The sequence below is a fragment of the Sorex araneus genome, chromosome 2, assembly GCF_027595985.1.
Source record: "Sorex araneus isolate mSorAra2 chromosome 2, mSorAra2.pri, whole genome shotgun sequence".
Classification (NCBI taxonomy): Eukaryota; Metazoa; Chordata; class Mammalia; order Eulipotyphla; family Soricidae; genus Sorex; species Sorex araneus.
The window spans coordinates 15882566-16007065 of NC_073303.1; the positions used below are offsets into that span (position 1 = coordinate 15882566).

Genomic DNA, 124500 nt, shown 5'->3' on the forward strand with positions numbered 1-124500 from the left:
ATGGCAGACTCCCCGGTAAATGTGAGCGAGGTCAGGCTGTGTCCTCGGCTCTGTATGATTTAAGCATGCTTCTGGTGCCCCATGGTTTTCTCATTTGAGAAATACACACAATATACTCAGTAAGCTATAATTCTATGTGACTCAGAAATTATATACGTGTGATTCAGAAATTACATAGTCAGAAGTTATACAGCATTCAGAAAATATATGTGGCTAATGCTTTTATTATGTTTTATTGTCCATAAAATGATAGCATATATAGTAATTTTATGAAACTTCATCTTCTTTTCTCAGATTTATGAAAACATTAAGGAGCGTTTTCACCACAGAAATATTAGATGCTTCAGATCATTCACCATAAACCAATTATTTTAATTCTTATTTTAAGATGAATATATTATTTAATATTCTAGCAAATAGAATTCAACAACTCATCAAAAAGATCACACACCATGACCAAGTAGGATTCATCCCGGGATGTAAGAATAGTTTAACATTCACAAGTCAATCAACATAATACACCATGTCAATAGCACTGCACTGTAGCACTGTTGTCCTGTTCATCGATTTGCTCGAGCGGGTACCAGTAACGTCTCCAATGTGAGACTTGTTGTTACTGTTTTGGCATATCGAATACACCACAGGTATCTTGCCAGGTTGTGCTGTGCGGGTGGGATACTTTCGGTAGCTTGCCAGGCTCTCCGAGAGGGAAGAAGGAATCGAACCCGGATCGGCCACATGCAAGGCAAACGCCCTACCCGCTGTGCTATCACTTCAGCCATATCAATAATAAAAATAAAACCCACATAACTATATCAATAGATGAAGAGAAAACATTTGACAAGATCTAGCACCCATTCATGATAAAAATCCTCAGCAAAATGGGAGTTGAAGAAACTTTCCTCAATATAGTCAAAGCTATCGACAACAAACCCACAGCAAGCATTATTCTCAACAGGTAAAAGATAAAAGCCTTCCCTCTGTGATCACGCACAAGACAAGCTTCCCCACTCTCACTACTTCTATTCAATATAGTACTAGGGTTTTTTTTCCCTTTTTTATTTTTTATTCAATATAGTACTAGAAGTACTTGCTATAGCAGTTAGGCAAGAAAAAGATATTAAGGACATCCAGATTGGGAAGGAAAAAGTCAAGCCTTCACTATTTGCAGATGATATGATATTATACTTAGAAAATCCTTAAGATCCTACAAAAAAAGCTCCTAGAAACAATAGATTTGTATAGTAAAGTGGCAGGCTACAAAATCAACTCTCAAAGTCCATGGCTTACCTTTTTATAAATAGTGAAAGAGAAGAAAGAGACATTTTTTAAAAATCCTGTTCACAATTGTACCTCAGAAAATCAAGTACCTCAGAATCAGCTTAATTAAAGAAGTGAAGGACCTGTACAAAGAAAACTATAAAACATCACTTCAAAAAATAAAAAATGATGGGGTTGGAGCAATAGTACAACAGGTAGAACATTTGCCTTGTATGCGGCTGACCTGGGTTCGATCCCTAATGTCCCATATGGTTCCCTGAGCAATTCCAGAAATGATTCCTGAGTGGAGAACCAGGCGTAACACCTAAGCATTGGTGGGTGTGACCCCCTCATCCCACAAAAAATAAATAAATAAAAGAAGACACATGGAAATGGAGACATATCCCCTACTCATGGATTTAGGATTAACATTGTCAAAATGGCAATACTTCTGAAGCATTACATAGATTCCATGCAGTCTCTATAAGGATACACATGACATTTTTCAAAGAAACAAATCAAACACTCCTGAAATTCATATACACCCCCATGAATAGCTAAATAAATCATTGGGAAATAAAAGATGGAAGGCATCACCTTCCCCAACTTTGAACTGTACCATAAAGTGGTAGTAACTAAAACAGCATGGCATTGGAATTAAGGCAGACACACACAGATCAATGGAATAGAGTTGAATGTCTTTACACAGACCTTCAAATAAGATGATCTTTAATCTTTGATAAAGGAACAAGAAATATATAAAGTGGAGCAAGGAAATCCCCTTCAACAAGTGGTGCTGGGAAAACTGGGAAGCTACCTGAAAAAATGAATTCAGTCCTCTTTTGAATGCCATGCACAAAGGTCAAGTCAAAATGGGATTAGAGACCTCACTATCAGACCTGAATCCATAAGGTACATGGAGGAAAATGTAGGCAGAACTCTCTATAACACTGAAGCTAAAGGCATCTCCAAAGATGAAGTGGAAGCAAAGGTAAACAAATGGGATTACATTAAACTAAGAAGCTTCTGCACTTCCAAAGAAACGGTGACCAAGATACAAAGACAGTCCATAGAATGGGAAAAATTTTTTACTCAATACCCATTTGATAGGGATTAATATCAAAGATATATAAGGCACTGGTAGAACTTTACAAAAAAATCCAATCCCAGCACAAAATGGGTAGAAGAAATGAACAGAAAATCCTTAGAGAAGAAATACAAATGACCAAAAAGCTCATGAAAGAAGGCTCTACATCGCTAATCATCAGGGAGATATAAATCGATATCTCATTGTTGTTTTGATTTAGTGTTTGCCTTGTATGCGGCTGACCGGATACAAGTTTCCCTGTAGTCAGTGACGTAAACAAATGTCTCTCGGTTAACTTACTACCGTAGGACAGGTGAGATCTTTCTCAGAAGTTTAGTGTAAAGAACTGCTTATCACATTACTACCACTAAGTCACGACCTCAGATAAAAGTGTTTTGAGCAAAGTGCCTTTTCTCAGTGAATTTTTTTCTCTCTCAGTGATTTCAATGGAAGACTGCATTGAGTTCAATGACAGCAATATGCCACTCTAGTTTTATCATCAAACTGTAACTTAGTTTCTCAACAGTAGTGTAGGTTTTTGTATTGACACATAGCAGTGGCGTGGATATGCAGTAAGTAACACGAATTCTGAGAAACCTGTGATTTTATGCTTTTTTTTTGGGGGGGGTCACATTTAGCAGTGCACAGGGGTTACTCCTGGCTCTGCACTCAGGAATAACTCCTGGTGGTGCTGGGGGACCATATGAGATGCTGGGAATCAAACCCAGGTCGGCCACGTGCAAGGCAAACGCCCTCCCTGCTGTGCTATCGCTCCAGCCCCAAAACCTATGATTTTTAGAATTGAACATTTCCCCTTTGATTTCAGTGGAAAACGGCATTGGGTTCAATGACAAAACCACGTGGATCCACTCTAAGAGTAAAGTAAGTGAGATGTTGGCATGTCTCAGCAAATGTGTACTTCAGACAATTGCAGTTCTAGGTGGTGTGTTAAAACTACAGCTCTCGGGGCTGGAGCCATAGCATAGCGGGTAGGGCGTTTACCTTGCACATGGCCGACCCAGGTTCGAATCCCAGCATCCCATATAATCCCCTGAGCACTGCCAGGAGTAATTCCTGAGTGCAGAGCCAGGAGTAACCCCTGAGCATCTCCGGGTGGGACACAATAAATAAATAAATAAATAAAAACTACAGCTCTCTGTGTTATACCCCTGAGCATCTCCGGGTGGGACATAATAAATAAACAAATAAATAAATAAATAAATAAATAAATAAATAAATAAAAACTACAGCTCTCTGTGTTATAGAAAACTGCATTTATGCCAAACTGTTTCCCCCGTTGATCTTTGAAGATTTCAATGTAGTCAGTGATGGAAACGAAGCCTCCTGTTGCAAAAATAGAAGTTAGAGTCCACTGGGCAAACGGAGTTCAAAGACCTGCCTGTCACAGTAGTGCCACGAAGCTGTAAGTCACTCGGCAGATGAAAGCCTTAGCAGGAAAGTGCATTTTCTCACTGATTTGAGTGAGAGATCAGTGAAAGAAACATACGACGAGGAGTGCAGGGAAGGCCCCTCATTCTGGGCACACCGGGGTCCCCCACCCCAGGGTCTGCCGCCAGCGTCCACAGGGGGGATGGGCGGCCCTCAAGGCAGGCCTCCTAGTATCCATGAATGGGGGTGGGTCCACGAGGGGGGACCCCCCAGGCAGGCCAGGCAAAAGTCCCCCTTGGGGTCCCCAACCCGCGTCCACGAGGGGTGCTTCCCAGATAGTTGAAAAAGGGTGTTCCCCGTTTCCCCGTGTGTCCCCAAGCTGTCACAAATGGGGGCCCGAGGAGTGCCCTTGTCTATTAGGGGCTTGGGTACGCCAGGCACGGTTCTCCCCTAGGGTCCCTCTGCTGGGGACCCCCCCTGGGGTTCACTGCAAGCGTCCTCAAGTGGTGGTGGGGGGAAGCCCCGTAGGACCATCTGGGCGGGGGTCCCCACTGGGGTCCCCTGCTGGTATCCATGAGGCGGAGTTGGGAGCCCCCTCTTGCCGGTCAGGGGGATCCCCCTGGTTTTCCCTGCTGGCATCCATGATGGGGGCGGGGCCAGGAGAGCCCCCTCGTGTCAGCCAGGCAGGGGTCCTCCCTGGGTTCCTCAGCTGATGTCCACAGGGGCGGTGCCGGTGTGCCCCCTCTTGTCGGCCAGACACTGGTCCCCTTTGGGGTCTCCTGCTGGCAGTAATGAGAAGGGGGTGCCTAGCCGGTGGGACGGAGGGGTTCCCGTTGGGCCTCAAGCTGGTGGCAATTGGGGTGATGCGGGGAGAGCCCTGACCTGCAGGGGCGACCATCAGGACCCCGGTATGACCCTGGGGCCAGGCTCCAGGCTGGAGCTTTCAGGACACCTTGTTTGTGGCCCTCCCGGGTTTCCCTCGGGCTACTCACGACGGCCCTTCCTTCTCTCTTCTGCACCCGCAGGGTTTAATGATCTTCCTGTGAGCCTTATCATTCTGACCAGGAAGGGCCTCGATTTTGTTGCTTCCTCTGACAGGAGGCTCTTGGACATTTGCTTAGTCAACTTTCTTTTCCTCAGTCCTCTGGAGAAGCCTGGCTTTCCAGGTGCTCTGAGGAGGTCCGTGGCGCCCCCTGGAGTTGTGCAGCCTGCAGCCCGCACATTGCCTCACTCACGTCGGCCTTTCTGCACATCTCTGGGGGCCTCCACTGCAAGCCTGGAGCAGGCCTTGGCTCAGCTGTGCTGTGCTTGTCCCGGGTTAGCACTTATGAAAATGTTTGCGGCAGCAGAGAGAAGCGACCACCAGGGTCCCAGCCCTTCAGAGGCCCGTGCAGAGGCTAACAAGGAGTGAGAGCAACCGGGGAGGCAGCTGGCGGCTGGCGGGCTGCGGTCAGCTTTGCCGGGTGCAGAGCCCGGAGGCCGGCTCGAGAAGGGCGTTCCCTGGATGGGCCTGTTCATCCGCCCCCCACAGGCTGGCCGTGGGCAGGTCCAGAATTCTAGTACTTTGCCTGAGACGTTTTTAGACTGTGTTCATTTCTTTCTCATTGGTTGCAAAGGCCGTTTCTGTTTTGCCAATCTGTGAACATCTTAACCCTTTCTCTAATTTCACTGAATTTTCTCATTTCTAAAAAAGAAAAAAAAATTTTAATCTCTTTGCACAATTTCTAGTGGTGGATTTGGCAGGTCTAACGGTGTTCTTACTCCAGAGAGGGGGACCGCGGGGGCGTTCGGCAGGAACTGAGCCTGGGGAGCAGGAGGGCAGGGAGCCTTGCCAGGCTGCTGGCCCCAGGGAGAGGACAGGAGGCACGGGGTCCCAGAGTGGGGACAGGGAGGCAGCCCCTGCTCTGCAGCCCCTGGACGTGGGGAATGGCTCTGACGGAGTCACACCTGCGCCTGGTGGAGGGCCTGGCACAGTCCTGGAGTTACAGCAGGGAGCCACCAGCTCTGGGTTCTGCAGACAGGGTGCCAGTATTCAGGCCAGCATGTCAACCCCACCAAACTCTTTTTTTTTTTTTTTGCTAGGGGAGGTCACACCCAGCAATACACCAGGGCTACTCCTGGCTCTGCACACAGGATAACTCCTGGCGGTGCTCAGGGGACCATATGGGATGCTGGGAATTGAACCCGGGTCGGCCGCATGCAAGGCAAACGCCCTCCCCGCTGTGCTATGGCTCCAGCCCCGCCCCCCACCCGCCTCTTTCTCGGACACCTTGTGTAGGCCTTTCTTTACAGGCTGCAGCGCCTGCAGAGACAGAACCTCTGATTTCCGTCCCTCGTGATCATCCCTCTCCTGTCTGCTATCTGCAGGCCACTGGCCACTCACCACTCTCCTTCCCTCTCCTCTTTCTCCCCCAGCACCAGCAGCTGTTCCTTTTCTGGACAGTGACCTGGGATTGGATACATGTCACGGGGAGCATTGCTAGGCCGCGTGGGATGTCCAAGAGTATGATTTCCCGCAGCTGTGTCCACCGGCAAGCCCAGGCTTGCTTTCCTCTGTGTGTCCATCTTCTTCTCTTTTTTTGGGGGGGGGGGGAACACCTGGCATGCACAGGAGTTACTCCTGGCTCTGCACTCAGGAATTACCCCCTGGCAGCACTCAGGGGACTAAATGGGGTGCTGGGAATCGAACCTGGGTTGGCCGCGTGCAAGGCAAATGCCCTACCCGCTGTGCTATTGCTCCAGCCCCCTTCTTCTTTTTTAATTGAATCACTGTGAGATACAGTTCCAAAGCTTTCCCGTTTGAGTTTCAGTCATACAGTGGTCAAACACCCAACCCTCCACCAGTGCACACACATCTTCCACCACCAATGTCCCCAGTATCCCCCCATCTCACCCCTCCCCCTGCCTCTATGGCAGACAATCTCCCCCATTCTCTCTCTCTCTCTCTCTCTCTCTCTCTCTCTCTCTCTCATTTCTTGTTATGAATAGCATAAGATGTTGCGTGGGCCATGTGCTCCTGGAATTCTAAAATTTTAGATAATTAGGGTCTGGAGAAATTTCGGCAGTGAACTGCTTGGTTCAGAGATTCCTTTCTGTGTGTCTGGATCACGGCCATTAAGTAGCAACCAGAACAAGTTTGTGGGTGTGACCTCCAGGGTCCCATGGGGGCAGGGGGGTGGGAGGGACCGGCCCATCCCCTATCCCTTGAGGCCTGGGGTTTGCTGTCACTGAATTCGCGTACCTGCACTTCTCATTGGGTTCTGAAAGTTGGCGGGCACCAGGGCTCTTAGGGGGCAGGTGGAGGGACGAGGTGAAGTGGGCCTGGCTCCAGGTCCAGAGGAGTCTCTGCAGCGAGCTGCTCAGTTCAGGGATTCTTTTGTGTGTCCTCCTCCAAGTCTCCAAGGCAAAGAGAAAGACTTGCATGAGCCCACAGTGGGCACCTGCGGCCACGTACTGCTCTGTCACGGGGTCTCTGAGCTACTGCGGAGGAGACAGATCATTCACCCCCCGCCCCACGCACGCTCGCACACACACACACACACACACACACACTTGACCTCTGCCTGGCAATGCCCAGGGTGGATTTTGAACACACAGGGCCAGCCACAATTAACAAGATGTTGTGAGATAAAATTTGGTACAAGGGACAATGCTGTCATATGGAGAAAAAAAGATGTGTCCCAAGGCTGTACCTCCCTGAGCAAAACATATACAGCCCTGTGATGGGCATGTGGAAGGCAAGTGGTGGGCACATAGAGGGCAAGTGGTGGGCACATGGAGGGTACGTGGTACGCACCTGGTGGGCATGTGTTGAGCACGTGTTGGGCACGTGTTCGGCATGTGTTCGGCACGTGTTGGGCACGTGCAGCGCACGTGTTTGGCATGTGTTGGGCACGTGTAGGGCACGTGTTGGGCACTTGTTTGGCACATGTCGGGCACATGCCAGGCACATGTTATGAACGTGCTGGGCACTTTGTGAGCACGTGTTGGGCACATGCTCAGCACGTGGTGGGCATGTTTTGGCCACGTGGTGGGCACATGTTGGGCACGTGCTCAGCACGTTATGGGCACCTTTTGGGCACGTGTTGGGCACATTCTTGGTACGTGGTGGGCACGTGTTGAACACGTGGGGAGTACGTGTCGGGCATGTGGTGTGCACGTGTTAGGCACATTGTCGGCACGTGTTGGGCACGTGTTGGGCACGTGGTCGGTAGCTGGTGGACATGTGGTACGCACGTGTTGGGCACGTGTTGGGCAAGTAGTGGGCACGTGTTGGGCACGTTCCGTGCACGTTTGGGCACCTGGTGGGTCAGTGGTCGCATGTGGTGAGCAGGTGTTGGATCTGTTGTGGGCATGTGATTGGCACTTGTGGGCACATGGTGCGTACCTGATGGGTTTATGGTAGGCATGTGGTGGGTACTTTATGGGGTTTTGGTGGGCATATGTGGACACATATTGGGTATGGTGTCGTTTCACATTGGGCATTTTGTGTGTTCAGGTGTCTCGTGTCGGGGCACAGTTCACTATGAACCTAGCGTGGTTATATGGCACAGGGCCTATTGTGTTGGGTCCTCTATGACTCGACGTCCACAGTGTCCTAGATGCCACAATCAGGACGGGGCTTGTTCAGAGTAGCTGGCACCTCTCCAAGTGAATCACCCCCAGGACCAGTCTCCCTCAGTCTCCCCCAACATCTCACCCTGTGATGCCACGTCACGTGGTGCCTGGCTGGGAAGAACAGAACACAGCCCCTTGTCTGATTGGCGCCCAGCGGGTGCCGCTGAGAAGCCCACACGAGTGAGAAGGAAGCTCTTTCGACCTTCAGTCTTTGCAGCACACAGCAAGGCAATCCTGGATGAGAGACTGGTCCTGTCAACATCATTTAAATCCATGGCATTGCCTCTAGGGACACAGTAAGTGGCAGGGGCGAGCCTAAACCCGGGTCTTGTTCCTCCAAACCTGTGGCAATCTGTCATCTTTGTTTCTTCCCTTATTTAGCGCCAAAGAACTAGGGGTTTCTAGGACAATGTAGTCTCAGACATCAGGAGAAATAGTCTTCCTCCAGAAGGGCTAAAGCTTGGAGTATACTCAAGACCTCAGGACAATGGCGAAGATACTGTGTGTGTAGAGGGCAGTTTCTTTAACAAACATCCCTACTTTACACAGCAGCTCAAAGCAGGCTGGCCAAAAAGGGAATCTGCCTTCTTTCTGGGAATGCCCTGCTAAGCTGGGCCAGTCATGAGGCAAACACACTCAGTAAACAAAGCCCGTTTGCCTATAGACTGCACAGGGAAAGTCTCTCTGTGTCGGCTTTGCTGTTGTGGCTCAGGGAAGCCCTCACTGAAGCGTCTGTGAGACTTGTGGTGGCTTTCTGTAGTTGAAGGTGGTGATGGTTATGTGGAGAACCAGAATACTCCAGCAGTGACCTTGCAGACAGTGGGACAGCCCACACATGGTCGCCCAATCCCAGCAGATGTCCAGACCAAGAGCAGACTGTCCTTGGGGCTGGAGCGATAGCACAGCGAGTAGGGCATTTGCCTTGCAATGCCGACCCAGGTTCGATTCCCAGCATCCCATATGGTCCCCCGAGCACCGCCAGGAGTAATTCCTTAGGGCAGAGCCAGGAGTAACCCCTGTGCATTGCCAGGTGTGACCCAAAAAGCAAAAGAAAAAAGGAAAAAAGAGCTGACTGTCCTCTATTTCCCTGAAGGAATCGACAGCCAAGTCCACATGGTGACTTCTGTGTCCTAGTTTCATATGTCCTAGTTTCACAAAGGGAGTGGGTTGGGTCTGAGTGCAGGAAGTTCCGATGTGGGGAAATGAGGAAATTGGTGGACAAGACTCCAGCAGGGCAGAGGAAGCACAGGAACGTTCAGACAAGGACCAGGGAGCCCAGGACATGGCAGACTCACCTGCAGCGTGAGAAGGTGCCGTCAGAGAGTGGGGTAGAGGGTAAAGGAGACCATCAAACAAAGAACAGGATAAGGGGAAAAGCTCTCAATATGAAAGACAACAAGATATTAACGGGAGAGCACCAAGAGTAATGGCATTCACATAACGTGGGGTTTTTTGAGATGTGAGAGAAAAAGATAAAATTCTTATGTGAAGAAGTCACGGCTGAGAATGTCCCCAAACTAGGGACAGAGCCAGAAGTTTAGATCCAGGAAGTTCAGAGTGTCAAACAGGCCTGAAGAGACACTTGCCAAGACATGCTGTCATGAAAACGGCAGAAGTCACCGGCAGAGAGAGAACGCTGAGAGGCACAGGGAGAAGTGCGGGATCCCTCTGCGGGCCCTTCCTGGAAGACACACAACAGTTCTGTTGGCTGCAAATGCACGGCCGGAGGCACCAGCATGAAGTATTTGCCCCCAGAATTGAAACAGCCTCTAACTCTCCATCCTGCTGGGCCACCCCCAAGATCTGGAAGAATAGTAAAGCTCTTTCCAGACAAGCAGGAGTTGTGGGCGCTGACAGCTACAAGCTAGACCTGCAAGAAGTACCAAATGTTCTTCTGTAAGAGGGGAAAAAAACAAAAAAACGTTTGAAATGGGCAAGACACCTGAAACGTGGGCAAGAAGCAGAGGGTAACGCCAGGCTCTTAGAACACACTGGTGGCTGACCCGGGTTCAATTCCCAGCATTTCATATGGTTCCCCCCACTGAGCACCGCCAGGAGTCATTCCTGAGTGCAGAGCCAGCGTAACCCCTGTGCATCGCCAGGGGTGACCCAGAAATCAAAAACAAAAACAAAAACAAAAAAAGAAAGAGCAGACTGTCCCCTAGTTTCCTTCAAAAATGCCACCTGGAGTTCTGAGCTACATCACAGCACAGACCTGGGTCGGACCAGGAGACAGATCCTAGGGAAGCACTCTGGTCTGGGCTGACATTTCGCTCCTGTGTGGCCCTTCCTGTCACCTGGGGGCCTTGTTTGCCACTAAATGCAGGTGTTGGTTGTATCTCCATTTATCTGGCTGAGGGCAGCTGTCAGGGCAGTGATGGGCGCCTGGTCAGTGCCTGCCAGAGAAGTGAGGGGGGAGAGGTCTTGCCCAACAGGCAGACTTGGTCACTGTGTGTCCTGCCTTCTCCCGCCTGCATGACAGAGAAACATCCACTCGCATCTCCTCTGTCTTATTTCTTTTTATGCCACAGGCAAGGCAATCTACTGATTTTCTGAGCTACTGGTGTGTGAGTTATAGTGGTATCACCTTGGTTTTTTTTCTTTTTGGGTCACACCCAGCAATGCACGGGGGTTACCCTCCTGGCTCTGCACTCAGGAATTACCCCTGGCGGTGCTCAGGGGACCCTATGGGATGCTGGGAATCGAACCCGGGTCGGCTGCGTGCAAGGCAAACGACCTACCCGCTGTGCTATTGCACCAGCCTCTCACCTTGATTTTTTTAAAGTCAAGATCACGGTGACATTATGTCACTTTGCCGAAAATAAAGGGAGCCCCTGGGACATTTATGACAGTGGGAGTGGGTTGGGTCTGAGTGCAGGAAGTCCCGATCCCTCCTATCTCTGCGACCTCTGTGCTGCTGGCTCCCCAGCTCGACGCCACGAGCCTCCGCCATGGGTGAAAGAATCGACAGAGAAGATGCTTCTCTAAGCCCAGCTCCGGGCAGTCCATGAACATGACCATGGGGGAATGACCATTGGAGCAGAAGCAGAGGGCAGCGCGCTTGCCAGTACAGAGGGTTCCCACACTCTGCCCCACCCGAGGAGAGTTGCCGGAGAGACAGGCTGGTAGAGGGCGTGGCCCGGCTCTTCACTGCCTCGGGGGTGAGAAGTGCTGGGAACGGCATTGCTTTGGCTGCGGGAGACCCCAGACGGTGGCTGTGTGTGGTTGGGGCAGCGTGGGGTCTCTTGAGACTTCGATGAAGCAGTGTGGGGTAGGGGCAGGTGCCAAGGTGAAAGGGGCAGAGGTGAGGCCACGGGCACCTCCCACTATGCCCTGTCTGGGCCATCACTGTGGGTGCCTGGGCTGTGTCTGCAGCCTGGACAGGGACGGGGACTCAGCCACTCAAATATGTCATTTAAAGTAAGTGTGACAGGGGCTGGAGCAATAGCACAGTGGGTAGGGTATTTGCTTTGCACGCGACCGACCCGGGTTCGATTCCCAGCATCCCATATGGTCCCCCGAGCACCACCAGGGGTAATTCCTGAGTGCAGAGCCAGGAGTAACCCCTGTCCATCATCGGGTGTGACCCAAAAAGAAAATAATAAAATATAATGCTATGTTGACAATAAAATCAAGAATAACTTTTTTTTTCTTTTTGGGTCACACCCGATGATGCACAGGGGTTACTCCTGGCTAATGCACTCAGGAATTACCCCTGGTGGTGCTCGGGGGACCATATGGGATGCTGGGAATCGAACCTGGATCAGCCATGTGCAATGCAAATGCCCTGCCCGCTGTGCTATCACTCCAGCCCCAAATCAAGAATAACTTTTAATAAATAAATAAATAAAGTAAGTATAACAGGGGCTGGAGTGATAGCCACTTGCATGTGGCTGACCCGGGTTCGATTCCCAGCATCCCATATGGTCCTCTGAGCACCACCAGGGGTAATTCCTGAGTGCAGAGCCAGGAGTGACCCCTGTGCATTGCCAGGTGTGATCCAAAAAAGAAAAAAAAACAAAAAACAAAACAAAACAAAAAACTAAAATTATGCCCTAAAGAAAAAATGTGGGTCATAAAGGAAATCATCTATCTACAATGAAATTAAAATTTATAATTAAAAGAGTTGTTTTCACTTGGGGTGCCCCAGAGGGGGGCAGGTGAGGACCCTCCCCACCCCAAGGGACCCAGCCCAGCCCAGCCCTGGCAGCCGACCTCCACTACCTAACCACCGCCAGCTCCAGACCACTTTCCGAACTGTGCGGCTGCACAGTGGCAACGCAACATATTAAAAGACACTTCCTACCTATTTTCCATAATTACCACACCATATTTGATGGAGTTCAGACAGTAGGCAACAAATCATGGATATATATATGTATATACATATATATCCATGATTATATATATAGGATTATATATAATCCTATATATATAGGAATGAATATATATATATGTATATATATATATATATATATATATATGAGAGCCCAGCAAGCTACCGAGAGTATCCCACCCACATGGACAGAGCCTGGCAAGCTACCTGTGGTGTATTCGATATGCCAAAAACAGTAATGATAGGTCTCATTCCCCTGACCTTCAAAGAGCCTCCAATCATTGGGAAAGACGAGTAAAGAAAGGCTGTTAAAATCTCATGGCTGGGAGGAAGAGACATTACTGATGTCCACTTGAGTAAACAGATGAACAGTGGGACGACAGTGATACAGTGATTTTTATAAAGTAGTTCACAATATTTGATTACATTTAATCCAATGTAATCAAATGTACATGCAGCTGTTTCAGGTGGCACTTTACTTGAATAATATTTATGATTTTTTTCTCGTATTGTGGAAGAATACAAGAATAAGTGTAGCAGGATGTGTGAGTAAACCTTTTACTTTTTAAACATGAACATGAAGCCCATATGCCAAGTTTTTGCTAATTGTGTATGTGAACCTGTGTTCTGTCTGCAGAATGGTGTGTGTAATTAATGAATGTTCAAGTAACAGAACTTCCTGCTTCTGTTTTTCCTCGTTCTGTAGTTTCCCTTCCTGTTCATCATTTGAGTTGGTCTTGGAAATTATATTCAACCAGTTCAGATATGTATGAAGTGTCGTGAGGCTACAGTAATACGGTTGTAAAGGGCTTAAGACATGTCACCCCCAAAATATGCTGTGTAAGACCTTGAGGGTCATGGTGTGTTGAAAATGCATGAGAAGCAGCAAATAGAAGAAAAATCCAACATGCTCCCTAAAACCAGGACTTGGGTTTACAAAGGTGCCCTCCTGCCCTCTCCCAGGAAGGACCAGTGCAGGAGGGCTTGGATAAACACAAGTCAACCCGGATCCACAGGTGCCAGGCTGATTCCATTTTATAGACCCCTAGGCTCTGGCCACAGTTGAAACCAGTAGCAGGGGCTGGGGCGACAGCACAGCGGGCAGAGCGTTTGCCTTGCATGCGGCCTACCCGGGTTTGATTCCCAGCATCTCATATGGTCCCTGGAGCACCGCCAGGAGTAATTCCTGAGGGCAGAGCCAGGAGTAACCCCTGAGCATGTGTGACCCAAAAAGCCAATAATAAACAACAATAATAATAATAAAACAACCAGCAGCAACGCGGCAGTTCGCGGCCGTGGATGTTTGCGCAGGTGTGGTGGGAGGTCATATGCAGCTGTGTGCTCTCTGCCTCCTGTGCCGAAGCCCGGGACATCTTCGTGTAAACGGGGCGGGTAATACTCACGGGAAGCGTGGCTGGCCAGGACAGCTGGTCATGCAGGTAAAACCAGGACTGACCAGGACTGACTGCAGCCTGGGGTTTTGCTCATGCAATGCAGCTCTTTCAGGGGGCATTTCACTCTAATGATATTTATGATTCTCCTCCTGTTTGTGGAAAAATGCAGGAATAAATGCGGTGGGATCCAGGTTGGCATAAGTGGATCCAGGTTTGAGTCCCGGGTGTCTGCACACAGGCAGAGCCAGAATGCAGCCCAGCCTCGCTCCTGTGCCCTGTGAAAATAAGAAACTCGGCTACTCTCGAAACTTACCTCAACAAGGATGCTTTGGGGCCAGAGCAATTGTACAGCGGGGAGGGCGTCTGCCTTGTATGCGGTGGACCCGGAGTCAGTCCCCAGCATCCCGTGTGGTCCCCCAAGCACCACCGAGAGTAATTCCTGAGTATAGTGCCCGGAGTAAGCCCCGAACATTGCTGAATGTGATCCAAAACAAAAACAGTTGGAGAAATGGTATGAAATGGTATGGACTCTGTGAGTGTGTGTGTGTGTGTGTGTGTGCGCGCGCGCGCGCGCGACCCATCTTAACTTGCCTTTGACTTTAACTGGAAATTTTCAGTATGTCAATATTCAGCATGAATCCGGCTGTTCACCCTCAACATCATTTTTTTAAATGTTATTTATTTATTAAATTGAATCACAGGGAGATACACAGTTACAAAGTTGTTCGTGACTGAGTTTCAGTCGTATAATATTTCAACACCCGTCACTTCACCAGTGTAGATTTCCCACCACCAATGTCCCCAGTTTCCCTCCTGTGTTCACCCCCTCCCCCGTCCCATCCCTGCCCTCAACATTTTAACCTTTTAGTTGTAACCTATTTCATTTTTTTTTTTTGGTTTGGGGGCCACATGTGGTGGTGCTCAGGGCTTAACTCCTGGCTCTGTGATGGGGAATCACTCCTGGCAGTGCTTGGGAATCATATGTGTTGCTGGGGATCAAACCCGGGTTGGTAACCCTCCTACATAACCAGCCGAATACCAAATCCAGGAGATTGACGTGAGTTCAGTACTACTAGTACAGGCCTCATGCTAATTATACCAGCTTTTACGTAAAAACATGTGTGCATGTATGTGTGTGTGCATGCGTGGGCGTGCACATGTGTATATGTGTGTGCATGTATGTATGTGTGTGCATGTGTATGTGTGTGCATGTGTGACTGTGTATGTGTGTGCATATGTGTGTATGTGTGCATGTGTGTGTGTGTGCATGGCTGTGTGTGTGTGTGTGTGTGTGGTATTGCTCCATCTTTCTCACCTCACTAAATAGATCTGTGGACCTACTACCATGATCTTGTGTAACTACCACACAGGACCACACTTAGCACCATGGGTCTGTTCTTGGAAACCTCAGCTTGAAAATAAACCAGGTGCTGGGATAACACTGTTCAATTCAACATCAAGCAATCAAGCAGAGTCTGAGGCCGAGGCCGACTTAGAACTTCTCACACCAGTATTTGCAGAGACTAGGAAGATAAGATGGTGGGAAAGGTGCCTTGCGCGAGGCTGACCTGGGTTCGATGCCGGGCCCCACATAGGGTTCCCTGGAGCCCCACTAGGAGCGATCGCTGAGCACAGAGCCAGGAGCAAGGCCTCAGCACTGCTGGGAGTGGCCCAAAAAATTAAAAGAAAAAAAAATACAAGTCTGCAGCTAGAAACAGGTGATCATCTTTATTTCATCAAAGCCCATACAACAATGCAGCGCCGGCCATACAGGAAGCGCCTCTCAGCATCAATGCAGCATCTTGTCCACCCTTTGTTCCTGCTACGGAGCACCGGGCACAAGAGCAGGGAGCACTGGGCACAAGAGTGCCGTCTATGTCTCTATGTCTCCAAACACAAACAAGAAATCGCCTAGAGCAGGGGGACCCGCCGCCGATGCGGACCATCCTGCAGTGACGCTGGGGGCTCTGTCCGGGCTCTGGGGGCGGGGGTCCCCAGTGATGGCCCACAGACACATTATTGGGCCTTGGAGCCGTCGCCGAAGAAAACCCTGTTTCTGACAGTGCCGTCAGTCCCCGCCCCGGCGTGCCCTGGCTCGGCGCTGCCTCGGCTTAAGACGCCATCGGGCTCGCTGTCCAGCTGCGACTCGGGCACCATCAGGCTGGCACAGTGCTCAGGGCTGCGGGGCTTGATACCTGGGGAGAAGCAGACAGGGGCATCAGCTCGGGAGCAATCTACCTCCCCGGGCTGTGCCCCCAGAAGACAGACAGGCCTGCTGTCCCTCTCCCAGTCCCAGAGCTTCCTTTGGGGGGAGGGGGAGCTGCACGGGCACCCACAGGTACGAGGGGACAGTCTGAAGGGGACTGTCAGCCTCAGTCACAGATGTGCATTCTGAAAAACCCCTAGTTAGAGTTGGCGCCAAGTCGCTCCTGAGAAGATTCACTCAGAGCCCCGGGGTTGGCGGGTGAGATTCAAAACGGAGCGATAGCACAGCGGGTAGGGCGTTTGCCTTGCACGTGGCCGATCCGGGTTCGATTCCCAGCATCCCATATGGTCCCCTGAGCACTGCCAGAGGTAATTCCTGAATGCAGAGCCAGGAGTAACCACTGAGCATTGCTGGGTCTGAAAGGAAAGGAAAAAAAAAACAAAACACCAAAGTGTTCACGGCAAGAGTCTTTCGCTGTTTCCCTGCGTCCCTGTACCCTTGAGCCGCTACCGCAGCGGCCGGAGAGAGCCCGCCCCAGGCCTGAGCTTCCGCGTGGCACTTGGCCGCATTGTCAGCATCACAGGCTTCTCTCCCAGGCCGGGGATACCGAGTCAGGGCAGCTTTGGGGGCCTGAGAGGTGGGTCAGCAGGTAGGACGCTTGCCTTGCATGTGACCGTGGTTCAACCTTGGCCACTGCCTGTGGTCCGCCAAGCCCCACCCCGAGTGGGCACAGCCAGGGGCAAGTCCTGAGCACTGCCAGGTGTGACCCCAGAAAAAAGAAATGGAGAAAGCAGCCTTAGTCCTGGGTGGTTCATGCCCCCCCCCCCCAAACTCGCTGGAGGCCTTTCAGACCCCTCGGCCGCTGTCGTCAAAGCACTCTACGACAGCTCACCCTCGGAAAGTCCAATACAGTTACCGTCAGAGGGCAAATCCCCAGGATGGCTCGGGCCGCTCTCCCTCCCAGAACTGCAGCCCCTGGTCCACGGTGCCCCCCATTCCCCAGGGGTTGAGTGCTTTGACCGGGCTCGACCCCGCCTCACCGAATTGGGGCCGCATCTCCTGGCCAGGAGGGTGACTTGGTTTCCTTCCTGATGTCCGTCCTCTTTCGTCTGAAAGGAAGCACGGGCAGCTGAGACTCTCGGCCAGGGAGCCAGGAGCCGGGCCTGGAGGCTGAGGGCCACCGCCGGCATCGCTCGTCACGGTCAGGGACGTGTGCAGTGCACCCGGCCCCACGTGCTCATGCACCTGGGGGCCACAGCCGGAGTCACCCACCCAGGGCAGCCCCCAGGGACCCTGCAGCAGCTGCAGCACCTAGTGGCAGCTGATGTGCTCTTTGCCACAATCAGTGCTCGACTCAAAAAATACCCGCTGGGTGGGGCCGGAGCGATAGCACAGCGGGTAGGGCGTTTGCCTTGCACGCGGCCAACCCAGGTTCGATCCCCGGCATCCCATATGGTCCCCCAAGCACTGCCAGGAGTAATTCCTGAGTGCAGAGCCAGGAGTAACCCCTGAGCATCGCTGGGTGTGACCCAAAAAGCAAAAAAAATAAAATAAAATAAAAATACCCGCTGGGGCACCAGAGCGATACTACAGGGAGGGAGGGTGTTTGCCTTGCATATGCCGACCCAGGCTTGATCCCCGGCATCATCCTCCAGGGTTCCAAGGCACTGCCAGGAGTAAAGTCTTTTTATTTTTATTTTTAAGTAGAACAGATTTTATTTGGAGGTTTTTGAAGGTGAGGAGAGAAGGAAAGTGTGTGTGAGAGAGAAATGCACTCAAGAGAGATCACGGGCTTCCCCAAGGGTGGAGGGCCTCTGCACACACCCCAGCATTAGATATGGAAGCATGACAGTCCACATCTCAAGAGGAGAGATGTGGGCAACACATGTGCTCGGCCACATGGGTACAAGCAGCACATGGGCTCCTGCAGCATATGCGCCCGGGAGTAATTCCTGAGTGCAGAGCCAGGAGTAAGCCCCGAGCAATGCCCAAATGCCCAGGTGTGACCCAAAAGACCATAAAAAGACCAAACAAACAAACAAACAAACAAACAAAAAACAAACATTTGGGGCTGGAGTGATAGCACAGCGGGTAGGGCATTTGCCTTGCACGCGATCGACCTGGGTTCGATTCCCAGCATCCCATATGGTCCCCTGAGCACCACCAGGGGTAATTCCTGAGTGCAAAGCCAGGAGTAACCCCTGTGCATCACTCGGTGTGACCCAAAAAGCAAAATAAATAAATAAACAAACAAACAAAACAATAAGAACTTTAAAAAAATTTGCTGGGGCCAAGAGAGAGAGAGAGAGAGAGAAAGAGAGAGAGAAAGAGAGGAAAGAGAGAGAGAGAGACAGAGAGACAGAGAGAGAGACAGAGAGAGAGAGAGAGAGAGAGAGAGAGAGAGAGAGAGAGAGACAGAAAGAGAGAGGAGCGCACTTTGGGATGGTTGAGATACAGACTAAATGAATTAAGACAATACCAAGCGGAGTTGAAACCACACCAGTCCACAGGTCGCATACAAATCCACACGCAACTCGGTCCGCTGGGGAAGATGCCAATTTTCTCTGCCCCACCCTCCTATGCATCCATCAGCTACTGCCCTTCGCTACACCTGCAAGAACCTCATGAAACCCACCTCCCCAACTCAGACCTTCTGAATTCTAATTTTCTCTGCTGGAGCCCGAGGGTTTGCAGCCCATCCCTCGGCCCGCCGCGCTGGGAAGCTGGACCTGGGGTCGCTGCTGCTGACGCTAGTGGGAGGCACTGGCTCGAGCACCCCTGTGGCCCCACCTGCCTCTCTTCGCAGTCACTTCCCGGCCTCACACCCACGCATGGGCACACTGAGGCGTGCATTTGCTCTGGGACCCCCCCCCCACCCCATCCAAGCAGATTCTGGGTGGTCTTTTCCCCAGGAAGCCCGAAAAGGGAGGAGGCGGCCCCCGGCGCACTCTTCCCTCGGTTGGTTCTGCAGGCCCCGCCGCCAAGCCCGCAGCAGGAGCCCCGCCCGGCCCGCTGCCAGCGCGCGCGGTGATTCAGCGGCCCCACAGCGATGCGCGCGCGCGCACGGCCCGGCCCCGGGTGGACCTGGTGGTGGCGCTCCCGAGCCAGCTCCGCAGCGAGAGCGCCTGGGCTGGGCATGCAGTATGGACGGTTCCCACCCACCCCCGGGGAACCCTGCTTGCTTCCCACCCATGCCCACTTTGCTGTGCTACCCCCAAGCTGGAGAGAGAGCTATGAGCACAGTCAGGACTAGCCCCTGAGCACTGCAGGGGGAAGCTCCCCCAAAGAAAAAATAATAACCACACACACACACACACAAGAAGTGCTGCTAAGCAGTTACTCAACTCTCTTCGCGGTGTATGGGTTCAGCCCTTAACGTTCAATTACGGTCGCCAAGCACAATGAAAACCCCTTTTGACTATGCTCCAAAGATCCGTCGCTTCTCAGCATTCAGTTCTCCTTCACCAAGCCGTGGCCACACACCGGTTACCTCGCAGTTAGGGAGAAAATGAGTATCAGCCCTGCTGACTTCACCTGCTCTCGCTGACAGGCTGTTGGCTGGGATATTGGTCGGGACAAGTGGCACAATAAAGCAATGTCGGACAAGCTAATGTTTCCCTGAGTACCAAGCGGTGCTCCCGAGCCCCAGGGGCCCCATCTGCAAATCCTGGCCAACTTGCTTGGGTTCATGCTAGGGCCCAAGGATGCTGTGCGTTCTGCCACTGAGGTACCCTTTAACCCGGATCCCCCAGGGTACCATATCTATCTATCTATCTATCTATCTATCTATCTATCTATCTATCTATCTATCTATCTATCTATCTGTGTGTGTATAAAATTTTTTTAAGGTGGTAGAAACAGATCAGGCTTTCAGTACCCTCCCCGGCAGTGGCAAAGATGGTACTTATTAGCCGAATGCTTTGTCTCTCACAGTGCCAGGGAGTAATTGAAGCCAGGCCTCCTGCACGGCATTGCCAGAGCCGACCCCAGTCCCTATCAGCCTGCTGAAATAGAACACTGTGAGTTCGGCTCTTACCGGGAGAGATGTCAAGTATAAAAAGCTTCAATACCGGAAAGGTTGATTCAGAACTTTTGCCCATAAAAGGATATTAAAATGTGATTTAATTCACTTAAAACTTTTAATCTATTATTTATTTTTTGCTTTTCATATTTAGCCTTTCCCTCACCTCATTTTTTGGCAATGTGGTAGAGGGGGTTCTGATTCTTTTTAATGAATGTGTCCTGCAAAGTCCCTATTGCTTTTTCATTTGTGGGGAGTAGATGTATTGGGGCCATATGACAGGCACTAAGGGGAGACTGTTGGCAATGCTCAGAAACCATAAAGTGCCAAGGATCTAACCGGTGGGTGCACACAGGGCACCTTAACGCTGGACTCTCTCTGGCCTCTACTGCTTTTAAAACATCAGCATGGATTACCCTCCCCCCCACACACACACCTTGTTGTGGTGCTCCCCAGGAACACGCACCATCATGCCAGTGATCCCAGGGGGAAGGTGGAGTTGAAACTTGTGGCCTCATGTGTAAGGCAGGTATCTACTAGTCACATTCCTCAGCCCTCATTTTATTCTTCTTTGGTTTATTCTTTTTCTTTATTCTCATCCAACTGTGCTCAAGGCATATTCCTGACTCTGCACTCAGGGAACATATGGGATGCCGGATATCAAACCCAGATCAGCTGTTTGCAAGGCCAGAGCCTTAACTTCTATACTGTTCTCCAGTCCTCTTATTTTAGTAATTAAAATTAGGCTAATAGAAATGCTTTCCATACGATGGGACTATCTGTATAAATTCCAATATATATAGTGTTTTAGCTCATCTCAACAGCCCAGACAAAAATAGATGTGTCCTTTCACACTGTATTTAATCCACCGGCTTTCTTCCCTTTCTGGGGGAGGTGAAGGACTTTCTTCTGTTTTCAACTAAGGAAGTCAGGACATTCTTGATAGTTTGTGGCAGGGTAAGAAGGATGAAGTAGCAGCAATAAATCCAGAAACAGGAAGCAGGCACAAACTTCAGCTCCGTCATGTGCATAAAAACACACTAAGGCAAACTCCGATGAAAATTCTTTATTAAAGAACATTTGTCTTATGCAAAGGACAATCCCCCCCCCCCTTCCCTTTGCCCTGGCTGCTACGTGGCTGACCACTGGGAGTCTAATGCCATTTGGGCAGCTGTGCACACACTTGGGGTGCCTACCAGGAGTGGCACGGGTCTGATGCTCCCTGGGGTAGCGCCATAGTTGCAATGTTCACACTCTTGGTTGTGTGTCAAGAGATGGCTCACTGTCATGCCTCATTCTACAAGGCAGGAGTGCTACTACACACCAAGTTATCCCTGGCACTGAAAAAAAGTTGGTTTTTTTTTATTTATTCTTTGTTGTTGTTTTGGGTCAGACCCAGCAGTGCTCAGGGATTACTCCTGGTGGGCTTGGGGATCATTATCTGGTGCCAGGCATCAAACCCAGGTTGGCTGCATGCAAGACAATTGCCCTATTTGCTAAACTATCTGACCCTCCATAAATGTCATTCTTTTTTTCAAGCACACTGAGGACTGAAACAATAGTTCAGCATTTAGGGCCTCTGCCTTACACAAAGCACACCTGGGTTCGATCTGGTATCTCGTATGGTCACCCAAGCACTGCTGGGCATGAGTCCTGAGTGGAGAGCGAGGAGGAACTCTTGAGTATCACTGGATGTGATCCAAAAACAAACAAACATAAAGAAACCAATAAACAAATACACTGAAAGTGCACTTTGTTTACCTATTCTAAAATAACTCGTTTTACTAAGTAGCAAAACTAAACATTTATTTTGCCGTCTTAGCAAAAGTCCCGCACAGTATGAAACTGACTTTAATCAAAATCAAGCCAAGTTTTCCCTCTACTGGCAACATAACTATAAACATGAATCTTTAAAAGTTCACGAATCACAAAATCCCGTTAATCGTCGATTTCTCGAGTGGGCTCAGTAACCTCTCCATTCATCCTTTTCCTGAGATCTTAGAAGTCTCTCTCGACTTGGCCCTCCCAACGATGTCGCACTGGAGGCTCTTTCAGGGTCAGGGGAATGAGACCCAGCTTGTTACTGGATTTAGCATAGAATAAATCCATAGAAGCTTGCCAGTTTCTCCCAGAGGGGGAAGTAGGTTAGAAGATGTAAACTTCTGGGAGCTTGCTTTTAAGTCTCTGGATGTTGGCCGTTGACGGGATTACACACACCTGGGTTCCTCTGCCTTTACCTTCATGCATGAGGCCTGTCCGAATGTGTGGAGAGGGGCCTCGAGCATGGCTATGGCTAGGTTCCGGTGGTCTTCAGCCGCAGGGAGCTCTGCTAGAGCGATGCAGACAGTCTCTTTAACAGTTATGAATATTAAATCATTTTATTTATAGCTTACCAATTACATACTGTTTGCTAACAAAAATTAAGTCTGGTGATCTCTTTAAATGTTTGATTATGGGGCCGGAGCGACAGTACAGCAGATAGGGTGCCTGCCCTGCATGTGGCAGACCCAGGTTCAATGCCCGGCATCCTATGGTCCCTTGAGCCTACCAGAAGTGATCCCTGAAGACACAGCCTGGAGTAAGGCCTGAGAACTGCTGGGTGTTGCCCAAATCCAAATTAAAAAAAAAAAATGCTTATCATTAGGGTACTTCTTCACTTAAGAGTACCTAAATTTGTAAAGTATAACTAAAAAATCCAGATTCAAAGTCTTCTTTCAAAGACTTACTTAAAAGACTTACTTAAAAAATTTAAAATATTTTTTTTAAATTGGGCTGGAGGGGTTGAAGCAATAGCACAGCAGGTAGGGCGTTTACCTTGCACGCGGCCGACCCAGGTTCGATTCCCAGCATCCCATATGGTCCCCTGAGCACCGCCAGGAGTGACTCCTAAGTGCAGAGCCAGGAGTAACTCCTGTGCATCGCCAGATGTGACCCAAAAAGAAAAAAAAAATTGGGCTGGAGCGATAGTACAGTGGGTACAGCATTTGCCTTGCATTTGGCCAACACACATTCGATTCCCAGCATTTCATATGGCCCCTCGAGAACTGCCAGGAGTAATTTCTAAAAGCAAAGCCAGGAGTAACCGCTGGGTGTTGACCCAAAAAGAAAGACGTTTTGGTGTCTGGTTTAGTTTGTTTTGTTACGAGGCCATCCCCAGTGAGGCCTGGTGGTGCTGAACTAAGTCATAAGTGCTGGGGACTAAACCAGGACTCTGGCATGCTAAAAGCATGTGTTCTTGAGCCATCTCCTGGGCCCCAACTATGAGGACTAGTAAAGCTTTAAGAATGCTGACACAGTCTGGCGATGTGGCTCTGCAGCAAAGCACGTGTTCTGCAGGTGTGAGACCTGAGTCTGACCCTCGAGACTGCAAAAACAAAGACTAAGAACAACTTTGGTAGGTCATAGTTATGGCTTAGCAGCTGAGTACATGCTAGGCCCTAGTTTGATCCCTAGCAACACACACACACACACACACACATTCATTAGGAGGCCTTATTTCTAAATGGATAAGCTTTAATTTAAATAAATGCTAATATTTGGTCCTAAAATCGGACATAATCAATCCTCAAAATAAAATCCCAGCAGTATTAGGGGTTGGAGCAATAGCACAGCGGGTAGGGTGTTTGCCTTGCACGTGGTGGACCCAGGTTCGATTCCCAGCATCCCATATGGTCCCCCGAGCACCACCAGGAGTAACTCGAGTGCATGAGCCAGGAGTAACCTCTGTGCACCACTGGGTGTGACCCAAAAAGAGGGGGGGGGGGGGGGGGAAGAAAGACAAAAAAAGACCATAGCAGTTTTATGTTACTATGATCCAGTATATTAATTCCTCCATATTATACCTAGTTTTCCAATCAGGCAGAAATTTGTAAATCCAGTATAAAACAACTCAGAACACCTTTACAACTCTTATCTGAAAAGCATTTTACAAAATCACATCAAAATTACACAGAATACCCCAGTGATCACTTGGAAATCGACCACATTCTAGTTTTTCCAACCCTAAGAGATCCAAGCTTTGGGGAATAACATGGCCACTTTCTGAGGCTGCTCTGAAATATATTCGATCGAAACGAAGCTTACAAGCAGCAGCTATTCCAAGATTAGTGTTCATTCGTGTATCCCATGTATACTGACAATGCTTAGGTTTGCCCAAAAACTCCCAGACATCCAAAATGTTGTCAGGTAAACCACCACATTTGGCAACCTGAAAAGAAAAAAGAAAACACTGTTAAGATTCACAATCTTTCACATTCTAAGTTAAAAAGGTATCTATCTTTCCTTACTAGTATCACCTCTAAGTGCAACATTTCAAATCAGAATGTCACCAGTTTGCTAACACAAAATGCTAACTAAATATTATAACTATAGGTAATCAAACTGTTAGGTATTTTATAAAACATGTTTTGTTGTATGATAATAGGTAATATAAACATACCATGACAGGGGGCCAGAGAGGTAATATGGTGGGTAGGGCTCCTGAGTTCAATCCCTGGCACACCATATGGTGAGTTGATCCCCACCAAAAGTGAACCTTGAACACAGAGCAAGGACTAGGTCCTGAGTGGGCTAAGTAGGCAGGGTGTGGCCTCCTCCCAAAATATGATAGCTAAAGAATTCTAAAATTTGTCCCTTTTCTTCTGTCATAGACTAACTTTGAGCGTCAGATAAAATTTAGAAGGCTATCCAGGCGCCACCTAAGCACGTGACTGGCCTTGATCCAGTGACGCAGCATTGAATCCCGGAAGACAGCTGCTCACTCGAGATTGCTCTGGGCCCTGTGCTGAACTGATTTCACCAGGGCACCTCACATGGAGTGTCCTCCCTCCGCCCACTTCAAATGAACCCCCAATGGTCAAACTTCCAGAAGGAAAAAACAGGTACGTGGGACCAGAGAATGAAGACTTCAGGCCACGTGGCAGGGGACGGAACAGGCAGTCCCTTCCCGTGTCCCTGCCCCTTCGGGGTGCTGGCTGTCACGCCCATGAACTGCCTCCGGGCGCCATTTAAGCACGTCTTCGGCCTTCATCTAGAGACTCACAAATGAATCTTAGAATGGATTAGCTCTCTACAGAGATGTCTCTGGACCCCAGTATTTAAAATTTTACAATTCCAGAAGCGCATGACCGTGAAAGCGGCCATGTGACCTCATGATATTCATAGTAAGCAACAGAAAATAAATTATCTAGCATCTGGCCTGTTGCAGGCAGGCTTGAATGATGGTGGGAAAATTCAAGATAATGGTGGCGGGAAGGTATAATGGTCGTGGGATTAGCGTTGAAATATGGAATGTAATTAATTAATGTGAATAATCTTATGAAAATAAAATTTAAAAAAAATTTAGAGGGCTAAAAACTCATGGTCACAGTTATTGCTATCAGTATCACTAAAAATAAACACAAAGGCCCACAAGGTAGCCGAATGGTAAAGCACTTGCCTGTTTGTGTGAGGCCCTGACTTTGATCCCTGATACCAACACACACACACACACACACACACACACACACACACACACACACACACACACACACACACACACACTGTGACTGGAGACAGTCCAGCGAGTGGGGAGGGCGCCTGCCTTGCACGTGGCCAACCTGGACTTGATCCCCAGCATCGCGTACGATCCTCCAGCAGGAGGAATCCCTGAGCATTGACAGGTGTGACCCAAATATTTTTTAAAAAAAAAGAAAGAAAAGAAAAGAAAAAGAATGACTAAACCTTTCTGCTCATTTCTTTTTTTTTTTCCTGCTTTTTTTTTTTTGGGTCACACCTAGCGATGCACAAGGGTTACTCCTGGCTCTGCACTCAGGAATTTACCCTGGCAGTGCTCAGGGGACCATATGGGATGCTGGGAATCGAACCCGAGTCGGCCGCGTACAAGGCAAACGCCCCACGCCCCACCCGCTATGCTATTGCTCCAGCCCCACTGCTCATTTCTTAATTAAGCTATTTTTCCTGTTGCTCTGCTTCCTGGGTTTGAGGCACTACAGCACAGGCTACTTGTTGAGGTGCATCTGTAAGGGCTTTTAGATATTTTCAGTGCAAAGAAGGTTCTAGTTTAAACAGTTTTCGACAAATGAACTTTAAAGTGATTTTCGGGGCTGGAGCGATAGCACAGCGGGTAGGGTTTGATCCTCCGCATCCCATATGGTTCCCTAAGCACCACCAGGAGTAATTCCTCAATGCAGAGCCAGGAGTAACCCCTGAGCATCGCTGGGTGTGATCCAAAAAGAAAAAAAAAATAGATTTCCACAGCAAAATCTATCTAGATTTTTCCACTGCCTATAAAGGTTAAACAAACTTTGTCACTCACCTCCTGATCCCTTAAATTTGTATCTCCTGCAAATATAACTGCAGATGCCTCTGGAGCCTCTTGGATTTTCTTTAAAACCATTTTAAACTGATTCATTCGCTCTGGAGCATGCCCTCTGGTGCTCTCCAAATGGGAAGTCATAAGGCAAAGTTCATTTCCCAAAATATTCACCTGCAACAGGATAAATTTAGTCAGAAAAATTATCCAGTTAAGCACCAATGCTTAACTAGACAGCAGGACCAGCAATTATGATGATCAGTTTCATGGAGGGAAGCCATATAATCAGTACAGATCCAAGCATAAAGCGCTAACAGTGCTCCCACAGTCAACCCGGCAAGCCCTAACTTAAATGTTGCTTCTATTATGAGTCCTTCCTTAAGTAACTAGCTAGCTCCCTCTTTGTACTCCATAGCACAACAGCTGTCTTTAAAGTTCTGTAAGCTGAATTATAGCACAATTATTTCTCCCCTACAAACCTTTGAGTCACCTGAAAACAAAACGGTTTGCTTATTGATACACAATCAAAAGTCTGGCAATTAGTGTCAAAAAATGCCAATTAAATGAATAAAAAGCTAATTTATACCCACATAGTTACCCAAAAATTATACAACAACAACAAAATTCATTATAACATAGATTTCAGGTGTGCATCATTATATATCACACCTGTATAAATCACACCAAATTCAGATAATCACATTATAATGAATCACATATTTTAAGCTCATCACTAAAGAAAAATTCCATCCTTCACCATACAGGTGACCCTCTGTAAAAATTACTTACGTGCACACACAGAAGATTTCTCATCATTTGTGTATTTGGAAAAGGAATAATCTCTTGGCTTTTAAATTTCACTCTTGATTTCTTCAACATTATGACTGTGAAATATCCTTGTTCATTACCTTCAAATGTTTGCAGAAAACAATTGGTTAGGAGGTCAAGAGTATTTTCATTTTATCAAGTTCCCCTATTGAAGATTTTTTTTTTTTTTTTTTTGCTTTTTTGGGTCACACCCAGCAATGCACAGGGGTCACTCCTGGTTCATGCACTCAGGAATTACTCCTGGCGATGGTGCTGGCAGGGGGGGGGGGGGGACACGGACTATATGGGATGCTGGGAATCGAACCCGGGTCAGCTGCGAGCAAGTTAAACTCCCTACCTGCTATGCTATTGCTCCAGCCCGAGAAGATTTTTTTTTTACATAACAAATTTAAAAGGACATTGCAAGTAAACTATTCCAAAACAGTTGAGGATATAGGAGTATTACCTGCTCCTCTCAAAATACTTCTGCAACTGGAAGTATATACAAAATACAAAAATGAAGGTGGAGCTGGGGCCACAGATAATACAATGGGTAGGGCGATTGCCTTACAGGCAGCCTACCCAAGTCTGAGCCTCAGCACCGTCAGGAGGAACTCTGAGCACAGAGATAGGAGTAAGCCCCGAGCACTGCACCAGGTGTCTCCCAGAAACAAAATAATAAATCAATTTGTAAAACTGGAGAGGCCCAGCAGTAGTTCAGCAGCAGGGTCTGCCTTGCAAGCCAGAAGACAGTGAGGCCACATGTTCAATTCTCAGCACTCAGTGCAGGCCCCGTAGCTATGCTGGTTGGGATCCCCGGCACCACAACAAATGTGCAATCTCCAGTGTACCACAACCAAGTGTATGCAATCCCTGGTTGTCATAAAAACAACAAAGAGAAAAAAATGGGAGGGGGGAAATTAGAGGGCAGGTTTTTTTCTTTTTGGTTCATACCCAGCAATGCACAGGGCTTACTCCTGGCTCGGCACTCAGGAATTACTCCTGGTGGTGCTCAGGGGACCATATCGAATGCTGGGAATAGAACCTGGGTCGGCCACGTGCAAGGCAAACGCCTTATCTGTTGTACTACTGCTCTAGCCCCAGAGGGCAACTTTTTTGAAAATGACATCAATTGCCAAAATGGCTCCAGAATCAAACATGAAAATTCTGAAAGACAAGGAGACTTAAGCTGAGGTAAACTAAAATGCATTTACTTCTTACTTACAAAGCATCAGGAAAAAAATGACAGCAAATAAATTTAAAAAATTAGAAAGGTATAAACTTGCAAGAAAAAAAAAGTAGTAGAAGAGGGGCAATGAATGAACTTTCAGCAGATTTTTAGAAAACAAGTGGTGACTAGTTTATGGGAAGAGAAGGAAGCATTGGGCTAGCCTAGAGCAGTGGCCCTGGACTGGAAGCAAATGGATTTGTTTCACCAAAAGCTGGGAACATAATAATTGAACAACAAAAATTAATAAACCAGATGCTGATAATTAATAAACCAGACTGAGGGACAAGTTTAAGGTCTTTAGATACAGGGGATAAAAACCCTAAGGCTCCCCACCCCCATCTGCAAGCCCTTGTAGCCAAGTGATGACTGCACTAACATACGAAGTCTAAAGAAAATTTAAATTTAGACATTTACAGTTACAAATGCTCGGAGGAATGAGAGGGAAATGAGTGGAGATTGAAAATAGAGGACTGAAAATAGAGGAGTTGAGCAGAGTGTTCGCACCAAGTCACAAGGATGTACCTCAGCAAGAAGGTGTAAGCAACACACGACCCCCTCTCCAACCCAGAATATTAGAATATAGAAGGAAGGTAACGAATACACTTTAGACAAACTGGAAGGCCTTTTAAAAACTGATAAACTGACAACTGGTGGTGGAGGTGGGGTTCCCCAAAGAACAGTTTGTTCCACAATCAATTTCTCACTAACCCCTGGCGGGGGGGTGGGGGCAGCTTGGGGAGGAGTGGGTCCCTGCAGGGGCTTAAGTTGTATCTAGCCCTGCTCAGTAAAATAGAACTATCATAAGCTTCTTATTACCTGAAGAACATGTACGATAAAAGAAGAGGTCAACACAAAGACACCAAAGCAAAAGCAAAGAAATAAAAGTGTTGGGCCAAAGAGACAGTACAGTGGGGAAGGGAGGTGCTGCCTTGCCAGTGGCCTTCCCAAGTCAATCGCCATCAGCACCGCTGGGGATTCGTGCTCTTCACCTTTCCTCCTGCTATAACCCTGAGCCACACCAGGAGTCATCCCTGAGCACCACCAGGTGTGGCCCCCAAACAAAAACCAAACCAAGAAAGCAAACATTGGGGAATGCCTCCTCATCACTACCCTGCTGGCCCCACCGTGTGTGCACCACCATGTGCCCAACAAAGGTCAGTGTGACACTGTGGGAACGGGGCAGACAGGCTATGTGTGACAGAAAGTCAAAGGCAAGGAGGGAATGGCTGCCTTTACATTTTGGGGGTCTTGGGGGCAGGGGTGCGGGAAGGAGAGAAGAGAGGGAGGGAGGCTGGTCACACCATGGGTACTCAGGGTTGTTCCCAGCTCTATGCTCAGGAGTGACCCCTGGTAGTGCCGGGGGTCAAACAGGCTCAGGGGGATGCAAGGCAAGTGCCTTAATATCTATGCTCCCTCTGGCCCTACATCCTGAACATGGAACTTTTGTGCCTATAAGAACTATGAAAACAGCTGGCAGGAATCAAAAAAGATGTAAGTGGACTGGAGCGATAGCACAGCGGGTAGGGCATTTGCCTTGCACGTGGCCGACCCGGGTTTGATTTCCAGCATCCCATATGGCCCCCTGAGCACCGCCAGGAGAGATTCCTGAGTGCAGAGCCAGAAGTAACTCCTGTGCATCGCCAGGTGTGACCACCCCCCACAAAAAAAAGGATGTAAGCAAGGAGAAATCAATACCCAGAAGTGGTAAAAAGCATCTTCATGAAACTGCAGAAAAGTGGTACCACAAAGACAGAAGAACTGGTGAGAGAGACCAAGAGCATATTGTCTTCACCAATTCTGGATTAAGATCAAAGTTAAAGTCATGTACTACATTGGGCTGGAGAGAGAGTATAGCAGGTAGGGTGTTTGCCTTTTATGCGGCTAAGCTGGGTTCAACTCCCAGCTCCTATATGGTCCCGAGTACTACCAGGGTAAGCCTTGAACAGCCGCCGGTATGTCCAGAAACACAAAGGGGAAGGGGGAACTTATGTGAATATGAAGTTAAATAAAACATGAGATTTAGACAAAAATTACAAAATGCAGCAAAAATGTACATTAAGTGCATGAGAGAAACATAAATAAAACAGAAAGTTAAACTGTTCAGGGTCAAAACTGGAAAAAAAAAAGGGAACAAAATTAAAGAGAAAATGTTATGCCTATTAAAAAAAGTATAACCATGGGCCAGAGAGAGAGTGCAGCAAGTAAGGTATCTGCATACATGTGCTGACCTGAGTTTGATTCCTGGCACTGCACAAGATCCTGAACAGAGCCAGGAGTAAGCCCTGAGCAGAGCTAGGTGTGGCGCAGAATTTATAAAAAAAAAAAAAAAAAAAACCATAAATTCAATGTGGTTATTACTACTTAGTATTGTAACAATTTCACCAAAAGACTATACAGTATTCGGATCTGAGCAATATACATACACGTATGTATAGGTATTTGTTCTTGGGCCACAACCAGGGAAGGAATTACTCCTGGCAGTGCTAGGGGAAGGGAGGACCCTACGGTATGCTGGAGATCAGCCCTGGGTCGGCCGATGAAAGGCCAACACCCTACTCACTGTACTTACTAACCCTACCCACTGCACTATCACTCTAGCCCCTGTATTTTCTTGAAAAATCACTTCAAACACTTTTTGGAGGTGGGGATGGTGGAGGCAATGAAGCTCAGAGGTTCTTGGGGGACTATTCCATGCTGTAAGTGAAACCAGGTTCACCACATGTTTTGCAAGGCAAATGTTTTGGTGGTGGTGGTTGTGGTTTTTTGTTTTGTTTTGTGCTTTTTTTGTTTGGGGTCACACCCGGCGATGCACAGGGGTTACTCCTGGCTCTGCACTCAGGAATCACCCCTGGCAGTGCTCAGGGTACCATATGGGATGCTGGGGATCAAACTTGGGTTGGCTGCGTGCAAGGCAAACGCCCTCCCCACTGTGCTATTCCTCCAGACCCTGTTTTTTGCTTTTTGGAGGGGCTAGAAAACATCCAGCGATGTTCAGGGGACCATATGCGATGCCGAGGACCAAACCTAGGTCAGCCACATACAAGGCAAATGCCCAATCTGCTATGCTATCGCTTCCACCTGCAAGGCAAGTGTCTTAACCTGTGCTTTCTCTTCAGTCATCAACTACTTTTGAACCTATAACATTAAACTGAATGACATTCTCATACAGTTAGTATCTGGTGTTCGGCTTATTTTTCTCATTAATTTTTTTACTTTTTCTTGTATGTACTACTATAGGCTAGTTTGATTTCTCTATCATTGACCTTTTTTATAAAGAAAAAGACAAGTGAAGTAATAAAAAAAATTGTTACCTGTAATAATTTCATAATTTTTTGCTCTCTTCTTTAGGTAGCTAAAATATGGGGGAATAACTTCCTGTAGAAATATCACATCTGGGTTGTACCTAATTAGAAAAATTAATTGATAAACCACACATACCAATTCATCTGCCACTACCTAGATTTAAAAATTTCCACAAGAAACAAAAAATTATCCCCTAGGACACCTAATACTTTTTTTTTTTTGGCAGGGTGGCGAGGGGGTGTCTTTGGGGAATACCTGGCTGTGCTCAGGGATTACCCCAGCTCTGTGCTCCAGGATCACTCCTGGTGAGCTTGGGGATCGTACATGGTGACAGGGATCAAACTCAGGTCAGCCCCATCCAAGTAAGTGCAAATCGTGCTGCTGGGGAAGAGTTGTGTAGCAGAATACCTCCAGTCACTGGCTCTTAGTGAACTTAGTACTCCTGATGCATTCCAAGATACCATTTTGTTCTACAGGCAATTACTCTCAATTCTTGCAAGGCAAGCACCCTATCCTACTATCACTCTGGCCATACTTTCAAATTCTTTCTTTTTTAATTGAATCACCTCGGGATAAAGTTACAAACTTTCATGTTTGAGTTTCAGAAATACAATAAAACTATTGAAATACAGAAATACAATGAAACTACATGAAACAATAAATGGGGCTGGAACTATAGCACAGTGGATAGGGTGTTTGCCTTGCATGCAGCCGACCCGGGCTCGATTCCCAGCATCCCATATGGTCCCCTGAGCACCACCAGGAGTAATTCCTGAGTGCAGAGCCAGGAGTAACCCCTGTGCATCGCTGGGTGTGACCCAAAAAGCAAAAAAAAAAAAAAAAAAAAATCCTCCAACCCCACTGACGGAAATACAATAATTGAACACCCAACCCTCCACCTGTGTACATATTCCACCACCAATGTCCCTAGTATCCCCCCCATCCCACCCTTCCCCCTGCCTCTATGGCAGATAATCTCTCCCATACTCTCTTTTGTATTACTTGTTATGAATAGCATAAGATGTTGTGCAGCCACTCCTGCAATCCTAAAATTTTAGATAATTATTAATTATTGTGGGCGTGACCTCCAGGGTCCCATGGGGCAAGGCTGGGGGTGGGGGCAGAAGTGACTCTCAATTCTCTTGCATGTTTAAGAACTAGGCTCTGAACTTTTTTTTTTTTTTTTTGCTTTTTGGGTCACACCCAGCGATGCTCAGGGGTTACTCCTGGCTTTGCACTCAGGAATACTCCTGGCGGTGCTTGGGGGACCATATGGGATGCCAGGGATCGAACCCGGGTCAGCCGCATGCAAGGCAAACGCCCTACCCGCTATGCTATCGCTCCAGCCCCTAGGCTCTGAACTTTGGTCTGATTCAAATTTTATAACAATGAACTGCTGCCCACTTCGTACATGACTATCATAAAAGAAGTAATACTTACAAAGCTAAATATGAACAGACACCTCGAGCCCTCTCTTGCAGATTTTTTACGTCTAATCCATCAATATTCCAGGTGATGACAGAGAATGTGCTACCATCCTCTTGCTGAATCTTTTCAGATGAGCAGGCTTCAGAATTACTGGGTTCAGCCGGCTCTTCTTCAACAGTTAGGTCAACACTGGCGGATTGGAAATAAACACAACTTTTACAGTGATTCAATAAATGTTTTTCTGGCCTTTTGGGATCATACCCAGCGATGCTCAGGGGGTTACTCCTGGCTCTGCACTGAGGAATTACTCTTGGCAGTGCTCAGGGAACCATACAGGATGTCACGGACTGAACCCTGGTCGACCATGTACAAGGCAAAAACCTTACTCGATACCACTCCGGCCCCAATAATTTTTATTTTTTAAAGAAAGAAATACAATCTTGGAAATAATCTATAAGCTGAGCTTTGTGCTGTTGGGCAGCACGGGAGAACTGGGTGCAAGAAGCCAATACTGATGCTGCCCTTCGACTGATGATCAACAGATTTGGATGACTGACTGATGGTTAACTAACAATTTTATTCAGGGTATACGGCAATTACAGGGAGGTACAGGGAACGCAGTACAAGCAGAATGAGGGAGACATGGTAAGTGGGAGAAACAAAGGAAGTTCATGGGCTCTGAGAGTGGGGGGGGGCATGTGCTCAGGGTCTTTGACCTCTCTAAACAGAGACACAGCTAATATGAAGACTCCACATGGTGACGGGAGTCCATATCTCCATTTAGGTCAACAATTAACCACTGATTTATAATATTGTTGGGGGAATCACAGGTCCCCCGAGTCAGTCCTTCACTTCTCTCCGGGTTAGTACTCCGAAGTCGTTGCCTCCAAGATCCCTGCAGTGTCTTCACCCCTATTCCAGACAGCTTGGGAGCTGAGCTGGCAGGAAGTCCAACAGTGATTTAATAAAAAAATACTAAAAAGAAAGAAATACAACTTTGGAAATAATATATAAGCTGACTCATGATTACTCTGTATTTGCAGTCCTCATTTTAAAGATAGATAAAAAGAACCCTAAAAGCAACTCCTGTGAAAAAGCAGAAGTCACATGATTAAGGCAAAGAAGATTCTTACCGCACTGTCCAAATATATGCTCCCTTACATAAAACCATGTTGGACATAGGAGTCTCCCGGTGGACAGTTCCACAACAAAATTAACCACATCATATTCAATCAAAGGTTTTGGGGCTGGAGCGATAGCACAGCGGGTAGGGCGTTTGCCTTGCATGCAGCCAACTCAGGTTCGAATCCCAGCATCCCATATGGTTCCCTGAGCACCGCCAGGGGTGATTCCTGAGTGCATGAGCCAGGAGTAACCCCTGAGCATCGCTGGGTGTGACCCAAAAAGCAAAAAAAAAGGTTTTGCCTGACCGATATCGCTATTGTCCCAAAATTCCAAAAAGGATTGGACCATCATCTTCTTCGTGCAAAATTCTACTTCACAGAGCGGGGAGAAAGGTCTGCAAAGTTTAAGAAGAGAACTCCCAGAATGACCACCAACTGGGAGCTCTTTGGCACTATTGCAGCAACGTGGGAAGATGCCATCCTTGACAACATTGACGAGGAATGAGACCGACTGGTTCAGCACCTCCATGACTGCACAAAGAATGCTGAGAGTGGGAAAGCCACAAACAGATGCCTGTCTGTTTGAAAGAGCAGCGTGGAACGCCTTCAAGAGCATTGAAGAAGTAGTTAAGAGGACAAAGAACCTCCAGCTCCGGGCACATCTTTTCGACACCACCATTCTTCCTGCACTAATATAGGCCTCCGAAACCTGGGCCCTACAAAAACAGGATGAGAACGCTATTTGGGTATCCCAAAGAGTCGAAAGAGCTATGCTTGGAGTATCATGTTTCACTCAAGTGAGAGAAGGAATCCGGAATTCTGACCTCCCTCAACGGTCAAGAATCAGGGACGCTGTCTCCTTTGCCAAGGCATCAAAAATCAGATGGGCCGGACACATAATGCAATTCAGAGATGACCACTGGACTAGAGCTGTGATCCCACAGGACATCAAAAGACCGTGTGGCCACCCACCAACGAGATGGTCAAACTTCTTCGTCAAAACCCCAACGGTTTGAGGCTCTTCCTGTTCCTGGAGCGAGCAGATATCATTGGGCTACACTAGCACGAGACAGGGACGAATGAAGACGTTACTGGCGCCCGCTGAGCAAATCAAAGATCGACAGGATGACAAGTGATACATAAAACCAGCTTTATATTCTTCAATGTCACTACAATGCTTTTACTGGGGCCAGAGAGATAGTCCAGCTGGCAGGGCCTTGCACATTGATCGCCCCCAATTCGATCCACAGTATCCCATCTGGTTCCGTGAGCACCACCACGAGTGACTGCTAAGTGTAGACACAGGAGTAACCCCTGAGCACTGCCAGGTGTAGCCCAAAAGGCCAAAGAGATGTCCATCAACACCCTCTATGGTCCCCTGAATCTGCTAGACTGATCTCTTGAGTACAGGGCCTGAGTAAGCCCTGAGCACCATGGGGTGGTCCTAAAACAAAACAAAAAATCTCCCACATGAAAGATATGTTCTTGGGGCCGGAGCGATAGCACAGCGGGTAGGGCGTTTGCCTTGCACGCGGCCGACCCGGGTTCGATCCCCGGCATCCCATATGGTCCCCCAAGCACTGCCAGGAGCAATTCCTGAGTGCAAAGCCAGGAGTAACCCCTGAGCATCGCTGGGTGTGACCCAAAAAGCAAAAAAAAAAAAAAAAAAGAAAGATATGTTCTTTACCATTTAAACCACGTACCAGTATACCACTCAGCTGATCTGGGGGTGTGCAAGTCAGGCCGAACAGTGCCGGAGGATACTTCTGTGTTACAAACTATCCTCAGTGCATTGCGGGGGAATAAACACCCGCACTTTCCATTCCCACTGAAGAAATGGGGCACACAATAAGCAATGGCAACGTCATGACAGGTGGCAGGAATGAGAAAAATCAGCTCGGCCTCAGGTTCAGTTCCTGAAACGAAGGTTTTGGTTTCCCCAGAAATGAAACAATGTAACTAGCCGGCCTGACCCCGTTTGGAAGATCCTTGGGCCCAGCAAGTGGGCTCAAGCACCACGTGCCATATCAACAATACATCCACCCTCACACACTCACAACCACACCCATACCATGCTCACACACACTCAGGCACACACCCCCTCCCTCCCACCCCCCCTCAGATCCCACCTACACACGCCCACACCCTCACCTGCCCCGACACCCCCCACGCCCCGGACTCACGACTCGAGCTTAGGGGGGCTCCCGGGAGAGCCCTTCAGGACGCTCTCCTCCACCGGGGGCTCGAAGTAGGAGTTCAGCGCCCTCTGCAAAGCAAACCAACAGGCCGTGAGGGTCGGCGCGCCCCCCGCCCCCCGCCCCCGCCGCCCGGCCCGAGCCGCACCTCCATCTCCCAGTCGTTCTCGGCCAGGTAGCACTGCGCCACGGCGGCGTCGCAGCTGGCCACGGCGGCGAACTCCGCACACTGCCGCCTCCTCTTCTTGGCCTCGGGCTCGCCCTCCGCCAGCTCCGCCTCCAGCCCAGCATCCAGGATGCCGCCGACGTCCATGGCTGCGCCGCGACCTGAGTTCCCACGGACCCCACGGCGCGGCGCTCCCGCGCGTCCGCCCGCGGCTCTGCGCATGCGCCGGCTGGCCCGGGCGCCCCGCCCACCGAGGCCGGGAGCGGAAACGCAGCTCCGGACGGAACTGCGGCTGCGCGGTGGGCGGAGCGGAGGGGGCAGGGGGAGAGACGGGGGGGGGCGGTGCCGGCTCCGAGCGGCCGGCCGAGGGCGCGCACGCGGTCTCCACCGGGCGCGAGCCTGGGGGCGGGGGCGGGGTGGCGGGAGCGCGCGTCGCGGGCGGCCGGGCGTGCCTGTGCCCTGGTGTCCTTGCTCCCCGGTGGCGAGCCGCGGGGCTGCTCGAGCCTCCCGAGGCGCCTCGTATGCAGGAGCCGGACGCCGGCGAAGGGGCCACGATGAGCGCCGTGACGCAGAACCTGCTGGAGGTCATCAAGGCCCTGAAGGGGGCCCGCGGCTTTGACCGCGTGTTGGAAAAGGTACCGTTGCCGCGGCTGGTGGCGGAGGCGCGGGGGGAGGCGCGCGGGGCGCCCGGGACGTCGCCCGCGGCGGCCGTGGCCGTGACTCTCGCGGCGCGCTGCGGGGACACGGCCGCGCGGAGACGGCGGCGTCGGCCCCCAAGCGGCGGTGGCGGGAGTCGGGAGGAGGGCAGTGCCCGCCAGGGTGGGCAGCCGACTTCAGCCTTCCCCGTGCACGGGAACCAGCTAGCCCGGGCTGCGCGCTGCGGGTCTCGGTGACGCTGTCTCCGGACTGGGAAGCGTTTCTAAGTGAGAATAACGAAAGCGCTTCCAATAAGTTGGAAGACTTTCCAATTATATATAAATATAGATATAGGGTCAGGGATCACTCCAAAGTAAGTTGGAAGACTTTCCAATTATATCTATATTTATATATATAGATATATAGATATATATATGGGGCTGAAGTGATAGCACAGCGGGTAGGGCATTTGCCTTGCACGCGGCCGACCCGGGTTCGATTCCCAGCATCCCAGAGAACCGCCAGGAGTAATTCCTGAGTGCAGAGCCAGGAGTCACCCCTGTGCATCGCCAGTTGTGACCCAAAAAGCAAATATATATGTATATAAATAATTACATATTATACATTATATATATGATTTTGTGAGAATATATAATATATCCTTTGTGAGAATAACAAAAGCGCTTCTAGTAAATTGGAAGACTTTACAGTTGTTTATATATAATTATATATGATATATAATAGGTACCCCCCCACACAGGCATTTAAATGTATGAATCCCTGGGCTGGAGCGGTAGCACAGCGGGTACAGCGTTTGCCTTGCACGCAGCTGACCCGGGTTCATTCCCAGAATCCCATATGCCCCCCCCCCCCCCCAGGACCGCCAGGAGTAATTCTTAAGTGCAGAGCCAGGAGTAACCCCTGTGCCTCACCCGGTGTGACCCAGAAAAGCAAAATAAATAAAGAAATGCATGAATCCCTGTTTTCCTTCTGATTAGGGTAAGGTGCTGGGAAATTTTGGAAGTGGATCAGCCTCAGTCGCTGGAAGGAAGAATGTAGGACTTGGGCTCAAGGTCAGCTCCAGACCAGTTTCAGTGATATTTTTGTTTTTCTTCTGGTGTTTGGAACACACCAAGAAGTTCAGCGCTCAGTTCTGATTGGGGTCAGGGATCACTCCTAGCAGTTCTGGGGAGGATTGTATGTGGTGCTGTAATTTCTGTATTACCTCTCCTGACCCCAGGGATCGTTTCTTTTCTTTTCTGCAATAATGGGGGTCAGATGCCAGGGTTTCACACATCTGTGTTGTATGTTCTACTGCTGAGCCACTTCTCTGGCCCCTGGACGCTTTTGTGAGAAAAATCAGAATAGACAAATGTATCTAATGTTCTGAAATAAACATTATAAAATCCAAATATGCACTCTCAGAGTAACTTCTACAGAGATGGCAAGGGGAGTATTAACATAAGAGGAAGTCATGTTAATTCCTTTGTGGGGAGGATATCCGTGGGCATTTTCACCGTTAAACTTTCAGAAATCTTACGGATAGGTTTCTTTGCTAGATAATCTGACCTTGGGCTGGAGTTGCACCCTGGGTGCGCAGAGCTCTTTCTGCCTTTGCTCAGGACTCACTCTTGGTAGGCTTTGGGGGACCGTGTGCAGCGCCAGGGATCGGACTCGTCCGTGTTCAAGTTGCCTTGAGTAGATGGCACAGGTACGAGTGCACGCATTCCTGACTTGACACTGGTGGTAACTCGACTTCCAAGAAACCCGTTTAGCAGCCAGTTGAAGCAGATGTCTAGTTTCCTTGAAGTTGCACACAAACTACCTGTACACACTATGTAAAACCTAAATTTTCCATTTGTAGTACATCCCACTGCAGACTAGCCATAATCGCTTCTGCCAGGGCCATCCATGGCTTTCTAGAATTAGTTTTCACTTGTTGCCGCTTGGAATATCCTGGGGGCCCTATGAGGGCCAAATGGCACCCGGTTGAGGATCACTGACTTAGATTTGCCCCAGATCCAAACCAACCCACTTGCTGCCTCTTGCAGCATTCTTTGCACTGAACTTTGTTCCATTCATAAAACTTCCACCTGACTAAAAGTGGAACAGAATGTGATCTTGCTCTAAGTCTGTGGTTAACAATTCTCTACATTAAAGTCTCTTCGTTAAGATGTGGGTTTCGTGGCCTCGCTGGTCCCTGACTGACAAACTTACCTTTCTATGAAGTCATTGTTCCTTCGGTTATCAAATGTAACACCAGAGGTTTTTCAAGACAAGAAGTGCTCGTTTTAAATTTTTTTAATTTTGTTTTAGCTTTTGTGGGGTCTTTGGTAGGCCCGGGGGATTGGGCCACACCTGGCAGTACTCAAGGAGTACTTCTGGCTCTGTGCTTAGGGAGAACTGGCAGGCTCAGGGGGCCATTATGGGATGCCAGGGATCAGCAGGCACCCTGCCCACTGTATTACCACGCCAGCCCCACACCTGGCAATTTCAAGGGTTACTCCTGGTCTATAACCAGAAGTCACTCCTGGTGGTGCTAAGGGGACCATATGGGATGCCAGAGATCGAAGATGCATGCAAAGGAAGCAACTTTAGCCTCTGTACAGCCGCTGTACTAACCCTTTGGCACTCAAAATGCTCATTTTTAAATGCAAAAATATTATTAAAAGGTAAGTTGGGATGGGGATATCCATCACTGTATCACTGTCATCCCATTGTTCATCGATTTGCTCAAGCGGGCCCTAGTAACGTCTCCATCCGTCCCTGTCATGTGCTAGTGTTGACCGATGGCGTACTAGGGGCTCTTTCAAGGTCGGGTATGAGGACTGTCATTGTTACTGTTTTTGGCATATCGAGTACGCCACAGGTAGCTTCCCAGGCTCTGCCGTGCGGGCAGGATACTCTCGTTAGCTCGCCGGACTCTCTGAGAGGGACGGAGGCTTTTAGGGTGACCTCTAGTCGCCTTTACAGGTGTTCCCAGTCTACCGAATGTAAGCTTTTGGTCGACTGGCATGTTGTAACGATCTGCCCACTGACAAACACACACCTGCCTGCGTCTCTGGGCAGCACCTGGGACATCTGCGACCTCAGATTGATCTCCTTGAGGTTGATGGAGTGCGCCCAGAGGTTGTCAAGCAGCTGGCAGAGCAGGACCCTATCGTGGAGGGTCTGTGCGGGGTCGAACACCTGCACTGAGTCCCAGGTCACCCGGTGATTGGCCGACAGCAGCCCACAGTGGATGAGCCACTGCACGCGCTGCCGCCACGGCTCTATGTCCGACGCCCGGCCAGGGCAGGTGGCGACGCTATGTCCGTCGCCGAGGTTTCTCCATGCCCCAGCGATGTCCAGCAGGAATCACGCGTCCAGTTGGCAAGCTGGGTTCGGGTGGCAGCAGCACCATCTTGCCTCTGTAAGACTGGGACAGAATGCCCGAGTCTGGGGGCGACGCAGGCTGTGCAGATTGGAGGCAAGATGTCGCCAACGCCACCCGAACCCCTCGCGCTCACCATCTTGCCTTAGACAACGCGCGGCCCAGCACGCCAGGCAGGGAACTCGGCGCGTGATCCCTGAGGATGTCCACAGTTGCCGAGATCCAGCCGTGCTGTTCGTTGCTTTTGTAAGGAGGAAGACGGATAATGTTTGTGTGTGGCAGACGCAGGGAGCATGTGAAGTGCTGTTGCTTCATGTCTATTCCCTTGCCCCTTCACCCACCTGTTTAGTCTCCTTGGCCAACAGAATACCCTGATAAAATCACACACCAAACAGAGTTCTATTGAGTTCCGGCCTCTGGGTTATATTTGTGGGTGTGTGTTTTTTTTTTTAATTTATTTGGGGGTGCTCACCCACTCGTGCTCAGGGTTACTCCTTGTTCTGTATTCAGGGATAACACCTGATTCAGGAGACCGTATGGGTGCTGCGGGTCAAACCAGGGTCAGCTGTGTGCTAAGCCTTACCTGCTGTGCTGGGTCTCCGGTCCCCTAGAAGACCCCAGTGCCTGCCTTGACAGAACCTAGCCTACACTCACACACAGCTGTAACCCTGGGGAGTCAGGCCAGCAGGAGTCAGCGACTGGTCGGCCTAAGGCTCCAGGTAGGCAGTGCCGAGTGAGAGCCAGCAGAGGCCTGACTGGTGATGGGGGAGGAAGTTGTCTCCGTGGGAGTTCAGGAAGGTCAGAGTAGAGATGTCAAGTAAGGGAAGGGCTGAAAGGTATGTGTTGAATTTAGTAATTAAGTCATTATTGACCTTGGCAGTAAACACTGTTCCCATTGTTAAGACTATTCCATGCCAAGCTACACAGACCAACTTGCAGTTGACTATTTAGTCACCCGCTAATAAGGATATTAAAGTGATTTTAATCGCCTCTTATATATTTGACCATGTTTTAGTTGCCATAATTTGAATTTTATGATTTTTAAAAGGGGAGGGGGATTAGAGATAGTATAGGGCTTAAAGTGCTTTCCTTACGTACTACTTGCCCGGGTTTGATCACTGGCACCACATTTAGGCCCCTGATTACTGCTGGATATGGCCCGTGCCCCCCCCCATGTCCCCCAAATAAAAAGAAAATGACAAAACCCCAAAAGGGCAGTGCTGTAAGTTCCACTTCACAGTTGAGGAAGTCTCACTTGAGGATTACTGCGTGTCCTACTCGCTGGTGCCACTAGCCTCCAGCATAATGAAGACACTGAAACACTGGGGCCAGAGAAATAGTACAGGGAGTACCGCTCAGTCCCAGCACCTCCAGGAGTGACCCCTGAACACTCGGTGTAACCCCCTCTCTGCATCCCTCCCCACCCCCCCCACCCACCAGGGGAAAAAAGTGTGATATATCTATAAAGTATAGTACGACTGTAGTATATGCCCTCCTAGGTCCCTTCAGACACTGATCTATCCCCTTCCCCCTCTCTTCACCAGGGGGACTGCGTCTCTAGTGACATCTTCCCCACAGACTGAGTCCCGGGAGCTGCAGGCCGCTCCGTAGGCGGGATCTTTCACTGGCTCAGTCCTTCCCGTTGGCAGCACATAAGAGCCTTCTCTTGCCTGTCAGAGGAGCCAGTGCCGCCATCTCCATCTCACTGTATACTCGGGTGTATCCGTATGTCCTTGAACCTTCCGAGGCAGCAAACAGTAGAAATCAAACTATTCTCCCGGCTTTGAATTACATAACCCCGAGGTTGACTGAAACAAGCCAGAGAGAGCAGGAGAGCCGCCGACCCACTCATCTGTGGGACTCGGGCCGAGCAAACAGTGGAGCAAACAATGCCAGGACCTGCGCCTTAGATTACAAAAGGTATTCACGGCAGAAAGGGGCTGAAAATCAGAGCAGAAGTGGCAAGAGGACGGTGGTGAAGGGTCATGGGCACCTGGTCAGTGGGGCAGTGCTGTGATGGAGCCTCAGCACCCACACTGTAATTTAAAATACCTAATGACATGAATCCAGCTTATTCTGTTTCCTAGACTGCTGGCCTTCCTACCTTTTCCCCAGAAAGCCCTCCCTAACTTCTCTCCCCAGAAAACAATACTTTCTAGAATGTGGTGCCAGAGCTTAAGTATCAAGGGATGTCCCTCTCGAGATGTGGACTTTCATGCTTCCCTGTCTAATGCGGGGATGTGTGCAGGGGCTCTCCCCACCTCTGGAGAAGCCTGTGTTCTTTCTTGAGCTCTTTACTTTGTCTCTCCCTCTCCCTGTCTCTCTCGCTCACTCGCTCTTTATCTCTGTTCAAAACATCCAAATAAAACTCTGTTTTTAACGAGAGAGAGAGAAAGACAGAGACAGAGACACATCCTTGATTTTGGGACCATACACAACTGTGCTCAGAGATTATCCTGGTGGGGCTCAGGAAACCATAAGGGTGCCGGGAATCGAACCAGGGTCATCTACATGCAAAGCAAGCACATTCCTCACTAAGCTGTCTCTCTGGTCCCAGGTGCTACTTCAGTCAGGTGCTGTTCACAATAATTCCCTCCGTGCAGTTTTTTAAATGTCTTTTCCTCTAGACAAGTGTTTCTCAGCCTTTGTCTAACCATGGCTGCCTGCCTGCCTCCCTGTAGTTCCCGCCCTGCGAGCTGGCCCCTGCTGGGAATATCCCGGGCCTGCAGGAGGCCATCTGGGCCTTGGCTGAGAAACTGCTTTGGACTCAGGCCTGAGAGCAGGCCCTTGATTTTCTTGATCTTTATGTTGCCAATGCTTACACACTTCAATAAAGGGAATTTACACCTTAGTGTTGCTTAATACTAGTTTTTTGAGAACATCCTGTTTTTAGATAACTTCTTACAGAGAGAGAATTAATCCTGTCCTAACATTTTCCTGTTGGTTTGCCTTCTGAGAAGCCAGGGCATGCTATTGTACATGCTTGTTTGTTTCACTGTGGGTCCTCCTAGTTGCGGTTTGTGAAACTCCAAACGTGCTTCTGGTAGGAGCCATAAAGGCTCTTGAGTGTGTCTAGAGACATCATAGTAAGCCTTGATGGTAGGCAGACTGGAGCCTAAACTTAAATCTCAGTTCTGTCACATCCTGGGGTGCCTTGAGAAAACTGCTCCCAATTTGTAATCTACAAAATAGAATCTATCCCTTCCTTAGGAAATAATTCATATTAATTTTTCTGCCATATGTAAAGAATCAGGCACAGTGCTATAAAAGTGCTCAATAAATGGTAGTGAGCAGGACCAGGGGGATAGCCTAGGGGTTATCATTTGCATTGCACGCAACTCACCCCAGTTCCTGACATCACATATGGCCCCAGGCACCAGTAGGAGAGATTCCTGAGTGACTGAGTGACACTGGGTGTGGCGTAACCCCTCCAATAATAAACTTAAAAATTAATTGAAGAGACCAAAGTGATGGTATAGCAGGTAGGCTGTTTGCCTTGCACATGGCCGATATGGGTTTGATCCTCGGCATCCCATATGATCCCTCGAGCACCACCAGAAGTGATTCCTGAGTGCAGAGCCAGGAGGAACCCCTGAGCATTGCTGGGTGGCCCAAAACCTAAACCAAACAAAAATTAATGTAAAGCATCCGTGTAGTTAGGTAGAATCCTACTAAACAAAACTTGAGACATTTCCCCACCTCAGATGTAACATACAGCTAAGTATACATCCATGCACTTACCTGAACCCCACTAATGGTGGAAGTAATTTTGCTAAATACACATCATTCGCAGCCCAGTGCCAGCTTCTAAATATTAAGCTAGGATGGTTCTTCATAATGATTTAGGATGTAGGAAAGACTTTTTCATTGTTTTTTATTTGTCTTTTATATTTTTGTAGGGGCCTTTCTTTCATATTTTGGCAGGGCTCAGAGGACCTGGGGGCCCACTCCCGGTGTCCCGGCCAAGGCTGGCAGCTAGATGCCTGGGCTGCGAAAGCAAGCCTTGTGCCTGCCACCTGGTCGGTCTCCCCAGCCTCTGAGAGCAACTCATTGTTACATGTTTTACATTTCATGGAATTATGGTGCCGTAAGTGGGGTGGGATCTCAAAAGCAGAACTTAACTTTATTGGAGTCTGTTGTTTTGTTTTGCTTTTTGGGTCACACCCAGCAATGCTCAGGGGGTTATTCCTGGCTCTGCACTTAAGAACTACTCCTGGGAGTCCTCAGGGATGCTGAGGATTGAACCCGGGTCGGCTGCAAAGCAAATGCCCTACCCACTATACTATCGCTCAGGCCCTATTTGAGCTTTTTTTAAATTTGTTTTTGAGCCACACCGGGCAATGCTCAGAACTTGCTTACTCCTGGTAGTGCTCAGGGGACCATGTGGGATGCCGGGGATCAAACCCAGTCAGCCGCACCACACACAAGGCCCTTCCTACTGTACTGTTGTCTCTCCAGAGTGACCCTATTAAACTTTTTTAATAGTAAGTTTGCAGGATAGGAATGGAGAGATGGCAGTAAACGCTTACCGTGCATGCGGCTGGCCCTAGTTCAATCCTGGGATCCCCAAAGCACCTCCAAGACTAAGAAGAATCCTAAGTACCACCACCAACTGTTGCTCAAACCTCCTTCTGCCCTACACCCAGGAAAAAAAAAAGTTTGTGAGACCAGAAGATAGTGTAGTGCTTAGAGTACTAGGCAAGCTCCCTTCCTGGGTTTGATAGCTGGCACCACGTGGTCTCCTAAGCATCACCCTGAGCCAGGCGGTGGTCTCCTAAGCTTCACCCCAGGGCCCGGGCAGGCCCTCGCATTGAACCACAGCCAAATGGCTGAGAATCACTAATAAGGGCCCCCGGCCCCCTGAGCACCACTGGGGAGACCCCTGAAAATCAGTTCATGATAAAAGCTGCTTAAATCTACTAACTAGTTAAATTCCTGATTTACTCCATCTTCTAATTATTTAAAATCATGCATTTTGGGGACACTTAAAAATTACTTTTCCAATACATGGAAACACCAAAATTAAACCTCAGAACATCACAGGAAAGAGCTGTCTTTTTACAGAATTTCTAAGGACACATTAAGAAATACCAGGTTTTCAACTAGACTACTTTTGGTCCCAGAAACTGCTTGCAGACATGCTGCTAGACTGTCAACTAAGCCATAGCCCCACGCCGGCTGAGGACGGGAAATATCCCTCTTTCTCGTCTTTTTTCCCCCTTTGTTGGGCGGCGTGGCGTAAGTCATATTATGAGGACTACTAAGTAGGCATGAACTCGGTGGCACTGGAAGGAGGGGTAAAAAAAAAAAAAGCTATGTATTTGAAACAGCGGGACTTAATATCTCTCCATTCTCAGCAATGGAAAACTAATTAACAAATGCTTCCTTGGCAGTAGGACTGTCTTTTTTTTTTGGGGGGAAACCCCAACAACAATAGTGAGTTTTATGTTGAAACATGGAATGTAATCAAGGTAAAGAGAAAACAAAGTTGTTGGAATATTTCCCCTTTTCCAGCTGCCTTCTGGAGTTTTGTTACAGAAACCTTTTGTCACAGAAACCTAGCTGATCTTTGACCCCGCAGATCTAAGGTGCTAGCCAGGTTTGATTTGACATTGTAGATTCCAGGCTGCAGCCCAGCCTGGTCTTTGGGATGTAAATCCGAGTGCTTTCAGCCCAAAGAAGGCTTCCGTTTTGTTTTTGTATCTTCTTTCCAGGGGGGGGGGGGGGGGGGGGGCCTAGATTAGCCGGCCTGCAGATACAAGAGAATTATGTTGCCTCAATGTTCTTCCTGTAAGATCTTTTGGTGCTTTTGGTGACGTCAATGTATTGCGCCCTTTGGAAGGGCCATGAGGAATAAAAGGGGTTCAGAGAGAAGGTGAGGGTGTGGAAAGTGTATAGAGGGCGGAAAGTGTATAGGCGCGGAAAGGATAGAGAGGATGGAGAGTGTATAGAGGGAAGACTGGAATAAACTGCAAGTGAGACCAACCATCATGGCTCCGTTCCTATCTTCGCCATCAACCTCCCCGGGGTGGGGGAAGTGGCTGGAGGCTACCGAGCTCGGGTGGCGGGAGAGACAGCTGCTGCCCTAGGCCCTGTGCCTGGCTCGGTGCGGTGAGGCGTCCCTTCCTTCGCCCGCGCCTTTTCTTTTTATTTTTAACAAAAGTGAAATTTATCACTTACGTGGGTGGGGGCTGGGGGGCAGGAGGGGGCAGGTGGTATACTGGGGTTGGTGGTGGAATATGAGCATTGGTGAAGGGAAGGGTGTTTGAGTATTGAGACATAACCTTGAGAACTTTGTAACCTTCCACATGGTGATTCAATAAAATTAATTTAAAAAAAAAAAAAAGGAATACCAGGTTTGGGAGCTAGAGTGATATAGCACAGCGGGTAGGGAGTTTGCCTCGAAAACGGCCGACCCAGGTTCGATTCCCAGCATCCCATATGGTCCCCTGAGCACAGCCAGGGGTAATTCCTGAGTGCAGAGCCAGGAGTAACCCCTGAGCATCACTGGGTGTGACCCAAAAAGCAAAACAAAAAACAAAACAAACAAAAAAAACAGAAATACCAGGTCATCATGGTACATAGTGCTGAAAAACCCAGATACAGCATTTGATTTCTATTGAGATTTTGAGATTAACAAAAACTATTTCTTTCCACCCTGAAATGGGCCTTTTTTTTTTTTTGGGTCACACCTGGCGATGCACAGGAATCATCCCTGGCGGTGCTCAGGGGACCATATGGGATGCTGGGATTCGAACCCGGGTCAGCCACGTGCAAGGCAATGCCCTACCCGCTGTGCTATCGCTCTGGCCCCTGGGCCTTTTTCTTTAAAACAATTTAATAAGGATTGATTTCCACCATAGACATATTAGTAACTTATTTGGATTTCTGTATCTTTTTTAAGGCGCTGCAGTATAATCCAGTGGTAGTTTTTGGTTTGGTTTTTGGGCCACACAGTGGTGTTCAGGGCTTACACTTGGCCCAGTGCTCATGGAGCACCTCTCGGTGAGCTCAGGGGATCCTGTGAGGTACCAGGGATCAGTCAGACCCAGGTTGGCCACGTGCAAGGCAAGCGCCCTACCTGCTGTGCTATCACTCAGGCACCCAACCGGTGTTCTTTATGGGCTTTTGAGCTCATACCACAGAATGTCAAAAGTCCCTTTTTTGATTGTTGTTGCTCTTTTTTAGGTGACTCTTGTCTCTGCTGCTCCTGGGAAGGTGGTTTGTGAACTGAAGGTAGAAGAGGAGCATACCAACAAAATGGGCACTCTCCATGGTGGCCTGACAGCCACCTTAGTGGACAACATATCAACTCTGGCTCTGCTCTGCACAGACCGGGGATTGCCTGGAGTGAGTGTGGACATGAACATAACGTATGTATCTACATTATACCCCAAATAACGTGCTTCTTCATTTAAAGAACTGCACGAAATGCGGCTGAACACCCTACACGGTGGCCTTAAGAATCTCTAGAACTGGTTTCCAAGTATAGTATGTGCAGGAACAAGGGGGGGATGGTCTCAACACTCTGCTGCTTTTATATAAGAAACAAGCACCTTACCCGCTGTACTGGATCTCCCTTGGCCCCAGGAAACCGATTTCTGCTGACAGCTCAGGCAGGAGGTAAGGTGGAGTCAGTAATATACTATGGGAAAACAGTGCGGATGCCAGTTTGTGGAAGTATGTACATGTTATTTTAGAGTCTTGAAAAATAGTCATGAGTGGGCCAGAGCAGTAAGGCCTTCCACATGAGCAACCCAGACTTGATCCCCAGCACCCTACCTACCTCCAGGAAGCCTGCCAGGAGTAAGCCGTGGGCGCAGCCTGGTTAGAGCAGAGGGACAATGAGAGCCAGAGTGGCAATACAGCAGAGAGGGCACTTGCCTTGCATGAGCCCACCTGAGTACCGTCCCCAGCAGCCCATGTGGGCTACAGAGCCAGGAGCAAGGGACCATTAACAATAGTGCAGCAGGAAGCCTTGCTTGTGTCCAGTTCCCGTCATATGGTTCCCCCCTCCCCACCAGGAGCGATCCCTGAGTACAGACAGAGCCAGAAGCCCTGAGCACTGCTAGATGTGGCCCCCAAACCAAGATTGAAAGAAAAAAAAAATGCTAAAAAAAAAAAAAAGAAAAAGAAAAAGAAAAAAAAATGCTATGGGCCAGCGAGCTCGTGCAGGGGCTGAGGTGCCTGCCTTCCACACAGCTGACTGACCCAGAGTCTGTGCTGGTCCTGAAATACAGAGCCACAGCTGTGCTAACTACATCTCAACACTTCCCCAGGTACATGTCTCCTGCTAAGATTGGGGAAGACGTCGTGATTACGGCACATATTCTGAAGCAAGGACGAACACTTGCATTTGCCTCTGTGGATCTCACCAACAAGGCCAACGGGAAACTGATCGCACAAGGAAGACACACAAAGCACCTGGGAAACTGAGACAAACACCCCCAGCACCCAGTGGCCTTCAGAAACCCACTGGTGAGTGCCAGAGTGTGCACTTGACTCGAACAGATGTCATTTTTCAGAATAAATCAGGAGAACCAGAAGTAGCAAAGTACTTTCTTTGGGAAACACACAAGTGAAGGAGTGGGGTGTGTCTGATCACAGGAAGCCTCCTCAGACTTGACAGCTCTGAAACAACTCTCAGCTCCGGCTCTCCACGCCCGTGTTCTCCCCTGAAATCTTAATCATTGCTCATGCTTCTGTCTGCTTTTCCACCCTAGGAGTCCGTGTTCTCTCAAACATACACGTCCTCTTGTCTCCCCTCCTTTCTTTTGGTGGGAGAGCCACATCCACCAGGGTCAGAGGGTACTCCTGACTGGTCAGAAGTCACTTCTCAGGGGCCGGAGGACCATATGGGATGCCAGGAATTGACCCTGGGTCAGCCACATGCGAGGCGAGCGCCCTCTCTGCTATACTATACTATCCTGCTGGCCCATCCCCCTCCCTTCTCAATAAAACTATTTCTCAATAAAACTATTGAGTTTCACTCAATAAAAACTATCTTGCTTTCACCTCTTCCTTAAATTCTTTTCTATTAAGGAAGGTGACAGACCCCAAAATGTCTGTGCCAAGGTTAGGATAGACTGTCAGTCCTGAGCCAAGCCAGACACTTCCCCGAGCACTGGTGGCTGGAGTCGATTAGGGGAGGCACTCTACAGTCTACCTCTCACTCCCCACTCGATGGAGCCATTCGCAAGGACACTTTGCAGCCACACCCAGCAGCGCAGACTGTGGTCCCAAAACCTAAAAAAAAAAAAAAAAAAAAAAAACTGGCCTTCTTGGAGAAGTAACTGATTTCTTAACTATAGACTGAGATCAGGAGGCTGCAATAGTTATGTACATTGTACTTCAAAAAAAAAAAGCTTAAGAAAATGAAAAATACAAATTATTAAAAATGCCAAATATATAGTACCACTTATGTTACTTAGTAAGAGGCCAAGACTGGAAAGCTTTTAGGGGCTGGAGTGATAGCACAGCGGGTAGGGCATTTGCCTTGCACGCGGCCGACCTGGGTTCAATTCCCAGCATCCCATATGGTCCCCTGAGCACCGCCAGGGGTAATTCTTGAGTGCAGAGCCAGGAGTGACCCCTGTGCATCGCCGGGTGTGATCTAAAAAGCAAAAAAAAAAAAAAAAAAAGACTAAAGCTTTTATGATAGAATCCTGGTAAGTGTGCTGGGTGGTAAATTCTTAGCTGTGGCCTTGGTAGACAGACTGGTCATATGCCACAGTGCTAAAGTTATCTCAAAAGGTTCAGCTCGTGCTTTGCAGAGGCCTGAATTCAATCCCCAGATCTCATATGGTCCTTTTGAACACAGCTAGCTAGGGCACAAGCTAAAAAATAAAGCAGGCTATGTGCGTGCTGCTGCCCAGTTGTCTTTTTTTTTTTTGGTGGAGGGTAGTGGGGACACACCAGTGATGCTCAGTAATTACTCCTGACGGTGCTCATGGGGACAATATGGGATGCTAAATCAAACCCAGATCAGCCATGTGCAGAGCAAGTGGCTATCCACTGTACTCTTTCCAGCCTGTACTTCTTACTCTTAAGGGGAAAGTAGCTAACAAAGCAGCAATCACCTTACCCAATCAAGTTAACATCGACAAACAGCAAATCACAGTATGCTTCTAGATATTAGGAATGTTTAACCCAAATCTAACCATTAATAGCCATGAAAAAATAGGCATCACTTTATACTAAACATTGGCCCGTGGGACTGGAGGGCTAGAGCACTTGTTTTTGTGTGTAGGAGGCCTGAGCAGTGTGGTTCCATCAGCACCAGCAGGGGCGTACCAGGGTGGACAGATGATGGTACGGTGCAGCCGACTCTGGCACCAGAGTCAGTCCCCCAGCCCCGCCAGGGTCCCAGGACAGCCAAGTGTAGTCCAAACACAAAAACTGGTCTGTGCTCTTCAATAAACGTCAAGGCATTCAAGGAGAGATAATATGGCAACTAAATGCATGTAAAATTCCCTAAACAGGAATTGGGGGGGGGGGCATACCAAGAAATGCTCAGAACTCACTCCTGGTGGTGCCCGGCGAACGATATGGGTTGCCAGGGTTCAACCCTTGGTCGGCCATGAGCAAGAAGTGTCCTCTGGCTGTACTATTGCTCCAGTCCCTAAAAGGGAATGGTTTAAAAATAAATACCATCAAGCTAAGACAATTACAAGCCTTGAATATGGTGGTGGATTCTATAAAATACATTATCTTCGTAAATGAGCTATTAAGTACTGAAGGGGAAGGAATCAAAATGTATATATACATATATACTGCAAACTGACAAATAACTGCAAAGTACTTTGGAAAAATATGTATACATGAAGATAATGAAAGCAAACAGAAAAATGCTAGCAAGACTAAACCGTAGAGGCTACACCGCTTCTTGTATCACTCTTACAAACTTTTTGAAATTATCCTAAAATTAGAACAGAATAATAGGCTGAGAGTGAACAGTACAGTGGGTAGGGTGTTTGCCGTGCATGCGGTACAACAGGTTTGGTCCTGGTATCCCATACGGCACCCCGAGCACTGGCCAGAAGTAATTCAGAGCCAGAAATAACCCCTGAGCATCTCTAGGTGTGTCCCTCACCCCCAGGCCCCCCCAAAATAGGGTCTTGGGCTCTAGAACTAAGACTGCCTGTTTTATTTAAATCCTCCCCTACTCACAATGTGAACTGGGATAAGGCAACTGAAACCTCTGCATCCATACGCACTCAGGGATACCCAAGGAGAGTCTACAACAGCACCTGGAATGATCAACATTTCAAGTGTTCTTTCAAATAAATTTGAACTTTCAGTTGACTGGAAAATATGCAAAAGCATTTTAAATTAAAAAGTTACTGTTAAACACTGACAGAGGGGCCAAGAGTGATAGTACAGCGAGTAAGGTGTTTGCCTTGCACATGGCTGACCCAGATTTGATCCCTGGCATTTCATGTTTCCCAGAAAAAAAAAAAACCCTCAACCAAAACCCTAAAAGCTGAGAGGGGCTGAAGCAATAATACAGCGGGTAGGGCACTTGCTTTGCACGCAGCCGGCCCAGGTTTGATTCCCAGCATCCTATATGGTCCCCTGAGCACCACCAGGGGTAGTTCCTAGTGCAGAGCCAGGAGTGACCCCTGTACATCACCGGGTGTGACCCCAAAAGCCAAGAAAAAAAAAAAGCTGACAGATGCTCTTTAACTTATTCCTGTTGAAATAATAAACTCAACTGCTATTTTCTGTTGTGCCATGGGCTATGAAAAATAATACCCCCATACACCCAAGTCATCAATTTAACAATTACCCAGTGAGTTAGGGAAAAAAAATTAACACTTCAAGTTTTGTGTATTCACCTGAATAGTCAGGGAACTTTCACCTATTTTATTTAGGTTTTCATTTTGTCAAATTCCAACCAGAAGCTAAATACAATTGGAAACTGAGAAGCACTAAGTTTTACTCCAAAGGAGTCACTCAGATTTACTCCATAAAAGTATGCAACCCTTAAGCAAAGCTTTTCTTCATTTCAAAGATAAAACAAAAAACAAACAAACAAAAAAACAAAAAACTATACAGTAGTCTTTCCTCGTGTTCATTGCACAAAATGAGTTGTTTTTCGACCTTCAACACTCATGGCTGTTTTTACAATTTAAGATTCCAACTTTTAATAACTTATCTACTCCAAAAACCCTTCAATACATTTTCCTTTAGGTTGTGTAGAAATCAGTACTTCTGCACAATTTTTCTTTTTAGCAAAAATCCCTTCTCCTTAAACAAAGAATAAAAGAAAAACCTAAAAGGAAAAGTCCTTTACCTACCATGGTTTCTGCAGCTATGAATGTATTTCTCAGTTTTATAGCTGCTTTAGCTACTTCAGACTCCAGATCTGCTTTAATGTATATTACTGTATCCAAACTCAGCAGAATACTCTTTAAACAGCAACTTGGGGAAAGATTTGGAAATAAAATACATATTCATGAGTACCAGGAAACAAACATGGCCCAGTAAAATGAGGCAAGAATGCCTGCAATGAGATGCTTTTTTTCATTTAAGATTTCTTTCCCGTGGTTGTTTTCTTTTTAGAACAACCACTTCTGGTCATTAGAGTGAATCTGACAGTGTTCTGGATCAACGGTGATTATAGCAAAGCTATTGCTTTGTAAAAATTATTTATACTGTTACATGTACTTCTCACCCTCTAAATACTGATGACAGATGTCAAAGAGGCAAAAACCAGCGCGAATGGAAAGACCATCAAAAATGAGTATCACCTTGTGCTTTCAGATACATTTAAGCATTTCAGTGTACAATAGTCCTTTCATTTCACATTTTTAGTAAGATGCTGATGCAGTGCAGCAAGTATGCAAAGCATCTTCTTTCACACAGTCCGTGCAGAAGACAGCTAATTTTTTTTTAAGTTCTGAGATACAAATGATTAAAAAAATAATCCAGGATGAACAAGTTTCAAAATGCATAGTGTTCTGTGCATGAGTCCATTTTCTTAATCTCTGAAAGAATAAAGTGGTAAGAAAACAAGACAGGATCTCCTGCTGCACTCTGATCTTCTCCACCGTGCTGGCCCAGATCTACTCTGGCATGTAAGGATGAAGGTGATCCTCTACGGTGCCAAGCGCCCAGTGGGTGAGCTGTTCCTGTGGCAGGTAGAGGCAGATGCTGCATAACTTGAAGATTGTAGCTTTATTTTTTGGAGTCTGGAAGGGGAAGAAGTTTAACAGTCTCAATAAATACAACCTTAACTGACCAAAACTGTCACAGAAAATCTATCTTCACAATTCTGACCGATGGACACAAGCCATATAGAGGAATCAGGACAAATTATGGCTTTATCCATGGTGACAATCTAGTCACGAAAACAGAATCTTGCCACCGCATATGTAATATAGGAATAAATTAAACAAGATTGTAAGCTACGTAAATTTTACAAATTCATATGGAATACCATTTAAAAATCAGGGTTAAAGGCATTTATTTCATGGAGATGAGAGCAAAAGCAAGGGAAAAGATCCAAGACAGACTAGGTAAGGGCCAGAGAAATAGTACACAGGAAAGGGCGCTAGCGTCGGGAGAAGGAAAGGGGCACACCTGTGACAGACGTCTGCCAGTATAGCATTCAGTACATAATGTAGTGGTGGTCATTTGTATCTCATTGACTAAGGCTGATTACTGAACATAATGAGATTATACACATAAATCTACATACCTTAACCCGCCAGGGTTAAGATACCAAAAATAGAACCTGAGGTAGAAGTTGGACTAAAAACACCCAAGGTCAAGCCAGCCACACTGAGGAGTTGCCAAGCCACCAAGTCTGAGGGGTTTCCAGGTCTCAGGGCAACCTCCAACTGCTCATTCCATCCACAACTCAGATTTATCTGGGGGCTTTTATAGATTCAAACAGTTTGTTTCATAAAACAAACTTTTTTTAAATGAGTATTTCCCAAGAATAGATGTGTACTAAGTATCAAGCTTCCCTCATAGACTCATATTCCATTTTGGGACGCCCAGCATGAGTAACTGAAATTGATGGTAAGTGATGAATGAGAAGAGATACCTGAACAGTTAAGAGATGTAACCAGATAGCACCCCATTGAGAAAAGTGACCGTAAGCAGACTTAGAAGTACTTTTAAGGGAGCAGGAGAGAGGAGATGGCAGGCAAGCATTGCATGCAGCCAAATGGGGTTTGATCTCTGGCACCCCATATGGTCTGCCAAGACTCCGCAGGAGTGATCCCCGAGTACAAAGCATGAACCTTCAGCACTCCCAGGATGGCTCAAAAGCCCAAAACATTTTAAACAATAAACTACGGAGTGGGAACACAGTACAGCAATAGGGTATTTGCTTTGCACACAGCCGACTGGGATTTGATCCCTGGCATCCCATATGGGCAAAAACAAAGCACGGTTAAGCCAGGATTACATTTCAGGCAGGAGGCATGGTTTGACTCAAGGTTTACATACATGCAATGTATGCACACCTAAGTAGGTTTGAACAGGAAAACAAAATTAAGTAACATACGTAGAAAGCAGCCTGGGGAAATAGAAGAAAAAACAGAACAGACTGGGGGAGATCCCTCAGCAGAACATAGCTGGAACCCCAGCACATGCTCCCTTCTAACACGCTCGCACACACACAGCACTAACAAGTGTGATGCATTACAGGGCCTGAGCAAAGGACAGACCCTAGCACTGAACTGCTTGGCGAATACAGCTGAGAGTAGGGCCCCCACAAGCCCTCTCCCGTCCCCTGAGCACTGTGGGGAGGGAATAAGGGCCAGTGCACTAAGCAAAGTGGTTTTGGTTTTAGCTTTTTTGGTTTTGGTACACAAGCAGTCCTAAGGGGACCAGAGTGCCACAGCAGAAGTCCAAGCTCCCCTAAACAAAGAATGCCCTCAAGCCCTCTGAGACATCGCCCACCACCCCAGTCAGTTTTTCATTCTTGAGCCACACCGTGGCGGTCAGCAGGTCCACTTGGACCAATCCTAGGGTATCACTCCTGGCAGTGCTCAAGGGACCATGCAACGCTAGGGATGAAAACGGGCCTCCTGCACACCAAGCATGGATGTGCACTTCTCTCCCCAGCCCCATTGACACAAACCGTTAAAATGGTTTTCAAAGCTCAGTACGGCTTACCTGCAAGTGCTGTCGGTCGATAAAGAGAAACACTGACTGGTTGGGATTGTTGACAACAATTCCAGTCTTATCCTTGCGGCTCAGTACATGCAGAAACTGTTTTTCATAGTCACCGTGATGAAACTCAAATTTGGCCTAATTAAGAAGTACAGACATTTATAAAGAACCAGGAGTACATTACTTCCAGAAGTACTACAGTAGCCATATCTACCTACCTAACAGTTCTAACAGAGTAGCTGACAGTGAGCAAATTTAAATTTATTCAATGCAATGTAGAGTTCAGTTCTCCGGTAAACCTGAGCCACATTTCAAATACTCTGCAGCTAGTTGCCAGTATTCTGAAGTCTCCTGCATAGTCATTTCCTTCATTACAAATTCCCCGATTATGCACAGTTAATAAAATTTCTGCAGTGACTCAATACTAATACTCAATGATTTTAAGGCAAGTTTCATAAAACCAGATTGAAAAACCTATGCATTTCGAGGCTCAGAGCAATAGTATAGCGGAGTAATTCCCAAGTGCTAGCAGGAGTAACCCCTGAGCATCTCTAGGTGTGGCCCAAAAAAACCCCGAAAAATAAAAATAAAAGAGACCTATGTATTTCTCTCCCAGCATAGTGCCTCAAGTTCAATAATGTAAGCAAGTCAATACTTTCCTAGACTGAAAGGTCTAAGAGACTTGTTGTAAATCTCAGCTACAATCCCACAATCCTGAAGCTTGCCAAACTTGAGACTCATCTATAAATTACCTTTTAAGACCTTCAGATAGATCAAACAATGTAAAATCCCCACCTAATATTATAGTCCTCAAGCATGTGGCTTCTGAGTGTAAAATCCTTGAAGTTCCAATGGGTTGGAGATATATGCATTGTATGTAGGAAGTTCAGATTTCAACCCCAGCAAAGATCCTACGCACTGCCAGGGCGACCCCCAAACTGGGTACTGCTAGGTCCGGTACAAATACAAATCAAAAATTTTATAACTGCGGGCTGGATCGATAGCACAGCGGGTAGGGTGTTTGCCTTGCACGCAGCGGACCCGGGTTCAATTCCCAGCATCCCATATGGTTCCCCGAGCACTGCCAGGAGTAATTCCTGAGTGCATGAGCCAGGAGTAACCCCTGTGCATCGCCAGGTGTGACCAAAAAAGCCAAAAAAAAAAAAAAAAAAATTTGTAACTGGGGCTGATGAGATATTACATTCAAGGACGTTTGCCTTGCATCAGCCGACCTAGATTCAATACCCAAAATGTCAGGTGGTCAGTCCCCTGAGCCCACCAGGAGTGGTCCAAAAGCAGAGTCTTGAGTAAGCCCTGAGCACTACCAGGTATGACCCAAAACTTAAAAACAAAAAACAAACAAACAAAAAAAACCCACCCTTGGGAGGCCAGAGTAGTAAAGCAAGTAGGGCACTTTTCTCCCACTCAGCCAACACAGGTTTGATTCCTGGCTCCCCGAGCCCCACCAGGAGTGATCCCTGAGCACAGAGCCAGGAGTAAACCACACCACACCAGGGGTGCCCCGTCCCCTCCAAGGACTCTCATTATGGAAGACAGGGCCAGGGAGGCAGCTCAAAGGGCTGGAGAGCATGTTTCCATGCACAAGGCCTGGGGTTCATCCTATCTCCCACCACCAGGAGACTGGCCCAAGAGCAAAGTGCTAGAAGTAAGTAATACATAGTCCCTGATCACCAGGGATGTAGCAATCAATCAATAAATCTAAATACCTTCTTTTTTGTCAGTCATGAGGGAAGGCCAGAACAACAGTGTAGGGCACTTGCCTCCCATGTAGCCAACCAAGGTTGGACCCCTGGCACCCCATATGGTCCCCGAGCCCTGCTGAAAGTGATCCCTGAGTGCAGAGCCCAGGAGTCAATCCTAGCACAGGTATGTGAGGCTCCCCCAACCCACCCCAAAAACCAAAACTTAGGAACATCATCAAAAGGGAAAATGCTCTAAATACTAAAAGCTTTTAAGCACATAAAATGACAAGTTGAAAATTCACAAGACATAGGGGCCAAAGAGATAATACAGCAGGTAAAGTGCTTGCCTTGTCTATGCCTGACTTGGGTTCAATCTCTGGAACCCATATGGTCCCTTGAGCCCCACCAGGACTGATCCCTCAGAGTAGAGCCAAGAGTAGGTAAGCCTTGAGCACCACTGGTGTGGCCAAAAACCAAAAGAACAACCCCTCACCCCTGAATTCACAAAATCAATTTAAAGAAACAAACATACATCAGACTTCCTAGAAATAGAATATACCATTTCAGAAATATATATGGAAAGAAAGCAAAGAGACTAGAGACTTATGAAATAAAACTTATTACAAGTTAACAGCCTAGTTAATACCCTGTTCCAATTTTGACTTACACAAGTGCTTACCAAACTAACTTTAGAATAAAATACCTGAACAGGCCTAAAAGGCTCATCAGATTCCTTCCATCTAGAAAACAGGAGACAGACAATTTTTTCAATATCATTCCGAGGCCACAGAATGAAATCCATCTCCTGAGTACAGCCGATTACATCCTGGAAGATAGCAAAAAATCATTTCTGACGTTCTAGCAATGTCAGTTTACCTATTAACTATAGAAACATTTTCTAAGCTGACAAATTCCACTACATTATACTTTACTCCACGAATTACATAAAGATCATAGTAATAGGACTGTATCATCTAAAACAGTGCACAATCTAATACTATTTTTTATTTTAAGAACACACATGCATGAAGCACCATGGTCCATGCAGTCCACTTGCCTTGCACATTAACAACCCAGGTTATACCCTGGAGCCCCATACAGTCCCCTAAGCCTTCCAAGAGTCATTTCATACGGTCTCAATGCAATGTTCTTACATCAAGTTCTTATTCTTGAGCTACTCCCAGCAACATTAGGGCTCAAACCCAGGGCTTCCACATGCAAAACATGTACTGTTGCCCTTTGAGCTATTGTCTTAGCCCTGTCTTCATAGTATTTTTATATCAAGGGTGTGTGCTCTCATCTTAAAAAAAAAAAATCCGATACCTTAAATTCAACTCTTCAAAATCTAAACCAATTAATCAGACATCTGAGTCATTCCCTTCTTATGACATCAGAAATGCAATTTTTCGAATCTGTTGATGGTAAACTACCTCTACCTCTCCCATGCCATAGTCTAACACAGAGCTCGCCTAGATTGATTACCAAAAAGCTTGAGAATTGTTTAAAAGATTGGCATCATTTACTTTAAGCTGTTTATTTAAAAGGGACATGATCTATTAGCCCTCCTTCCCCCAAATATTAATTAGCTGAATGAACAACTCTCTAGAACATTATTCACACAATAATGTACACCATTATCAGCTTAATGCTGTAAAATTTCTACATGGGTAACATTTGACATATCCTTTAAAAGAACAGGAGGGGCTGAAGAGACAGCAGGTAAGGCACTCGCCTATAACGAGGACAACCTAGGTTCAATCCCCGATAACCCACATAGTCCCCTGAACTTTGCTAGGAGTGATTCTTGAGTGCAGAGCCAGGAGTAAGCCCTGAGCACCACCCCCAGTTGTGGCCCCCTTCTCCCCCCAAAAGAGGCAACAGTAACCATTCTTGGGGGAAGAAATGCTAGCTCGCCTCATAAAAATGCAGCAAATGACGAATTTCAATGGAACTTACCCTTCTCATAGACTGGTATCGAGGAGCATGAAGCTGTACCACATCCTTCTGTAAAAGCTCTATGGAACTTTCCAAGGAATAGCTGGAATCTCGCACACCTTTCAGGATATTTTCTTCATAATTATTTGTCATGACTGGTATAACCTCAGACACTTCAAAAAGTGCTGATTTTTTCTTCTAAAAAAAAAAAAAGCTATCATTAACCCAATGCCAACAATCTTAATACCCAGTTCATATTACAATGTAATGTACCTTTGTTCTAACTCAGCAAAATTCATAACCAAAAATAATCCTTTACTGAGCATTTTGAGAGATAACCTTCAATACCAACCCCAAGCACACAACAAAAATGGCTACTACCAGAAATCTTAAATCTAAGATAGGAGAAAGCATTATAGTATCCATACCGCCTACTGATTTTTGGCTTTCTTAGAGCCTGTAAGAAAAAAAAATATGAGGTTGAAAAATTAAAACTCAGGGCTGGAGCAGGCAGGGTGTTTGCCTTGCACGCAGGCGACCCAGGTTCAATCCCCAGCATCCCATAGGGTCCCTCAAGCACCGCCAGGAGTAATTCCTGATAACAGTGCCAGGTGTAACCCCTGAGCATCGCTGGGTGTAACCCAAAAAAGCAAAAAATAATAATAATAATAATTAAAACTTAAAAGGGATAGGGAAATAGCTCAGCCTGATCCCCAGCACCACAGTAACAAACAGATAAGGCCTCGTTTGTAGACTACGTGCTGCAAGTGAGACCCTGTGTCTTACCCCCTCCACCACCAAACTTGCTTACTCAGCAATCTACTCTAGATGTGCTTTCACTGGTCTGGTTCTATATAAAGTCCTTTATTTTTTTCCTTTGTTTGGTTCACACCAGCAATGCTCAGTGCTTACTCTTGGCTCTGTGCTCAGAGATCACACCTAGCAGACTTGGAAAACCATATCAGGTACCAGGTACTGAACCCCGGCAGGCCACATGCAGGACAAACACCCTACTAGCTGTGCTATTCCTCTACAGGCTTTTTTAAAAACTAATAAGCCTTTAAAAAAAATCGAGTTAGTAGCCTGGAACACATTCAAATATTAGCCATCACTCAATATATTTCTAATCTGAACTCACAATTAAAACAAATACATTAAAAAAAGCCAGATACATCAAAATTCTGTTTCCTTAAATTCAGAACCTAAACTCCTGTCCATGATTAAGGCGCAAAAACTTCATCATGTTCTCCCTTTAAGTAAACCTTAAATGACTTTAAATCTTAATAAACTGTCCTTTAAGCATAAATTAACCAGTATATAATGACTCCAAAGTCCCAGTTTATTCGATGTACCAAAATTGACTAACTTTAACATAAACCACTTTAATGCTAATTTACCTTTCAAATATCCTGTTTATTCCTTAAGTAATCTATAAATTTAGTTTAAAAGTCTCCACAGGTGAAACTTATTGTTAAACAAAGTTTTACGATCTTGGCTACTGTACTTAATGAATGGTGATTCTAAGCTTGGGAATTAAATCTAAACCAACTACTGTTGCAGCTTTCTATTCAGTTACATTCCAACTACTGCAGAGAAACACAGAAGAATCACAGTATACAATTTATATATAATGTCTTATAGTGCCAGGGATCAAAACCTGGGTTCCAAATAAGCAAGACAAGTGTTGTACAACTAAGCTACACCCCAATCCTAGAAATGTATTTACAGCCACTTAATGGAATACTATTAGAAAGTAAGCAATACATATTTAACAAAAACCACTCGAGCTAAGTTAAAGAACTTTAAATTACCTTCTCCTTGAATACAAAGGCAACATACATCTTGAAGTCAAACTGGTCAGCTAGAGATTCTTTTTTCTTCCTAAGCTGAGCACGTAGTCTGTTCAGAGCTTGTTTCTTCCGGGAGTTTGGGTCCCCCATTTTGAAATACAGGTGGTACTAAAGCCTTTGGAAATTGTCACTAAACTATGGGCACTTTTTCTTAAGACTCAAGTACAACAGAAACAAGTCATTTTTTTTTCCTGCTAATATGATTGAGTAGCTAAAAATCACGACTGAAACCCCAAAACTGCACCTTCTGGCAATATTAGCAGACTGTCATATTACAGGGTCAAGAAACAAAAGCTGCTGTCCACTCATGTTTGGACAATAACATTTGGGGTCTGATGGGCAAAAGAGACAGAAAGGAGAAAAGTATACCTGAACTAATTTTTCGGAAAACACGTTCGGCTTAACTGCCAAAGTAAAGCTATTGGAGGGGGAATGGAAGGTGGGAAGCCTATTATCAGGATGTAGGTGCGCAATACAACACAGCTGACGCCAATCCGACCCTTAAAATCCACCCTATTACTTCCCCCTCTTTTAAAAGAGGAATTGCGAAAAGGAAAGGGGTAGGGGTGGGGAAAGTGTGATCCTTGCTTTCCAATTAACAGGAAAAAAAAAAAAAAGAACCACAACCACCCCCCTCCCAAAAAAGTTCAGGGAGGCGGAAAATAAAAAAAAAAAGAAAAATCAGGGTAGGTGAATGAAACTGAAATATCCAATTGGATTTTACCCAGCCAGAGCCATGGCTGTAGTACCTAATTAATTCTTAGTTATATTTCAGATTTCACTATTGCTATTGTATCGTCAGTGCTTGTTATTGATTACCCTTGGTGGTGAGCAGAGAGAAAAGTGCAAAACCGGTCGAGAAGGACGGGGCGAGGTCCAGGGTTTCCCTGCAATCAGCTACAGTGTATACCGGGGGCGGGCAGCTGGTGCCCACGGGAGCCAGGAGGAAAAACAGCGGAGTCACGACCGGCTTCCCCATCACCCACATTTTCACCCTCAGGCGGCTGCTGACGCTGCTGCCAAGGAGAATCATGATGGCCCAGGGAAAGGAGGGTGTTCCTGGGATCTCTTTTCCCGGAGACGGTGGAAGGACTCGGGGCTCTGCGGTGCAGACCTGCCGGATGCCCGGGGGGACTCCCAGCACCCGCAGCGCCGCCGACGCGTCCTACATCCCCCCCACCCCAGGAGCCTCCCTGCGGGTCTGCCGCGCTCCGAGACGCGGAGGGGCGAGTGCGAGTTTATCTGACCCCCGCGTTGGGCATGGCCGAGGCCAAAAACAAAACAAAAAAAAGGGCGTCAAGGTCCTTCTTCCTCTCCCGAGTCCCAGGCAGCGCCCGGGGACCACCGGCCGGTGCAAGCCGCCGCTGCCCCAACTCCGGGTCCTGCCAGGTCCCCACCCCCACCCTGTCTCTCCGCCTTTCCGCGGCCGCGACTCACTCGCACCCGGGCGGACACTGGCTCGCTCGGGTTCTCAACTCATTTGGCACGGTGGGATTTAAAAAAGAAAAAAAAGAAAAAAAATGCAATTCCCGCCCGGGTGGGAGACGGGCAGGGTCCAGTGGAGGGGACCGGAGGGGTGGGGGCGGGGTGGGGAGGGAGGAAGCTAACAGTTGTGTTGCTACTGCTTGGGGGGAGGGAGGGGGAGGAGGGGAAAGGCAGGCCCACCACCCCAGCCCACCCGCAAAATAGAACTTTTTTTTTTAATGGGGGAGAGGGGAAAGGAGGAGGAAAGGAAAAAATAAAATAAACCTAAGTTTTCCCGGCTTCCGGAGGGGAGCTCGCTCTCACGTGCAACAGACCATGTTTCCGCCCGAGTTCGGCTGGCGCGGGAGGGTGGGGTCGCCCGGCGGGGTGTCCCGGAGAGATGCTGGGGGGGGATGGGGGTGGGGGGCGGAGGAGAGAGGAGGGGTGGGCAGGGCGGGGCGGCCCTGCCGGTGCCCGCGGGAGGCCGCGGCTCTCGGACCGACGCGGCGCGGGCGGGCGGGCGGGCGGGCGGGCGGGCGGCGGGGCCCTCTAGCCGCAGCCGGCGGGCGGCGCGGTGGCGGCGGCGGCGGCGGCGGAAGAGGCGGCGGCGGGGGCGCTGCTGGCGGCGCGGGCAGGAGCCATGTCAAGAGAAGAGCACCAGCCGGGCGCGCCCCTCCATCCCCGCTGCAGTGCGCACAGTGACCGGGCCGCCCGCGCTGCTGCCGCCGCTCGGCCCCCACCTGGGACCCATAGTCTGGCTCGGCGCCCCGGGCGGCGGCGGCGGCGGCAGGACGCGGAGGCGACGGCGAGAGGGGAGGAGGAGGAGGAGGAGGAGAGAGGGAAAAAAAAAAGATCAAGGAAAAGAAAACAGATCGATCAGCCCGAGAGGGAGGGGGGGAGGGAGCGGAAGAGCCGAAGCGGCGGCGGGGAGGAGGGTGAGGGGGGCAGCCTGGCGCTGGAGCGGAGGGGGAGGGGAGGGAAGGGGGAGAGCCCTGCGCTACGAGAACGGGGCTGTCGGCGAAGCCAAAATCCCCAGTCTTGTTCTTTTTTAAGGAAAAAAAAAAGAGGGGGAAAAAAAGTTATTTCAGTCCAAGCATCTGCTCGCGAGTCTCTCTCCGGCTTCGCCCCGCGGCGGGCTCCCGGCGCTCGGGCGTGGCGGGGACGCGGAGGGTGAGCGCGGCGGCGGCGGCCTCGGCGCCTCCCGGGTCCGGGGTAGAGTCGCGTTTGCGAGGAGCCCGACGAGAACAAACAACTTAAAATGGCAGCGACGGGCGCTGCGTCAGCCGCCCCTCGCCGGCACCGCCCCGGACGCTCTGCGGCTGCGCGGCGCGCGGGCTCCGCCCACCCGCGCGAGAGGACAGACTCTCGCGAGAAAGACGCGCGCCGGCAGAGAGAGAGAAGAGAATAGGGGGACAGCGGGCGGCTTGGCAGGGAGAGCGTGAAGCTTGACAGTCACGCCTCCCAGGGGCGCTGGGGAAGAGTGGGCGCCCCTCGTGGGGGCAGGACGGAGCGCCAGGCGGCGGGGAGAGGGGCCAACCGTACTCCCCCCCACCCCCACGCCGTCCGGAAGTCCCAGGCTCTGGGACTGGGCCGGCCGCCCCGCCCCCTCTGATGTCACGAAACCACGCCCTCCCCATCCCCGTCCCAAGCCGCGGCCCGGGCATGGGGTCTCTCTGCTTGCTGCAGACGTCTTCGCGCTCAGGGCTCCGGGGGGGCGCGTGGCGGGGAGGAACGGAGGGAAAGATGTTGGCAAGTTGGGGGAGACGCTCCTTTAAAGTCACGGCGTTCCGCTCCCCTTGCTCGAGGGTGAGTCAGGCCTCCTGGGGTTTTGCCGCCCTGCTTTGGGGTTAAGACCCCCGCGGAGCTTTGCAAGCGACCCGGCTGAGACTTTCTCTCGCAATCCCTGGGATGCGAAACCCGGTGCAGGAGGCGTCGTCTCGACGTGGGGCCCACGTGGCTCTGTAGTCTCCGCCTCGCCATGTGCGCTGGCTGCAAGCTCTGAGCAAGGTCAAAGACAGCGGCTGGAACTTAGGAAGATGCCAGCCTGTCCCGGGCCCCGGAAACTCCTCCTCTTCCCCCCCGCCCGCCCAGGTTTAGGACACTGTTATGTTTTATTTTCCACGACCCCCCCACATGACTTAAGATGTAGGTCCTGTCCCTTATGTGATGCTCTGTCTTTCTGGACTAGGAAGGGACCGGGATGTTTGCTGCCGAATCACCTGCCCTTGGTACCCAAGAGCTTTCAGTCTCATTTTTCAGATGCTCTAATGCCGATCACAAACACATCCATATGTAAGTGATAGGTTGGCAAATGTCCGTACCCGACAGAAGCGAAGCAACAGCCGTGAATTGGAGAAGTTTGTTGAATTCCTTAGTTACTATACTCTTCGCTTGGGAAAGTCAAAACAGGTCACCCACAATTTTTTTTTCCAGCGATAAACCAAATAAAAAGGTTTTTGAAACCTACCCTTCAATAGAAATTAACCATAACTAAAGATTGGGATTCCTGTTGTTTTCGAACTATTGCTACCGTTTCAGGAAGTGCTTCCCTGATTTATTTTTCCAAGTTCATTTTCACAATTACATTTAACAATCGTTGAGCAACTTGAAAAGGTAAAATGAAATATTTCAGGTAGCTTTATGATGCTGTTTATTATTCCAGTTTTAAGAATTTCAGAAAAATTATCACTGAATATGCCTCTTTGATCTTCATGGTGATTTGTTGATGGTCATCTCCATGGAACAATTTTCTTTTAAATAACTAATAAAATATAACATTTTTTTTTGCTTTTTTGGGGGGGTCCCACCCAGACTTGCTCAGGGGTTGCTCCTGGCTCTACACTCAGGAATTACTCCTGGCGGTGCTTGGGGGACCATATGGAATGATGGGGATCAAACCCGGGTCAGCCGCATGCAAGGCAAATGCCCTACCCACTATACTATTGCTCTGGCCCCTTAATATGTTTATTTTAAATCTTTTTAAAATTCTCAGAGTTGTACAAATAGAGCCACAACTAAAATTGATTTGGGGGTTTGCGGTCACACCTGGCAGTGCATGAGGCCCGTGCCAGGCAGTGGGGTTTGTAAAAAGGTTCCTTGGCTCAGAGCTTCAAACCTTGGAGCGGAAAGATAATACAGCTTGAGTGGATAGGGCACTGCCAGGAATGATTGCTGAGCACATAGGAGTGTGGCACAAATACAAAACAACAAAACAACTGGAGTCCCACATGCAAAGTGTGTGCTTCAGCCCTTCCAACCATCTGCTCTGCACAGCCACAGTTTTAGAACATTTTCATCACCCAGACAAATCACTTCCTCTCTCCTCTGCAACCCCTAACCACCACTGGTCTGCTTCCTGTGATTGGCTTTTTTCTGGTCATTGCACATGAACAGAATCAACCGACTAGATCTTTTGTGACTGGATCTTCTGGTTTCTTCACTGTGTTTAAGGTTTTTGTGTTTCTTCCAAGTTGTGACTTGTTTCAGCATTTGCTTCCTTTTCCTTGACAAATAATATTCCTAGTATGGATAGCCCATATTTTGTTCCTTCATCCGGTAGTAGGTATTTAGATTGTGCTTTTCTTTAGTTCTTATGAATAATGCTGAGATGAGAATTTTTGTGTATGCTTCACTCTCGGGCATGAATGAACTTGAATATAGGAGTGGAATTACAAGAGCAAAATGTTGCCTCTGTCAGACTTTCCCAAAGTGGTAGCCTCATTTTACAGTCCCACTGACACTACAGGAATGTAACTCAGGTGCTTTTTTTGTTGTTGTGGGGGCCACACTAGGAAGGGTTGTAGGGCTATGAGGTCCACAGTCTGTGGGTCAGGAGGGAGAGACAAGGCACAAGTGGGGAGGTAAACGGGTCTTGCTGGCTTCCAGCCCAAGGCCTCACGCACACAAAGCATATGCTCTGACCCATCCCAGTCCCATGCTTCTAGTTCTTTGTTTTTTATTTCGGGGTTGCACTTAGCGGTGCTCCCTGCTCTGGCACCATTCTTTTGTTTCTTTGTACAAAAGTTCAGAGGTGGGACTAGAGCGGGTAAGCCTTTTTACCTTGCATGCAGCCAACTCAGGTTTGATCCTTAGCATCCCATAGGGGCCCTTGAGCACAGAACCAGGAGTAAGCTCTGAGCACACAGAGTGTGGCCCAAAAACCAAAAGAAAAGGAAAATCCAAAGCTTTTTCTCAGTTTTTAGTTGTTTATTTGTCTTGTTATCATTGAGGCACAGGAGCCTTTATCAGTTGTACCACTAGCAAATGTTTTCACCCATTCTGTGGGTTGTCTTTTCACTTTCTTGGTATTCTTTGCAATACAGAAAGCTTTAATAATCAAGTCCAGATTATCTGCTTTTTTTCTTGTGTGTTCTTGCTTTTTGGTGTCTTATCTGAAAAATTATTGAATATATCTTATACTAGTAGTCATGAAAAACAAACAGGATGGAGCTTAGATGAGGTAAAAGAGCAAATTGTTCAACCCTAGCTACTGTGAAACAGAATGGAAGCTACGTGGTCCCAAGATGAACAAATCCCGTGCCTCTCTGTGTTGTGGCAGAGCTTAGAAGAGCCAAGAAATAGCAGCAACTAAAGCGATATCCCAGCAGGTAAAGACGACACACCCAGATTTGATCCCCACATTTGACCACATGTGGCCCCTCAATCTTGCCAGGAGTGATTCATGAGCACCTCGGGGTGTGGTCCAAAAACCAAAGCTGGGAGAGGAGGTAGAAATAGCAGCAACAGATCCTGGAGGAAGAATGAAAAATAATACACTTCCAGCTTGAGCCAGAGCCATGCTGTACCTGGGCTCAGCCCCCGCACCCCATATGGTTGCCTGCGCCCCTCCAGGAGTGATCCCTGGGCACAGAGCCAGGAGTAACCCTGGGCACCATGAAGCGTGGCCCCCAGACAAAGAAGAATACACTTCGGGCTTGGTTTTCTTTGTGTCTTGCAATGACTGTCAAATGGAAGAACTAGGGGCTGGAACAATAGCACAGTGGGTAGGGCGTTTGCCTTGCACAAGCCGACCCAGGTTCAATTCCCAGAATCCCATATAATCCCCCAGCACTGCCAGGAGTAATTCCTGAGTGCAGAGCCAGGAGTAACCCCTGTGCACTGCTGGGTGTGACCCAAAAAGCAAAAAAAAAAAAAAAAAAAAAAAACGAAGAACTAATCAAAGGAAATTAAAATGTGTCAAAACCACGACCATCAGGTGCTTTGATGCGTTCAGAGTGAAGTCAGGATTCCCAGGAGAACCCCCCAGGGGTGCTGAGTGCCTTGGAGCCTGGCTACTGCCGGTGACAAAGAATCTGTGTAGCAATGGTGTCCAGCAAAGCCACCTGCTACACAGGTAAAACCACCTGGAGGACAATTTCCTTGCAGATACCACTGCGGCTCACGTTTCAAATGCATTCAACAGGAGTCGGTGGCATCCCTCCCTTGAAGAATGCAGGAGGCCAGGGCTAGGACCGCAGTCCAGGGCTCCATGGCTATGCCCCTGACCGCTAAGCCAGACAACTCTTCTGCATTCAGGAAATGAGCACCCAGGCTGGAGAGAGAGCACGGCGAGTTAGGAGCTTGCCTGGCAGGCAACCAACCCGGGTTCCATGTCCATTACCCCATAGGGTCCCCTGACCCCACTAGGAGTGATCCCTGAGCGCAGCAGAGCCAGGAGTAAGCTCTGAGCACCACTGGGTATGACTCCCCACTCGCCTTACTCGGGCGGGGCGGGGGAACGTTTTAAAAAAGGGCAGAGCTAGAGTCACAGTCAGAAGAAGTTGTTAAAGACGCTCTGTTCTGACACTTCAACCTCCCAACCCGAAGGGAATCGAGAGATTAATGAAACAAAGTGTAATTAAAACAGAGGAACAGCATTTGGAAGATCTTTGCCTATTTGGGTGGGTGTAGGGGGTTGTTCATCTCTTCTCATCTGACCCTAATTTTATACAGCCTAAACTTGAAGAGTTGTAGCAGTTTGCAGGCTAATATTTATGGAGCGTGTAAAGCAGGTTTGTTGGAGGCTTGGAGCCAGCCCGGGGCTGGGAGCCAGCATTGCCTCCAGTGTGGGATGGTTCAGAACCAGAAGGAATGCCAGGGAGTACTTTTGAGCCCCTGGTCTTTATTTTCCTTCAATTTCCTCCAATCTCCTTTTCCTCCAATTTCTTTCTTTCCTAACTTTCCTGTTTCCTAATTCGCATGCCTATGCTTGTTTAAACTAGATTGTTTGTTTTTATTTGGGGGGCACACCCCAGCAGTACTCTGGGGTTACTCCTGGCTTTGCATTCAGGGATCACTCCTAGCGGACTATAGGAATCTTCTGGAGTGCTGGGGATCCAACCCGGGTCAGATATGTGCAGGGCAAGCACCCTGCCAGCTGTCCTGTCACTCCAGCCCTGGACCAGAGTTTCTTTTTTTGGTTTGTTTTGCTTTTTTGTTTTTTTGGCTTTTTGGGTCACACCCGGCGATGCACAGGGTTTACTCCTGGCTCGTGTACTCAGGAATTACTCCTGGTGGTGCTCAGGGGACCATATGGGATGCTGGGAATCGAACCAGGGTCGGCCACGTGCAAGGCAAACGCCTACCCACTGTGCTATCACTCCAGCCCCCATAGTTTCATTATCCACTCGTGTGTGCTCAAAAATTCTTATTTAAGCCCCCTTCTAGCTATATTTTGGGGATAAAGATGTGTAGACCGTTGTCCAAAAAAATTGAGAATGATTTTAACCCATTATCTTTGTCAGTCATGATTTAAAAAAGGATACTCAAATTGTACCAAAAAACATTTTTGGTGGGGGGCTGGGGCGATAGCACAGCGGGTAGGGCATTTGCCTTGCACATGGCTGACCCAGGTTCAATTCCCAGCATTCCATATGGTCCCCTGAGCACCACCAGGAGTAATTCCTGAGATGCAGAGCCAGGAGTAACCCCTGAGCATCGCCGGGTGTGACTCAAAAAGAAAAAAAAAAATCACAAAAGTATTTTTGGTGGGGCCGAAGGGCTAGTACAGTGGGGAGGGCGTTTGCCTTGCTTGTAGCCAAACTGAATTTGATCTGTGGCATCCCATCTGGTCCCTTGAGCACTGCCAGGAGTGATTCCTGAATGTAAAGCTAATAACCCCTGAGCATTGCTGGGTATGGCCCAAAAACCAATCAAACAAACAAAAACTCCCAAACCCACATTTTTGTCTATTTTGGGGGGGCCAACCCTGCAGTACTCAGGACTTACTATTCGTGGCTCTGCACTCAGAGATCACTTAGTCCCCACTATAGGGGGACCATATAGGGCATCAGGGATCAAGCCTGGGTCGGCCACATGCAAGGCAAGCACCCTACTATCAGTACTACTGCTCTGGCCCCTCAAAATCCACTTTTGAGTACAGCAGGTAGGGTGTTTTTTCCAGGTTTGATTCTCAGCGTCACACACAAATGGTGCCCCAAGAAAGCTAGGAGTATGCCCTGAGCCCTGCAGGATGTGACTCAATCCCACTCCCCACCCAGCCCACCCCCCAAGCATCCCTACATTTTTCTTTGGTTTCCCTTAGTCATTTGACTTTTGCTTTCTGACTATTTGTTCTAGTTCCGTTCAATGCTTCTAAGTAGTTTATAGTCGTCAGTTGAGGGAAATTATTTTCTTTTGATACTTGTTAGAGTTCTATCACTATCATTAGAAATAAACTGTTGGGGGTTGGAGCGATAGCACAGCGGGTAGGGCGTTTGCCTTGCACGCTGCCAACCCGGGTTCGATTCCCAGCATCCCATATGGTCCTCTGAGCACTGCCAGGGATGATTCCTGAGTGCAAAGCCAGAAGTAACCCCTGTGCATTGCCAGGTGTGACCCAAAAAGCAATAAATAAATAAATAAATAAATAAATAAATAAATAAAATGGTGGGGCCAGGGTGGATAGTGTAGCAGGGAGGACATTTGCCTTGCCCGTGACTGATCCGGGGTTCGATCTCTGGCATCCCATATGGTCCCCCAAGCAATGCCAGGACTAATTTCTGAGTGCAGAGCCAGGAATAAGCTCTTAGCATTGCCAGGTGTGACCCAAAAAGAAAAAAAAAAAAGATTAAAAGTCTGATTTGGATCTTGCTCTTCCAGCCCATGAACACCTATGTTGCTTGCATGTCTCTAAGTATCTTCACTTGCTTTTTGCACTCTGGAGAGGCGTGTGTTCTCTCCTGACTGTGTATTTCCTCTGTTTCTCTCCTCTCACGACTCTCTAAAGCAAGTTTCATTCAATAAAAATTATTGGGGGCTGGAGTGATAGCACAGCAGGTAGGGCATTTGTATTGTACGCGGCCGACCCAGGTTCGATTCCCAGCGTCTCATTTGCCCTGAGCACCGCCAGGGGTGATTCCTGAGTGCAGAGCCAGGAGTGACCCCTGTGCATCGCCGGGTGTGACCCAAAAAGAAAAAAAAATATATCTTGGCGGGGAGGAACGGCTCTCCCTGTTGGCTGCCTGGTTTGGGGGCGGGGTGGGGGGGGGGCGGATGTCGATCCCGGGCCACTCACCCAGTCCGGGAAGCCCAGGCCATGGGGCAGATGGAAGAGGAACTGAGGGCCAAGCTGGTTGACTGATCAGTTGCCATTTATTCCATTCTCTCTAGGAGCCTGTCCCAGTCTCTCTGAGCTCCTCTTTCTAACCGCACACTGCTCCTCATTCCTCGATCCTAGCTCTCTAGATTCTTCTCTTTCTTCACTATAGTCTCTCCACCCCTACTTGTCTCTCTCCACCTTGCCCTCTGGGCTACACACAGTCTGGTAGCAAAATCAACATAAGAAAGCCCTTCCTGAGGGCCCACCAGGTTCAAAGGAAACACCACCTAGAGCCCTTCCCAAGCCCTTCCTGACTGCCCAGGTGAAATACCTCTTAAGGTGTTTTTCTCCTTTCCTCAGTTCAAAAACTCAATCAACATCTTAATACTAGTTATTTTTGTATGGACACAGTAAGAGATATATTGAGACTTGTAGGGCAGCTCTCCTGGGAACATCTTGCCACAGCACTCAGGCCAGATTAATCATTCTAATCCTAGCAGGGTTTGAATCTAGTTATTACTATTTGAATCATGACACATTTGTCCATGACCAAACTCTTACTTGTAGCTAAGCATTAGGCACTTTGGCCAGGCCCATCTCGATGCCAGGGTAGCACACAACTCACGCTTGCCCTGGGTCCATCCCGTCCCTCGTCGGGACACTGCCTTTGGGGGTGCTAGGAAGTAAGGGCAGCTGAGGCTTAGGTCCAGAGAACAGATGCCCAGGAAGAAAATATCATGTAGAGTCAAAAGACTCCCAGGTTACAAAAGCATAGCATTTGCTACAGTCTTCCTGTGCCCATACAAAAGGACATGGCTCTGAATAAACTATGCAAAGGTCTCAAGGAGAAGAGAAAAACAATATTCACGAGTCAACAGAACACTAAGAAAGAAGTTACAAGTAAACACAGAGGAAAGGGAGCACTGTGATGGGAACAACCCAATAAACCTAAAACTACCTGAGGCTATGTTATCCTACAATCTTCCATCACTAAAAAAGGTAAGTTAAGTGGCTCACAGCTGGCTGGCCCAGGCCACATAAGAGTCCCCTGAGCATCACCAGAAGTGATCCCTGAGCACCACTGAATGTGGCCCAGAAAGCAACAACAGCAAAAGTAGATAGAGTAGGTGAAATATTAACTATTTAGGGAGATTGGGATAGAACGATATAATACAGCAGGTAGGGCGCTTGCCTTGTACACGGACACCTGAGTTCAATCTCCAGCATCCCATTTGGTTCCCCGAGCACTACCAGGAGTAATTCCTGAGTGCAGAGCCAGGAGTAAGGCCTGGACACCAGTGAGTATCACTGTATCACTGTCATTCTGTTGCTCATCAATTGCTCGAGCGGGCACCAGTAACATCTCCATTGTGAGACTTGTTGTTACTGTTTTTGGCATATCGAATATGCCATGGGTAGCTTGCCAGGCTCTGCCATGAGGGTGAGATACTCTTGGTAGCTTGCCAGTCTCTCCGAGAGGGGCGGAGGAATCGAACCTGGGTTGACCACGTGCAAGACAAATACCCTACCTGCTGGGCTATCACTCCAGCCCAAGTATCAGTGAGTATGACCCCCAAAACAATAAAAAGTCATCTTGGGGAACTCGCAAATAAGTTACTTTTTTGTTTTTTAAGTAACCTTGAGGAACCAGGCTAAGACCCTTGCCTGCATGCAGCTGATCCTGGTATGACCCCCAGCATTGCATATGGTTCCCCAAGCAGAGCCAAGAGTAGCCCCTGAGCACCAACAGCATCTGGCACAAAATTCCCTTCCTGAAGGAAAAAAGTGACCTTGAGCCAGGTCAGAGGGCTAAAGTGCATGGTTCCATCGAAGTCCAAGTTCTACCTCCAGCACCACATGGTCCCCCTGCGCCACAAGAAGTGAACCCTGAGCAATGAACTGGCACTTGCCACTGGAGGGGGCAATACTAATTGTAATTGCCCCATTACAATTAGTATTGCCCCCTCCAGTGTTCTAGAATCACAGGCCACAGGCAATAGGTCACTTATATAACACAAGGTAGGAAGTTTATCTGTTAGGAAGATTTTTTAGTACAAAAGCCACTATTTTGTTGTTGCAAGCATAATATTGAAATGGTCTGCAAAGGCAAATGGTTAAAAGCTTTGAAGAGGGTATTTTGCTAAAAAAAGATTCTACCTCAGGGCTGGAGTGATAGCACAGCTAGTAGGGCGTTTCCTTGCATGTGGCCGACCCGGGTTCAAAACCCAACATCCGATATGGTCCCACTGAGCACCGCCAGGAGTAATTTCTGACTGCAGAGCCAGGAGTAACCCCTGTGCATGGCTGGTGTGACCCAAAAAGCAAAAATAAAATAAAATAAAAAATAAAGATTCCACCTCTTTGTATTCTGGGCCTGGAAAATAAAAGTTTGCAGTAAAAAATATATGAGTCACTCTGCTACACGTAACTGGCACTCACTGAGAAACTCAAAGTGTCAGCTCAGACACACACCCCCTCCTGTTCTGCCACTCCTTATTTTTTTCACCCTGTCATGTGTTCAAAATGCCTGCTACAGGACCAGAGTAATTGTAGAGCGAGTCCTTGCCTTGCACATAGTCAAGGGTTCGATCCCTGGCATCCCATGTGGTCCCCAAGCACCACTGGGTGTAATTCCTGAGCGCAGAGCCAGGAGTAACCTTTGGGTGTTGCTGAAAGCCAAAAACAAAAACAACAACAAAATGACAGCAACAGTCCCCAACATCCCAGCTACACTCAAAGGTAAAGCAGTGACTGCAAAAATTGTTATCCGTGGAACTGGAGAGATAGTACAGTGGGGAGGGCGTTTGCCTTGCATGCAGCTGACCCGGGTTCAATCCACAGCATCCTGTATGGTCCCCCCGAGCACTGCCAAGAGTAATTCCTGAATGCAGAGCCTGGAGTGATCCCAGAGTATCACCAAGTGTCACCCAAAAAGCAAAAAAACAAAAACAAACATTGTTACCCATGGGCCAGTGTGGTAGTATAGGAATTACGACACTAGCCTTGCATGTGGCCCACCTGAGTTTAATCCCAGCACTAGAGAATCCCCTGAGTACCACTGGGAGTGGCTCCCAGCTCTGGAAGGTTGTGGACTCCCAGCCAAACCCAAACAACTTTATCCTCCAGGGACTACTCTTTGCAGGGAGAAAATGATTTTTCCCGTCAGCCAATCCCAAGGACCTAAGAACTGGATCTTCCACCCCACTACAGTTCTGTGCAGGGAGGCTGACAGAAGAACCCGGACCCCTGAAGGTTGGGCACACAGAACAGTGGAGAGGGCGCTGGCCAGGCATTTGGCCCCTTGGGCTTGGTCCCTGGCATCACCTATGGTTCCCTGAGCTACGAGCACTGTCAGGGATAGCCTCGGAGCGCCAGGTGTGGTCCCGAACAAAACAAACACAGAAGAATCTCCCTTAGCCTATGAGAGAGACTCACCCCCTAGGCGGGGACAACATAGGACAGCAGGGAAAAGGCGGAGGGGATATGAAGTGAATTATGTGAAGGGAGCCAGGCCATGCATGTCTGGTCTGAATTCTGCGTCACATTTTTTATTTCATAATTTTTTGTTTTCTTAGGGGGGCGTTCACCTTTCAGGTGGCGAACCCATGTTCGATTCCTCCACCTCTCTCGGAGACCCTGGCAAGATACCAAGAGTATCCCGCCCACATGGCAGAGCCTGGCAAGCTTCCCCTAGCATATTTGATATGCCAAAAACAGTAACAACAAGTCTCACAATGGAGACGTTACTGGTGCCCGCTCGAGCAACTCGATGAGCAATGGGGGATGTTTTGTGGGGGCTACACCTGGCTGTACTCAGGAGTTACTCCTGGCTTTGTGCTCAGGGAACCACAGGCAGTGCTAAGGATTGAACCTGGGTCAGCCACATGCAAGCTAAGTGTCTTACCCACTGTACTATCTCACCAGCCCCCACATTTCCCGTCATATATGCTTTGAAAAATATTTTACTGCTTAGACTGGATTTTCTCCTGTGCATAAAGTGTGGATATAATGTCTAGGGTGTCTTTCCCAATACTTCATAAGGAGGTGTAAGTCTGGATTTGGTTCTCTATTTCCATAGACAGCAACAATGAGTCCCATATTATAAGCACCAATAAAATCAGTAGAGTATCACTTCTTGCGTCTTTCTGATTTGTGTGTATATCTTCATTTTCAAAACCCATTAACTTTGTGATGTGGGGACAGCTCGGTGACCAGAAGCACAGGCCCTGCCAGCACCAGGAAGTGATTACTGTCCCCTGTGCAAATGGCAGCCCATCTGGACCACTGATCCCTGAAGTTTGCTTTTCTTTTCGAATTAACCAAGAGTGCAGGAGAAAGGGAAAAGATATATACTATCTTTTATCTATCTATCTATCTATCTATCTATCTATCTATCTATCTATCTATCTATTTATTTATTTATTTATTTTGGGGTCATATCCAGTGATGCTCAGGGGTTACTTCTGGCTCTGCACTCAGGAATTACTCCTGGTGGTGCTCAGGGGACCATATAGGATGCCGGAGGTGGAACCCGGGTCAGCCGAGTGCAAGGCAAACGCCCTACCCGCTGTGCTATAGCTCCAGCTCACCCTCTTTTACTTTTATTTTTTAAATTTTATTTATTTCCTTTTTCCCAGCGATGCTCAGGAGTTACTTCTGATGGCGGTGCTCAGGGGACCATATGGGATGCCGGAGATTCAACTCATGTTGGCCGAGTGCAAGGCAAACAGCCTCTCCACTGTACTATCGCTCAGGCTCCCCTCTTTTATTTTTAAACTTCAACCGAAGTCACTGCAGTTGAGACTTCCTAATAATATCAGTTGTTTCATTTCTGTTAAATCCATAGCTGGTACAGTCTCGCCATATTTGGAAAATAAAAAGAAAACCAAAGAGGAAGCAACTTAGCTACTTTGCTTTAAGCACCTCTTTTTAACTTTTTTTTTTTTTTTTTTTTTTTAGTTTTTCGGTCACGCCTGTCGATGCACAGGGGTTATTCCTGGCTCTGCACTCAGAAATTATTCCTGGCCGTGCTCAGGGGACCATATGGGATGCTGGGAATCAAACCCAGGTTGGTCGAGTGCAAGGCAAACGCCCTACCCGTTGTGCTATTGCTCCAGCCCCTTAACTTTTCTTTTTGATGAATAAAAACATTATTTATTCATTCTCTTCTTGCACACTAACTCACTCTCTGTACTTTTGATTTAAATGTCCAATCTCCTTGCCCTCCACCCCCTCACATCCCCCCTCAAAAAAAAAAATTTTACCCAAGGTCTCTGCTTCCTTCCTTCCTTCCTTGAGGCATTCACCTCTGATTTTACAAGGGTTCTATTTGTCTGCCTTCTGCTCTACTCAGGCCTTTCCCTCACCCACTCCCAGCAGGAGGTGTCTTTCTGGCCCCGAACTCCTGAAGGGAACTTGCCCTTAGAACCCAGGTGACAATGAGAGTCACTTAAACTTTTCTCTTTTGATGCTTAAAGGATTATGCAGAGTCCTTTGGAGCCCAGCAGATTAAGTGCTTGCAGCTTTGGAAGCTGGGGTGGGGGAGTGGGGGGTCACTGTATAGAGTCTCATCTCTTCCTGAAATTTTTTTTTTTTCCTTTTTGGGTCACACCCAGCGATGCTCAGGAGTTACTCCTGGCTCTCCACTCAAGAATTACTCCTGGCAGTGCTTGGGGAACCATATGGGATGCTGGAAATTGAACCTGGGTTGGTTGCATGCAAGGCAAACGCCCTACCCTCTGTGCTACCCCTCCAGCCCCTGTTCCTGGAATTCTTGAACTCACCTGAGGGTCTGGGGGAAGGACTTCACGGGGGGACCAGTAGCGCATTGCAACTTTATAACAGAGAGATGGAGTGGACGGTTTCTCCTTCTCCATTTCATATTCTCCTTGGAGCCTTCAACAGGCCCGGATCACGATTTGCCCACCTTGCTTGGTCTGAACAGCTTCTGAGGGTGGTGTTTGTCCCCCTTTGAAGGTCAAAGGGCATGAATAGGGGCCGACCTGGGTTCGATTCCCAGCATCCCATATGGTCCACAAGGCACTGCCAGGAGTAATTCCTGAGTGCAAAGCCAGGAGTAAACCCTGTGCATCGCCAGGTGTGACCCGAAAAGAAAAAAAAGGAGGGGGGCATGAATGTCACAGGAGGATGGAAGTGCACTGGACAGTCCTGAGGGTTTGCCCTCACAGAGAAGCTCCTCTCTCTACTTCCTGGGCCTGGCCTTCTAATGAGGGACACAATGTTTTAGTCCTTCAGCTGAAAAAAAAAGAATGAAACTGGAGTCATTTAGGATGGTGGTTTCAGGGGACCCCAAAAGGGGAAGTCATTCCAAAGAATTCTGTGTGAAAAAATTAAAAACTCAGGAGGCAGACTAGAGCCATAGTACAGCACCTTGGGCATTTGCCTTGCACAAGGCCAACCCAAGTTTGATCCCCAGCATCCCATGTGACACCAGGAGTGATTTCTGAGAGAGACATGGGAGTAACCCCTGAACATCGCTGGATGTGAGCCAAAAAGCCGCCATCATCATCATCATCATCATCATCATCATCATCATCATCATCATCATCATCATCATCATAACAACAACAACAACAACAACAACGACAACAACAACAATAATAATAATAAATAAACTCAAGAGGAGGGGAAACAATCAAAAGTGTATGAAGGGGCCAGAGTGATAGCACAGTGAAAGCGTTTGCTTTGCACACAACTGCCCATCCCAGCGGATTTCAGCAAGGACCCCTAGCACTAGGTTCAGCAAGTTCTTATACTGTCATTTTGTCAAGTAAGCATTACTCAGCAGATTTTTGGGTCACACCCGGCAATGCTCGGGGTTACTCCTGGCTCTGCACTCATATGCCCGGGGGACCATATGGGATGCTGGGAATCGAACCCGGGTTGGCCACGAGCAAGGCAAACGCCCTACCCGCTGTGCTATCTCTCCAGTCCCTACACATATATTTTGTTTGTTTGTTTTGGCCTGCAACATCCAGCCCACTTCCTAACAGTTACATTCTGGAGCCCTAATCTTATTGCGGAGATGTAATCTTTGTCAAAAGCATCTGGTTTTTCTGCTTTTCTTGTTCCTGGAAGAGGCCTAAGTTACTCAGAACCTGTCAGTTCTCCGGCTAAGCGGGTCCTAACATGGCCAATCCGGGTTTCATCCCCAGCACCCCTTATAGTTCCCCGCCCCTCTCCCCCAAAGCAAAGTGCAGAGCCAGGAATAAGCCCTGAACATTGCCAGGTGTAAGTGTATGAAGACTTTCAAGTAGTTTAAAAAAAAAAATCGTGTACATGTTAGTAATCTCATACAAGGGCTTAATGGCTCCAGGGTGAGATACAACAATCTTAACACACATTCTTTTTTTTTTTCCTTTGTTAGTGAATCACCATGAGGTACAGTTACAGGCTTACAAACTTTTATGCTTGCATTTCAGTCATACAATGGTGGAGTACCCGTCCCTCCACCAGTGCCCATTTGCCACCACCAATGGTGCCAAGCATCCCTCCCACCACCCCCACCCAGTCTCCTCCCCACCACCCCCCCTCCCCGCCCCCGCCACTGTGGTGGGGCATTCCCTTTTGCTCCCTCTCTCATTTTGAGTTAACACGCATTCTAAGGAAACCTTTTTTGATCATTTTTAGTGAGTTATTCATAACAAGCAATACTATAGCACTGTAGCACTGTTGTCCTGTTGCTCATCAATTTGCTCGAGCGGGCACCAGTAACGGCTCCATTGTAAGACTTGTTACTGTTTTTGGCATATTGAATACACCATGAGGAGCGAAGTTGAGCAAATCGATTAGCAACGCAATGACAGTGACAGTGAACAAGCAATACAAAATTATTCATTTATTTATTTTGTTTTTTGGGTCACACCCAGTGATGCACAAAATAAATTATTTAGAGCCTGCTATTGGGACAGGTTGTGTTTTCTTGTTCGGGAAAACTCAAAATAATGGTGGTGGGAAGGTGTAATGGTGTGGTGGGATTGGTGTTGAAATCTTGGATGTAATAAATTATTGTGAGCTTCATAAAAATAAATTTTATAAAATAATAACACACATCGGGTAGGGCTTTTGCCTTGCATATGGCTGACCCCAGTTCGATTCCTCTGTCCCTCTCGGACAGCCTGGCAAGCTACCGAGAGTATCTTGCTCGCACGGCAGAGCCTGGCAAGCTCCCCGTGGCCTATTCGATATGCCAACAAGTCTCACAAGGGAGATGTTACTGGTGCCCGCTCGATCAAAATTGATGAACAATGGGACAATAGTGAGACAGTGACAGACAGTGACAGTGATAACACACATACAAAAAATTGTGTGCGTGGCTATAGAGAGAGCATAGCAGGCCAGGTGCTTGCCTTGCACACAGCTAACCCGAGTTTGGTCCCCAGCATCATATGGTTCCACTGAGAACAGAACCAACGAGCCCTGAGCACAGCCATGTGTCAGCCCAACACAAAGACAGAAATCAGAGAGTCCAGTGAAGAAGGCACGTGCCTTCACATGGCTGGCCTGGGTGTAACCTCTGGCACCTCCAGAGATGATCCCTGTGCACAGAACCAGAGGTAGACCCTGAGCACAGCTGGATCTGACTCAAGAAACCAATAATCATACTATAATTGCACTTATGCCCAGGAGAAAAATAATTCAAGGAAAATTTTAGGGAGTACCTCAACACGCGTTTGATGTGGCAGTCTCACTAAACTGTGGGACACAAGCTGTCGCATTGCTCATTGATGGGAGGACACCTTTGCTAGCATACCTGTCACAGGTGCCTGTCACCTGGCCTGTTAGGAGGGTTCCTGGAAGAGGAAGGATGGAACTAAGGGGTTTTTGAGCTGTATGCAGGGTTGAGGGAGACTCTGGAGGTCAGTGCAGGACAAGGGGAAGAGATTTCACTCGACCTTGCCCGGCCTGGGCGTCTTGGGGGGCAGGAATGCAGCCACCAGCCTGCAGGCTGGCTCCCTCCTCCGCTGCTGCCGCTAGCGCCAAGCTCTGTGTCTCCTGCAGCCAGACTCTCAGGGGGGGTGGGCAGACGTTCAGAGTCAGCCTCCAGCTGCAGAACGGCAGAAACAAGCAGAGGGGCACAAAGACTGTCCCACACAGACTACATGTTGGAAACGGGCGCCCCCTTTGATGTCGGCGGGCCCCACGGTGACTTACATGAAGCCGGGAGGAGAAAGACAGTCACTTTCTCCCCAACCGCCTCTACCACCCGGGACCCAGGGCTACTGGGTTCTTCTTGTCTCGCTCGCGGAAAAGAATTTCAGGAGTAGACAAGCAGTAAAGTCAACAGATTTTATTTAGAGGCTTTTTGACGGGAGGAGGGAGGGATAAGAGAGAGGGAAAAGTAAGAGTAACGTGCTCAAGAGAGAACGCGGGCTTCTCCAGGGGTGGAGAGAGCTCCTACGCATATCCGAGATTTAGGCATGAAAGTCCACATCTCAAGGGGGGAGATGAGGGCGACACAAGTGCTCGGGTACCGCAAGTGCTCGGCCACGTGGGCACAAGCAGCACATGGGCTCAGGCAGCATATGTGCTCCCTTCCTTTGTTCAAGGTGTCTTTTATAGGGTTTCTCCAACCTGCCCCCATGTGGGGTTTCTTTCCAGGTAAAAGTCCGTTGCTAAGGAGGTAACCAGGGAGGTTGGGAGTGGTGATGGCCTTCTTTGGGGAACTTCCTGGGGAGGGGTCCATTATCCTCAGAGTCTACTGATGGTCTTATCCGGTCTTTTGTTTTCTGAATCCACAAGGTAGATCAGCCTTAAGATTCTCCTTCCCTGAGACTTTGATAATCTAAATTTCATTGCCAAGGGTCTTTCCCTATCTACCTGCCTACATCACCTTCATCCAGTTTATTTATTTCTTATTTATGTATTTGGGGGTGGGTGGCAGTGCTGTGGCAGCGCTCGGGGCTTCCTCCTGGCTCTGCACTCAGGGATCACTTCTGGAGGGGCTTGGGGACCGTAAATAGTGCCAGGGATGGAGCCAAGTGTGGTATGTTACATGCAAGGCAAGTGCCCTGCCCACTCTGCTCTGGCCCTCTGGTCTACTCCTTTTTGGTGGGGGGGGGAGGGAGGTCACCCCCAGGGGTGTTCAGGACTTACTCCTGGCTCTGAGCTCAGGGATTACTCCTGGCGGTGCTCAGGGGATCATGGGAGGTGCCAGGGATTGAACCCGAGTCAGCCGCATGCAAGGCAAATACTTTACCCTCGGTACTATGGCTCCAGCCCCTTCTTGTCTACTCTTAAGAAAATAAAAGTGGGGGGCTGGAGTGATAGCACAGCGGGTAGGGCGTTAGCCTTGCATGCGGCCGACCCGGGTTCAAATCCCAGCATCCCATATGGTCCCCTGAGCACCGCCAAGGGTGATTCCTGAGTGCATGAGCCAGGAGTGACCCCTGTGCATTGCTGGGTGTGACCCAAAAAGCAAAAAAAAAAAAAAAAAAAAAAGAAAAGTGGGGTGAGGGAAGGTAGCACATTGGGTTCAAATAAAAACAATGTTGACCTGCTGGCTGTGACCGATATCCAGTCTGTGGAGAGAGTTAGGAAGTTTACTTGAGCCATTGGGTTCACAACTGCTCCCGTATTTGGATAATCCTCCAACTTGATCAACAAGATTCTCAATAAAGTTGGCCAACGGGCCAGCGATGGGCAGATGGGAGCTGTTGATGCAGATGCATGAATCCATCAACACTGTTTGGATGGTTCAAACTGTGGCTTCATCTGTCACTATTGTTAGCTGGTTGCCAAGGACAGCGTGATAGATCTGACTCACCGATGTTGAAATTATTCTGTTTTCGTCCATCCATTTACCGCCATAACTATACCCCCCACCCCTTTTATTATTTCATTATTTTGCTGTGCCTGGGATTGAATCCAGGGCGTCATGAGTGCCCTCTCGCTCTGAGCCACGCCCCCGGGGCCCTTCCCATTTGGAAAGAAAGATTAGGGAACTGGCAGGCTGCAGAGAGAGAGAGAGAGAGAGAGAGAGAGAGAGAGAGAGAGAGAGAGAGAGAGAGAGAGAGAGAGAGAGAGAGAGAGAGAGAGAGAGAGAGAGAGAGAGAGAGAGAGAGAGAGAGAGAGAGAGAGAGAGAGAGAGAGAGAGAGAGAGAGAGAGAGAGAAAGCACTGCAGTGCGGGCGCTTCCCGGCAAGAGTTCGATTCCCTGCCCTCCATATGGTCCTCCAAGGCCCTCCGGGAATGATTCTGAGCACAGAGCCAGGAGCCAACCCTGAGTACTGCTCGGTGTGGCCCCCAGAACAAAAGAAAACCAAACCATCCCCTCTCCCTCATAAAAAAACAAAAAAAAGTAAGACAGCATAAAATATCTTTTTGCCACTTTTTTCTGGCCCTTGGGTCACACCCAGAGGTACCCAGAGGCACCTCCTGACTGTGCTGTGTGGAGCCAGCGCTCCCGGCAGGGGCTAAAGCCCCGCCCCAGCCTGTGGAGCAGAAACTCAGCCAGGTGCGCTGTCTCTCCAGTTCCGACACAATTCCTTGTCTTTGCTTTTTGTGTTTGGACACACTGGCTGTGCTCAGGGCTTAATCCAAGCTCTGCACTCAGGGATCACTCTTGGCAGTGCTTGGGGGGCAATCTGGGATACTGGGGACTGCCCCCTTGTCAGCCGTATGCAAACGCCCTATAGGCTGTGCTATTGCTCCAGTCCTGACATCATGTCCTTCCTTCCTTCCTTCCTTCCTTCCTTCCTTCCTTCCTTCCTTCCTTCCTTCCTTCTTCCTTCCTTCCTTCCTTCCTTCCTTCCTTCCTTCCTTCCTTCCTTCCTTCCTTCCTTCCTTCCTTCCTTCCTTCCTTCCCTCCCTCCCTCCCTCCCTCCCTCCCCCCTCCCTCCCTCCCTCCCTCCCTCCTCCCTCCCTCCCTCCCTCCCTCCCTCCCTCCCCCCCTCCCTCCCTCCCTCCCTCCCCCCCTCCCTCCCTCCCTCCCTCCTCCATTTATTTCTAAATGTCCTTTTATTTAAGAGCATCTACCTTAGCTATTTTCTTTCCTTTTTGAGTTTTGCCTATGTTTTGTGGTGCCAAGGATCAAACTCAGGGCTCATACATGCAAGCCAAACACCCTGTCTGAATTTAAGTAGCCCTAAATATAGCTTTCTACAGGGAAAAAAAAAATTGCTTGGGGGGCTGGAGCCATAACACAGCGGGTAGGGCGTTTGCCTTGCACGTGGCCGACCCAGGTTCAATTCCCAGCATCCCATATGGTCCCCCAAGCACCATCAGGGGTGATTTCTGAGTGCAGAGCCAGGAGTAACCCCTGTGCATTGCCAGGTGTGACCCAAAAATAAATAAGTAAATAAATAAAAAAGTGCTTGGGTCATTAGCCAAAAGCAAAGAGTCTATTCAAGAGGGTCCCGCCAACACTCCCAGGAACTCTGCCCAGAGGGTAGAGTGGGAGTTGGCTGACCCCCTCCACCATCCACTCTCCTTTACCCTGTACAAATTTTGGGGTGAGCCAAGAGAAGAGCCCTCCCAAATGTGTCCCAGTTTGCTTTGGTCAAATTTGGTTTTAGAAATATGGAACCAGGGGGCTGGAGCGACAGTACAGCGGGTAGGACATTGGCCTTTTATGCACTGACCCAGATTCAATTCTTGGCATCCCATAGGGTCCCCCAAGCACTGCCAGGAGTGATTCCTGAGTGCAGAGCCAGGAATAACCCCTGGGCATCGCCAGGTGTGACCCCAAATCAAAAAAAAAAAAAAAAAAAAAGGAGGGGGAAAGAAATATAAGAACCTAACAGGCCAGAGCGATAGTACAGTGGGTAGTGCTGTTGCCTTGCATGCAGCTGGCCCAGATTCAGTCTCCAGCACCCCACCAGGTGGGCAGAGCCAGGGTAAGCCCAGCACTGCTGGATGTGGCCCAGTCCCATCCACACCCACCAAATAAAAGGAGAGAGGCGGAAAGACAAACCACGCCTCTAGATGTTTGCCCTGCCAGAGCAGTTTCTATTCGTCTCTATTCGTTTATCTGATCCTACGACTAGGCAGGTTGTGGGGATGTCGCCTAACTGAGGGAGAGCCTGTGAGGCCTTTCGTCCATCCCTGCCCTCCCCTGAGCCCTGTGTGGTACAGCCCTGGTCCCCCCAGCGTACCCCTGGGTGTGGCTCCTGCTCAAGGTTATTCCTGGAGTTTATCCTTAGTTTGGGCTGGCTCCATTCTTGTCTAGTTTTAGTTTTTGTTTTTTTTTGTTTTGGGTCACACCCGGCGATGCTCAGGGTTACTTCTGGCTCTGCACTCAGGAATTACTCCTGGCAGTGCTCGGGGGACCATATGGGATGCTGGGAATTGAACCCAGGTCGGCTGTGTGCAAGGCAAACGCCCTACCCGCTGTGCTATTGCTCCAGCCCCAAGATACTCTTTTTTTCCCCTATTGCTCCAGGGGAAGCCTGAGGTAGGTAGATCCCTTGCGGTGGTGATTTCTATCAGGGACAAATTCCGGGTCATTTGCCTGCACTCAGCCCATGTTCTCTCCTGTCTTCAGACCTTTGATTCTTCAGACCCCCCTGGAGCTGTGCTTACTTCTCGTCTCAGCAGGGATCCTTCGGGCTGTTCTGGGCACTCAGAGTTTCCCAGGGCTTCCACCTAGAGCCAATGTCGGACGCTTCTTACTGCTTCAGCTCCCCGTCCTGGTGCCCATTGCTGGGGACCATTGGAGGGTGAACAGACTTTGAGAGTGTGACACCATGAGGATTAAGGAAAGAGACAGGGGCTGGATAGCACAGCGGGTAGGACGTTTGCCTTGCACGCGGCCAACCCGTGTTCGATTCCCAGCATCCCATATGGTTCCCCGAGCACTGCCAGGAGTAATTCCTGAGTGCAGAGCCAGGAGTAAACTCTGAGCATTGCTGGGTGTGACCCAAAAAGTCAAAAAAAAAAAAAAAAAGGAAAGAGGCAGAAATTTCTGTCTGAGAGCAAAATCATGGGATCAGGAGCCTAACAGCCTCATGGACTGAGAACGTTGATGTCGACGAACACAGATGCTCTGAAACATTCATTCCCCATCTAATAAGATGCGTTTACAGAAATCGCCGCTTATCTAGCAGGCCGTTAGCCCAAGAACCAGTCACTACTCATCCTCGCATATATACTTTTCCCAAAAATGCACTGCCACACGCTCTGCTCTGCAGCACTTTGCATGCTCAGGGCGCTCTGTCCCCCTGGGGGCGCTTGGCTGGGTGTCACATCACAGTCGGCAGACGCCTGCCTTGTTATTGTTGTGCAGAATTTGGTTTGCAGTCTGTTCCATTTAGATTTTGTGGCACACACACAAACATTTCAATGGCTTGGTTTCTGACAGACACACACAGGGCATTACTACTACTCGTATGCCGTATAGTTCCTGCACTCTCCCTCCACCCCCTCCTCTCCCCGCCCCCCTCCCCTGCAGCTACACAGCCCCCTTCTAGTGTCTGGATATTCTGGCAGGACCAGAAATATGTTTGCATCCTCGTCTCAGAAACATGTTTGCACCCTCATCTCAGGCACTGTCACTTTTTTTTTTTTTTTTATCTAATGCTGTGTTCCTGTACATATATTCTTGTGCTCCATTTCTGTGTGACACATCACCATGTCACTGTATCACTGTCATCCCATTGCTCATCATTTTGCTCAAGCAGGCACCAGTAACATCTCCATTGTGAGACTTGTTGCTACTGTCTTTGGCATATCGAATGTGCCACGGGTAGCTTGCCAGGCTCTGCCGTGGGAGCAAGATGCTCTCGGTAGCTTGCCGGGTTCTCCAAGAGGGACGGGGAGTCGAACACAGGTTGCCCACATGCAAGGCAAACACCTTACCCGCTGTGCTATCGATTCAGCCCTGTGTGACACATATGATTTACTAATCATGATATACTAATCACATATATGCACACACTTCCACACAAACAAGGAGTTTTGTTTTGTGCCTTAGTTATTTGCATGTATACTTGCTGGCATGTATGATCCTGAATAGCTCAGCACCTATGTATGACTGACACTTGCTTTATATCCTGACATTGCTTTATATCCTCACAACAGACTCAGGTATGCATGTTCATTCACATGCTTGTATAATCACATGCACGTGTGTGCACATTCACTATGTGTTCTCTTTAATCATGCATGCTTCCCCCACACACACACACTTTTTGAGTCACACCCAGCAATGCTCAGGGGTTACTCCTGGCTCTAGCTCAGAAATTACTCCTGGCAGTGCTTGGGGGACCATATGGGACATCAGGGATTGAACCCAGGATGGCTGTGTGCAAGGCAAACGCCCTACCCGCTGTACCATTGCTCTGGCCCCACATGCATGCTCTTTGGACGTGATAGGCAGACGCAGAAATGCACAGTCACCCAAATCTCTGCCTACTTTCTCTGTCCCAGGTGTGTGCATGCATGCACCTATACATGTACTCAGGCATGTGTGTGTTTCCACACCTGGCAGTTTATTCCTCACTCATTAAGCACAGGAGTGTTTTCTCACTCAGGTACTCATTCACAGGCACCCTAACATGTGTGCATCTGCATGCATTACTTTGCTCCTCACTTGGGTGTGCAAATTTGTTTTACCCTTAAGTTTGTCACATGTTTGCATTTGATTCTCAGTCCTGTTTGATTTTGGGGGTGCACCGATAGCTAAAACATTCAGAAGCACGTCTTGCTTTGGTGCACGTTTCACTGTCCCACCCAATGTCCTGGTGTTGTGAGTACACAAATACATTCACAGACTCACACAGACTCATAAAATTAGGCATTTTATATTCTCCAACTACTAAGCACTGCTGTTTTCTTCTGGGTTAACATACTGGCAAATACACGCTGACTCTTCTTTGCCCCACACAGTCTGTTTCTTTCTTTCTTTTTCATTTTTTTTCTTTTTGGGTCACACCTGGCAATGCTCAGGGGTTACTCCTGGCTTTGTAGTCAGGAATCACTCCTGGTGGTGCTCAGGGGACCATATGGGATGCTGGGAATCGAACCTGGGTTGGCCGCGTGCAAGGCAAACGCCCCACCTGCTATGCTATGGCTCCATCCCCCACAGTCCGTTTCTTAACTGGGAATTGTGACCAGATTTGGAAAAAAAGGCGTGCTGAATTCAGCCCATTCTTTCATTGAGGGAAAGATTTTGTACTTTAGCTACAGAGTGTTTTCTTGCTCTCTAACCTTCTTTCCCTTTCTCTCTGCTCTCAAACACACATGCACATCTTTTTATTTTTTATCTATTTATTTTTTTTTGCTTTTTGGGTCACACCCAGCGATAATCAGGGGTTACTCCTGGCTTTGCACTCAGGAATTACTCCTGGCGGTGCTTGGGGGACCATATGGGATGCCGGGGATCGAACCCGGGTCGGCAGCGTGCAAAGCAAACGCCCTACCCACTGTGCTATCGCTCCGGCCCCCACACATGCACATCTTACTCTGTAAGACTATGGTGCTAATACAACTTGTCCCCTACTCTTCTACAAAGGTGAGTGCTCCTTGCTATCTCCAGAATTCAACTGCTCTTCATTTACCTTCTCTACTTTGTGGCTGAAGTGCTAGTGGGGCATGTAGAACACGGCCTTGCTGTGGATACAGGAAGCTTTAGGGACTGAGTGCTGGTTTCTGTGTGTGACACAGCTTTCCTTGCCCTGCTGCTCAGCCATGGAAGTTAGTCCTGTTTTCCCATAGGGAGTGTGAGGGCGAAACTGAGGCCATGACGGGCTGCAGCTGACGTTAAGTCTCCACTAGGCCTTGGTTTCTGTTTCCCCGAAGCAGGACTTGCAGTTTCTGGTAAATTCCCAGTTGAGTCATTTGCCAAGATCAGGAACTGGGCCGTTGGGTCTGGCCGGTCATGAGGGGTCACTGTCCCCTCCTTAGAAACTGGGACTGTTTCTGAGGAACCATTGTCTAATTGCTGGCCACTGTTGAAATAGGGCAATGCCAAAAATAGACCAGTTGATACATCGCTTCTTAACTCTGAACCCTACATAAACCGCTTGTGATTTGGAGTCAGGGTCCTTGGTAAGACCCCACTGCATTGGATGAGACTCGGACCCTAGCTCGGGCTAGCAATAAACTTCCTTTGCTTTTGCATTATCCTGTGTGGACTTGGTCCCGCAACTGGGGATCTGAAACTCATCATGGGAAGCTCCATCTGTGCTTCGTGACAGCGATTCCTCTGAACAGCGTAGGTGAACAACTACCTGACCAAGCATGCTTTGACAGACAACTGTCACCATGGCAGAATTTCAACATGTTTGCTTGTATGCAAGATTTATGATGGATTTCCACTTTCACATAGATGTGACGTGATTCCTTCTGCCTAATTTTCCTTTGGGCTGTCCGGACTAGTGTGCCTTCACCTCTGTTCCCAGCTACAGTCCGAGTGCACTTCTTGTCTTCCTCTCCCGAGATTTCATTAGCAGTTGCAGCAGTGCCGTTGCTTTGGAATGTCTGCTACTGCATTCATCCTGATGCTCAGATCTCATTGGACAGCTTCCCAGGGTACATACTTCTTGGTGAATGACTTTGCAAGTTCTCTCACTTTTCTTGTGCCTTAAAAAATGGGCCAGAATGGGAGTCCCAGTGAGGGAGGGGCAAGATTAGTGCAGTGAACTGGGGAACAGGGGAGGCCTATGTTTTCGGTGCATTAATTGATCCCTGAGAACTCGTATTCATCATGACATTCTGTGAGATAGGCATGTCATAAATTAGTGCGCAGATAATCACCATCAGTGAGAACAGATGGGAAGCCTTTCTTTTTTTTTTCTCTTTTTCTTTCTTCTCTCTCTTTCCTTCTTTTTCTTTCTTTCTTTCTTTCTTTCTTTCTTTCTTTCTTTCTTTCTTTCTTTCTTTCTTTCTTTCTTTCTTTCTTTCTTTCTTTCTTTCTTTCTTTCTCTCTTTCTCTTTCTTTCTTTCTTTCTTTCTTTCTTTCTTTCTTTCTTTCTTTCTTTCTTTCTTTCTTTCTTTCTCTCTTTCTCTTTCTTTCTTTCTTCCTTCCTTCCTTTCTTTCTTTCTTTCTTTCTTTCTTTCTTTCTTTCTTTCTTTCTTTCTTTCTTTCTTTCTTTCTTTCTTTCTTTCTTTCTTTCTTTTTAAATTTTATTGAATCACCGTGAGATAGTTACAAGCTTTCATGTTTGGGTTACAATCTCACAATGATCAAACACCCATCCCTCCACCAGTGCACATTCCCCACCACCAATATCCCAGGTACCCTCACCTTTCCCACCCTCCCTTTGCCTCTATGGTAGACAATATTCCCTATACTCGCTCTCTACTTTTGGGCATTATAAGCCTTTATTTCTTTTCTCATTTTACCCTGTGCTTTTTTTCTTTGGTGGTGGGGGACACACCTGGCAATGCTCAGGTGTTATTCCTGTCTTTGCAATCAGGAATCACTCCTGGCGGTGCTCAGGGGACCATATGGGATGCTGGGAATCGAATCCGGGTTGGCTGTGTGCAAGGCAGACTCCCTACCCACTGTGCCCCAACCCTGTGCCTTTTCTTGTCGACATTTAGTGAAACCAGACACTTCGGGTAGATTCCTCTGCAAGTTATCTGCGTATGGTGAAGTCTCTGGTCTGTGGCTGGACCTTTCAATCACTGTTGCTCTATTTGGCCTTCCAGTACCTCGGGAAAGCAATTGGTGAGTGAGTGGAGGAGTCTTAGCTGGGTTCCTATTCTAGCCTCAGGACTGCCTCATGGATACCTGCATGTTCCTCATGATGTTGGCCATTAATTTGTACTCTGGACCTTATTGGAGAAACTGACTTCATTTCTGCTTCCTGTGGCTGTTTCAGCGTCCCGTGGTGTGGGCTGCTGTTGCAGTACCGTTTCCCACCATCAGAGGGTGTCAGGTTCCGAGTTTTCTTTACATGTTGGCTGTGGGAGCTGGAACCACCCACTCGCTGTTGCTGGGTGTTGTTCGAGGAGACTAATGAAGGACTCCCAAGCCCGTGCCTGGATCTTTTTAATTAATTCACTTACTTTCCTTTTGTGATGTTTGTTTGTGCTATCACCCTTGTGCTGATCCCATGCATTTCTGTGATGTGTTTATGCTTTCTGGTGCTGCTGCTTTTGCTGTTATGTTTTAAGTCACTATTGACATGATAATGATTTAGTGTTTCTGAACATCGGTGTGGGCTGGAACGATAGCACAGCGGCAGTGCGTTTGCCTTGCACGCGGCTGACCCGGGTTCGATTCCTCCGTCCCTCTCAGAGAACCTGGCAAGCTACTGAGAGTATCTCGCCCGCATGGCAGAGCCTGGCAAGCTACCTGTGGAGTATTCTATATGCCAAAAAGAGTAACGACAAGTCTTACGATGGAGACATTACTGGTGCCCACTCGAGCAAATAAATGAGCAACAGGATGACAGTGACAGTGACAGTGAACATTGGTGTGGTTACATTAGAGTTGTGTTTCCATTCTTGCTCGTTCTGTACTGTAATGTATTCCTGTTAAGATTGTTGTTACTGGGGCTGGAGCGATAGCACAGCGGGTAGGGCGTTTGCCTTGCACGCGGCCGACCTGAGTTCGAATCCCAGCATCCCATATGGTCCCCTGAGCACTGCCAGGGGTAATTCCTGAGTGCAGAGCCAGGAGTAACCCCTGTGCATCGCCAGGTGTGACCCAAAAAGAAAAAAAAAAGATTGTTGTTACTGATAAAAATCTCACTAAAACTGGGATTATAGAAAACAGGTGAAGACAGATGCTCTCAATAATTCATCTCTCACATAATAAGATGTATTTTCAGAAATCACCTTTTATCTAGAAGACTGTTGAAAACAAAGTTTAAGTTATTACTCATTCTCTCTTGCACATGCTGCATTTCTCATGCTCTGGCTTTGACAAACTGTCGCTTAACATGCAGTGCTAACCATTCTGCAGTGCTAACATGCAGTGCTAAATATTCTTATATCCTCCCTCTGATAAATTTTACTCTTCTTACACTTCAGTTATTTGTGGATCACATAGTCATGCATGCAACAGTTTGTTTTATTCTAACCTTGCACTTACTCTTTTATTTCATTTCCACCCAGCTGATCTCATCCAAGTCTTGTGCAACACACACTCTGCACGTTCACAGTGCTGTGTCCCTCTAGTGGCTCTTTGTTGTAAGTCACATCAGACAGTCTGCAACAACGTGCCTTGTTGCTGTTGTCCAGAATTTGCTTTGCTGTCTGTGCCGTTTGGATTTTGTGGCACGCATGCAAAATTTTGAATGGCTTGATTTCTGACAGACACACAGAACATTACTGTTCATATGCTGTGTAGTTGCGGTGCTTTACTCACTGAGTTACACAGTTCACTTTTATCATAGTGTCTGCAAATTCTGGCAGGATCAGAAACATGTTTGCACCCTTGTCTCAGGCACTGTTACTTTATTTTTTATTTTTTGATCTAATGTACACATGCACACACAGAGGTACGGAGTATGCCTTAGTTGAATGTACAAGCAGGCAAGTAAGTCTGCATAGCTCGCCACCTTGGTGTGATCACCTTTGCTTTATTTCCTGATCCTGATTTTTTTTTTTTTTTGCTTTTTGGGTCACACCCAGCGATGTACAGGGGTCACTCCTGGCTCTGCACTCAGGAATCACCCCTGGCAGTGCTCAGGGGATCATATGGGATATATGGGATGCTGGAAATCGAACCTGGGTTGGCCGCGTGCAAGGCAAATGCCCTACCCGCTGTGCTATCATTCCAGCCCCTGATCCTGATCCTTAGAGCAGACACAGGCGCACATGTTCACTCACATACCTGTGGAATCCCATCCGTGAGTGCGCCTTCACTGAATGTTCTCTTTAATCAGGCAGTTACTGGCAGATGCAAGATTCACTGTTACCCAAATCTCTGCCCATTCTCTCTTCCATGTGCACACATGCACATCTACATATGGCCAAGTGCACTCATGCACACACACCCATACACACAGGCACACACATACCGACATGCACGCACATGCTCAGACCATAGCAATTTATTCTTTGCTTAAGAATCAGGAATTTTTTTTTTTCCTTTTTAGGTCACACTCGGCAATGTACAGGGGTTACTCCTGGCTCATGCACTCAGGAAGTACTCTTGTCAGTGCTCGGGGGACCATATGGGATGTTGGGAATTGAATCCGGGTCAGCCGCATGCAAGGCAAACACACTACCTGCTGTGTTATCGCTTCAGCCCAGAAACAGGAATTCTTTGCTAAGCTAGTCAGGCCTGGGCATACTAATGTGCACCTGCTTGCATTGCTTTACTGCTCACTTGGGCAAATTTGTTTTATCCATCTCTTTTTCATGCTTAAATTTGTTTGTAAGTACTGTGTGCTTGTTCAGTGCACAGACAGCTAAGCTTTCAAAAGCAGCCCTAGCTTCAGTGCGTGTTTTAGTGGTTTCAGCACAGTCTGGCTCACAGCTTTTTGCACGACTTTCCAGGCTGCTACTGTGTGTGCTTTTTTTTTTTTGTGTGTGTGTGTGTGTGTTTTTTTTTGTGTTTTTTTTTGTGTGTGTGTGTGTGCTTTTGGTGGCTTGTACTGATAGTGACACTGGACAGACTGCAGCAGGAATCATGTTTCCTGTCGTCAAACATCCCTCTTTTTAGGTTGGTATCATTGCAGTTTCATGGCATGAATGTCAAAGATAGGAAGACTTTATTTACTTTCCTTTTTTTTTTTTTTTTTTTTTTGCTTTTTGGGTTTTGGGTCACACCCGGTGATGCACAGGGGTCACTCGTGGCTCTGCACTCAGGAATTACTCTGGGCGGTGCTTGGGGACCATATGGGATGCTGGGAATTGAACCGGGGTCAGCCGCATGCAAGGCAAACGCCCTCCCCGCTGTGCTATCGCTCCAGTCCCTGTGGCATGAACATTTCAGCTAGTGTTTGTCACACCAGTTCTAAAATCAAGTTCACGGTGATTTGGTTAGTGCAAGTTGGTGTGTGCACCTTTCTTTAGGAATACTTTTCCTTGATTTCTGCTGTGTGCCTGTGTGTGCATTCCTGTAATATTTGTATGCGAGTACAATTACTTCCTCAGTACATAAAACATTGAGTTGCTTTCTTTCTTACATAGTCACATACATTTATTTGTTCTGTTGTGCCACCCCCCCGTATGCGATTGCTCTTTTCCTTGTTTGCTAGGCAGACATGTGCCGTTGCTACTGCTTTATTTCATGATACTTGTTGTAGGCAGACACGTGTCTGTGTGTGTGTTAATATGAGTGCATGTGTTTTCATCAACTAAATGTCTTTAGGGTTACATGGTATTTTTCCAAGTTTCACATGCATGCTGACGTTCTGACAAATAATATCAGCTTATAATTTCCCTCTCTTTCTCCTTTCCACCCTGTCTCCCTCCCTCCTTCCATTTTCCTCTCTCTCTGACAGTCTCCTACACAGATAAGTGCATACACACAAACCCATAGACACGTATATGCACAGACTTAGGCATATTCTATTCCATTAAACAGGAATTTTATTGCTCAGCTAATCATACATGGGCATACTAACATATATGTATCTCACTTGGGTGTGCAAATTTGCTTTGCCTTTCAGTTTGTCACATGCTTGAATTTGATTCTCAATACTGCTTCTCATTTGTGGGGTGCACTAGTAGCTTAAGCTTTCACAAGCAGGTCTTGCCTCAGCGCACATTTTACTGGTTTCACTGTAGCCTGGTTTACAGTACTTTGCACTGCTGCTTTTCACTGCAATAAGCAGTATCCGTAAGCAGTGACCAGTAGTCACTCACCTTCCCTCATGGCTACCACCTACACATACTGGAAAACATTTGACCCCTCTTCTTTACTTCACAAAGTATGTTTCTTAACTGACATTTGTGATCTGATTTGAAAAAAGGGCATGCTTCACCTGTTCTTTCATTGAGTAAAGATTTTTGTACTTTAGTACACACATAGGCTGGAGCGATAGCACAGTGGTTTGGCGTTTGCCTTTCACGCAGCCGACCTGAGTTCGATTCCTCCACCCCTCTCGGAGAGCCCGGCAAGCTACCGAGAGTATCGAGCCCGCGCGGCAGAGCCTGGCAAGCTACCGGTGCGTATTGGATATGCCTAAAACAGTAACAATAAGTCTCTCAATGAGAGACGTTACTGGTGCCTGCTCGAACAAATCGATGAGCAACGGGATGACAGTGACAGTGACAGTACACACATAGCCATCTTTTGCTACCTCACCTACTCTCTCAATCTCTCTCTGTCTTTCTCACACACGCACATCTTACCCTGTAACACTGCGGCACTAATACTTCTTGTCTCCGACTCACACTAATGATGCTGCACCTTTGCTTATATTCCCTACTTTGTGGCCTGGACAGATAGTCAGCATGTAGACCACGCCCTTGCACTTGGCCAGCTGGGGTTCAACCTGTGCACCTCCCACAGGGACATATCACCTCCAGGAGTTCTCACTTAACACAGAGCCAGGAATAAACCCTGGCTGAGTATTGCCATGTAGCATTCAACAAAAGACAGCCTGTTGGTTGCCTGGTCTTGAGAGGCTATTCAGAGTATACCTTCACATTCCCCTGATCACAGTTCTGCATGCAAGTACATTTTCTTTCTTTCTTTCTTTCTTTCTTTCTTTCTTTCTTTCTTTCTTTCTTTCTTTCTTTCTTTCTTTCTTTCTTTCTTTCTTTCTTTCTTTCTTTCTTTCTTTCTTTCTTTCTTTCTTTGCTTTATGGGTCACACCCAGAAATTTTTAGTCGTTAGTCCTGGCTCTGCACCCAGGAATTACTCCTGGCGGTGCTTGGGGGACCATATGGGATGCTGGGGATTGAACCTGGGTAGCCTGCATGGAAGGCAAATGCCCTACCCGCTGTACTATCACTCCGGCCCCACATTTTTATTTCTCTAAAATTCACTTCTTTGCTCATTTGTTGCATATGCCCAAAATGTGTTGGCATGACAGGGCATGCACTTAATGCATTCATTATGGGCTTTCGCTTTGAGTTTTATTTCCTGTTTAGCTGCACTGCAATGCTACTTGGATCTTTTTCTGGCCAGCGGAAGCATTTCCCCTTACAGTAACTCACGCCTTCCACATTCTCATGCCATGACAACTTCTTTATGACTTTACATGTTCCTTTCTAGATTGGCTACAAGTACAACAGTAATTTCCTTTCTCTTTGAGATCACTTAATTCCCTTTAAAGCTTTTCCTTGTCTTCACAAATGCTCTGTAACACACACATCTGGGAGTTCTCTTCTGAGCAACTGACTCATGCTTGTGTCCTTCCCCAACAACACAAACACCCCAGTTAGCTTCACAGAGGCCATGATACATGCACATCCCTGCATCCATCACCATCCTCCATACACGCCGTGGTTGATGTTTCCTACTCTGGCTTCTGGGACATATTTTATTCACTGTGGGTTTTTTTCCAGTCACAAAAATAGTTGTGTTTATCACATAGTTCATGGTCTTCTTATCCAATGCTGTCCTAAAGAGAGCATGCTGGTGTTCACTGTCAAACCATGCAGCTACTTGTCAGTTTGATGCCCACCACATACTGTTATGTGCTTGTGGTGTGTCATGCAATACACTAGGTAAGTCGGCCTCATTGGCATCAAATAGGTGCTGTTTGATTGCAGCACAGGATCTCTTGCAGCACAAGAGATCCTCCCTCCCTTCTTCCCTCCCCCTCTCACCCTCTCTACTTCCCTCTCTTTCTCCCTCTCTCTTTCCCTCTCTCTTTTTCCCCCTCTCTCCCTCTCTCCTGAAAGGTTGTCAAAAATTTTCCTTTACCTACTTTAAAAAATCAGATCCTGTCCAGCGTGATCATTCCCTATTATTATTATTATTATTAATGCTTTTTGGGTCACACCCAGCACTGCACAGGGGTTACTCCTGGCTCTGCACTCAGGAATTACCCCTGGCGGTGCTCAGGGGACCATAGGGGATGCTGGGAATCAAACCTGGGCCGACTGTATGCAAGGCAACACCCTACCCGCTGTGCTATTGCTCCAGCCTTAGGAAGAGCACTTTTTATGTGCCTTTTGGCCATTTGAATTTCTTTTTTGAGAAAGTTTCTGTTCATTTCATCTCATTTTATGATTGGATTGGATTTATTTTTTCTTGTGGAGTTCAACCAGTACCTTGTATACCCTTAATATTAACCCCTTATCAGAAGGGTATTGGGTGAATATTCTTCCCCATTTCGTTGGTTGTCTTTGTATCCCGGTCATTGTTTCTTTTGAGGTACAGAAGCTTCTTAGTCTATGGATTTTTAAAAAATTATTAAAATTATTTTTTTAGCTTTTTGGGTCACACCCGGCGATGCACAGGGGTTACTCCCAGCTCATGCACTCAGGAATTACTCCTAGTGGTGCTCAGGTGACCATATGGGATGCTGGGACTTGATCCAGGGTCAGCTGTGTGCAAGGCAAATGCCCTACCTGCTGTGCTATCGCTCCAGTCCCTATGGATTTAAAAAAAATTTTTTTTTTGTTTCGGGTCACACCTGGCGATGCACAGGGGTTATTCCTGGCTCTGCACTCAGGAATTACCCCTGGCTGTGGTCAGGGGACCATATGGGATGCTGGAATTCGAACCCGGGTTGGCCACGTGCAAGGCAAACGCCCTCCCCGCTGTGCTATCACTCCAGCCCCCCCCCCCTCCCCATGGATTATTTTTAAAGAAGGAAAAATCAAACATACCTTACGTAAAGTTATATAAGTGTCCAGTAGCCTCTGAGACAGAGAAATAAGATTTATAATAGAAGATAAAGTAATGACTAAATTTTTTGTACGCGGTTTATAAAATTTTCTTTGCATATTTCAACAAATAGGGAAAAGCAACCCCCTTACATGACTCTCTCCACCTGCTCCTCGAGCACAGCCCTGGATTCCTGGGAGCAGACCGCCCCCTGGTGGTCCCACACGTCCCTGCAGCTCTCCCGTCTCCCTCAGCAAGTCCGTGGACAGGGCCTTACCCTCACTGTGTCTCTTGCACAATCACACGCGGCTGTGTCCTCAGTTACTGAACTGCTCAGTTTTAAGTAGACTTGGTTGTTGGAGGTGTCCCTGGTGATCCTGACTCCGGACTGAAGACTTGGTTTATAGCGTGTGCTTCCATCACCCGCTACACCACCAGTCCAATCCAGCCCCTTCCCAGGGGTCTGGCAGACCCCGTCCACAGCAGAGCAGGTCGGAGAGAATCCAGAGACCCAGCAAGTGAGGGACAGCGTCTGTGAGGGGGCCACCAGGCTTGGTCCTGACTACTGCAGCTGGACCTGGGACAGGGCCCCTGGGGACAGAGACCCACAGTGAGTCACGGGCTCAGAGGCCCCATCTCCCCCTTTTAACCTCTGTCCAGGGGACACTGACGTCCGCAAGGGGAGGAACCAGTGCTGATGCACGTTCCCGCCCACGAAGTCCGGGATCTCAGACCACCGTGTCAGGGGGAGAGAGAGTCCGAGCTGGGGTGAGTGTGAGCGCTGGTTTAATCCTGGGTCCCGAGTGCAGATTTGCATGGGGAGCCTCTGTAGAGAAAGGAGGGGACCCCCTGGGAGGCTGGCATGTGGGCTCCCTGCGGCTCAGAGCACTCAGGCCTGTCCCGGAGGCCCTGTGAGACCCGGGCCTCTTCCCCCTGCACAGGACACGTGCCGAGGAACTCTCAGGAAACAGGAACTGCTCAGGGGGAACCCTTGTGTCACAGGTCCCAGATGACCAACCCTCCCAGGGCCTCCACCCTGCGGGCAGGCACCTGTCCCTCCATGTCCCTGTGCTCCTGTTCTCCCACTGTTCACTCAGAACCTGGGGCCGGACAGACAGTGAGGGTGTCACAGTCAGTTCTGACTAGGTTTGGTCAACCCAAAGTCAAACCAATTTCACAGTTGCTTTTTTTTTTAATTTTTAAAAATTTTTATTGAATCACCATGTGCGAAGTTACAACGCTTTCAGGCCTAAGTCTCAGTCATACATTGATCAAACACCCATCCCTTCACCAGTGCACATGTTCCACCACCAAGAACCCCAGTATACCTCCCATCACCCCTCCCCACCGACCCCGGGGCCTGTGTGGCTGATGATTTTCACTTAACTTTCTCTTTACTTTGATTACATTCAATATTTCAACAGGAAACTCACTATTATTATTTGGAATTCTCCCCCCCCCCCCAAATCAGACCTGCTGAAAAGGCATCGTTTGATAATTTCTTTTCCATTGCTGAGAATGAAGAGCAAATGACGTCTTCATTTGCTGAGGCCAAATGAGGCCAAATGAGTCCAAATGAGGCCGCAATAGTGGCCGCGTGGTTTTGAATTTCTGGATATGCCAAAAACAGTAACAATAAGTCTCTCAATGAGAGATGTTATTGGTGCCTGCTTGAACAAAAAGATGAGCAACGGGATGACAGTGACAGTGACAGTGTTTTAGTGACCAAGTCCAGAGAAATTTTTTTGTTTTTGTTTTTGTTTTTGGCTTTTTGGGTCACACCTGGCGATGCACAGGGGTTACTCCTGGCTCTGCACTCAGGAATTACCCCTGGCCGTGCTCAGGGGACCATATGGGATGCTGGGATTTGAACCTGGGTCGGCCGCGTGCAAGGCAAACGCCCTACCCGCTGTGTTATCTCTCCAGCCCCCGTCCAGAGAAATTTTTGCTGGAAATTGCATCAATGCAAGCTTGTACTGCTGTTTTGTGGCCTCCGGGATCATGGGCGTTCAGCAACAGAGGGGCCACACATGAGCGGCCACTCGGGTCACATCTCAGCAGAGAGTGGCCCTGGTAACGCCCCCCCTGTCCTGAGATCCCCTGAGCATCCCGTCGTTGCAAGTTAGTACCTCTCTTTAGTGGGCCCTATAAGATGGCGGTTGCCACGCCGCCACCAGGGAAAGGAAAAGCTGAGAGAGAAAAAACTTTCCCCTCTTGGGACGTCACAGAGTTTTTTCACACACTTGCCAAGGACGAACCTTCCTTCACCTGGCGCGGCTTGATTGGCAAGCATACGGGTAGTTACTAGAACGCTCGTTCTCACTGACGATGACTTCGTATAGGGACCAGGAAGACACCTCTGCCTTTGTGACCTTCCTGGTGGTTGGCCTGGCCAGGAGCCGCTAAACCTAGTCCGCCCTGTGTACAACTCAGTGTCCAAAAGATGACTATGAACCTCAGGACCTTGTTCTTGGTGGTCATCACTGAAGAGTTCCCAGCCCTGTCCCAGGTGCTTAGAAAGACCCCGTGAAGTGTCTCCAGCGCACAGTCCATGGGGCCAGCGTTCCAGTGCAGAGACTCACACATTCTACACGTGCAGTGCGCAAGCCCTGCAAAGTGTCAGGGAAGGCCTGACCCTGCCCCACCTGTATGGACCCTAGACACAGGCCGTCAGGTGCGTGGACCCCTTAACTCCATGGAGCACGCAGATGCTCTCTCTGTGCTCCCCTGGAAGCTGGACCTCCAGGTCTCAGGTATAATCTGGAGTGGCGGGGAGAGGCACGGCGATGGCACCGTTTCCTAAAGCTACTTCACCCACGGGGCACTTTCTTACACCTGTGAAAACTGTCCAACCACCAACTTCTAACTGACGATTTTATAAATGTTTAAAATTTTTATTTTCAGTATATTAAATTAAATTCACTGTCATCCTGTTGCTCATCGATTTGTTCAAGCGGGCACCAGTAACGTCTCTCATTGAGAGGCTTATTGTTACTGTTTTTGGCATATCCAATACGCATGGGGAGCTTGCCAGGCTCTGCCGTGAGGTGCGGGCGAGATACTCTCAGTAGCTTGTCGGACCCTCCGAGAGGGGCGAGAGGGGCAGAGGAATCGCGAAAGCCCAACCACTGTGCTATTGTTCCAGCCCATTAAATTAGATGGGTTTCTGTTTTGTTTTTCAATGCTTCTCAACACATTTTGTGGGTGTTTAACTCATACAGATATAGAATAAATAAAATATCCTGGTTTATCCTTAATAATTTATTAGAAATAATGAAAGAAATAAATTGGAAATGAATGAAAGCCTAGCTCATTCATTTTGTATTTTCTCATTGTTAGACACTTTTTTTATTTAAAAATTTTTTTTTGTCCTCAATAGCAATTTGGCCAGGCTCAATGGAATGCTTTGTACTGAGTGTCCCAAGTTTATTTTCCAGTACCAGTAATGGATACCTGAGCACTACAAATGGAACCAGGACAGAGACAGGAAGTACTTCCAGATGTGTTCTCCAACTCAAAGGAAAACATACACTGTCCATATTTGGATAAGATTATTTTAACATAATGATTAGATATTCTGGGGCAATAGCACAGCGGGTAGAGTGTTTGCCTTGCACAAGGCAGACCCAGGTTCAATTCCCAGCATTCCATATGGTCCCCCGACCACCGCCAGCAAGTAATTCCTGAGTGCAGAGTCAGGAGTAACCCCAGAGCATCGTCAGGTGTGACCCAGAAAGAAAAAAAAAAAGAAGAAAAAGAAAAAAGATTAGATGTTCACTAGATATTCATCAATTTTATTCGAATTTATTCGTTTGCTCTCTTGGTTGGAATGGAGAGATAGCACAGCGGGTAGGGGCATTTGCCTTGCTTGCAGCTGACCTGGGTTCGATTCCTCCAGTGCTGCAATGAACATTCGAGTGCAGATGTTATTTTCACTGTACTTTTTGCCTCTCCGGGATATATTCCCAGGAGTGGTATTGCTGGGTCAAATGGGAGCTCAATTTCTAATTTTCAAACACCAACTTTAACTTTAGATTTTATTAACCTCCCCCCCTTTATTTTCATTTCATTATATTGAATTCGATATGTTTCTTTTCTCAGTCATTCTTGACTCATTTTATGGGTGTGTCAGTACTTCAGAGGTAGAATAAATAAAATATCCTGGTTACCACATTCTCTTGAAAGCAAAATAACCTGGTTCATAAGCAGGTGTTGTCCCTCTTCTGCTCTGCCCCTGAGCAAAGAATCTTTTTTTTTTTTTTTTGCTTTTTGGGTCACACCTGGCGATGCACAGGGGTTACTCCTGGCTCTGCACTCAGGAATCACTCCTGGCGGTGCTCAGGGGACCATATGGGATGCTGGGATTTGAACCTGGGTCGGCCGCGTGCAAGGCAAACGCCCTACCTGCTGTGCTATTGCCCCAGCCCCTGAGCAAAGAATCTTGTTCCTGTCCTTTAATGCATACTGTATTATTAAATATAGTGAAGAAAACAATTTAGAAGTGAATGGAAGTCTAGATCATTGTTAGACACTCTGGAATAAAAGCAATACATTTAACTTTCTGTAAGGAATGATGAAATCATGCAACTTGCTGCAAAACGGATGGAAACTGGATGGGGTGATATCACTTACATGTTACTTAGAGTAACTGGATGTAGAAATGCAATAGTTTGAAGGGCAGACTTCTAGAACACCCTTGGCCCCCAAGTTTAGGGAGGAGAAGGAAAGAAACAGAGTGAAGGGGGAGAGGAGAGGAGATAGACGAGGAGCAACAGGGGCAGCGACCCAGGGGACTTAGTACCTGGGTGGCATCAAGGATGATGAGCCGATATCCCAGCCACAGTCACAACATGGACCCCAGACCTAGGCGTGTTGTCCCTCCTTTGCTCTGTCCCTCAGCAAAGACTCTTGTTCCCATCCTTTATTGCACACAGAACCATGTGAAGGGACAATGGGGTGAGGTCCTGGGACAGAAGAGGGTCCCGTGGCAGGTTTGGAGCAAGACAGACATAGGAGCGTGAAGCAGGGGTCGGGGTGGCGGGACTCACAGACTTGTGGATGGAGAGTCCTGACTTGCCCCTTATCACTGCTTTATACCAAAAAAGGTCATCAGAAGCACAGGGGCAGAAACTACCGACATTCACCTACTAACCTGCCCAGGGAAGCTGTTCCCTGTCAAAGGGTCTCCACACTGCAGGACTGAGGGGGGCGAAAGTCTCTAAAATGGGTTTTTCTCAAGGGGTAGTTCCTCTGGGAGAAAAAGGAGAGATGAAGTCTTTATAGGACCCCTGTCCCCACCCCCACCTCCTGGAAGCTTTCTGCATTGACCCTGTCTTGCCTCCTAGAAAGCACCCATAGGACTGAACCCTTTGTTCCCCACACAGACCCACATCTCCCCGGGGTGTCTGACAACACTGGGAAATCATCGTGTCTCCAAGAGTATGGCAGGTGGGTGCGAGCTGTGCTGGACCGTGTGACTCCATGCGTTGGGGCTCTGCAGCTCTGGAGGGTTGTATGCAGCTTGTATGCAGCCCAGTGTGGGGCCCTGAGCCCCAGGTCTGATGGAAGTTGGTATCAGGTGGCCTCTGGGGTGACACGGCTTCTCTCAAGCCCTAGATTGGGGCACTTTGGGATGGCAAGGAGGAGGGTAATGCTGGGGGGCTATGGCTGGGGTAGTTCCCCAGGTTTTCCAATGTGAACTGCCATCAAATGGGGCACTTTGTAGCACAAAGGAGTCCATGGGGGCCAGAGCGATACTCCGATTAACCCTCACATATCATAAATACAAACCACATTCAAGTGAAGATTCCCTACTAAATGGGATATAATGTTTCCCACCCAGCATCAGATAGTGGCCCAATATCTAAGATAACCACGACACTCACAACAGAGAACAAATCACCCACCTTACAATTGTGTGCAGACAGGAAGAGATTCTTCACTGAGAGTGGCATATCCATGTCTGCAGGCATATGGAATGCGTTTATCAACACTTATTCTCAGGGAAATGTCAATCAGAAGAAATATCAGTGAAAAAATGGTCTATACCAAAAAGACTGGAACCAACCGGTGTTGGGGCGTCGTCAAGGGAACGCTGATTCCGTGTTGGTTTAGGATGTAGTCTGGTTCATGTCTGCAGAAAACACTAAGGAGATTTCTCTGAAAAGTAAAAATAGAGTTCCCATATAACCCAGTGATCCGCTCTTGGCACCTTCACCCACAAATGAAAAGCTTAATCTGAGAAGACATAAGTAAACATAGGTTCATTGCAGTATTTACCATCGTGGCCAGAACATGGAGACAATCCTAATGTTTAGTGAGAGTTCCATGGACAAGAAGTTCTGGTGTATATACCCCGTGAGGTATTAAGCAGTTGTGAAAAAAGAGACAACATCACAGTTTGCTGTAACAGAGGTGGGTCTCCAGAATATTAGATGAAGTGAAGTAAATTAAAGGGAGAAGAATAAATTCAGGTGATCTCATTCCTCTGTGGTACAGAGAGAACAATGCATCAGGATGAACAGGATCCAGTGCTAACAGCCCCTGCATCCTAACCACACTCTGGGGTTCTCTAGAGGAGTCGGGGAAGAAGAGGCTGAGTACAGGGGCCACAGCGGAGTGTGGGGGTCCATGGGGATTGGGTTCTGGGAGAAATGCAGTGACTTTGTGACCCACAGCATCAACACTCTGATTATTCTCATCGTGTTCCCTCAATGACGATGAAAAGGAGAACAGCGACAAGCACCTTAATTTTAGTGAAAAAAAATATTATTTTAGGATGTCACTGTCACTGTCATCCCATTGTTCATCTATTTGCTCTAGCGGGCACCAGTAACATCTCTATTGTGAGACTTGTTGTTACTGTTTTTGGCATATCGAATATGCCACGGGGAGCTTGCCAGGCTCTGCCATGCGGGTGGGATACTCTTGGTAGCTTGCCAGGCTCTCCGAGAGGGGCGGAGGAATCGAACCCGGATCTGCTGCATGCAAGGCAAATGCCCTACCTACTGTGCTATCGCTCCAGGATGGAAAAACATAACTCATCAAAAGGGATACAACATCAAGTTTCAGGTAGACTCTTGGGAAGAGAGAGAAATGAATTTGTAGAGGTAGAGGAAGTGCCATTTCCCCCCTTCCCATGCCCCCTCCCAAAGGGGGACTCCAAGGGGAAAGTGCCTCTCAGGAAAAGTGTGTTTAAAAATATATTTTTTTAGTTGTGCTTTAAGACTACAGCTCAGGGGGCTGAAGTGATAGCACAGTGGGTAGGGCGTTTGCCTTGCATGCAGCTGACCTGGGTTCGAATACCAACATCCCATATAGTCCCCTGAGCACTGCCAGGAGTAATTCCTGAGTGCAGAGCCAGGAGTGACCCTGTGCATTGTGCGCCCAAAAAGAAAAAAAAAAAGACTACAGCTCATGGTCTTACCCCAAACTATATATTTTTATATCAAATTGTATTTTCACCATTGATTTCTTTCTATGGGAGTTTCAATGTCGTCAATGACAGAAATAAATGTGCATCATTTTCAGGATTTTAAATTTTTTCAGAAAAAGTGGTGTTCAAGGAACTTACCATATTATTGCCCATAAGCTGTACCTCACTACCTCAGAGATAAGTGATCTTAGCAGTGTGCATTTTTTCAGTGTGTTGAGTTGAAATAGAGAAATATATTACTCTAGTTTAAAAACCAAAACAGTAGGATTGGAGTTTTCCCGCTAGAAGTGTGTTTCTTACAGCTATATACAATAGCGGTGGAGAGAAACTGCATTTAATTTAACATGAACCCAGGAAAAACTGCCTTTTTGGCAAAGCCCATTTCCCCACTGATTTCAAGATGCCTTGAGTTCAAAGACAGACCACGTGGATCTAGTTGGAAAGTTAGACAAGCGAGAACTTGGAGTTTCTCAGGAAAAGTGTAGTTCGAACACTGAATTCAGATGTGCGTCCGCCTAGGTGCAGGGTCTTACAGAAAACTCCATTAATATCAAACCGCATTTTCCCATTGAGGTCTATGGGAATTTCAATATAGTCAGACTCAGAGACAAATGCCGCTACTTTCCTAGAGTTTCTGAGTTGAAGTGTAGTTCAAAGAATTCATGATGACAATAGTCCCACTAAGCCATAACTCCACACCTCACAGCAAGAAGGGATTTTATTTTGCAGGGGCGGGGGGTGTCACATCCCGAGATACACAGGGATTACTCCTGCCTCATGCACTCAGGAATCACTCCTGGTGGCGCTCAGGGGACCCTATGGGATGCTGGGATTCAAACCCAGGTTGGCCGCGTGCAAGGCAAATGCCCTACCCGCTGTGCTATTGCTCCAGCCCCACAACAAGAAGGTTTGAGGAAAGTGTTTTCTCACTGATTGCAACAGAAGAGTGCATTGACTGAAATATGACTGCATTGACTTCAGTGAGAGAACAATGTGGCTCTAGTTTGAAAGTCCAAGTCAGAATCTGGGGTCTCTCAGCAAGCATAGTTCAAAAAATTTAACGATATCAGTTATGCATCAGGGCTACAGCTCACTGTCTGACAAAAGGACTCCCTTTCTATCAAATAGCATTGTTTCCTTTGATTGCTATGGAAGTTTCACTGTAGCCAATGACAGAAACAAATGTCTCTAGTTTAACTTACAAACCTAGAGGGGGTTAGAGTTTCTCAGGTGCCGTGTGGTGGGAAGAACTGCTTTTTACATTAGTGCGACTAGACAGGAACTCACCAACCAGATAAAAGTGTTTTGAGGAGCTGGAGAGATAGCACAGCGGGTAGGGCGTTTGCCTTGCGCGCGGCCAACCCGGGTTCGATTCCCAGCATCCCATATGGTCCCCCGAGCACTGCCAGGAGTAATTTTTGAGTGCATGAGCCAGGAGTGACCCCTGTGCATTGCCGGGTGTGACCCAAAAACCAAAAAAAAAAAAAAGTGTTTTGAGCAAAGTGCCTTCTCTCAGTGATTTTAAATGAACAGTACATTGAGTTCAATGACAGCAATGTGTGACTCTAGTTTTATTGTCAAACAAATTAGTAATTTTGAGTTTCTCACCAGCAGTGTGACACACAATAGGGGTACAGATAAGCTGCAATTTACACAAACTCAGAGATATCTGCAATTTTAGCAAAGCACATTTTCCCTCTGAATTGAGTGGTAGGCTGAATTGAGTTCAATGACAGAACCCCGGGCCTCTACTCTGATAGTGAAACAACTGAGACATGGGCGTTTTCAGCAAATGTGTACTTCAAACAATGACCGTTTTCAGGGGTGTGTCAAAACTGTTATAGAAAGCTGAGTTTATACCAAACTTTGTTTTCCTTATTGGTCTTTGAAGATTGCAATGGAGTCAATGACAGAAACAAATGTATCTGGTTTCCCATTCAAAAGTTCCACTGGGCAAATGGAATTCAAAAAAACTGCCTATTGCATTAGTGCTACTAAGCTGTAAGTCACGACCTCAGATCGAAGTGTTTGCAGACATTGTCTCGATGGTTTCAGCTCTCGAGAGAGATCTTTGAGTTCAGTGAAAGAAACATATGACTCTACGTTTAAAGGCAGACAAGCTAGGAACCGGAGTTTCTCAGTAGAAGTGCAGTTCTTGTAAATACACACAACAGTGCATTGAGTGCACAGTCGTGCAGGGAAGCTGTAACTCACTGGATGTCAGAGCAAACTGCATTCTGAGCCGAGTATACTTCCCCACTGATTTCAATGGGAGGATGCACTGAATTCAAGGAGGGAACCACGTGACCCTAGGTTGAGAGTCAAACCAGTGAGAAGTTGTTCCTCAGGAGTTTCTCAGGAGAAGCAGAGTTCAGATACTTACCATTCTCGCTCTTGAGTCAACACGGCTTGGCCGTAACTAAGCAAACCTCAAGCAAAGTGTGTTTTCAGGAGTGTCATTTTCCCACTGATTTCAGTGGAAGATTGCAGTGAGTTCAATGACACAGCCACTTGGATCTGGTTTAGCCAAGGGGTGGGGTGAGCACTGTGCTTCCTCTTTTTGGTCAAGAGGTTTCCCCTTGGGGCCCCATCTTTTTTCTTTTTAATTTTTATTGAATCACCATGTGGAAAGTTACAAAGTTCTCAGGTTTATGTCTCAGTTATACAATATTCAAACACCCATCCATTCACCAGTGCCCATATTCCACCACCAGAAACCCCAGTATACCCCCGCCCCCACCCCACCCCCAACTGTATAACTGATGAATTTCACTTCATTTTCTCTTGACCTTGATTGTGTTCCATATTTCAACACAAAACTCACTATTATTGTTGGAGATTCCCCCAAGAAAGACATCCCTACTACCAAGGAAACATTTGATAATTAGTTTTCCATTAAAAGATTGTATGTTTTCAGTTTTTAAAAAAGGTCGCGCGGCTGCATTAGCGGCCGCACGGTTCGGAGTTGTCCCAGTCCCGCATCCCGGAGCTGTGTTAGTTGCTGCTTATTGTCACCTGGGCTCCATCTGGAGAGGGTGTGCTGGCTGTACCTCCTCCGTCCGGATCCCCGGTGTTGCTGTGGGGCCCCATCTTGTCAGCCAAGAGAGGGGTGCGGGGGTGCTCACTGGGACCCCTCTTGTCAGCCAAGAGTGGTCCCCCATAGGGTGCCTTGTTGTCGGCCAATAGGGGGATGCTGTCTGGGCCCCCTCCTGTCGGCCAATAGGGGGCTTTGTCTCAGGGCACTGTCTTCTCAGCCAAGAAGGCTCCCCCTTGGAGACCCACTTGTCGGCTAGAGGTGGTGGGCCTAGGACCCCCTCGACCAGGAGGGGGCGCCCTTGGACTTCCGCTTGTCATCTAAGAGGGTGGGCCCTGAGCACCCTCAACCAGGAAGGGGTCCCGGTGGGACAATTCTTGTCAACCAAGTGGGGGTGGGGGATGTGCTTTGGGACCTCTTTGGTGGGCCAAGAGGGGTCACGCTGGGGGCCCCCACTTGTCTTCCAATAGGGGTGCGGCTACACTCTTGGTCCCTTCCTCTTGGCCAGGACGGGTCCATTTTGTGGCCCTTTCTTGTCGCCCTTGGGGGGGGGTGGGCTCCAGGACCCATCTTGTTGGCCAAGAACAGTGCCCTTTGGAACACCTCTTGTCAGTCAAGAGGGGGTTTGGAGCTCAGGTTATAGTCTTCTAGGCCAAGAGGAGTCTCCGCTGGGCTCCCCGCTCTCAGCCAAGAGGGGGCTGTGCTCTGGGACTCCTCTTGTTGGCCAGGAGGGGTGGGGGGCACAGGACCCCCTCTTGTGGGCCAATAGGTTTTCTCTTTGGGGTTCTATTATTTTGGCAAATGGGGGCCTCAGGAAACCCTCTTGTCAGCCAGAGGGGGGTGGTGGGCACAGAGCCCCCTCAGCCAGGACAGGTACCCTTGGACCCCCCCTTCTCAGCCAAGATGGAGGAGAGGGTGGGCTCTGGGCACCCTCGGCCAGAAGAGGGCCCCTTTGGGACAATTCTTGTTGGCCAAGAGGGGGTGGTTGCTGGGCTCTGGGCCCCTTCAGGTAGGAGGAGGACCCCAGGGGTGCCCTTTTGTGGGCCAAGAGATGAGGTGGACATTGGGCCTCCTGTTGTAGGCCATGAGGGGTCCCTCTTGGGGTCCCCTCGTGTCAGCCCCTAGGCCCCCTCTTGTTGGCCAAGATGGGTCCTCTTGGGGCTCCTCTAGTCGGTCAAGAGAGAAGGGCCCCGGCCAAGAGGGGGTTGGCCTCTGGGCCCCCTCTTGCTGACGGAGAGTCCTCCACCTGGGAACCCCATCTTGTTGGCCAAGAGAGGTCCCCCTTGGAGTCTTCTCGTGTTGGCCAAGGGACTTTGGGATGTGAGCCCCCTCTTGTCATCCAAGCAGGCTGACCCTTCGGGCCACATATTGCTGCCCAAGAGTGTGTGTGCTGTGGGCCCCCTCTTTTCGATGGAGGGGGTCCCTTTTGGGGCCCCCTCTTCTAGTCCAAGGGAGGGAGGGAGGGGAGTGGATTCAAACTCCTCCTTTTTTTTTTTCCGCTTTTTGCTTTTTGGGTCACACCCGGCGATGCACAGGGGTTACTCCTGGCTCTGCACTCAGGAATTACTTCTGGTGGTGCTCAGGGGACCATATGGGATGCTGGGAATCGAATCTGGGTCGGCCGCGTGCAAGGCAAACGCCCTACCCGCTGTGCTATCGCTCCAGCCCCCCTCAAACTCCTTCTTATTGGCTGAGAAGGGTCTTCCACCGGGGCTCCTCTTCTTGGCTCAAGGTGGGGTGGGTCCTGGACTCCTCTTGTCAGCTGAGCGGGGGTGTGGGCTCTGGGACCCCTTACAGCCCCCTCTTTTCAGCCAAGAGGGAATTGGCCTGGAGGGTCCCACTGGGGCACCCTCTTGTAGACTTGGGTGGGTGGGCACTTGTAATCTCTGGGCCTCCTCTTTCCACGGGGGGTGAGCCCTCCTAATCGACAAGAGAAGGCACTCCATGCACCCCCTCTAGCCACCTGGAGGGTGTGGCCGCCAGGAGGGGCACCCAAGGGAAATCACTCCTGGCAGACAAAAGGGGGCTTTCCCCGCATAACCTCTCTCCCTCCTTCTGCGGCCTTGAGGGCAGGGTTGCTCGAAGAGCCGCCTGTTCTCCATCTGCTGGGGTCTTCCCTGTGCCTCTGCAAGGCAGGGGCCAACCTGGCGTCCATGAGAGCTTACCTAGATGGTTGAACAGGGGTGTTCCTTCTGGGTCCCCTAGATGGCGCCATTGGGGGTGAGAGAGAGCCCTTGTTTGTGAGGGGGGGGTGTCGTGGGCCAGGCAGGGGTCCCCCCCTGGGCTCCCCTCCTGACGTCCTTGGAGGGTGGGTGCGCGAGAGCCCCCCATGTCTTCCAGTCAGGGTTCCCCCTCAGCTCCTCTGCTGTCGGTCACGAGGTGGGGTGTGTGTGGGAGAGCACCCTTCTCCAGGTTGGCCTCCCCTGTGCTCATCACTGTATCACTGTATCACTGTCATCCCGTTGCTCATCAATTTGCTCGAGCGGGCACCAGTAAAGTCTCCATTGTGAGACTTGTTGTTACTGTTTTTGGCATATCCATACGCCACGGGGAGCTTGCCAGGCTCTGGCGTGCGGGCAAGATACTCTTGGTAGCTTGCTGGGCTCTCTAAGAGGGGCGGAGGAATCGAACCCGGGTCAGCTGCGTGCAAGGCGAATGCCCTACCCGCTGCGCAATCGCTCCAGCACCCCCTGTGCTCATAATTGTATCAAATAAAATATGACTATAAATAGAATTCTGTATATTTTCCTCATTTACTGATGTCATAAGACTCTAAGATTCTCTGATATATTCCTAGGTTTGAGTTATCTTTATAATTACTCGGGTGACAATTAAAACTCCTTAAGTGCGTTGTTTATAAATAATTACCTAACATAAAATTAAAACGTATTAAATGTGCATCTCTGAACACCCACACTCTTGCTTTTTTTACTCTTTTAGCGAAGACAAATATTTATACTAAGAACAAGTGGGACCAGCAGTTAGCTCATTGAAATGTTTTATTAGTAGAAAACAGAATCTGGTGAGAGCATTTTATAGGATGAAATTCATAATAGAATCAATAAAATAGGTTTTAATTACTATGCTACCACATCCCCAAAATGGAAAGTTCCATAAAAGTTTTATGTTTGCACTTTACCCAAAGTTATCCTGAAATATTTGGCAGTCCCAGAAACATTCCAGTGACACTGAAAATAATCAGAGTCATTCTGCTTCTTCAGCGGATCAAGATGTTTTTATTTCCAACAAGTGACACGCCCTGGAAAGAGAATTGAGAACAGCTGAAAAGAACACTTGTTTTTGAATATAGGGGCTGGGGGGAGAAACCCCAAGTGTTTAGTTGAATATTTCTGAATACTTCTTTTTAATTAATTATTTAAAATTTTTGGGGGGGTCCCTCCTACATGCTTAATCCTCCCGGTATCGCTGTCACCCCAATAGTTGAATGTTTCTTAATAATACTTATTCTGTCTTTCCTGGGACTCTTTCCCAGCATTGGAAAATGAGGAAAAGGTGAGAATTGTCATGGTAAATTCCCATCCTCATCACACCAAGCACTGTAGCACTGTCATCCCGTTGTTCATCGATTTGCTTGAGCGGGCACCAGTAACATCTCTATTGTGAGACTTGTAGTTACTATTTTTGGCATATTGAGTACGCCATGGGTGGCTTGTCAGGCTCTGCTGTTTGGGCGGGATCTCTCAGTAGCTTGCCGGGCTCTCTGAGAGGGATGGAAGAATCAAACCCGGGTCTGCCGAGTTCAAGGCAAACGCCCAACCTGCTGTGCTAGCGTCCAGTCCAAACACCTCATCACACCAGAGATCTGAATTTAGAACATCTCAACGGTCCCAATTATTTATTTATTTATTTACTTATTTTTTGCTTTTTTTGTCACACCCGGAAATGCTCAGGGATTACTCCTGGCTCTGCAATCAAGAATTACCCCTGGCATTGCTTAGGAGACCATATGGGATGCTGGGAGTCGAACCCTGGTCGGCCGTGTGCAAGGCAAACGCCCTACCCGCTGTGCTATCGCTCCAGCCCCTGGTCCCAATTATTGACTCTAAAATTCATGCTTGACGGTCAGTGTGATAGTACAGCGAGAAGGACACTTGCCTTACATGCGACTGACCTGGGTTCAATCCCCAGCATCCTATATGGTCCCCCAAGCACTGCCAGGAGTCATTCCTGTGTGCAGAGCAAGGAGTATTCCTGGAGCATCACTATATGTGGCCCCCAAATTAAAAAAATAATAACTTGGGCTGGAGCGATAGCACAGCGGGTAGGGCGTTTGCCTTGCACGAGGCCGACCTGGGTTCTAATCCCAGCATCCCATATGGTCCCTTGAGCACCGCCAGGCATAACTCTTGAGTGCAGAGCCAGGAGTGACCCCTGTGCATCACCAGGTGTGACCCAAAAACCAAAATAATAATAATAATAATAACTCATGCTTGATCCCTAACAAATACACATAAAGTGCCAAGTTTATGACTTATGATGCCTTGTTCAATTGTGGCAGCCTGGGGGCTGGATCGATAGTACAGCGGGTAGGGCATTTGCTTTGCACATGGACCGACCCAGGTTCGATTCCCAGCATCCCTTATGGTCCGCCAACTGCCGCCAGGAGTAAATCCTAAGTGCAAAACCAGGAGTAACCCTTGTGGATCGCTGGGTGTGACCCAAAAAGCCAAAAAAGGAAAAAGAGAGACAAAAAAAGTGGCAGCCTGGTCCATTTGTAGAGGAAAGACTCCACAGCCTGATTTCTGGCCCACTGGGAAATTTGCAAGGGTGCGTTGGCCAAGGAAGAGAATCACTGTGGAGTCGAGTCTCGGGTAAACTTGTTTTAAGAAGAATATATTTGGAAATTGGGTATCTATGCATAGCTTTAAAATGAATAATGCTTATGTAGCTCCAGAAAATCTTGGTCTACCTGAATAGGACAAGGTTGGAAATGGAAGAGGGCTCGAGGGACTGTTGTGGATGCTATGCTTGAAGTTCTATTTCCTTATTTTCTGATGTGTTTCTCAAAATGAGTTGTGGGAGTATGCATGTCTATTTTATTTGGGTTGGAACGAGAGCACAGCAGGTAGGGCATTTGCCTTGTATGCGGCCGACCCCGGTTCAATTCCTTTGTCCTCTTGGAGAGCCTGGGAAGCTACCAAGAGTATCCTGCCCACACGGCAGAGCCTGACAAGCTACCCAGGGTGTATTCAATATGCCGAAAACAGTAACAAGTCTCACAATGGAGATGTTACTGGTGCCCGCTCGAGCAAATCGATGAACAATGGAATGACAGTGCTACAGTGCTGCATTTTAATTTAAGTGTGCACACACATATAGACATCCTACTACACATGTATATTTATACATAAAGTAAAACTGCATAATTTTTTGGGCTGGAGTGATAGCACATCGGGTAGGGCATTTGCCTTGCACGTGGCTGACCCGGGTTCGATTTCTAGCATCCCATATGGTCCCCTGAGCACCACCAGGAGTAATTCCTGAGTGCAGAGCCAGGAGTAACCCCTGTGCATCACCGGGTGTGACCCAAAAAGAAAAAAAACTGCAGAATTTTTCAGGGAAGTTTTATTTCAAACACACACACACACACACACACACACACACACACACACGGCAGCTGTAGTCCACAAGGGCTAGGTTCATAGGTGTGACTGTGGGGGAAATGTAAAATTTTTACAGCTGGAGGAGACTTCCTCTCAGGAAAAGAACCATCATTGCTAGTAGGAAAAGAACCTGTCCTTTTTATGTACTGGATTTAATTTATTTGTTTAAATTTTATTTTATAAAGTTGTTCATAATAATTTATTACATTCAATATTTCAACACCAATTCCACCACCATTATACCTTCCCACCACCACCTAAGCTGGTGGTGGGAAAATTGCCCCAAAGGCAGATGCTAAATAATTTTTGTATTGCTTGTTATAAATAATCGACTAAAATGATCTAAAAAGTTCTTTTTAGTGAAAAGTATGTGAAAATTGTTGTATCTTGGGGCCGGAGTGATAGCACAGCGGGTAGGGTGTTTGCCTTGCACACGGCCGACCTGGGTTTGAATCCCAGCATCCCACATGGTCCCTTGAGCACCGCCAGGGATAATTCCTGAGTGCAGAGCCAAGAGTGACCCCTGTGCATGGCCGGGTGTGACCTAAAAAGAAAAAAATCGTTGTATCTCACATTGGAGCCATTAAACCCCTATGTGAGAGATCACTAACGTGTTATTAAAGATTGACCCTTGTGTGCTGACATATATATTTATTTATATGTGTATATATATATTTTGATCAAGATTGGTTACCTTTTACCTTACACCCTATCAAATGTGGTGTGCTATTCTTGATATATCAGTGGCATGAGATGCTCCAGGAATTCTAAAATTTTAAATAGGGTGCTAGAGCTAGAGTTAAATTTTTTTTTTAATTTTATTTTATTTTATTAAATCACCGTGTGGAAGATTACAATGCTTTCGGGCTTAGGTCTCAGTTATACAATGCTGAAACAACCATCCCTTCACCAGTGCCCATATACCACCACCAAAAAAAAAAAAAAAACCCACACAGTACACCTCCCATCCCGCCCCCCCACCCCCTACCTTGTAACTGATAAGTTTCATTTTACATTCTGTTTACTTTGGTTACATTCAATATTTCAACACAAACCTCACTATTGTTGTTAGGAGTACCCCACTAGATTCAGACCTACTGTGAAGACAAATAAGGTCTTGAATTTCCAAACTTTAACAACTAAGTCCAGGGAGATTTCTTCCAGATATTGGATCATTGCAGTCTTGAAAATCCCATATGTGGTCGTCTTAATATAGCAGACACCGCACCCTTCATCCCCGGAGAGAAAGAGGCGAGAGAGAGAGAAATACCTTTCCCCTCCCGGGTGGGCACGGGGCCGAGGCTTAGTTCTCAGGCTGGAGACATTCTGCGAGGAGTTGCTCACACCAAAAGAGGTTTTGCTGGGTCTGGATTCACGCCTGTACAGCTGCGGAGAGGCCGCACATGCGTGCGGCCCCCGGGATCACATCTCGGCGGTCTAGAGTTAAATTTTTAACTGTGATTTGGGGGTCCATAGTCATCTCTGCAGCATGTTGATCTCTTCTGAGATTTATTTGTGAGTCTCTAGATCATGGCAGTTAATGAGCTTATATGGCGCCAGAGGCAGCTTGTGGGTGTTGGCCAGGCACCCAGAAGTACAGGGAGATGGAGATCCAGTCACAAAACTGACATACCTGGGGTTTTCAGCAGATTCATTCTCTCAGGGATTACATCGAAGTAAAATGAATTCATTCATTTATTCATTCTCATTCATTAATTCATTCATTCTCATGAGTGGGGAGCTTGTCCCGATCCTGTGAAGGTTGGCTGTGAGCATGGCAGTGATTGGGTTCTGGAGTTTGCAGCTGCCAGGGTTATGTTGGGGCAGGCGGAGGGACACACCTGCCCCCTCCCAGGTACCAGATGAAGTCAGCCTGGCGTGGGGTGAGGAGACATCTCTAAAACATGTTGCTCTCTTTCTGTACTGAATTTTAAGAAGCCATAAGCTAAGTCTCAGTTCAACAGTATTTTTTGTTTGTTTATTTGCTTCTGGGATACATTGGCAGTACTCAGAGCTTACTCCTGGCTCTGTGCTCAGCGATTATCCCTGGCAGGGGCCAGCAGACCAAATGTAGCGCCCAGAATCAAACCTGGGTTGGCAATGTGTAAGGCAAGCACTTACCTACTGTATTATGGCTCCAGCCTTCAGTTCAACAGTTTTACGTTAGAAATAAAGGAATTCAGATCAACATTTTTATACATGGTTAAATGATCTTTGACTTGGGTACCAAGACAACTCAGTAGGAAAGGACAATCTCTTCAATGAATGATGCTGGAAAACTGGATATTCATAGGCAAAAGAATGAAGTTGGATGGATTCTATCTCCAATAATACCAAAATTAGCTGAAAGCGGATATTATACCTAATGTAAGACCTAAAATTCTAAAATTTCAAGCAAACATAGGGAGATTTTTCATGACATTGGAATTGGCAGTGATTTCTTGGAAATGACATCAAAGGCACAGGCAACTAAAATAAAATGAGTCGAGTGGGATTACATCAAAGTAAAAAGAAAACCTTTTGTTTCTCACAGACCACAATCAACAAAGTGAAAAGGCAGAAATGGGAGAAAATGTTTCTAAGTTATATGTCTGATACCAGGTTAGTACATCAGAATATAATAAAGACATCTCAACAACAACAACAATAACAACTCAACTCAGCTGATTAAAATAAAAGAGGCAAAATTTAAGCAGATATTTCTCTAAAGATGATATACATACAGCCAATAAATACACAAAATATTGTGAAACACTAGAAAAATGCAAATAAAAATTATACTGATCTATCACCTCACTGCCACTAAAATGGCTACAACTGATACTCTGAAGAATGACAAGTGTTGACCAGGATGTCAGGAAGCTGGAATCCTGTGCATTGTTGGTGAGATTATAAAATTGCAAAATTGCTATAAAAGACAGAATGGAATTTAATTGGAGCATTATAAGAGGAATGACTATTTGATCTGCCAATTACAGTTCTGAGTATATATATCTATACCATATATATACACACACATATATATAATGTATATAATAATTTCAGGGGAATGAGGCCCATTATTGTCACTGTTTTTGGCATATTGAATATGTCACGGGTAGCTTACCAGGCTCTGCGGGATACTCTGGTAGTTTGCTGGGCTCTCCGAGAGGAAAAGCTGCATCATTCTCTTCCAGGAGCTTTGTTTTATAGTCCTGGATCTTGGCTGTTGATGAGATTACATGGCACCGGGTGGGTAGTGGGTGGTTGTGGGTGTGACTGGAAAACTGGGGATCTGGGTGGAGGAGACCCAGTCCCGATCCGAGCAGGCTCGGAGTTCTCAGCCACGGGTCCCACATACCTGGGTTCCTCTGCCAGTTCCTACATGTGTGAGGCTTGTCCGAGCTTGCCGAGAGTGGCCTTGAGCATGGCTGTGGTTGGGTTCTGGAAGTTTTTGGCTGCTGGGGTTTTGCTTGGGACTGGGAGGGAGACTAACCAGCCCCCTCCAAAGGGGCCCTCGGTGGAGACAGCCTGGCGTAGGGCTGATCCTGAAAAAGCCCCCAATGCAGCAGCATTGGGAAGGACGAGTAAGGAGAGGCTGCTAAAACCTCAGGCTCTTCATGTTTCTAGAGCAAGCAGACGTCATTGGGCTACACTAGCACACAAGAAGAATGGAGGAAGAATGGAGGCATTACTGGTGCCTGTATGACAGTGATACTGTGATACAGTGATATAATAATAATTTAAAGCAGGACCTTAAAAGAGATAAAATACTGTTCACATGTATAGGAGCATTGATGGTTAAACAAAATGTTTATTGCTCAGTCTTAAAAATGAGAAATTGTTCAGTCTTTAAAAATAAGGAAACGGGCTGGAGTGATAGCACAGCAGGTAGGGCGTTTGCCTTGCACTCGGCCGACCCGGGTTCGATTCCCAGCATCCCATATGGTCCCCTGAGCACCACCAGGAGTAATTCCTGAGTGCATGAGCCAGGAGTAACCCCTGCGCATCGCCAGGTGTGACCCCAAAAGCAAATAAATAAATAAATAAATAAATAAATAAAAATTAAAAAAATAAAAGTAAGAAAACGCTAATACATGACAGTAAGGATGAATTTTGAGAACATTAATTCAAGTGAAGTAAGCAAGTCAGTCACAAAAGACAAGTATAGTATGACTGATTTCATCAATACAGCATGATTTCTATGATTTCAGAAATTCAAGGAAACAGAATGTAGAATGATGGTTAACAGAGATGAAGTTGGGAGAAGGGAAGCTTCGGAAAGAATAGGGACACTCCTTAGTTCAGCCCTGAAGTGGCTCCCTGTTGCTCTCAGAGGAACAACTAATGTGGTAGGGTTTCTTCACACCTTCCCCACAGGTTCCTTCCTTTCTCCCTTATCATCCTGCTTCAGTTGCTCTGGTCACTCTGATGTGTGTCTATCTTGCCAGTTTTGCTTATGGCTTAGGACTTTTACTCTAGACAGACAGAAAAAAAACATTTTTATTTCTAGAATGTTCTTTGTCCAAAAATTTCCTTAGTTAGTTCCCTGGCTTCCTTCAGTGGTTTGTTGAGCTTAATGAAACATTACTGTTAAGTACAGTCCTGTCACATCGCCTCCTGTCCCCATTCACCTCGTTACTTTTGTGCTGTGTGATTTCATTTTCTGTACTTGCCATACTTGAATACGTTACACTTGAATATGTCATGCTTGAATCTATTTTTATTTAAATTATTATATTGAAATAACATTAGTTTACAAAACTATGTTTTAGGCATTTAGTCCCACACCTCTTCAAAGTATATGCCACCACACTACACCATCAAAGCATGGTTACCATTCACCACAGCCCCTTGGGCCCTCTTTCTCCTTCCCCCTTTGGTAACTGGGACTTGGTTTCCCTTGGTTTTCACTGCTCCAATTTGCTTCTTTATATCACACCTCTGAGTGAGATCCTCTGATGTCTGTCTTTCTCCTTTTGACTTATTTCACTTAGCAGGACTTTCTCTTATTCCCTCCCCTCAAAGCAAATGGATGGTTTTCATCCTAGACAGTGCTAATATGAGTATGTGCAAAGAAAAATCACCGAGGAAGGATACCATACCCTCCCAACACCAAGGAAGAAAGGCTTGGGGAAGGGAAGCTCTAGAGAGGCACTTGGTCTTCTTAGCTTCTCTGTGGCTCTGTCAGGACAGGTTGAATTGGCAGCTCTTCTTCCCTGTCTTTAAGAATCCTTGGGGAACTTGGAGAACTCGTTGGTGTGACTTCTTGATTCTAAAATCCGCCTAGAAAGCCCCTGTCTGTTACTTCCTTCCGACATGTTCAAATTTCCAGGTTTGGAAATGAATATTTTAAGTGATTTTTGTTTAGATCTTCTGTTAGAGAGTATGCACCTCTGGTGTGGGGGGTGAGTTTTGCCTGTTTGTAGTTGGTGTATATTCTATGCCCCTAAGAATAGCTATCTTATAACATAAGCATAAGGTCAGGTAACTTGAACCTAATAGTGTCTCAAAACATATTGGTTCAATGTTGACTCCGTATTCAGCAAAAGCACCATTTCCCCAAATGAAACTGGTTATGCTAATACTGAAGGATGCACCATGAACACCAAGTTTCCTGTGATCAACTTAGCTTTTTTTTTTTCTTTTTGGGTCACACCCGGCGATGCACAGGGGTTACTCCTGGTTCTACACTCAAGAATTACTACTGGTGGTGCTCAGGGGACCATATGGGATGCTGGGATTCGAACCCGGGTTGGCCGCATGCAAGGCAAATGCCCTACCCACTGTGCTATCACTCCAGCCCCTCAACTAAGCTTTATGTCTGCTTTGAGACTGACAAGAGTATACAGATGGCCTATTATTTTGTGAAAAAGCTAAGTATCTACAGAATCCCCTGAGATAATTGACCTGTATGTAGCACTGTTGTTCATTGTTCATCCATTTGCTTGAGCAGGCACCAGGAATGTCTCCATTGTGAGATTTATTGTTACTATTTTTGCCATATTGAATACACCACTGGTAGCTTGCCAGGCACTGCCTTGTGGGCGGGATACTCTCGGTACCTTGCCGGGCTCTCCTAGAGGGACAGAGGAATCAAACCCAGGTTGGCCGCGTGCAAGACAAATGCCCTACACACTGTGCTATAGCTCCATATTGTTTGGCAGCATATACTGAGAGAATAGACCTACAATGATTAAAAGCATACAAATGAGAGGCATGTGTGAAAGTCTCAAAATGGTTCAGGGGAAGTTTAGGGAAAGAGCTGGGAGAATAGGGGGCAAATCCCTACTTTAGTCCTGTGAGCAAAAGACTTTGCTGTGCACGCAGCATTCCAGGCTGACTTGCCAAATGTGCTGACCCCAGAGCACATGAACTCTCTAAACAGCAAGCTGGGACATGAGGGCTTAAATGAGATGAGATGACAGTCATGAGTCCCATTGGCTGCATTCACTGTCGGGAAACATCCATCTGCTCTTTCCAAAACAGGCTTTATCTGGCACTGTCGTTGACCTTCAGAACTGGGCAGAAGAGAGTGAAGAGTAAAGTAAAAATATAAGAGTAAAGTAAAAATACAAGAAGGATATTCCCAAGTGGTCTCCAAGATGAATAAGGTCTGGGGAGAAGTTTTAATATGATGGAGCTTCCTGAGCTGAAAATGACAGTGGCCTCAGCAACAAACTTCAAGGTGGGGTCCAAGAATGGAGACCCAGTACCTCAGGATACCCAAAGTCTCTAGGGATATCAGGCTAGCTTGTAGCTTTTTCCGTTTTCTTTTTTTCTAACTGCACCCAACCCGAGAATCCTTGGCAGCATATGCTGATGAGTTTTTGCCTATCTCGATATTCTCAAACATTCTCTTCAATCACAGTTTATTATTCATAAGACACTTCTTTGGCAATAGCAACTATTTGGAATGCAGCCAAAAAGGCAGGAAGTAAGACAAAAAAAATAAATAAAAGGCCTCTGAACATCCAACCCATATAGTGTGGAGTTTACTTAAAACTCTGAATACTTTGCTTCTTTAAGAACCCCCTAGGCTCTCAGGGACTGGAGCAATAGCAGAGCGGGTAGGGTGTTTGCCTTGCATGCAGCCGACCCAGGTTCGGTTCTCAGCATCCCATATGGTCCCCTGAGCACCGCCAGGAGTAATTCCTGAGTACAGAGCCAAGAGTAACCCCTGTGCATTGCCAGGTGTGACCCAAAAAACAAAAACAAAAAAAAGAACCCCCTAGGCTCTCAGCCAAAACCTAGTGATGCCAAGCCAATCTAGGAGACCAAAATTATATGCAAGGAGGTGGAGCACTGAAAGAGAAGAGCAAAGAAGTGGAGCATGCAAAACTCAAAAGCAAACACAGTAGTTGAGGAAGTTGACATCTTTGGGGACTAATTGACAAATCACTGAACTATAAGACATCACCCCATTACACAATGAGTTCTTTTTTGGTAATAATGCTCCACTACCCGTAAAAATCTAGTTCTGATCACTGTCCCATTTAAGCCTGAAGGAACATCCATGGAAAGCATTTTATAAAGCTCTTCCCCTAAAGACTACAATTAAAAATACAATGAGGGGCTGGAGCAATAGCACAGCGGGTAGGATGTTGGCCTTGCATGTGGCTGACCTGGGTTTGATTTCCAGCATCCCATATGGTCCCCTGAGCACTGCCAGAAATAATTCCTGAGTGCAAAGCCAGGACTAACTCCTGAGCATTGCCAGGTGTGACCCAAAAAGTAAAAACAAAAACAAAAACAAAAACAAAAACCCAAAAAAACAACAGTAGATCATAAGGGGCAAGTTTTAGTTAAGCAGTTAATAATTTTTGAATAGTTACTAAGAGATTATTTTCTATATACACTTTCCGACAGTCTTCTTGCAAAGGGTATCACATTTGTTTTGTGCTTTGTAAATTGGCATGATAGCGCATTATCATGACATATAAACTTAGGATTTTTAGTTTTGACTCAAATCAGTATGTAGACACACAATGTCAAGTTCACCACTAAATGGTTGACTCTTTTTCTCCAGGAAGGGGCTCACACCCAGAGATGCTCAGTGTGAAAATATAAGAAGGAATTACTCAGGAATTGCGCCTGGCAGTGCTCAGGGAACCACATGGGATGCGGATGAATGAACCTAGGTCGTCTGCGTGCAAGGCACATGCCCTCAGTGCTGTTACTGTCGCTGCAGCCCCAATAGCTGATTCTGCCTTGATCTTACACACAAAGCATGCCCATTAGCTCTTTGCTCCACCTCCAAAGCACCATAGTTGCATCCTTTAGGTTTTTCAGTACTTGTTACTTTTTATCTTTTAAGCTTCAGTTTTTTTTTTTTTTTTGCTTTTTTGGGTCACACCTGGCGATGCACAGGGGTTACTCCTGGCTCTGCACTCAGGAATTACCTCTGGCGGTGCTCAGGGGACCATATGGGATGCTGGGATTCGAACCCGGGTTGGCCGCGTGCAAGGCAAACGCCCTACCCGCTGTGCTATCACTCCAGCCCCTTAAGCTTCAGTTTTGACCAAAATTTGTAATAACTGTCTTTGTATATTCTGAGCATATTTAGTTTATAGAGGCATTATTTAAGATTGCATTCACATTTATTTAGCATCGACACGTTTAGTATTTGGTATGATGATGGCTTTCTTTCAGAGATTATTTTGGATTCCTTTGTTTTTGGACATAACAACATCTCTCCGATATATATACGCATATATATATCAGATATATATATATACATATACATATATCAGAGATGATTTGCTGATTTGTAATGAGTAACTAGATGATAAGGTATTCTTGGGGAAAACACTATTATTTAGCTGACATTAATAAAAATAATGTCTTCAGTATATCAATTTCTCATTTTCTGTGCATGCTATCAATGTATAAAAACAATATCTCATTGGGATTTCAGACACAAAAAAATATATTTGGCAAGCAAGCAGGAACCAGTGTGGCAAGCAAGTACAGGTTGAGCTTCAAGGCAAAGAAATGGAATGCAGGTTGCAAAGTATAAAAAGTCCCCATGGCTTTGGGGCTGGAGAGACAGAACAGGGACTAAGGCATTTGTCTTGCATGGCACAGGCCCTGGTTCCCTCCTCTGCAAACTACTGGGTATGGCCCTCTGCCCCAAATTCCATGAGGTTTTTTTTGTTCATGTTGAATAAACACTTAAAAAAGCAGGACAGTATCCACCACAGATTATTTTAGACCATCCTTTTGACTGGCTATCAAATGTTAAGCATGAATTTTAATGTCCTGGGCAGGCAACAATTTCTGCTGTTTTTTTTAATTTTAAAATTTGTTTATTTTTATTTTATAAAGTAGTTCACAATATTTGATTACATTTAATATTCAGACACCAATCCTATAACCATTATACCTTCCCACCACCATATTTCAAACATTTCCATCCAGAACCATAACCCCTGCCCCAAAGAAGAACGAAATCATTTATTTTGTATTGTTTGTTATGAAAAACCACTGAAAATGCTCCATAAGTTTCCTTAGAGGAAAGAGTGTGAAGATTGCTGTATTTCACCCATGGGCCATTAAGCCATTCTATAAGAGATCACTAACAGGTTGTTAAAGATTGAGCCTTGTATGCTAATATATATACATACATACATACACATACATATATGTATATATACATATGTATGTATGTAGCACATATCACTGTCATCTCATTGTTCATCGATTTGCTTGAGTGGGCACCAGTAACGTCTCCATTGTGAGACTTACTACTGTTTTTGGCATTATCGAATACGTCATGGGTAACTTGCCAGGCTCTGCTATGCAGGCGGAATACTCTCGGTAGCTTGCTGGGCTCTTCAAGAGGGACGGAGGAATCTAACCCGGGTCAGCCATGTGCAAGGGAAACGCCCTACCTGCTGTGCTATCCCTCCAGTCCATATATGTATGTATCACTTGTATCACTTGTCTTCCTGTTGATCTTCGATTTGCTTGAGTGGGTGCCAGTAACATCTCCATTTCTCCCTGTCACATGCTAGTGTAGCCCGATGATATCTCCTTGCTTCAGTGCCTCAAACCGTTCATTCAGGGTTTTGACAATGAAGTCTGACCATTTCATTGGTGAGCGGCCAAGTCGGTCTTTTTTTTTTTCTTTTTGGGTCACACCCAGCAATGCACAGGGGTCACTTTTGGCTCTGCACTCAGGAATTACCCCTGGCGGTGCTCAGGGGACCATATGAGGTGCTGGGAATCAACCCAGGTTGGCTGTGTGCAAAGCAAACGCCCTACCCGCTGTGCTATCGCTCCAGCCCCCAATGCGGTCTTTTGATGTCCCGTGGAATCCAGTCGGTAACAGCTCTAGTCCAGCGGTCATCTCTGAATTGCATTACATGTCTGGCCCATCTAATTTTTGATGTCTTGGCAAACGAGACAGCACCCCTGATTCTTGACCGTCGACAGAGGTCAGAACTCCGGATTCCTTCTCTCACTTGAGTGAGAGGTGATACTCCTAGCATAGCTCTTTCAATTCCTCTTTGGGATACCCAAATAGTGTTCTCATCCTGTTTGCATAGGGCCCAGGTCTCTGAGGCGTATGTTAGTGCAGGAAGAATGGTGGAATCGAAAAGATGTGCCCAGAGCTGGAGATCCTTCATCCTCTTAACTACTTCTTCCATGCTTTTGAAGGCTTTCCATGCTGCTCTCTTCCTCCTGTGCAGTTCTGGAGCCAAGTCATTCCTCATGTTGATTTCTCGACCCAGGTACACATAGCTGCTGCATTCGGAGATGTTCGTTCCACTGAGAGGAAATAGAGAGTCAGGGACTAGTTCGTTTTTCATGAGCATCGTCTTGTTGAGGTTCAGCTGCAGGCCAACCTTTCCACACTTGTGGTCGAAGTCAGCCAGCATTTGTGCCGCTTGGCTAATGTTTGGCGTTGAGAACGGTATCATCAGTAAAGCGGAGGTGATGTAGTTGCCGACCGTCTATCTTCACTCCCATTCCTTCCCATATATATGTATGTATCTGTAAAAAGAAAATTTCCCTCTAAGATTGATTGCCTCCTATTTTAGACCCTGTCAAAGGTGGTGTGGTCCTCTTGGAGTATGGGTGTTGTGAGGTATATGTTGTTGCGAGGCTGCATTTGTGGCTTCGCAGTCCAGAATTATGTTCACTTCTGGTGGGGCTCAGCCAGAGCACGTGGAGAGTGGCCGTGAGCATGCTTGTGGTTGAGTTCTGGAGGTTTTCTGCTGCTTCATCCACCCCACTCTGCGGCACCGGCACCCCGAATGAAACAGCCTCG

At 47.6% G+C, this 124500-nt stretch overlaps 3 protein-coding genes across 5 annotated transcripts; 1 reads left to right on the forward strand and 2 right to left on the reverse strand.

Annotated features, from left to right (window-relative positions):
- Positions 1–21423: 21423 nt before the first annotated feature.
- TDP2 (tyrosyl-DNA phosphodiesterase 2) lies at positions 21424–37096 on the reverse strand. Of its 3 annotated transcripts, XM_055128966.1 has the most exons (7): positions 36860–37096; positions 36700–36782; positions 33405–33581; positions 31973–32064; positions 27413–27531; positions 26627–26797; positions 21424–24517 (listed from the first exon to the last, which is right to left on the reverse strand). In XM_055128966.1, the coding sequence occupies exons 1-7, from the start codon at positions 37022–37024 to the stop codon at positions 24236–24238; spliced, it is 1089 nt and encodes a 362-aa protein (XP_054984941.1). In that variant the 5' UTR covers positions 37025–37096; the 3' UTR covers positions 21424–24235. The 3 variants fall into 3 exon arrangements, 2 of the variants coding, with proteins under 2 accessions (XP_054984941.1, XP_054984942.1); XR_008628659.1 differs by lacking the exons at positions 21424–24517; positions 31973–32064 and having other exon boundaries at positions 26780–26797; XM_055128967.1 differs by lacking the exons at positions 21424–24517; positions 26627–26797; positions 31973–32064; positions 33405–33581 and having other exon boundaries at positions 27419–27531.
- A 122-nt stretch (positions 37097–37218) lies between these two features.
- On the forward strand, positions 37219–49432 carry ACOT13 (acyl-CoA thioesterase 13). Its single transcript, XM_055125657.1, has 3 exons — positions 37219–37512; positions 48075–48259; positions 49166–49432. The coding sequence occupies exons 1-3, from the start codon at positions 37399–37401 to the stop codon at positions 49320–49322; spliced, it is 456 nt and encodes a 151-aa protein (XP_054981632.1). The 5' UTR covers positions 37219–37398; the 3' UTR covers positions 49323–49432.
- A 3277-nt stretch (positions 49433–52709) lies between these two features.
- On the reverse strand, positions 52710–63383 carry C2H6orf62 (chromosome 2 C6orf62 homolog). Its single transcript, XM_004613938.2, has 5 exons — positions 61465–63383; positions 59675–59851; positions 58422–58544; positions 56019–56153; positions 52710–54079 (listed from the first exon to the last, which is right to left on the reverse strand). The coding sequence occupies exons 1-5, from the start codon at positions 61591–61593 to the stop codon at positions 53954–53956; spliced, it is 690 nt and encodes a 229-aa protein (XP_004613995.1). The 5' UTR covers positions 61594–63383; the 3' UTR covers positions 52710–53953.
- Between the last annotated feature and the right edge of the window lie 61117 nt (positions 63384–124500).

Coding starts and splice junctions, on each gene's coding strand:
- TDP2 (XM_055128966.1), bottom strand. CDS start 37,024: ATGGACGTCGGCGGCATCCTGGATGCTGGGCTGGAGGCGGAGCTGGCG. Junction 32,065..33,404: donor GTCTGTTCATATTTAGCTTT/GTAAGTATTACT, acceptor TTTTCTAATTAG/GTACAACCCAGATGTGATAT. Junction 26,798..27,412: donor GAAATCTTCTGTGTGTGCAC/GTAAGTAATTTT, acceptor ATCCTGTTGCAG/GTGAATATTTTGGGAAATGA.
- ACOT13 (XM_055125657.1), top strand. CDS start 37,399: ATGCAGGAGCCGGACGCCGGCGAAGGGGCCACGATGAGCGCCGTGACG. Junction 37,513..48,074: donor TTGACCGCGTGTTGGAAAAG/GTACCGTTGCCG, acceptor GCTCTTTTTTAG/GTGACTCTTGTCTCTGCTGC. Junction 48,260..49,165: donor AGTGTGGACATGAACATAAC/GTATGTATCTAC, acceptor ACACTTCCCCAG/GTACATGTCTCCTGCTAAGA.
- C2H6orf62 (XM_004613938.2), bottom strand. CDS start 61,593: ATGGGGGACCCAAACTCCCGGAAGAAACAAGCTCTGAACAGACTACGT. Junction 59,852..61,464: donor CCTTTGTATTCAAGGAGAAG/GTAATTTAAAGT, acceptor TTTTTTTTTTAG/AAGAAAAAATCAGCACTTTT. Junction 56,154..58,421: donor AGCCTTTTAGGCCTGTTCAG/GTATTTTATTCT, acceptor CTTCTTAATTAG/GCCAAATTTGAGTTTCATCA.